Source organism: Martes martes (assembly GCF_963455335.1).
Source record: "Martes martes genome assembly, chromosome: 15".
Taxonomy (NCBI): domain Eukaryota; kingdom Metazoa; phylum Chordata; class Mammalia; order Carnivora; family Mustelidae; genus Martes; species Martes martes.
This window is the reverse complement of record NC_137903.1, coordinates 25,390,336-25,508,083: the sequence shown is the minus strand read 5'-3', so window position 1 is coordinate 25,508,083 and position 117,748 is coordinate 25,390,336. Positions and strand designations below refer to the sequence as shown.

The window sequence follows — 117,748 nt, the reverse complement described above, 5'->3', positions numbered from 1 at the left end:
ACTGGTCCGAGCCTCCAGCTGCTCGCTCGGCAGCCTGGGCAGCAACGGGGCTGCATCGTTCAGAGGCTCGATCAAAGCATCGTTTGCCACACGTTTACGCCACAAAGGTATTAGCAACGCTTGCATCCCTTCATAATCGGTCAGCTGAAGGTCAGGCACATAGACACATGTACTCTGTCTGCAGGTAAGAAACCATAGCCCAGAGCTGAGCCAGTTGTGCTGTTTGAACCTGAGAGCAGGCGCCTGGCCTTTGGCCCCAGCCATGGCCAGCCTTTGCAGCCCAGAAGCCCCAGGGGCAGCTCCCTCATGCTGAAAGGGGACAGGGTGAATCACGGGGGGCCAGGAGTGAGCTTAGGGCCCCCCTCCTCTGGCTTTCCTCTACATCTGGGCAGTCCTGCACCCAAGCCCAGCCTCCCTCCCGGGAACATCAGGGAAGTGTGCCATAAACTGAATCAAAGGACCAGCCTTTCCCGAGCATGCTCTGGACCTAAGCAGAGTAGACAGTGTCTTGGGCACCCCCTCCACGTGACACCCCCACGCCAGTGAGCTCAGTGCACCGCAGGCCAGCTCGTTGGGTAAGGGGACTGTGTGCTGTCACGGTGCCCACCCCCTCGGCCGTGCAGGTGAGGACCGCAGAAGGCCTTCTGCCGCCCAGGGGTCTGGGGAAGAGATGATAGCTCAGCCTATCTGCTCTTCGTGTGTGTCGTGACCCGCTCTGCACCAGCTCCCTCCGTGTTGGAAGGCCGTGCGGGCAGCCACATGGAGAGGCACCGCCCAGCCCTCCGGGCAGGCAGGAGCCAACCTGAGCCTGGAGAAGCCGTCTCCCCTGAGCAGAGATGCTTAGAGAGGTGTGTGGAGGGCAGCCCTTCCAGGAAGAGATTGTCCATTTCCCGTGAGCCTGTGCCAGAGCCCAGCCCACTCAGCCGGAAAGCAGTATTGTCCTGCACACCCTGCCCACTGGGGCTCTCAAGCAACCGCCCAAAAACATACCAACCATGGGGCCAGGAGACAGTGACACCATCGGTGCTTCTGCCTGCCTGGCTGTAGGGGGTGGGGGGAGCCTCTTAGTGATCCCAGAAGCCCTGTTGCCTGTGCTGCGGTCCCACCTGCCTGTGCCAAGCCACCAGAGCTGTGGGCTCAGGAAACACCCTCGAACTTCTAGTCTGAGCCATAGTCACATGTGAGCCCTGCCCTCCCAGGGCTCACAGGCCTGGAGCTGAGACGCAGGACACAGTGGGCATTGGTTGGGGACACCTTGAGTTCTCAAGCCTCCAGTGGCTCCAGGCTCCAAGGGAGAAGCTCCAGCAAGAGCACATAGTCCACGAGGCTGAGGAAGATGGGGCAGTGGGGGATGGGTTGTCAGAGCCTGTGGGGTGGGGTCGAGGACCAGTCCTGCTTCCTGAGTCTCTTTGCTCTGCCCCTTGGGGCAAGTTGCTTGACCTGTCTCTATGTTGGTGCCTCCAGTTCCCCTGTGTCATCCCTCCTTTGAATACCTGTGCCCACGGAGGGACAGGAGCCCAGCTGAAGGAGCAGGAAGGCCAGTGACTAAGGGGTAGGGTACAGCACTGCAGGGCCAGGGACAGCTGCCTCCCACCGTGCCTGGCTTTTGTGAAGGGGACCCATCTTTCCTTATCTTAGTTTTGAGGAGAGAGTTGAGGCTCAGCTAAAGGGAAAAACCAGATCAGCTCTTTCCCTTGTCCATTGTCTTTGCCCTGGGGTGGGGGCATCTGGTCTACCCCTTCCTGGCAAGTCCCAAGGTCTGGAGGAGGGTCCACCTGTCCCAGAAGCAGCCAGTGCCAACACTGCACACCCTGGCTGGGAGTCTCTGCAACCTGGGCCAGATATGGCTTTCATGGCTTCCCCGGACACAGCCTGAGGAAAGGACTGCGGACATGTGTGGGTTTTCCCCCCGCCCACACCCAGCACCCGTGCATGGGCACACCCGCACAGCAGGGCAGCGCTTGCAGGGGGAACAGTACAGATTATGACATTGTCTTAGGGTGGGTTCACACCCTGGCCCACTTGAGAGGTTGGACCCCTCTTGAAGGATTCCTGCAGACAGAACCGAGAGAGTCTGATCCAAAGGAGAGGGAAGCTTCCCTGGGAGCAGCCGGGGCAGAGGATCTTTAAGGGTCCTGGGGCCTTTTGCAGGATCCAAGCCAAGCCAGAGAGTCCCAAACAGCCCGTGGGACAGAAGCAGCGGGGATTGAACACACTTTGCCTCAGTCTTAGCAAGGCTGCTTCACCAACACTGAGGAGGGGAGGCTCCCCCGGCTCTCAGGGGGAGGGCAGCCGGTTCCTTGGGTGCGGGCACAGGCGTGCTCCCCATTCGTGACACTTTGGTCAGCACTCCTGCAGCCCCTGCCAAACACACACACGTCTGCGAGGAAGAAATCACCCAGTGGATCTTGGCTGAGCTTCATGTGGTGGCTTAGAAGTAGCATGTAGGAGTTCCCTGATTGAAAAAAAAAAAAATTGGAGGAGACACATGAATGAAACAGAAAGCTTGAAATGCCAGGAGGAGACCGGGCTCTAGGCAGAACCCAGCTCCTGGCAGCCCATCCCCTAAACTAGGCAGGGGCCAGCCCATGGGAGGTCAAACCAACCTTGCTGCTCTCACCAGCCCTCCCCGCCCAAGCCCGGGCAGCGCCCTTCCTTCCCTCCCCTGTTGAGAACAGCCTTCCCGAGATAGGTTCAGAGAAGGATCAGAGGGACAGGACCACCACCCAGGGAAGCCACGAGTCTCCACAGAGCAGTGTCCCGTGCCACACCCCCAACCAGTGCACCTCCATCGACACAGTAGTATTAAACAGAAGTTCTCTGACGCTAAGGGTAGAAACGAGCTCAGTCCCAGAGCACGTCGCTTTGGAGAGCTTCAAACCACAGCATGTGGAGGAATCACAGAGCTGATCTCATGGACAGGACTTTTCGGATAGATGAGGACACTAAAATCCACAGAGGGGAAGGGACTGGCCTGAGGTCACTCGGCTGGCAAATCAGGGTGAGGGAGAGCCTGAACCCGGGCCTTCGGAGTCCTTGTCTAGGGTTCTCCACCTGCCTGCAGGTGCCTCCTTGGAAATAGAACTGTAACTTCACATTTGTCTGTACCTCATATCACTTCTCCCCATCCCCCGTATGCCTCCCAAAATGAAAGACACAAAGGATTTTTCTGAGACCGAGACCAGTCTGTCTGTGGCAGCCCGTGGGGAAGCCAGCCGCGCGGGGCAGACCCCGGCCCAGGAGAGTGACAAGCCGACTGGTGTCTGTCACTGTGAAGTCTGGACTGTACTCTGGAGTGGCGTCTCTTGTTCTGTGACACTTGGGGCCCCCAGCAGGCTACGTCCCTCGGGCCCTCAGCCGTGGGGTGCTGGAGGGGCGGCCGGGCCACAGAGGCTCTGCCACCCTGGGGTTCACCGGGCTGGAGTTCAGCACACAGAAAGAGTTCAGTGAAGCAATAAACACAAAAATCTGGGAGAAGAAATCCAGAATTTTGTGCCCTACTCTGTTTCTTTTTCAAAAACGATGCCGATCAGTTGACCCTGCCCCTGTTGTTTTTGGTTTTTTGGGGTTTTTTCCTGATCCTCCCAATTGGACATCCTCAGTCAGTGTTGTCCCTCTGCCCGGCTCCCAGCTCTTTGCCAACTTCACACTCCTCCTGGGCTGAGCATCAGTCGCCTGTGACGTGGTCGCCTTCTGTCCCGGCCCCACCCCCAGCCCACGCTGGCCCCAGAGGACCTCTCGCCCTGCCTCCCCCCTCCCCCGGCACCCGTTTCCCCCCAACACCGTGCCGCATTGTTCCTTCCAGGGGGGAGATTTTTTCCCTGACATCTCCATGCCCTCCCACACACCCACACACCTGCAGAGTGGTCTGATCTTTTTTCCATTGGTTAAAAATTTAACTCTCCATGGCAGACCTTGTTTTAACCCCTCTCACATCACGTTCTTTCCTCTTTGAGAGTTCTTTTGCATTAACCAACGTTGTCAGCGACAGATGCAAATCTGAGGGTGTCACGTGCGACCTTCAGCAGGGAAGGCTTCCGGGCCGCAGAGGACCATCTAATACGTGGACTTATAAACTGACTGCATGAGCAATGAACAGGCCAAATTATTCAGAATTCTTTTTTTTTTTTTTTGAATCACTGTAAAAAAAAAACTGATTTCTTTTGTATAGAGAACACTAAACGTATAATAAAAGTTGTTCAAAATGGACTCTGGCCAGGTGATTTGTTCATTTTCTTTAGTTCATGGAAAGGGGTACAAGGTTGTCGGGATCGACAACAGAGAGAATCAAGAAGGATTTCTCGGGGGCTCCAGACAGCCCACACTTCGAGGATTCTGCAAGACCAGCCCCGTTCTTGAAGTTGGTCTTATCCTGGGAGCCTCGCGGACACAATCTGTGTTTTGACCGTACAGCGGCGGACACGTGTGCAGCCACGGAGAAAGCCCAATTCAGCTGACCTGTACGTGTGCCTGTGCACCCTTGAGGACATGCCATGATGGGGATGCTGGGAGAAGGGGAGACGTGTGTGATGAAGCTCTGTGTCCTGCCCTCCCCCTTTGGCACCCCTGCCCTGAGGTGGGAGAATGCCAGCACAGTTAATATTGTTGAAGGAATGAATAATACAGCTTACAACAAACCCAGAATCTGTCTCAGTAGACTCAAAGGAATCTCAACCAACAAGCAAATAGGGGAGGGAAACAGGAAAGGGAATAGGAAATAGGAAATAGGAAAAGAGACAGAGAAGGCTGTGTCGGTGGAGGGGGACCGAGCACAGTTACGCCTCCTTTCTTGATTCTCCGGCCTGGAGTTGGGCTAATTCCCACTGAGGAGCGCCCCTTTGGCCGTCATCCCAGGCAGAATGAATGGCGAGGGACCGCCAGACGTTGTAACTCCCCGCCCTGTCCTCGGGCTGGTGTCGGGGCTAGACAGTGGGCAGGGCTGGGAGGCGGTTCCACTCGGGGAGAAACTGAACTGCTTTAGGCGGGAATGGGAAATAAGGGCAAGGGTTCCCCTGAAAATGCAGGCCCTGCTCTCCTGGGTCAGGGACTACCAGGTAACAATCCAACCCGCCTGTGTTTCCTCTCCCTTCAAAAGTCCTCAGAAAGGGGCGCCTGTGTGGCTCAGTGGGTTAAATCCTCTACCTTCGGCTCAGGTCATGATCCCAGGGTCCTGGAATCAAGCCCCGCATCGGGCTCTCTGCTCAGCAGGGAGCCTGCTTCCCCCTCTCTCTGCCTACTTGTGATCTCTCTCTCTGTCAAATAAATAAATAAAATCTTTAAAAAAAAAAAAAAAGTCCTCAGAAAAGAGCGGGACCTGAGGCCTTATTTCTGGGCGTGGCTCCTCCTGAATTTGGGGGCATCTCCTAGTCTCTACTACGTCTGAACCTCCCTATTCACTCCTTGGGATACATGAAAGATCTTTTTCTCATCACTCTCAAGTTCACAAGCTGCCTGTGAAGTCTGCCCTTCGTGTCCATGGGCACCACCCCACCAGCAGCCCAAGCCCTCATTCTGAATTGACAGTGTCCTTGCCTCTCCTGCCACCTACTCCCTCTTCAAAACTGTGGCTGGAAGGATCTTCTAACACACAAATGTGATCCTGTCCCTTCTCAAGACCTTCAAGTTCGCTATAGTACCTTCAGTCGGCTACAGTAGGATAAAATCTTAACCCCTTGGCTTGGCATGTTAGACCTTTTGTGATTCGACCCCTACTTCAGCAGCCTTGTTTTTCATTTCCCATACACCCTAAATTCTAGCCATTCCGATCTCTGTCTTGTACCCCCTGATGTGCAATGATTTCTCACGCTTCTTATCTTTGGCGATTCAGTTCCACTCAAAATACCTATTAATAACTACTCTGTGCTAATCAATGCTGTAAGGTAGCTAGCATAGAGTTCGCCCTCAGGAAGCTCAGAATGTCATGAGAAACAGGTAAGCAAAAGCAATGCTGGAGGGACACCTGCCTGGCTCAGTCTGTAGAGCCTACAAGTCTTAATCTCAGGGTCATGAGTTCGAGCCCCGTGTTGGGACCAGTTTACTTTTAAAAAAGAATCAATGTTATAGTACCCAGGACGAAGGGCTCAATAAATGTGGTTCAGCAAATGAATGAAGGCCCAAAGGTGGGTCTGCTTGGCACACCCTCCTCCTGCCCTTCCATACACCCCTTCTAGATAATTCGTAATCACTAGAGTTGATGTCCACAACCAGCCCCTGCAACACCTGATTCCAGGCTCTTTCCTCTCCCATTCCAAACCTCTCCAATCTCCTTTCTCCTTACAGATTATCTCTTCTGGCAGCAAGCAGTGGCCTGGTGCTGGGTCACAGAGGGCTGATGTTTAACAATCAGTTCAGGTGAAGTCTTCCTCACTACCTGACGTAGCCTGTGTGAGTACGTGTGTGTTCTGCGCACACACGCACGCACACACACACACACACGGCTGCACGGTCTGATTCGGATGTCCTCGCTCTGCCCCCAGAACAGCGATGTTTTTTTGTCTTTCCCAGAGAGTCCCCATCATGTATTGCCTATTTCTTTCACAAAATTGTGAACATCTTGAGTATGAGCAATTTTTGTCCCCTGTGGGTCCACAGCCCAGTGGCCCACACACAGCACCCACAAAATGAATGAAAACGAATGAACGGGTGAAATGGCATTCCTTTGATGTAGTGGCTGGATGAATTCAAGACTTCTGTGTCATCCTCTTTGATACTGACTATTTGGATATTGGACTTGGATGTGACTTTTGGGGGGCCATGGGCAGTCCGCTGGCCCACTTTTGGAGCAGGAACCCCCTCCCCCCACCCCACACACGCAAAGGGACAGAAATGGGAGAATGAAGCAAGCATCTTATTTAAAGAAAGCCAACCTCAATTCAACTGAGGCCAAACAAAGCGGCTGCCTCCCTTCGGGGCCCAAGGGATTCCCAGAATATGTGTCATCCCTCATCCCTGTCTCCAGAAGGCTGTGCCTCCCAGCCCATTAGAAATGCTAATCTCCAGCATGGGTTGGATTAACTGACCCAGTGGGAGGCGACAAGTCATCTTCCAATCTTCATTAAGAGTGAAGGCTCTACCCCATCTTGCCCAGCTGCCCCCAAAGGGATGGGATCTGGGAATTCATTATAGCCCCTTTCATCAAGGCAGCCACTACAGCTCAAAACCATATTAGGTGGCGGAAGGTAGGGGAGGGCCACTCTAGCCTCCCCTCCCCACTTAATGCATCAGAGCCCATTTGTTTGATGTCAGTTCCTGCTGGAGCGAGGACCAGGCAGCGGGCCTCAGAGCAATTTGGAGCCACAGCTGCGGCCCAACAGCCCGCTCCCAATCTACTCCCACCCCCACCCCCGCCCCTGAACTTGCTGCTGATTAGCCCCAGACCCCACTGCGGGGAAGCAGGGCTTTGTGTAGACAGGGGAACAAATGAAATTACTTGGTGAATATTTAACATCACAACTGCCCTCTAACAAGGCTGAATCCTATTCAGGGAAGGGTCTGGGACTGATGGCGTAGGGAGTATGCAGATAGGCCAAGGGACAGTCCTGCATTATTGGGGGGAGCTTTTGGAACCCCAGGGCAAAAGTGGGGGGTAGATGAGGAGCAGAGACAGGCAGCAGGAAGATTCTTACTTCTGTCAGTATGGTCCCTAGACCAGCAGCATCCCAGTGGACCGGGAACTTAGAGGGATGGACATTCTCGGTGATTCTGATGCAGGCTAATGTGTGAGGAGTGCTAGATGACAGGGACAGTGACAAGACCGGGTACTCTAGGATGCGTCCCCTCCCAGTGCCCCCACCCCGAAGTGTTGCTCATATCTACCCAATGGATGAATTTGCTTCACATGAGCGGATCTTTTAGAAAAATTAGCAAAGTTGGTGAATTCTACATCCAAATTAATGCAGGGCGAAGCAGAGACGGCAGGAGAATGTCGGCATCAGAACACGCCCCCCCAGGCATTAGCAGACATTGTGCAAGAGCCTTCGACGTTCACCGAGCGTGGGATTGGCTGGGGAACTGATCCATTTCCATCCATGTCAGAGGCACGAGGGCACCAGATGGTATTTGGGTCACAATACATTTAAATTAAGCGACTTCAGAGGAGAGCCACTAATGACGTTGACGCCCGCCGTCTGTGCGGGGAGAGCGATGGGCACTTTATGGAAATTCTCTCCTATAACCCCCACACCAGCCCCCTGAGGCAGGTTATGTCCCGCCACACAGGGAAGCTGGGCGGCTAAGGGCTGGATACTATCCCCACTGAAGTGACAAAGTCAGAGTCTGCTGCCAGGCCTGTGGGACTGGAATACCTCCCTGTGGGCCAGGACCGTGGGGTATGAACGGGCATCGCCGTGATGAATCAGGCCTGGCGCTCGGTGCCCCCGCTGGCATCGTGCCTGTGCAGCCCCTGCTGGCTCGTCTACGCGGCCGGCCGGGATTTACCCCTCACTGCTCTGTTGTGCTGGGGTGGGGGTGGAGGGACATGCAGGCTCCAGACCCTGGCCCCGGGGAGCCCAGGGGAGAGGGTCATGGGTGCCAGGCTGCTCAGGGTCCTGCAGTGAGGGACCGGGCAAGCTGCCAGCGCTCACCCGGCTTCAAGTCTGCCTTGGGTACCAGGAAAGGAACAGCCAGGACTCGGAAGATAAGGGAGGCACTGGCTGGGTGACTGACCTTCGCTTCTTCCTCAGTAGGACAGGGATTGTGACCGCAGGTTTCTCATACGTTGGTGTAAGCATGAAATCAGTTAAAATGTGGGAAGTTCTAAGAAGAGTGTCTGATGCATGGTAAATATTATATAATAATGCATTAAACGTACAGAAATGAATGAATCCCCTTAGGCTTTCCCCTTCTTCTGCATTCTGGAATGTTCTCCCTAACCTCTATTTCGTCCTTCAGAAGCCCTCCCCATCCTTCCAGGAAGGCTCACATCCCACCTTTCATGACCAGCCTAGCCCTCAGGCCTGTTTCTCTTCAAGGAGCTGCTCCTGACCTTCCCTCCCCCTGCCCCCCACCCCGCCCGCCAATCCTCACCCACCTTGACCTTCAGCATTGGTTCACTGTCACTGCAAGGACTTGTCTCTTCTGTGCCTGCCCAGTCTACAAACTCTGGAAGGCAGGACAAGTACTCAGGCCTGCTTGTCCCTCTGTGGCACCCCGCCCTGCCCCTCCCACGCAGGTGGGCCTCGCTTGTCTGCATTACTGTATTACTGCCCAGCCAGTGGGCAGTCTGTGCTGTATTGACAAGGGGGCACAGGGAGCGGGGGAGGGGGGGTTGTTGTGTGTCAGGCAGTATCTGTCTTCCTGAAAGCTCGTTTACCAGGTTCGGAGTGGCTGGATGTAAGGGCCCGTGATCGGTATTGAGAGCTAGAGGTTCATGCTACAGCCCCATTAATTAACTTTCCCAAAGTCCCCTAAGTGCTCTTGTCTCTCTTTAAAGCCTAGGAACCCACTCTGGCTTATCGGAAAGGACTGTCCATCTTCCACCTCCCTCCCTCCCGCTCCTTCTCGCTCCAGGCTGGTGGTTAAGACACAGCACCAACCTCTGCCCACCAGGCAGTCTGTGGGGCAGAAAAGGATGAGGCCGGCCATCCAGAAGGCCCAGGTTTGTCCTAAGAGAGAACGACGGGACTCTGCCAGCCTGCATAGCTCTGATCCCCGTGGGAGTGGGACAGGGAGGAAGTCACCTGGTGGGGAGGACCATTTCCCCCCCAGATTCCAGAGCCTAACTCCCAAGCTTAGGGTAGGAGAAAGCCCCTTTTCCAGGCCACACGGCTCCTTCCTTCTCAACACCAACCGCATTCCTCTCCAGGGACCGGGAGTTTGGCAGAGATCCTCATCCACACCATCCTATTGGAGGTCCAGAACGGCTAAAATCTGCCATCCTTCTCCACCCCCAGGCCCAGCAGCCACCTCCCTGAAAAACAAAGCACAAAACAGAAAGTCCTTCCTTCCAGCCACCTGGGCCTCCTTCCCACGGTTTCCACGGCACTGAGCCCTGGTACAACTGAGCTCGTCAAGGCTGCAGGCTCGCTGCCGGGGGGACAGAACACGCTCCGGAAGCCCCCGGGCAGGGGGACAGGGCCATAGGTTCAGTGGTCTGTCAGCAGGCTCCCCGGAGAAGGCCCAACCCCTCCTCAGTTATGAGCACCCGCCTCAGACCTGCAGACTGGCAGGTGTGAGCCCTGGTCCATCCCCCCATTCCATAGATCCCCCACATCAAATGCTAAATCCCAGACTGGCTCCCCACCCGGCCCCAGAGACCCAGCGAATGCACTAGCTAAGCTCCTTGGGGAGAGCAGGTGTCCTGTTCAGACTGTGGCCAGCCAGTGTCTGCGAGGGCTTCGAGTTTTCCCCAGGCGGGGAGGGGGACGAAACACACAAACCTACAAATACACTCATTCCAAAGCCAACAGAAATTGTCTGAGAGCTTCAGCCTCTGAAGCTGACTGAACCTGGCCCTCTAGCCTCCCCCACCCCAACACACCCCAACACAGACAGCTGGGAGCCCTGCTACTCTGGGAGAGTTGGGGGCCAGAAGAGCAATACGGTCATTCTGCAGAACCTCATCCTACCCAAAACTGAGGACTATGAACGTGCATGGTACCCAGACATAGGCAGGCCCTAGACCAGGGGGGAGCCTCTGCACCCCCTTTCCTCCCTGCCCCCAGCCCTGACATCCATTTCCGATCTCCCAACCCCCCTTCCTGTCAGGCACCCTCTTGTGGGTCCATCAGTGGCTTTTAACGGAGCCCCCCGCCCCCGCTTTCATCCTATTAGTGAGCTGGGAGTAATTACGACTTCATTAGCCAAATAGGTTCTTGGTTCAGAGATTCCCCCCACCCCCCAAAACAAAACACACACCCGCTTCCCTCCATCTGAGGTCTGTCCCCCGGGGCGCCAGCTAACAATGTAGCAGGCTCCGGGGAGACCAGCAAGGAAGGGGGAAGAAGCCAGGGATGGCTGGCCAATGGGGGAGGAGGCCCCCCACCTCTGCCGCCACGCATCTGTCGGTGGGCTACCCCCACCCCAGATCTTTGACAGGGAGAAGGATGGCCCTCCAGCAAATGAGGGGCGTGACCCTTTGCATCGGTCTGCTGTCCTTCGCCCTCCCGCCCCCCACTCGAACTTCCAGCTACTTCCCGGATGGACAGGCCAGGCTTTTCCTGTAGGGGGGCTCTCGGAACCAATTCCCAGGGGCCTGTAGAATGTCGCGAGACCCCAGCTTCCCTGCCCCCCGTCTCTCATCTAGCCTGCAGCTGCGGCAGATCCAGAAACGAGGAAGAAGACGAGTCTGCCAAGCAAGGACAAAGCTGCACCCAGGACCGGCTGCCTCGGGGGGAGCTCAGCCAGCCCCGGCCTCCGGACCACGCAGGCAGATCCCTGACACCCCGGAAAGATTCCACAGCTTCCCCGTCTCCAGTCTGGCTCCCCGTATCTCAGCCTTAGAAAGTGTTTTCTTTGGGTCTAAATCAGCTCCACCTTGCAATTAAAACCATCCCCGCTAGGGAAATGGCTTATTGTGCTTCTCTTTTACTGAGCTTTTAATAGCTTTTAGGAGCATGGAGTCCAAGCCTCCCGCCTCTCCTCCGCCCTACCTCAAAACTTCCTCAGTTACCTCGAGGCACACAGCGCTACTCCCTCAGCCTCCTGCCTCTCGGCGCGGGCCAGGAGGCATCCCAGCTAAGGCCACGCCAGCCCCGGCCACTCCCACTGCCCACCCTCCAGCCGGGAAGGCACAGGCTTCCTGCAGACCCTCAGACACATGCCTCTTTGTCCGTGCAGTTTCCGAGAGAGCCGGCTGCCGCTTCTGGGGGCTGCGCAGGTAACAGCTGGTGAATTCTCATTCCTGCTGAGGGCCTCTCTGCCTGGATCCTCAGCTGGCAAGATGCCATCTGCTGGGGCCGGACCTAGAGGCAGGAGGCTAGATGAAGTGACCTCCAGACAGCCCTGCCACTTACCCGACTCCAGGCTACGTGAGGCCTGGCCCTGGCCTTGGCTCTCACCTGACCCTGTCCTGCCCCCAGGCCCGACAGCTCTGCCTCTGCCCACCCTTTCCCAACCCCCAAGCAGCCCAGAGGCCAGGCAGGAGGACCCCTGCTCCCTGCCCTTCAAGCAAAGGGAGTCCCCAGAGGCCAGCCCAGCTGTACACACCGCGCCCCTGCTCGTGTTCCCTGAAAGCAACCCTCCTTTTGTTAATTCTGCAATTTCCCCAAGTGCCAGGAGCGTCTCATTTGACAGTCACCGCATCTGTTCCCGTCACTCTCCAGAAGGTCGGGTGGGAGCCATGCCAGCCCCTTCCCTGAGGCTCCCGACACCTCCCGCTGCTTCCATCAGCACGAGCGCCCTGCTCACCTGGTCCCCTGGGAACACCTCCAGGTCCCCTCTCTGTGTCCCCAGCCCCCGGCACTCCTCCTTGTGGCCTTGTCCGGCAGCCTCAATAACTATCTCCCCTTCCAGGACCACGCTCCCCTGTATAAGTAGAGGAGCACCTGTCCCGTGCCTCAGGGGACTTCAGGGAACGCTAGTCCTTCCTGTGAGGGCCCCAACAGGTGTAGGAACTTCAAGGGGCCACGGAAAGGGAAGTCCCCCGTTTGGTCCTTCTCATTGCCTCCCGCCCCAACACACACACGTGCCCCGTACACGCAGTCTTTGGGCCGCTCACTAGCAGAGCAGTGGATGTTCTGGCTGATTCCTCTGCCTAGAAGGCCTACCAGGAATCTGCCACGCCCGCGTCCCGAGCTTCCGCACGGAGATCCCCAACCTCGTTACCGCTGACTTCCGGGGCTGGGTGATGCCTAGGGGGAGAGGGCTGCCGTGTACATTACAGGATGTTCAGCGACATCCCTGACCTCCCCCCAGACGGTACGAGCACACATTCCTCCCCACACGCACCCTTCGGAACCAAAAATGTCCCAGACGCTGCCGGAGGTCCTCTGGTTGAGAGCCACCGAACTAAGGCAAGAAGGAAACCCGAAACCTGAGTGTCAGTGACTGACACCTCCGCCTGGCTCCTGGCAACCGGGGGACGATGGACGGCTTCGCTAGGGTTTGGCAAGCCTCTTCTGCAAAGGTCCAGGTAGTAAATATTTTCGGCTTTGGAAGCCACACGGCCTCTATTGCCACAGCGTGGCCCCCGGCAAAGGACGAAGGCGGCCGGACCATAAATGAGCAGGCAGGGCTGTGTGCCAATGCACCTTGATGATCGCTGACATTTGAATTTCATCTTACTTTCGTGTGTCACGGAATAGTCTTCTTTTTAGTTTTTCAACCATCTAAAGACGTCAGATGCATTCATTCTCAGCACACGCACTGTGCTCCTGACTTCAAGGATCTCAGAGGAATGGCCAAGGTTTCCGGCTGACCTGTCCCTACACAATGGACAAAGTCAGGCCCAGAGGCTGACACTGTGAATGGGGTCCTGGTCCTGCGAGGGGGTGGAGAGAGCCAGTGACCCCCAGTCCCTTGGTCCTAATAACTCCGGGGACCATTTTTTGGTGGGGTAGTCCCACTAAGCCCAGCAGGACTGACAACGTAATTTGCAGCACCTGACGCAAAATGAGAGTGCGAGGCTCTTCTTCAAAAGTTATTCATAATTCCGGGGCACCTGGGTGGCTCAGTCCTTAAGTGTCTGCCTTCGGCTCAGGTCATGATCCAAGAGTCCTGGGATCGAGCCCTGCGTCGGGCTCCCTGCTCAGTAGGAAGCCTGCTTCTCACTCTCCCACTCCCCCTGCTTGTGTTGCCTCTCTCGCTGTCTCTCTCTCTCTCTCTCTTTCTGTAAAATAAATAAATAAAATCTTTTAAAAAATTATTAATAATTCCAAGACGGCAGCAGAAGAGCATGAAATCGGCAGGGACATTCTGAGCACAGAGCCTGTGTGACCACACGGGCTGCACACCACCAAGCTGGCCCTGGACCTCAATCTCCTCCCGGGAAGGTCTGCACCCACCTTGCAGCCTCTGCCGGGTGGAGGACCAGCCCATCAGGCTGGTTCTCTGGCCCCGGGGGCAGCTTCTCCCACAGGCCCTCTGACTGGGCCAGCAAGTAGGGACTGTGCCCTGCATCTAGCTGAGGCGTTGACTGGGGGCTTCCCCCTAGCACACGCTCCCCTTGGACGCTGTGCGCCCCAGGGCAGTGCTGGATCCCTTCAAAGGAGCTTGCGTTAAATGAGCTGGTACTTGCCCTGCTTCCGGGACACCGGGGATTGGGGGAGGAGGGGTTAGCTGCACCCCGACATGGTCTCCACCACCCCCATCCTGAACTGAGAGGAATGGATGCCCCACTCGTCAGCTCATTTAGCAAGCATGTACTGCACAGTGGACGCTCTGCCGAGAGCACAAAGCCAGGGCATCCCGGGTGGAGACACCAATCCCGGACAGATTCCTGAGGGACATGCCCACAAAGGAACAGGCCTGCCCAGGGCCTAATCAAGAGTCAGTGACCACTGGGCCAATTTCTGAGAGCGAGCACAGAGGACTTAAGCAGGTGTACCCGAGGGAGGAAGATGACTGTTCCAAATCAGGAACAGTACAAAGAGGGTGAAATGAGAAAGTCGAGCCCCTTCCAGAAAGGGCAGGCAGGTCAACATGGCAGGAGAGAGCTGGGTGGGGCAAGGCAACAGGAAAGGGCAGAGCTAAAGATGGGGCAGATCTGATGATCTCCTGTGTCACAGGATGGAGCCTGGCACCAACCCAGAGGCAGGAGATGTTGAAGAATTTTTAGCAGGAGAGTGACAGGCTCTGATTTGCATTTAGGGAGCTCACTCTGACTGCAGTCTGAAGGGGGGATAGGAGGGACTGAGACCGGAGATGAAGGCTGGAGAGGACGAGATGGTCAGAATTCAGATGCAGCCCGTGAGGGTCAGAGCCAAGACCGTGGGACACGCACAGGCGAGGCCTCTGAGGGCTGAGTGGTTAGTAGGACACCAGGGGGCGGGGGGTGGAGGGGAGGATGTGAAGGTCTGGAGGGTGCCATTCATGGGGGCACGGAACCTAAGAGGGGCAGCAGGCGGTCAAGGGGAGGTGTATCAGTCAGGGTTCTCCTGAGAAACAGAATGGGTAGGACACGTGTGTGTGTGTGTGTGTGTGTGTGTGCGCGCCTGTACACATGTGTCCTATATATGTGTGCGTACACATAGACGCATAGATATGATTCATTTCAAGGAACTGACTTATCCAACTGTGGGGGCTGGTGCTCTCTTCCGTAGACGAGCAGAAAGGCTGGAAACCCAGGCAAGTGCTGAAGCTGCAGTTTGAGAGCAGAATTTCTTCTTCCTCAGGAAAACCTCAGTTGAGCTTTTAAGACCCTTCAACTGATTGGATGAGGCCCACCCACATTATGGGGGTAATCTATTTTTTCTTTTTAAAAAAAGATTTTATTTATTTATGTGAGAGAGAGCGAGTGTGCGCACAAGCGGGGGAAGGGGCAGAGGGAGAGGGAGAAGCAGACTTCCCGTTGAGCAGGGAGCCCGATGCAGGGCTCGATCCCAAGACCCTGAGATCATGACCTGAGGTGAAGGCAGACGCTTAACCAACTGAGCCACCCAGGCGCCCCAAGGATAATCTCTTTGAAGTCAACTGATTGTAGATGTTAACCACAGCTACCAAATCCCTTCATGGCCGTCCCTAGATCAGTATTTGATTAAATTACTATAGCCTAGCCAAGCTGACACATGAATCTGATGGTCAAGGGAATGGGGTAAGGGGTTGGGATGTGAGACACCCACAGGCGTTCAAGTGAAGACTTCTGGCCGTCCAGTGCAGGTTGAGGCCCCAAGGATCCTTCTAGGCCCTCGTCACCTATCCTCTTCCCATGCCTGACTCTGGCCTCCCTGCTCCCAGTCTGTGTCTGTTCTGTGCATTCAACCCTCCCTGCCACCCCAAAGTGGGCTTCCAAAGGACATGTCTCAGCCTGCCCCTTGCTTGCTCAGGCCCCTCCAGTAGCTGCCGATTGTCTTCGATGAAGCCCCCGCAGGGTTCATAAGGCTCTTCATGGACGGGACTGGCCGACCGCTCCAGCCTCCTTCCCTCTTTGAAACTTCAAGTGCAGACGTGTTGGCTCTCTCCCTCCCCAAGCTCTTCAGGCTCTGCTGCTGCCTTTGCACACGCTCTTAGAACTTCCTGGAGCCACAGCCGCCCTCCTTCCTCCCAGCCCGTGCCACCGCTACCTGGTGAGTTCAGACATTCCTTCAGGACTCAGGTGAAATATTTTCTCTGTTTCTGATCCGCACTAGGCCAAGGCAGGTGCCCCTCCATGATAGTTTGTGCAAACTTGGGTGACAGCTCTTACTATATTTTGATGATTTGTGCATATCATCCCACCATTATACCTCTCAAGAGGGTGTATCGTGTCTTATTGCCTTCAGTATCCCCAACATTTGGCATAATGCTTAGTGCAAAGATACTCAATATTTGTTTGTTAAGTGGGTGGATGATAGATGGAAAGACAGATGATGGATGGATGGGTGGATGGATGGGTGGATGGATGGATGGCTATAATTTTCTAACAATTTCTGGCTATCATGTGTGGAACACATCTTTCATTCCAGGCACCGTACTAGGAGTTTTAAGTTCTGAATCAATCCAGGTTCTTGGTTGCAGGCAGAGAATGCAGGCTTTGGCCATCATAAGCAAAAAGGAACTTCAGTTATCACATGGATCACAGAATCAATGGCTAAAGCAGACGACTCAGAAATGGGCAGAAACTGAGAGAGGCTAGCAACAGAGACTCACTGTGGTCACATCTCAGGAACGGCTTGATCAAGACAACATCTTTGGGATCGCCCACATTGGACACTGCCTGCGAGGGTGCTGGAACCTTCCACTGCCCCCTTTCCTGCTGCCCAACACATGTATATGTCACTTTCTCTGATCCGTACAACCCTTTAAGGCAGATGGTCTCGCCTCCATTTTACAGATGAGAAAACCGAGGCTTAGAGAAGCCTAAGGTCACACAACAAATCAGTAGAGTAGGTGAAACCGAAATCAATATTTGTCTGACTCCAAAGCCCGTTGGCTTCTGCTCTGCTGTGTGCTATCTCCTTCCAGGGGGCACAAGTCACTGGTCTTATGTAAATACAGCCCCCCTGGGTAGTGCACCAGGACACCGCAGCCTCAAAATTCTAATGTACCATCTTTTGCATAACTATAGATTTGGGTTACGTTTTTGGCCCTAACAAATTATGGTGGGAAACATAAAGATAGCAAAGTCAGCACAAGTAGGCTGAGCAATTAGAGAAAGCGTCAGTGCCCTGACATGGGTTGATTTAACCTGCTTCTAAGAAGTTAGGCATCAGATATCCAGGGATCCTGGAAAATACGGGTCTGGCCAGAGACTCTGGGAGGCCTGCAGAGCCTGGCCGAGGACCCCCTGTGTCCTCACCTGCCCCAGCTTTCATGTCCCATGGCTGCCCATTAGCCACCCTAGGCAGTCGTCGTAAACCAGTCAGCGGCCACTTCTCTGCAGCCCAGCCCATATCCAGAGTCACAGCTGCTCCCAACCAGAGACAGTTTGGCCTTGCCAGGACCAAAAGATGCCCCCACCAGGTATGTCCTTCTCAGACCCTGATGCCCCAGTGGAGTTGAGGGCAGAGCTCCAGCAGGGAGCCCAAGCACCCATTCCTAGTCCTGGTTCCACCTTCCCCCACTCTGTGACCTTGGCCCAACGATCTAACCTCTCTGTGCTTCACCCTCCCCATGACTCAGTCTCTCTCCACTGTCCCTGCCTCCCCCCACATTAGCCATATTGTTCCATTAAAAAAAAGAACTCAGGGTTCCTTGAGCTCTTTGGAGAGACCACATAAATGCAGGGCATTATTAGCATCATTACTATTAAATATTAATAAGGACATTAGCATTGTCTATTATAAGCCTGAAAAAGAAGCTCCAAGAGCCCTGGGTCGAAATGACTAGAAGAATAATTAGGCCCCTCCAGGCCACAGACCCCTTCTGGCCCTCAAGCAAAATTAGGAAGGCAAGTGTAAGCAGACTGGAGATTTCCCTTCCAGCTCCCCCTGCTCAGTTCTGCTGGGCTCCTGGCCCCACACAAATCATGTTCTTCCCGCTGCCAGGAATGCACTCCTCACGACTTCTGTCTACCCAGGCCTCATCCCAGAGCCACGCATGCCCTCCTTCCCGAGCCCTTCACCCCCTGGTGGGGGGCGCAAACGGAGACACGGAGACACGCAGGTGATAATCCCTACCATGAGATACCACACAATCAGGGAACAATGATTGGTATTTTGCATGGTGCTTGGTGACACAAAAAGCACTTTTAAAAGTCATTGTGTTTAGGGACACATGGGTGGCTCATTCTGTTAAGGGGCCAACTCCTGATTTCGGTCCAGGTCACCATCTCGGGGGTCCTGGGACTGAGCCCTGCATCAGGCTCCAAGCTCAGCTAGGAATAGGATTTCTCTGCCCCTCCTCATCCACCCCCAATAATAAATAAATAAATAAATAAATCTTTTTAAAGAAATCCTTGTGGGGCGTCTGTGTGGCTCAGTTGGTTAAGCATCTGCCTTCAGCTCTGGCCATGATCCCGGGGTCCTGGGATCGAGCTCCACATCAGGGTCCCTGCTCCGCAGGGTGTGTGTGTCTCCCTCTCTCTCTGCCCTTCCCTTCTGCTTGTGCTCTCTCTCTCTCTCAAAATAAATAACATATTTAAACATAAATAAATAAATGAATCACTGTGTTTAATCTGCACGTCTTCACAACCACCCTAGGTAGGGATAAGATTGTTCCCATTTTACTGATAAAGAAGTGGATTCTCAGAGCTGTCAGCATCCTTCAGTGATCTGCCCAAGGTCACCGGGCTAAGGGTGACCGCTAAGACAGAGCCCAGCCGTCATGAGCACAAACCCAGAGCCACCCCAACCACTGCAGTAGAGAAGGACTCAGCCTGCTCGGTGCACAGCCTGGTGACACAGAAGGGGAGGCTGAGGCCCTCAGAGGCCCACCGGGAAGCGCTGGCATTGTCTGAGCCTATGTGCTTGGTCCAATGCTAGATGCTTCCTGCATGATTCAATGCTCATGTCAACTCAGGAAGGTGTGAGCCTTGATCCCCATTTTCCAGGTGAGAAACCCGGGGCTCTGAGGTGGGAAGTGACTTGCCTGTGACCACACAGCTCGCACATCGCCAGATTGTCCATTAAGCCAGTCTGGTTGCAGAGCTTTGTCTGGACTGCCTGTTCCCCTCCCCCAAAGCATGGTATGGTCAAGTAAGCTACCACTATCTCACTGCTTCCTGGAAAGTTCCAGACCCATTGAGGACAGACCACAGCCTGTGGCTCTTCAACCCCCGACTCCTGTAGGCAGAGACGCTGCTCCATAAACACGTGATCTCCTGAGAGCTCAAGGAAAGGGTCTGAAGTCTGGAACCAGAGGGAAAGATTCCGGGGGCTGCTGAGGCCAAGCCAACCTAAGTGGGGTTTGGACCAATGAAGAAAGAGATCTGAGCACCATCAGAGCCCTGGGGCCCTGGCAGGGTCCCCACTCCCTCCCTGCTTGTCCCCTGGGGCTGGGCCCCCGAGCTCTGCCTTCCTTGACCATTTGAAGAAGCTGGACTCCACTATTGATATTCAGGAGGTCTAAAAGGAAAAAGCAGATGGTCTAGGAAGGGTTGGGTGGCCTTGAGATGCCTTCTGGGGGCACCCCCTCCAGGGGCCACCACATTTTCACAGGCAAATTAGTGACTCATTCAATGAGCCACCTGATTGTCCTTGGCTGGCCCTGCGTTGCCCCATCTGGGGGTCTGTGGGGACTCAACTTGGGGATACCGTGTCCCGCTCTGGGCTACACAGAGACATACTGATTAGCCACAGAGGGGAGATGTGACCCCCAAGTCAGCTGTAGTGAAGATTCTGGGATCTGGCCAATGCTAAAAAAGAGGAAATTGTCCTGTCCCCAACTCTGATAAGGGGAAGGGGAGGGGAGTCGCTGGTGGCTGGAGCACACGGTGTCGTGATGGGACCACGGATGCTGGAAGCGGACTGGCAGCCTCTGCTTCTTCATTTGTTCTGTTCACTTTGATCAATTCCTTAACCTCTCTGAGCATCATGTGCGAAATGAGAACAATGATAATAACACATACCCGTTGTGGGGGGTAGGTCAGATAAAGCACTCAGCACAGCCCCTGGCACATTGGAGACACCAGAATTATTGTTTGTAATGTATATAATAATTAGTAATAATGTTATGAAGTACTTTAGTTATTACCAGATTGAACCCACAGGCAAAATGCAGCCAGGACCCCCAAACTCTACCCCACTCTTTCCTCAGCAGCAGGAGCACCTTAGAAGCCGGCAGTGAGGAGCCCCAGGAGCCCCCCGAATCCATCAGTACCAGGTGCAGCTGATGAAACAGGCAAGAAGATGAAACTCTGGGAATTGTCTCCCCATGTTGGATCTCGGCTTAGTAAGTACTCTCGCTTGTAAGTACTTAGTAAGTGATCTCGCTGCGGCTGTCAGAGCCCGCCGGATGGCAGAGGAATCAGAGAACTGGACACCCAAGTCACCCAGGCTGATCTGATTGGGAGGGAACCATGTCCTTTCCAAGCACCCAGCCCCCACAGCAAGGACAGCAGCTGTCCTAAAATAGAGCCACAAAGACAGCTGTCTCCATCTAAAGCAATCCTTGCAAGCGTTTCCAGACCCTTGGTCCCTGAGTCAGCCCATGCCCTGGCCCATCTCCTGGTCCATCCCCTGGCCTGTCAGCCCCACGGCCACAGACGCACCATGTCCTCTCTTGACAGCCAGTTTCTGCCTGGAGAGAACTTGAAGCGCTCCCTTCGGAGCCCGAGTTGACCTGCATGTCATCAGAGGGCAAGGCTCCCTCAGACGCTCAGGGCTGACATACCAGCCCTAGGGAGACGGACAGACAGACAGCCAAGGACCATGCGGGCAGGGGCAGGAAAGGGAAGGACGTCCTGGAAGGGATGCCCAGCAGCTTCCCAAGTTCCCGGAGAAGCATCATCAGCACCATCAGATGTCTCTCCGTCAGGAACAAAGAAGACCCTGAGCTGGGAGAGCCCCTTGGAGTGGAGCAGACGGGCGGGAGGGGAGACCAGATGGGACCTGGGCAGGCATTCTGGCCTCGGAGTCCGGGCAGCAGAGCCTCCCCACCCTCCCCTGTTCTCTCCTTCTCCAGGACCTCTCATTCAGCACGGGTGTATCCCGAGGCCCGGCGTCCGTCCACTCCCTCCACCCCCCACTCTGGAAGACGCAGAGCTGCGCTCCAGGCTCGACAGGTCTGGCCATCGCAAACTCTGAGGCCGGCCTGGCACTGCCAGCTGTTTCAACATCTGGACCACTACCGAGTCTTGTCCATGTGAGCTGGACAGCAGGTGGAGCAGAGGGGGGAGCGAGACGACAGTGACAGCCTGACAGGGGTGACTGCTGCTGCTGCAGATGGCCGTCCCCCCACGTCCGGGGCCCAGCCATCCCGGGCACACACACACCCCCCAGGTGACAGGAACAGAGCAGACGAGGTGAGCGGAAGACTGGATGAGCACCAGCATCTCGGAGCTGGTGGGAAACTTGGCCGTCTTTAACCCCTTCACATTACCAGTGAGGCTCAGAGAGGGCAAGAGGCTTAGCCGAGCACACACAGCCAGTCAGTAGCAGAGCCCAGACTCTCCTTCGGACCTTCCGACCCTCAGTCTAGTGAGCTCTTCATGACCTCACACTGCTGGTTGATTAAAAATGGGCTTGGATCCATACGCACTGATGTGGAAAACTGTCCGAGATCTATTACACAGTTTAAAGATATTTTGCAAATCATGCTGGAGCGTGCAATCCCATTTTCATGAAATAGTAACCCACATAATTATATACAGGAAAATAATAAATCTGGGGCCACAAAAGTCAGGTTTGTTAAGGGACTTTGACTGTCTATTTTTAAATTTCCTCCAGTGTGTGGATATTTGGACAGAGCCCTGCTACTTTCCTAAGCTGGGGGGCAACAATAAAGATGAACGTGTGGGGCCGGCAAAGGAGCCCCCTTCCACCCCACTTGCCCCGCACAGCAAGCTGGAGATTTCAGATCTGGACGCCTCCCTGTAGTAAGGGGACGTCTGGGGCAGGCGAAGAGTTTGCCTCCGCGGGTGTCCAGGGTCTGAGGAGCGAGAGCCGCTTTCTTTGCCCTCCCTGCCGCACCCCTCTCGCTCTGGGCTGGGCGGCGATGGGGGGCTGGGGCGGGCAGGCCAGCCAGCGCCCCGCGGCCGAGCCGCCCATGCATTATGGAAGACGCGGGCGCCCCGGCTTGCTCCCTGGTCCTTAAATGACAGCAAATGAGGTAAAGCCAGAAGGGTGGGGACGGGAAGGGGGCGGGAGGGGGGCAGAAGGAAGCCATCTCCAGGGCCCCCGAGCGTCGGCTGAGGACCGGAGCCAGCCAGTGAGCGGAGCCTGGAAGAGGGAGGAGCACATCTTGATGCAGAGATGCTGCAGTGGCTCCGGGCGGGCGCGCACACACACAGGCGCCCTCGCCCGCCACCGCCGCCACCGCCGCACCGGGACCGCGGCGAGCGGCCGAGGCGAGCAGGGGTGGAGAGGAGGGCGGCCCCGGGGGCCGGCGGCCGGGCTGGCTCCGGCTCACCGCCTCGGGCAGCGTCCACCTGCCCCAGCCAACACCCTTCTTTCACCCCAGGTATGTGCCAACTGCTTTTGTCTCCTCCAGCCCCGGGGAGGGGGTGGGGGTTCCGGGCGCTGCTGTGGCCAGGCTCAGGGGCTCTGGCTCAGTTTCCTTGCAACTTGGGAGGGGGCAGGGGCAGAGCAGGAGCTCCCCGCAGGCTGCGGCCAGGCTGACTTCTCACCCAGCCCCTGGGGGGTGGGGGGTGGACCGGAGGTCCCCTCCACCCTGTCTATGTGGGTGGCATCCTGCAGGGGCCTGGCAGGCGGAGCCTGGCCAGGAGGCTGGACCCCAGTGGTGTCCAGGAATTCCAGCCGCCACCAGCACCTGCCCACAGAGAGGGCAGTGGCTCCGGGGCCTGCCTGGCGCCGGGGTCCAGGGCGAGACCGTCCATGAGACCAAGCCCCAGACTCTGGCTTGCCCACCCCCCCCCCCCCAGGAGTGCCTGGGTAGAATTGAACCTGACCATCCAGACTTGGGGTGGTCCTGAGTGTGCCTCTGCGGGGTGACCTCTTTGCGAAGTCTTGCTTCAGTTCGAGGGGGAGGCTGTGGAGGAGAGAGGGGGAGAGTGGAACTCAAGTTTAGGCAAAGGCCTGTCCAGGAGTGGGGACTGAGGGAGGAGAAACTGAGGCAAGTCACATCTCCAAGGGTGAGAAGCGGAGCCACCAGGGCTGAAATTCCTCCTCTTCCCTCCCCCCTCCCCAAACTTGTCTTCTCCCCACATCCCTCCCCTCCTCCTCACGGGTGGGAGGAAAGGATTGGCATTAAGTTTGGCTTTCCCTGGAGGAAAGGGGCCCAGGGAGAAAGGAGGAGGACTCAGTTTAGAGGGTCCAGAAAGAGGAAGAGAACCATGGGGCTTACATCACCGACCAGAGAGGTGGGGGAAGCAGCCTCAGCCGGTGGCCAGAGCTGAATCCTGTTGCCTTCTCCAGGAGTGATTCCCAGGGATGGGAAGCAAGAAAGAGGGGGTGAGATGACACAGTGCCTGTGGAAGGGGACAGTCCTGGTGCTACATGGGGACAAAGTTAGGACCCTTCAGCCACATAACACTGGGGGCTGAGCTTGTGCCCCTGGAGAAAAAGCTGTCAGTCAAGGTTGTCTGGAGGTTTGGGAATCCAGGCAGACCAGGAGGGGTGGCCTATGAGAAGGGCACGTTCTCTGGCCCCCAAAGTACCTGCCCTTAACGTTCCCCCTCTCCACAACCAGCCGGTGATCATCAGACCCTACTGCCCTTCCTTTCAGCCTGACTCCCCGAGACGCATGAGCCCCCTTCCCAGCCCTGGCAGCTTCCTTGGCCCTCTGTTCAGAGGGGGGTGGAGGAGGAGAGCCCGAATAACCCAGTCCCTCAGGGGGCTCCTAATCTCCTTCTGGGCCGAAGCCTGGGGCTCATCTCCCGACTCTCTGGACAGAGAGATGCTCTGTCCCGGTAGCTTCCCATTCACCCTCAGATGAGCCACTGGAGGTCAAACGGTGGGAAACCTGTGGGAGAGGCTGGTGGGACCCTGGCTCCTAGGGGTAGAGCAGGGAAATGGTGCCCTGACTCCTGGCCTTGGAAGGAAGGACTTCTGCCCCCAGGCAACATCGAAGCCCCTCCCCAGGGTGCCTCACCAGTTAACCCCTTTCTGGCCAGGCTGCAAAACTACTCAGGCAAGGCTTTTGCCACCTGGTCAAAGTTATTCCTAATTTCCTGTGGGATCTATCTGGAGTCCTCAGCCAGCAAGAGGGAGGCAGAAGACAGATGGGAAGGGGACATCAAAGTCCCATATGGTTCACCTGTTCTTCTGGTGCTCTCCAGTGGGAAGGGAAGCCGAGACACCCAGACGGACAGGTTCCTGGAGATGGTCCCCTGCTCCTTCTCTTACCGCCCTCCGCCACCACTCCCCACCTGGCCAAGCTCCTCCTTCATACTCCCTTCCCTGGCCGAGTGCACCCCTCCAGCCTCAGCCCTCAGCCTACCTCCCCACCACTGCCCCTGCCAGATTTCTCTCCTTATGCAACTCTCTTCCAGCACCTTCTCTGCCGGCAATTGTTCAAATAGAAAGACACATGTAGGCTGGGCCTCTCTTCCATGGGACGGTTGTGCAGATTGTCTCTGACTGACCGAATTCAGTCCTCAGGAGCGAGTACGCAGAAGGGGGTCTCCCCATGGCACCCTCTCTGACCCTGAGGCCATGAGGGAAGCAATACATTTGGGGTGCGTGGGAGGATGTGGGTCCCCCCCCCACAGCCCCCGCATGTCCTCAAGCCAAATGTTTGAGAAAGCACATCTCAGAGATGATCTCTAAACCTGAGCGTGGGTGGTATTTGTGATCTAGGGGAGGGTCCCAGGGCAGAACCAGGGGCCCGAGCAAGAGGTGGGCCATACACAGGGAAAGAAGGACCAGATCAAAGAAAAGGCCAGTGCAGCAGGAAGGCTTGAAGTCAGACTGCTAGAGACACCTCCTAGCCAGGAAGATGAGCCACGAGGGGGCGGGCAGTCCTCCCCAGGGACTATTTGGGGTCTGGTCCACAGCTGGACAGCCCTAACTGCAGGCAGAGGTGGGATGGACAGCCTTCTAAATTCCTTCCACCCTCAAGTTATGCTTTTTCAAAAGGTAACAGGGAGTGACTCATAAGAAGACAGACATCCTTCTCAGGCCCTCCCACAGGCCGGCCACCTCTCATTCTTCTGAACGCCCTAACCTAGACCAACCTCCCCCACTCACCTCACAGGGGGTTTTGGGAACCTGGAACATTCATGGGCATTTCCATGGGCTCTGTGCCCTGATGGTAAGCCCTTTCTTTGGTTTAATGAGCTCTCTTGGTATGAAGTGAGCCTATGTTTCTGTGCTTACCCGAAGATGATGCAGAGGTGTGACGCTCTCACCCCAAACTGAGCGCCCTCTGCCCCAGGACACGTGCAGGCCCAAGCGCACCCCAGCACCCATCTCATCTAACAAGCACCCCACTCTCAGCCCCACAAACATCCAGAAGAACCTGCTGGATCTCCTACAGCCCTAGCCCACATTCTCTCCATGTCTGCTGGCCTCCTAGACCAAAAGGCCCCCCATCCTGCGTTTGGCTGGAGGGCGGCCTTCCTGTAGCGCGGCCCTAAGAGACCCAGTTAATCTGGGCCCCAGAGCAGAAACTAATCACAGGGGAGGAGCTCTGGGAGGTCCAAACGCTCCCCCACCAGGCTTGGCTCTGAACCAGCCTGCAGGAAATTGTTCAGGAACTGAGGGGAGTCTCCCCTCTGCAGAGATCTGGGCACATAGGGAAATTGGTCCACTGATGTCTTCCTGATGTGGTTTTTTAGAATGGAGTTGAGACAATCATCCTTACTCCTGGCCTCTCAAACAGGGATGGTCCTTCCAAACCCTTGCTCAATCTGTCCCACTCCATATTGGCAGGTGAGCTGGGGACACCTTGCCCCTTATCCCGAGCTCCTCCCAGGAGGATGTGAGTCTCTCCCTTTTTCCACTCCGCACTCTGAGGGGTCTCTCCAGGGGAGAGGGCCAGACCACGAGAGTCACAGCTTTCAGGCTGCAGAGGAAGGGCCAGACTCCCCTGGTGCTGACAGCTCCGACAGATGTGTGAGCCTGGGTCACAGCTCTCCCAGAGGGGCTAGGGGCTCTGAACCAGCTGCTAGTACAAAGAAACTGTAGAGAAAACTGGGGGGGGGGGTGAGAAGGGAGGGAGCATATAGAAGAGGCTGGGGAGAGACTCAGCTGTACAGCTCCCCTGTCCCTACCCAGTCCCTATCCCCCACTGGGGACTGAGGAGGTCCCCATTCCCCCCCAAATCTGTCCTAAGGACCTCCTCCAGTTCAGGGCACCTTCCTTTCTCACCGAGACCTTCCAGCACTGCCCTCCTCCCCCAACGGCTCTGGCCCTGCCTGGCCTATGGCCCCACCAGGCCACTGCAGACTCCTGTCCTTCTAGGTAGGTATGGAGTGGTTCAGACCTTTCTGCAGGACCGTGACCCTATCCCAGGTGGTACTTCCCTCTCTAGGCAGAGTGCCCCCCCTCTTCCTGGATCTGCAGGTGGGAGTGGGGGTGGTCGAGGAGCAGGGCCTGCTGGGAGCGCCCATGTGCCTGTCCCCACCAGGTGCCCTCCCGAACACACGCCATCTGGGCGTGGTTCTCTGTGCTTGTGCCCTCGTCTCGAGTAGCCTGCTTGCTGCTACTTGCCTGGGCCTGCAGCACCTGTGGGGCAGAGGGGAGGAAGGCACCTGCCCAGGGAGACTGTGGTCACCTGTCTGTGTCCCACACATTTGTGAGTGCCACCCGAATGTCGTGACCATGTGGGAGTGAGTCTGACTCGGGGGGCGTCTGTCTGTGCCCCTCAGAGTGTTGGGGCCCATGCTGGAGGCCCCGTGAGGGTTCTCGGTGTAAGATCTGATCTTTTCTGAGCACTCACTATGGCCAGGCCAGCTGCTGACCTCCCCAGAGTCCCTTCTCATCCCCATTTTGCAGGTGGGAAACTGAGGCTTGGAGAGGGTAAGTAATGAATGTAAGAGCTAGGGTTATGCTGGTTAGTTGTGTAGTAGCATTACACTAGTTATTAAGGGCCAGGCCAGTTGGCATGAGAGCTCACCCTGCTGGCCACTGTGCTGAGGATGTGCTGAGGGTGGGCAGCTGAAGGGCCGAGCCCCTGAAGTACTTCCCGGCTTATAATAAGTTGCTTAGTCTCTGCCCTCAACCTAGCTCCAAACTGCCCCTTATCTGACCAGCACCATTTGAACGTCACCAAACCCCTCAATACTCAAATCTCCATTATCCAGGGGAAGGAGAGACAGAGTCAGGGCCAGGAGCTGGATGTCTAGCATCCAGGCAGAGTGTATCTATCATTTTCTAGTTAGTTCTGCACAGGGGTCCTCAGCCCAGAAAACTCCGTCCTGTGTTGGGAGTCTGGCTCACAGCTTTCCATCCCACAGCTGCCCCCCAGGCCCTTTGTTTCCCACACCCAGCAATTCAGCCCACTCCCCCTTGTGCCCCTGAACCCCCAAGCAGCCCATTCCCCCGTGTGCCGCCGCTGCAAAGAACCAGCCCCTGACGGTGCCAGCCTGTGCCTGCCTGTGCCAGCCTGCGCCAGCCTGCACCCCTGCACTGGGGCAGCTGGCCTGGGCCAGGCTTGGCTGGCTCCGGGCTCAGAGGGCCCGCTCTGGGCCTGGCATAGCTCCACTCCTGCCTTGCTCCCGACAAAAAGGCCTCCTCCCTCCTGGGCATTCGAGAATGTGTCATAGGGCAGGTGGCACGGGGAAATGACTGGGCCACACTTAGTGGGTCAGGAAGCTCTGCAAAGGCAGTGTTTTCATTACTCCCTCCCCAATGCTTAGCACTATGCCTGGCATCCGTAATAAACACTGGAAGGGAAAGGGATGTGGGGAAAACTTGATGCCAGTTGCCTCATCTTCAGGGAGGCAGTGAGCTCAGACCTTGACCCGGGCTCTGTGCATGTGTGTGTGCATGTGTGTGTGTGTGCACGCGCGCGCGTTTATTCACACAAGTCCTTGGCACACAGTGGAGGCAATGTATATCTGATTGGCCTGACTGGTCCCTAGTGCTCCCCAGAGACAACTCCCGCAGATCCTCAATCCCAGCCCCTCCCCAAGCCATGTCCCTTCTGAGGCAGGTCTTAGTCCCCAGAGTCTGCCCAGGGCGCATCCGCCCAAGGTGACTGATAAAAGTCCGCATTAAACTGAACTGTGAATGAACAGTGGGATTGTGGTACTCATGACGGACACCCATGGCAAGCACTAACAGGTAATTCTGACCGCCGTGGGTGAAAAGTGCTCCCGGGTGAGTGATCCTCCTGGTGGATCACAAAGAAACAAGGCAGGAACTGGGTCGTCACGCCCTGTGCCAGGTGGGGACACACACACGCGCACACACATACACATTCACACACACACACCAGACATACCCATGAACAGACACAGACGCATGCACACACAGAGACCAGCCCACACATATATAGGGGGACACAGAGACGCAGCACAGAGATGCAAATAAACATCACATACTTGCGTGTGCGCACACATGCACACACGCGCGCTCCCCACCACTGCTGGTGGGCAGCAGCAGACTCCTGCCCCCGGAGTCTCCAGCCCCAGCTCCCTCGGTCATCTGTCTCTGCTTTGCCCGGCACACTCAGGACGAGCGCCTGGAGCCCAGCTCCTTCCCAAGCATGCACCCCGCCCCCTCCCCAAGCTCCCAGGACTGGCAGGCAGACAAAGGGCAGGAAGCAAATGATGATGGAGCACCTTCTCCGTGCCAGACTCCAGGACGTGTCGCACCAGTGCCAAGAGGCGTTTTCAAACTTTTTGGAACCGTGGAACCCTTTGTTTAAAGGGAACTTCCAGTAGCTAAAGCAGATACAAGTAGACCTGCTTGGGCTGAAATGGGGAACGAATCTGGAGCCCCAACCTCTCTCCATTCCCCCATCCGAAACATGACCTCAAAGCAAGTCCAAACGGTCCCAGAATCCTCCAGGGCACTCCCTTACCTCATTTCCCATTCAGAACAGCTCTGGAGCGGAAGTGCTACAACGTCCACTTGGTAGGTGAGCAAAACCGAGCTTCCACCAGGAGGAATAAGATGGCCAGGCTCTCAAAGCTGTGAGGGCAGGAGGGCAGATCACTGACTCCCGTCTGTGGATTCCAAAGCCTTGGCTGGCTTGCAGTGCCCCAGGGGCTCCCTATCAGGAGGAGAGCGTCCAAGGCCATACTTCTAGATTCTTCCACGAGTAAACACCCTGCTGACCTTAGAGACCTGAGAGTATATGTGTGTGTGTGTGTGTGTGTGTGTGAGAGAGAGAGAGAGAGAGAGAGAGAGAGGGAGAGAGAGAAAGAGAGAGAGCGTGTGAGTGTAAAGGTGGGTGTGTGAGTGTGTATGTGAATGTGTGGGGAAGAGTGGGAGTAAGTGTGAAAGTGTGTAAAAGCGTCTGAGAGAGTATATGAGACGAAGAGGCAGAGAGTGCATGTGTACATACAAGAGTGTCCGAGAGAGAGTTTGAGTGCGTCATGAGTGTGTGAGTCTACGAGGAAGAGAGAGTGTGTGAGGGTGTGTGCCCTGGGGCGTTGGCCCTCGGGCAGGCCCTGGGGAGCACCGAAGCCCAGCACCCCCGAATCAGCTATGCAGAGAGTGGGAGTGTGTGACCGAGTGTGGCACTGGCTGCTGAAGGATCTGGCCACAGCTGCCCGCCATCAGTCAAAGGCGACCCACAGTCACACCCACTGTTCACGGGGCACTTTGCTAGGCACCGGCGGGACCAAGATGAAGGAGCTCCCAGGCTTGGAATGGAGGCACCTCCATGGGTGGGCACCAAGGGTCTAGTCACGAGCCCAGCTGAAGTCTAACTGTGTGCCTGTGTGGGTCTCTGAGGGGCTTCCTGGCAAGGGCAGAATTTCTGGGCTCAATTCTGGAACTGAAAGTGGCAAGAACAGAAAGGGGATGCCAGGTCTTGGAGAGACGGCACCTGGGCCCCTTCCTGACAAAGGGAAGTGGATATGAGGCTGGGGTTGGGGCAGAGGAGGGAGAGCCACATGTTTGAACATCGCTCCCCCGCCACCGACACCCCCACCAACACCCCTCCCCCCACTGACACCCAGCCCCCAGCCTCCCCGATGCCCCGGGGCCAGTTCTCCCCCTCCCTCCTCCAGCTTCTCGGGAGGCAGAGAAAGGTTGCCAGGGGCCAGATGTTGTGGTTTAAAGGGGTTTGGGAGCCCTTTCTTTCCGAAGGAATGGAGCATGACGTGAGGCTGGGAGATCCTGGGCTTGTGTTGGGTCTTCAGACCCCACGCTGACCCTGGGGGCAGACTATGGCATCATCTGCAGCCTCCCCTGCCCCCCTGCCGCCACCCCCCCCCCGCTCCCCAGCAATACCCCCCCACTCCCCCATCCAGGAGACAGCATCCCCAGTCCCTTAGCCACGCTACACTCTCTGGGGGCATCGCAGACTCAGAGCTGCAGGGGACCTTACAGCACCCGCTTTACAGAGGAAAAGACACTCAGACCCAGAGATGGTCTTGCCCCAGTCTCAGCGCCCTCCCCCTTTTCAGGCTTCTGGAAAGGCGCAGGGCAGAGAAGCAGAATCGGCATCTGGGTTATCTACTTTGCTCGGCGGCTCTGACAGGGAGTCCTGGGAGCCCAGGGACCCAGGCTCCCTCTAAAACTGAAACGCAGACCCCTGAGATGGCACACGCTACCCCCAGAACTCAGAACGTCAGCCTGGAGATGCGGAGTCCGAGGAAGGGCAGGCCCCTCGCGCCCCTCCCAGGATGAGGCCCCCTCTGGCCTCCGCATGGAGGGGAGCTCTGACTAGCTCTGGGTGCCCCCGTCCAGGGAACGGGTGTTCCAGAGCTCCAGGATTTAACCAAGTCTCCGTATAAGAGGAAGCCTCCTTTGGGAGCCACGTTAACTCTTGGATCCTAGAAGGCCTGCCGAGGCTCATCAGCCCTTGCAGCTGGGGGCACTGCTGGCGTGGCCAAGGCTAGGGACCTGGGGCCCGGGGGAGAGGGTGTGAATAAACCAGTGAAACTCCTCACTGCTAGAAAAATAAGGAAGACCCCAGAGACTTAATGCCACTCCCAGAGGGGCTTCTCACCGCCCCCAACCCAGGCAGCTGTAGGGGAGGGGCAGGGGAAATTGGGCCCCAAACACTGGAGGAGGGAGATGTTCCCCACACCCAGGCATGGACCTGTTCTCATCTGGACCCTGCATCAAGAGCTATTACCGCGAGGGGCAGGTGGGTTCTTGCCTCCCAATTAGCCACTGCTTTCACTTCCTGAGTAAACCCCCCGCTGGCTGTAGGGGAGGTGGGGGGGGGCAGGTACAGGGCAGAGCCAGACTCCCCTGGGGCCCCTAGGAGGCACTCAGCCGGGAAGAGCTCCCCCGGAACAGCCAAGCCCCTTCCCCTGGGGGGCCTGGGGCGGGTGAGTGCGGAGCAATTCCAGCAATAATTCCGGCCTCTCCCCAGGCTGGGGGGAAAGCTCTGCCCACTTACCAGGGAGTGAGGAGGGAGCCAGGAGGGGCGCTCCGAGGCTCAGAGTCCTCCCCATCCTCTGCCTCCCCAGGTCCTCCTCAGCCTCCAGCTGGACTCTCCCCGGGCTGGGCTGAGCCTCCTCTCCGCAGCTCCCGATCTCCGCCCAGAACGCCCACCATGGGGACACCCACCAGGATGTCCAGGAGGAAGTCACACCTGCTGCTGCTGGTCGCTGTGGCCCTCGTCTCCTCTCCAGGTAGGAGAGCTCCTCTGGGCTCCAAGGCCCAGCACGATGATTATACCGCTCTGTCATTGCTATTATTTTAGTGATGACTTCAGAAATCGTTGACTCTGCCTTTTTCCTTGCTAAAATTTTCCCATTTGCGGCTCTTCCCTTCCCTTCGAGGTGAGAAGGAACGTGTCTCCACCGTAATAGAGATGAAAGCAGCACGATCCACAGAGGGTGAGGCGTGCCTTGGGCCACACAGCAAGATTGTGGCGCTCTCAGACCTCCGTGATCTTGTCTTTGAGCTGAGCCCCCTAAGGAGCTGTGCTGTCCTGTAATAGGGTAGCCACAGCCACATGGAACTATTCAAACCGAGATGAAATTAAATTCTACAATTAGTCTTTCAGTTGTACAAGCCACGTTTCAAGGGCTAATAACCATGTTGGATAGCACAGATGACAGACATTTCCATTGCCACAGAAAGTTTTATTGGATCGTACCGCTCTAGCATCCTGTCACATGAGGAGACAGGGATCGATACCACAAAATGCTAGGAGGGCTCCCCAGGGCCCCGCTGCAGCCTGACGGACGGACTGAGGGCAGGACCCGAGAAGACATGAGACAAAGCGGGGGTGGCTGAGGCAGAAGGCCGGGGGTAGCCAAGCAAGAGTTCTCATGCCAGGGCTGCCGTGGGGTAGGAGGTAGGGAGAGCATGGGAGGGAGGCCGGCAGAGGAGGGCTGGCCGGCCCCTGGGGAGCACGTGGGGAAGGAGGTGCTGGAGACCCAGCCTTTCCGGGAAGCGGAGGGAGGTCCCCCACTGCTCGGAGGGGCCTATTGGGACCACCACTTGGCCTCTCTGTCCTGACCCCTGGCCCAGACCCATAGATGCTTTTTTTCTCTATAAAGATGTCCACGGGAGAAAGAGCCCTCATCCTCTTCCCTCCCTCTGCCCCCCCTACCCCGTTCCAGAGCACGTTTTAAGTTCTCTCTCCGTCTCACCCGGGGAGGATTCCACTGGCACAATTTCAGATGCTCTCATTACCTCCTAACTGCCTCCCAGGCCTGCACCCAGATCCCTGAGGCTGCAGGGAAACGGGGTTGACCCAGAGGCCCGATGGAGCCTCCCAGCACCCTCACCCCAGGGCAGGGACAGAGCAGCTGCTGGGCGGGGAACCAGCTGCACAGAGCAGGAGACAGCCACCCCCAAGACAGCAGAGGAGAGGCATGGGAGGGAGGTCGTCAGCACTGCCCCTTCCCACTGGGGACCGCTCAGGCTGGGGCCACAATACCTGAGGCCCGGGTGTGGGCAGCGGCTGGACTTTTAGACCTAGAGATGCAGGAAGGCCCAGGGAGATGGGGGGACCCCATCCCCGCATGGAACATCCATCACTGGCTCTCCCCCTCCCGGAAAGCTGTCTCCACTCACTACCTGCTCTGGAGAAGCGGCCGTGGGTTCCAGGTACCCAGGCCAGAAAAGGCGGCCAGGAGGCCCCTCCACGTTCTCGGTGCTCCTGCCCCTTCCTCCGGGCTTCCAGATGGCCATGTTTGGGGGTGCAGAGTTGCCAGGACAGGGAATCCGCATCAGATAGGATATGAAACACGGGCAGCAAGGGAGGGGGTGTGTGTGTGTGTGTGTGTGTGTGAGTGCATGAGTGCCGCCTCAGAGGAAGGTGTGGGATGAAGGAGAGTGTGTTTGTGGATGTTTAAGAGGGTGCCAATGCCAGCGAGTTGTTGCCTGGACCGGGTGCTGCATTTGGGGGGATGACGGATGCGTGTGGAAAGCCTTCCAGCAAGAGTGATGGCTCCCGGCCCCAGCTGCCCTCCAGAAGGAGCACCCACGCGGCACCTCCGGGTGAGGTGGGGGAGGACAGGGCCTCGGAAGGCTCTGATGGGAACCAGGGAAAGAATCACGGCCGCTGTGGCTGAGGACAAGGGCCACGGGTGCAGCTGGCCGGGCTCCGAATCCCCCCCCCCCCCGATCCGCTCCTCCTAGCTGTGCAATTTGGGGCAAGTTCCTGAACTTTCCTACATCTCAGTTTCCACCTGAGGGAAGTAAGGAAATGTCAGTGCCTGTCTCGTAAAGTGGTTAGGTGAGGAAATACAGAGCGTGGCATCCGATCCAGAGTAAGCACTCAGTAAAAATCCCCTGTTTTTACCAGTATGAATGTGTGTGTGTGTGTGTAAATAAGCACACGCAGACGTTTGTAGCTGGGCGTGCGTGGGCACAGATGTGTGCATGAATGTGTTTCTGACTACGGGAGTTGCTCAGAGAGGTGTGTGTGTGTGTGTGCGCGCGCGTGTGCGCGCGCAAGCGCACATGTGTGCATGTAAGGAAGTGTGTGTATGTAAGGAAGTGTGTGTGGGCGAGACATGTGGGTGGACACTGGGCCAAGGGTGCGTATGTGGCTGAGTGCAGAGGACAAAGCTTTTTCCGGAAGAAAGCCAGTCTCAAAGCCTCAGTGCACCCCAGGCCCCCTCACCACCCCCTGCCATCCCCAGAGTTACTGGAAGCGCTTATGACACGAGGTGGCTCCCAGCAGCCCGGCCGCCTCCGCCAGCCCTCCTTCCCTGCCCGTTGGGGCCGTCCCAGCTGGAGCAGGGGTCCCTACCCTCCACCACCATCATTAACTTGGGATTAAGCGGGGCTCTCCAACCGAGAGGATGCTGGCACCCCGGCTGCCGGCCTCTGAGGCCTGGGGCGGCGGGGAGGGCGATGGGGGATGCCATTTCAGGGAGCCCTGCCTCCTTCCTCATTCGGAGAGCTGCTTAACAGCTGCCCTCCTCCCCCAGGGTCCAGGGCTGGGCCTCAGCTGTGGCACGGGAGGGTGCTTCCCCCACCCCTGGAACAGGCCAGCAGCTGGATGCCCTGGGAGAGGAGGCACTAATTGGTTAGTGGGGATCCTCCCCACCCACCAAGGAGGGCCTGAAACCAGCTGCATTGAGGGGTAGGAGCCAATTAGGGGTGGCCTGGCTCCTGCCCGACACCACAGAGGCAAAGCATGACGGGCCCCACGAGTGAGCAAGCAGAGCCCCCGTGAGAAGGCAGGTGTGAAACACCGCCCTCTGTTCCTCCGTGTCCCCTGCCCTGCTGACATGGAACAATGGGGGCCGGAGAAAGAGGCATCCGCCCCAGCAGGGGGCCGGGCACGAAAACTCCAGTTGCACCAGCAACACCCACGTGCTCAACAAACTCCGGAGACCCGGGTCTATACCTGCGTGTGCCACAGACTTGCCTTGTGACCACAAGAGAGTCATGCTGTCTCCAGGGCCTCTCTTTCTTTAATTGTCATACCGGAACGGTATAAAAACGCCCCCCGAAGCTACCTGCATGCCCATCCCATAAACCTTTCCTTCTCCCCCTACCCTCCACCCTGCCCCATGCTTGGGTCCCGCAGATATTTCCAGAGCACACAGCCTGGGCCAGACTGAACCCTTTTCCAGACCCTGGGTGGTGAGTTCGTATTCTTTCCATTTCACAGGTAAAGCTGTTGAGGCTCAGAAGGGCTCTGTCACAGCCAGTAAGAGGCCAAGAGCCGGAGCATGTGCCATGGGCCCAGAAGGACCATCAGGCCCCAGGGACACACATCCTCTCCCCGTCTCTTGGGCCGATGACTTTCCAGCCTCTCATACCTACAGATCAGCTCCCTCTGCCCCGAGGGCCCCTGCCTCTAGCTGTCTTCTCAGCTCTCATCACCTTGTCCTATCCTCCTCTGTCTCCCTCCCTGGACTGCAGGCCCCTCAAGGAAGAGGGACTGTGTCTTATTCATTTTTGCAACATGGTCTGGTCTGGTGTTAGGCACACAGCAGGTGCTCAATACCTGAGTGTGGGAGGGGTGATTTACTCAACTAACTTGGCCAACGGGGGCCTGCCCGGCCTGCTGAAATTCAAGTTTCAATTAATTAAAATGAAAGAAAAATTAAAACTGGATTCCTCGGCTGCACTGGCCACATTTGGAGGGCCTGAAGGCTGGGGCTCGTGGCTACGATATTGGGCGGTGCAGAAAATGGCATCTTGCCATCCTCGCAGACCGTCCTGTGGGACAGCACTGCCCTACTGGGCCCTAGGCCCTGAGGCCTCTGGTGGTGTCCCCCATCTACAGCTCGGAGTTCAGCCCGGGGATCCCCGGCCACCTTTGGGCCAGTCTTCGAAGATCAACCCCTCGGCCTGCTATTCCCAGAGGAGTCCACGGAGGAGAAGGTGACGCTGGCGTGCCGTGCCCGGGCCAGCCCTCCAGCCACCTATAGGTGAGCCCCCCACCGCGGGCACTGGAGGCCCCTGGAGGCCATGCAGCACAGCCCTGCCCCCAGGCTGGGTGCGGCCAAGTGGGACTCAGGAGGGTCCCCATCTGCCCCCCGCTGCAGGTGGAAGATGAATGGTACAGAGATGAAGCTGGAGCCCGGCTCCCGCCACCAGCTGGTGGGGGGTAACCTGGTCATCATGAACCCCACCAAGGCCCAGGACGCCGGCGTCTACCAGTGCCTGGCCTCCAACCCAGTGGGCACCGTCGTCAGCAGGGAGGCTGTGCTCCGCTTCGGCTGTGAGACCCATGGAGGGCTGCACTTCGGGGGAGGGCCAGTGGGGGCTGGGAAGAGTGTCCAGAAAGGGCAGGGACTATGTCCCATGGAGGCCGGGCTGGGGAGAGGCCCCCAGTCTTGGTGGACGGCGCCCGAGTGCCCGGTCTTTACCTCCAGTTCTGCAGGAATTCTCCAAGGAGGAGCGAGACCCGGTGAAAACCCACGAAGGCTGGGGTGTGATGCTGCCCTGTAACCCGCCCGCCCACTACCCAGGTGAGCCGGGCCCCTGGCCCACGGTTAGACAGCAGGGACCTCCAGCCACTCAGGGGTGGAGTAAAAGATGGTGAGGGGCCCTTGGGAACACAGACCCCCTGGCTCCCCAGCCCAAAATGATTTTGTGTTTCCTTCACGGATCTGTCATTTTCTAGCTCTGGGCCCCCTCCCCTGCCTTCAGACTGGGAGCACCCCAAGAGCAGGAGCAAAGCCACATTTTTTTCCCTAGGGCTCCCCTCAGTCCCATCTTGGAGCCCAGAGCCCTGGGGTCTAGGTCTAGAGATCCCCACCTGCACGCCGAGGGTCCCCCCATGGCTGCCCCACCAGCCTAGCACCCCGTGGTTTCCTCAAACTCCCCATGTCCTCTATATAGGCCTGTCCTACCGCTGGCTCCTCAACGAGTTCCCCAACTTCATCCCGACGGACGGGCGTCACTTCGTGTCCCAGACCACGGGGAACCTGTACATTGCCCGGACCAACGCCTCAGACCTGGGCAACTACTCCTGTCTGGCCACCAGCCACATGGACTTCTCCACCAAGAGCGTCTTCAGCAAGTTCGCTCAGCTCAACCTGGCTGCGGAAGGTCAGGGTCGGGGGGGCATGGTGGGGAGCAGAGAGCTGGAACGGTCAACGGACATTGGGAAAAGAGGGTTCCCCTCAGAGGTTGGGAAGGGGGCTCACAGAGCCCAGGGTCTGGGGCCTGGACCCCTGGGTCCTCCTGCTGCAGGGCCCCAGACCCTTGCCCAGGCCCCCGGGGTCGGGGGGACAGGGGTCAAGAAGGAGTCTGCTCTGAGCCGTGCTGCAGTTCTAAGCCCACTAGCACCTGGCCCGCATCACTTGCATCTGGTCGGCAAACTCCCTCTCTCCCCAGATCCCAGGCTCTTCGCACCCAGCATCAAGGCCCGGTTCCCTGCAGAGACCTATGCGCTGGTGGGGCAGCAAGTCACCCTGGAGTGCTTCGCCTTTGGGAAGTGAGTGGTGGAGGAGGGAGGGGGCAGGCCAGGGCGCACCTTGTCAGAGCCCCTTGGGGGCCCGCAGGACCCCAGGGAGAGGGCAGGCAGGGTCTAGTAGAGAGGGGGCAGTGGGTAGGGACCACCCCTCACTGAGCACGGTCTCTCTGAGCGAAGCATCATGATGCCAGGGGCCTGACACACACTGGGCGCTCCCAGCAAGAGGGCACGGGCTCAGGGGACAGCCTGGGCAGCACTCCAGGCTGCAGGCAGGGAGCGCCATGCACGAACCCCAACCTGGCCTGCCTGGTTCAAGTCCCGGTTCCGTCCCTGGCTGGCTGTGAGGCTGTGGGTAAACTACTTAACCTCTCTGTGCTTCTGCGTCCTCATTTGTACATGGAAACCGTCATAAAAAGTACCTGCATCACAGGGTTGTTCCGAGGATTAAGTGGGTTAACACACGTGACATGTCTAGAACAGTGCCTGGCATTTAGTGAGCGTTCTATGCATGCTGACATTTCTCTCTCTCTCTCTCTCTTTTAAGATTTTATTTATTTATTTGACAGAGAGAGAGAGATCACAAGTAGGCAGAGAGGTAGGCGGAGAGAGAAGGGGAAGCAGGCTTCCTTCTGAGCAGAGAGCCTGATGCAGGGCTTGATCCCAGGACCCTGGGATCATGACCTGAGCTGAAGGCAGGGGCTTTAACCTGCTGAACCACCCAGGCACCCCTGACAGTTCTCTTTTTATAAAAATTGCAATAGAAATCCTGCTCTCCCAGAGAAAGGACTCCTGCAGCAGGGCTAAGCAAATAGCAGGTCCTCAACAAATGTTGGGAGAACAGTGTGATTTGCACACTGGTTCCGTTTCCTCATGTCTCCTGTGGATACCCAGGATGTCCCTGTTTTGTGAAAAGCTATTGGGCTTCCAGAAAATTCATATTTAAAGCATGTGGGGGCCACCTGGTTGGCTCAATCCGTTAGGTGTCTGACTCTTGATCTCAGCCCAGGTCTTGATCTCAGGGTCCTGGGTTTGAGCCCCATATTGGGCTCCACACTGGACATTGGGTGTGGAGCCTATAAAAAAAAAAGTACATGGAAGATTAATATATTTACCTTTTCAGACTCACTGATATCTTAGTCCGTTTTAGTACACAAGTTACTAATAAGTAGAGCCCTTTTGAAAAGTAAAGGCAAGGTCTGTTGGGGAGGGGGGAAAGGGGACCCATAGAGCCCCAGGTCACAGGCCACTGCTGAGGAAGGCCGTCCCAGAAGAGGCTCAGTGGCCAGTGCAGGGTGGGGGCAGGGAGGGCAAGCCAGCTTCAGGGTACAGACCACAAGGAAGGTTACTGGTGTCGCAATACTGCAGGGGAGAGGAGAGGAGAGGAACCCTACTTTCTGCTTCTCCCCTGCCTGAGCTCTGAGCCTACCTGGGAGAGGCCCCGCCCTCCCCCCTTGCCTCTCTCCCTCCGGCCTCCTCCCCATCCCCACCTGCCCAGGACCTCAGGAGGGCGGGAGAATCTGCAGGTATAAGGGAGTCTGCCTAGCGCAGCCCACCGGCTCTGGCTTTGTCTTCTCTGCCAGCCCCGTGCCCCAGATCAAGTGGCGCAAAGTGGACGGCTCCTTGTCCCCGCAGTGGGCCACCGCCGAGCCCACCCTGCAGATACCCAGCGTCAGCTTCGAGGACGAGGGCACCTATGAGTGTGAGGCGGAGAACTCCAAGGGCCGCGACACCGTCCAGGGCCGCATCATCGTGCAGGGTACACAGCGGGGACACCCCCTCCCCCTGCCTTCACTCTTGCCCCCTAGGAAGCAGATCCGAAAGTCAGGGAGGGGACCGGGTGGCCCCTGGCTTAAGCCTTCCCGCCCCAGGATTGCACTGGGTGTGGAAACAGAAGAAACACACGCTCAGAGCCTCACTCAGGGGTGCAGAGAGCACATGGAAGGCTTTGGAATGCTTTTAAGTTGCTCAAACAGCCCCGACACAGACGCCAAGGACCAACTTTCTTCAGGCTGCTTCTCCCGCGACCGTGTTGTGGAATGCCGAAGGCGCCCTCTGCTGTCTGTCACAGGAACTGTAGCCCTGAAATCCGGGTCCATCGTAAGCAGGAGGCTCCTCCCAGCTCATCCCAGGCCTTTCTCTCTCTCGCTGCCGCAGCTCAGCCCGAGTGGCTGAAGGTGATCTCAGACATGGAGGCTGACATCGGTTCCAACCTGCGTTGGGGCTGTGCGGCGGCTGGCAAGCCCCGGCCCACGGTGCGCTGGCTGCGGAACGGGGAGCCTCTGGCCTCCCAGGTAGGAGACTGGGGGCTTCCCACACATCAGCTGTGCTCAGCTCATCCGGTTCCCTCACCTTCCGGACTTTGCTCCCTGACTCTGCACCACCATGGGCAGTCTCTCTGGGACTATGAAGGCACCAGGGGCCGGATGGTTCTAGGTGCTTATTTCCACCCCAGATTCGTATGGCCACAGGCTGGTCACCTGGATAGAGTCCTGACTGAAGGGCCCAGAGACCTGGATCCAGGCACAACTGAGTCACAAAATCACTGTGTGGTCCTGAGTAGGTCACCATGTCCCTCTGGCTTCAGTGTGCTAATATCCAGGGGCCCAGGGGGGACCCGAGCCCTGGGATTCCGGGAGGTCCTGAGATGGGACTGCAGACAAATAAGTCCCCTCGACAGGGGAGGGGTGGGAGTGGCAGCCTAGTGTCTCTACTGCACCACCCCCTCACGCCCCGCCCCTGCTCTCTTTGGCACAGTCCCGTGTGGAGGTGCTGGCTGGGGACCTGCGCTTCTCCAAGCTGAGCCTGGAGGACTCCGGCATGTACCAGTGTGTGGCAGAGAATAAACACGGCACCATCTACGCCAGCGCCGAGCTGGCCGTGCAAGGTACGGGCCCAGGGAGGCAGGGGACGTCGGCAAGGACACGCAGACGGGGGCTTTAAGCCTTCTGAACGGAAGTGTTTCTAAACACACAAAGGCAAGGGGCAGCTTCCCTTCGTTTTCCAATGGCTCTGGAGCAGAACAGAGGGATCGAAGAAGGGAGATGAGACACTCAATTCCAAGCTTCCAGAAGACGGGTCTCTGGCTTGTACCATGTCTGGCACGATTACGGTTAAGTGTTGGTTGCCACAAAAACAAGGGGGCAAAAATCACTGGCAACCAACTCAGTTAGATTTGTGTTCAAACCAGCCCTGTCCACTGTGCGACCTTTGACAACTTAATCTCTTTGTGCCTCGGTTTCTTGATGTATAAAAGGTGTGCAATAAAAGTCCTACCCTTGTGTGGCTGTTTGGAAGAGGAAATGAGATAGAGGTAAAGCAGAGAGGACCCGGCCCTCACCGAACAAGTGTCCAGTGAATGTCAGCTGGTGCTAGTGTTCTTAGTTATATGATTTGAGCTCTTGGGGTCTTGGTTTTCTCATCTGTAAAATAGGTATAGTGATACCTACCTTGTCAAGTTGTAGTGAGCTTAACTAAGGCTCGTTTGTTTATTCGTTCCTTCAACCAATATTTATTTATTCAACACCTCTAAGGAGTGAACATGAAAGATAAGGTCTCTGCCTTCCAGTATCCTACAATCCAGTGGAGAGTGAGGGACAATCACAAAATCATGTAATTAAATAATTTTGGACAGCCGTAAGAAAATTACGGTATTAAGAAACCAGCAGAGAGGTAGGAGGATGGTGGGCCAGTTAGATAGGGTGGCTAGACCTCTCAGAGGAAGTCACATTTGGAGTGTGACCTGAGTGTTAACAAGCAGCCAGCCATGCAAAGATCTGAGGGATTTTTTTTTTTAAGATTTTATTTATTTATTTGACAGAGAGAGATCACAAGTAGGCAGAGAGGCAGGCAGAGAGAGAGGAGGAAGCAGGCTCCCTGCTCCCTGCTGAGCAGAGAGCCCAATGCGGGGCTCGATCCCAGAACACTGGGATCATAATCTGAGCCAAAGGCAGAGGCTTTAACCCACTGAGCCACCCAGGCGCCCCAATCTGAGGGATTTTTTAATCGAAATGTATGGCCAGTGCAAAGGCCCTGAAGCAGGAAAATCTTCGGTATCCTCAAAGGAGAGAAAATGGCCCAGATGATTGGAGCATAATAAATGAAGGAGAGAGGGGCACCTGGGTGGCTCAGTCGTTAAGCGTCTGTCTTTGGCTCAGGTCATGATCCCAGGGTGCTGGGATCAAGCCCTGCATTGGGCTCCCTGCTCGGTGGGAAGCCTGCTTCCCCCTCTCCCTCTACCTGCTACTCCGCCGGCTTGTGCTCCCTCTCTCTCTGTCAAATAAATAGATAAAAATTCTTTTAAAAATAAAATAAAGCAAATCAATGAAGGAGAGTGGCGTGAGAGGTGGGTGGAGAGGGGGGGTCGTGTCTGTGAGCCCTTGTGACGGGCTGGGACTTCCTCTTGAGTGTGTTCAAGTTTCTCCCAAGACATGCCAGCCCGCAGAGTGGAGGAGGAGATTGGAGAAAGAAAGTGCGAACACAGGAAGACGGACTAGGGGGTGTTCAGTAGTTCTGCAGGAGATTCGGTGGCTTGGCCCAGCATGGGGGTAGTTGGGGGGCGGTGACCAGCAGGGGCTTGACTCTGGGTGTATTTTGGCAGTGGTGCTGCCGCAAGTCACTCACGGATTGGCCTCAGCAGATACGTAGAGTGTGTAGCGTGGAGCCAGGGGACCTCTTCATCTAGGCAGTGTTAGGATTCCCTGGGTGACTGCAGGGCACTCCCCTCTCCTTCCAGCCCTGGCCCCTGACTTCAGGCTGAACCCCGTGAAGCGTCTGATCCCTGCGGCCCGCGGCGGAGAGATCGCTATCCCCTGTCAGCCCCGGGCGGCTCCGAAGGCCGTGGTGCTCTGGAGCAAAGGCACTGAGATTTTGGTCAACAGTAGCAGGTACAACCCCTCCTCCACCCGAACCAATCCCTGGTCCTCCTCACCCACTGTGCAGGCGAGTCCCCTTCCCGTGATGACGACAGTGTGACCCTAGGTTGGCCAGATCTGCTTTGTTCCTGCTGCAGAGTCACTGTAACTCCGGATGGCACCTTGATCATAAGAAACATCAGTCGGTCGGATGAAGGCAAATATACCTGCTTTGCTGAGAACTTCATGGGGAAAGCCAACAGCACGGGCATCCTCTCTGTGCGAGGTGAGGGGCAGACGGCAGGTGGCTCAGCTGCCACAGGGTGCCTGTCCCTCCTCGCCACCATGCTGTTGTGTTCCCACCTTCCTCCACGTTCGGTGTTGAGGCTATCCTGGGACTGGACTTCGTTTGGGACCACCCCCTTGCCACCATCCAGAATCTACTCCTGCCTCCCTCTCGCATACTCGTGAGGCTCCTGGGAGGTCAAGATCCTGCTGGCCATGCTGCCTCTTCTCTTCCTTGGGGCTTAGGGACCAAGGCTCTCACCCTGCCCTGCTGCCCCTGCCTGGGCCTCTTCCCTCTCCATCCACCCAGAGATGTTGTTTCTCTTGGCAGATGCAACCAAGATCACCCTAGCCCCCTCGAGTGCGGACATCAACTTGGGGGATAGCCTGACCCTGCAATGCCACGCCTCCCACGACCCCACCATGGACCTCACCTTCATCTGGACCCTGGATGACTTCCCCATCGACCTCGATAAGCCCGGGGGTCACTACCGGAGGGCCAGCACGGTAAGGCCTGAAGCCAGACAACACTTAGCTCCTCCCTCCTTCTGGACAGACAGGGGATTCAAGATGTCCTTAACCGTGACTACCCCAGAGCCTTTCCCCACTCCCTGAGGAACGCCATGCTGGCAAGCTATCCTAGGATTCAGAGGAACCTTCCTTAGATGGGCAGTTAGATGCCCTTCCTTAGATGGGCAGTTCCCTGGATCCCACCTGAAGATGACACATTTAGAAGAGGGTTAGGGACAAACCTGGAATGCCAGGCGCCCAGCAAGGCTCCCTCCCATCCTGACCCCAATGCAAATGACATCATCAGCTTGGACCATGGTTGACTGTCTCCATAACAAACTATTGTTCAGTCCTGTGGTACTAAGAGAGGAGAAGCGGATTCCTTCCACTGAACAATCCAAAACCCCGAGATGCTGATGGGTCCATGGACATGATGGAGCAGGAGACTCCGAGCCCCACCTCATGCCTCACTGCACTAGCCGAGGTCCCCTCCTCTGACCTGCCCCCCCCCACACTTTCTGTCCCCCATGTGCAGAAGGAGACAGTTGGGGATCTGACCATCCTGAACGCCCAGCTGCGTCACGGCGGGAAGTACACGTGCATGGCCCAAACGGTGGTGGACAGTGCGTCCAAGGAGGCCACAGTACTGGTCCGAGGTGATGGGGTTTCCCACCCCGCACCTGCCCCCCACTCCCTCAGAGGCCGGCTGGGCTCTTCTGACCTGCGCTCCCTAACTCCCCTCCTCTCCCAGAAAGATGTGGGGGAAGGGCTTCTGAGAGAGAAGGGCTTCTAAGTCCCCAGAGCCGGAGCCAAACTTATCCCACGGTTTTTTGAAGGTTCTAAATAGAATATTCCTTCTCCAAAGCTACAATTTTAAAAATCCCCTTCCTAAGACTGGAGAACTCAGCTGAGGCCAGCAGTTTTCAAAGCCTGGTGGTGGCAGGCTTTGAAATCTATACACATCTCTGCACGAAGGCCTCTGTGAGTCCCTCTAGCCTGGGACACATCGCTCCAACGTCCCAGACCCCATGTGCCACTCACTGCTGTCCCCATTCCTGGCCCTCACCCCCATGCGTGTTTAGTGCGCCCTCTGCTGCCCCCTTCTGGGTATTGCACCAGCCCCAGCTTGCCTGAAGGAAACTGGCTCAAATTTGGAACAACTGAGTTCTGACTCCCTGTGCTCTGACCCGCTGGTGCAGGTCCACCAGGTCCCCCAGGAGGTGTGGTGGTGAGGAACATTGGCGACACCACCGTCCAGCTCAGCTGGAGCCGAGGCTTCGACAACCACAGCCCCATTGCCAAGTACACCCTGCAAGCCCGCACTCCACCTGCTGGGAAGTGGAAGCAGGTTCGCACCAGTAAGTGTGAGGCTCCACCCAGGTCAGTGCTGATAAGGCCTGGCTGAGCCTGGAACTTCAGAAAGGGACAGGCTTAGGTCCTCTACCGGCAGGGAGTTCCCTGGCCTTTGGGGGAGGCAGTCCCATGGGCTGCAAGAGAGTGGGAAGAGGGCTGGAGAAGGCAGCGCTCAGTCTGTGTCCTTGGAACCACCATCTCTGGAGTTCCCACTGATGCACACAGCATCAACAAATGTCCTGGGGTAGGGAGGTCTACTAGTTTTCCCATCCTTTCTCAAAGAGGTGCTGAGCATTGAGTATGGTAGGCACCACCATGAGGGCCGGATACAAGGTGAGTCAGGCCTAGCCCCTGCCCTTTCCATATCGACTAACCAGTGCCAGCACACTGATTCTGGGTCCCTTACAGATCCCGCCAACATCGAGGGCAACGCTGAGACCGCCCAGGTGCTGGGCCTCACGCCCTGGATGGACTATGAGTTCCGGGTCTTAGCCAGCAACATCCTGGGCACTGGGGAGCCCAGTGGGCCCTCTAGCAAAATCCGGACCAAGGAAGCAGGTCAGAGTCCTGGGGGTCCCAAAGAGAAGTAATGTCAGGGCACAGCCCTCCTAGAAGGGAACCCCCGGGGAGGAGCAATAACGGAAGTTCCCACCCTGCTCACCAGGGTTCAGACTCTAACAGATGAGAAAGGGACACAGTCAGGGTAAGGCCCCTGCTCCGCGCGACGGACTCTGCCCTGGGCCACAGCCTGGGCCTGTGGGGGCTGGAAGAACCATCCAGTCCAAACTCCTCATTTTAAAAAAATGGGTCAACCTTACAACTGCATGTGAATCTACGATGATCTCAAAATAAAAGGTTTAAGTGAATTTTTTAATGGAAAAATCAAAGTCTGGAGAAGAGTCTGGACTTGAACTCAGGACCATGGCGGGGTAATGGGCAGATGTCCTTCCTGGTAGTGCATGAGCTGCTGAAATCAGTTAATGAGGAAGGTGTGTGTGTGTGTGTGTAGGGAAGCAGTGTCTCTAAATCCTTTAGAGCAGGCGGAATGTACAAGCTTCCCTGAAAGGCAGGTGGTGTCACATCTTGAGAGGGGAAGGAAGGAGAGAGAAGCCAGGAGGCGCACCTGCCCACCCAGATTTTCACAGCTGAAGGTCCAAAATGAGAGCCTTGGGGTCCTGCAACGGGCAACATGGAATCAGGACCCCGTCTCCCCTTCCCCACCCACCCAGGCTTCCCGCCTCCCATGTGTAGTAAGGGTCTGCCTTCTTACGTCCTTTAAACACGGCTTTCCATAAGCCCCAGGCTAATTCTCCAATCAGTCAACATTTTTAACTGGCACCTCTCCAGAGTAAAGAATTCCAGGAAAAGCCCTTTCTTTGGTTGAACTTCTTGGAGAGACAAATGAAGGGAGGGGAGTGATCTCCTTCATTCTGGTATCCCAGGTGTGGGTGAGCAAAAGACAACCAGGATGCAGAATTAAGACGATGGGCTTTGAAATCAGAAGAGTTGAGTTCAAATTTGAACTGTGCTATTTATTAGCTGTGTGACCTTAGGCAAGTCACTTAACTGCTCTGGGCCTTGGTTTTTCTACTTGACAAGGGTGATGAGAACGCCCAGCTCACAGGATCACATGGGCAGTGTGGTTAAGCACCCCTTGCACATTACAAGGCCCTAAGCTCCTGGCATCAGAACCAAGTGATAAGTTTCCCATTGCTGGATTCTCTGTAGAACTCTTTTGACGCCCAGCCAAGTTACCCCCTGCCAAGATTCCTGATCTAATTAAATAGAGTCTTGTTTTAATATCAGCTTTGTTGAATACTAGAGACAATTAGGAAATTAAATCTGCCATGGAGAAAAAAATCATAATAAAACCCCCTGCAACCCAAAAGAATTTTTTTTTCATTAACTGCAGTTCCAGATTATTTATTCCCCTCGTTTTAGAGCAAACTGGAGTAGGTTTCTGTTATTTAGTTTAAACGGACGGGAGAGAAGACGACAAAGATCATTTGTGGAGCAGCGACTATGACGGAGCAAGGACTGGTACACGAGCTGGGCACCGTCGTCCTTGATTTTATTCTTCTTAGAGCCCTTGGAGAGAAACATTATTATCCTTATCTTACTGAGAGGGGAATCAGGCTCAGAGAGGTTAAGTAACTTGCCCAGGGACACACAGCTAGTAAGTGGCAGAGGTGGGACCTGATGTCAGGTCTCCCTTGACTCCAGAGCCCACATCCAGAGGTCCTGTTGGAGGACAAAACTAGGGCCAGTGTGAAGGGGTGTCCCCATGCGTCTGCTGCACAGACACAGGCGCAAGGCTGCTGCCCCGTCACTACACATTCACCAGCCACATCTGTGTCCCTTGGCCCTGACAGCCCCCTCGGTAGCACCCTCGGGACTCAGCGGAGGGGGTGGAGCCCCTGGAGAGCTCATCGTCAACTGGACGGTAAGCTGCAGGGACAGAGGCAGAACTGTGCCTCCAGCTCTCTGGAGGGACAAATCCTGCCCAGCCACCCCCCCATCCCCACTCATCTCCAGATTGCGCCGCATGTAGAGAGGACCCAGACTGAGCCGCTGTGCAGCCCCGACCGGGGTGGATGGCACCCCCTTCCCTCCCCTCGCGTCCACTGCAGGAGAAGCCCCGAGCCCCGGGGCTGGCCCTCTTGGGCGAGGCTGGGGTGGGGGGCGCGGAGGCCGGGCAGGGAAACGCACGGCGGCCCCTCGCCCACGCCACGCTCTCGCCCCCCAGCCCATGTCGCGGGAGTACCAGAACGGAGACGGCTTCGGCTACCTGCTGTCCTTCCGCAGGCAGGGCGGCAGCGGCTGGCAGACCGCCCGCGTGCCCGGCGCCGACGCCCAGCACTTCGTCTACAGCAACGACAGCGTCCGGCCCTACACGCCCTTCGAGGTCAAGATCCGCAGCTACAACCGCCGCGGGGAGGGGCCCGAGAGCCTCACGGCACTGGTGTACTCGGCTGAGGAAGGTGGGCCACCTGTCCGTGGGGTGTGCGGGGGAGGACGCAGCCCACACCGCAGCGCAGTTCCACGTGGGGACGGGGCGGGGGCGACAAGAGGGCACCTGGCCTCATTCCCTGGCTACCCCGTCTCCTCGCAGGCCTGGGGGAAGGGGAGGGAGGCTCCATGGGAAGAGAAGTGGCCTGGGGGAGGCTGTGGGAACCCCCAGGTGACCTTCTCCAGGGCCCTGGGTTCTCAAAAATCCTAAGCAAGGGCAGGCCCCCGTTGGCAGCTTCTCTGTAGGACATGGGGAGGCCCTGGGGAATCAAAACCCCTTCTGTATCGGTCCCCAGAGCCCAGGGTGGCCCCTACCAAGGTCTGGGCCAAGGGGGTCTCCTCCTCAGAGATGAACGTGACCTGGGAACCTGTGCAGCAGGACACGAACGGCATCCTCCTGGGGTACGAGGTGAGCACTGCCCTGGGTCCTGGGACCGGAAGGGGGGCTGGGGGCACCTCACAGCTCGCTAGTCGCTCCTGCTGGGATTACTCATTCACTGAGGTGGGGAACTGCTGTCGTCGTGCAGCCCTGGGGAGGTAGCCTGAGCCAAGTCCCTCCCCAGGTCCAGAGCGAAAGACTGACCTGTGGATAGACTTCAAGTTCAGTGCTTGCCTAGAGCCAGCCCTGGAAGCTGGGGGAGCCCCACAGGTTCCGGAAGGGACATGGCCTGTCCCTTTCACACCAGAGCCCAGTTAGCTAGCATCGTCAGCCTGCGGAGGAGAGCACGGCCCCCTCCTCGTGCCCGTTGGTCGTCCTGCCCCTGGGAACGGTGGCCCCGGCAGTTTCCGGCCTGAGCTCCGAGCCCCCAGTGACTCCACGATGGGGCACTTTGTGGAGTGGACAGAGAGCAAGACGGAGCAGTAGGAAGGGCAAGAAGGGAAAGGAGGAAATGTCACCGCCTGGGGGGAAGGATCAGGCGAGCATACGGGCGAGGTTGGACGTTCCATTCCAGCAGCCTTAGCTCTGGGTCTGAGCACAGTGGGACAGGCAAGCCGCACTGAGGGGGTAACACCAAAGTGTCCTTAATGTGGACGAATATTTAACCGGTCCTGCTAATATGATGATGGTTTGCATCTTTACCGGGTAGCCGCCGTCATCAGCTCGCCGGTGGGGGTGGGGACTGCTTTGCAAGTACAGACGCTCGTTTCATATCCTTCAGCACAGCCCCCTAGGATCCCCGAGAGAACTCAGTGCGGTTGGGTTCCCGCAGCCCCTCATCCCCGGGTGGAGTCTGTGCCCAGCCCCGCGCGTCACCTGCCCCCTCCCCGCCTCATTCCACCCAAGTCTCCACGCTGCCCCTGGACCGGGCTCTCTGCTGGCCGCCAACAAGGCAGCAGCCCCCCTCCTCCATCCACCTTAGCTCACTTCCCTGGCACTTCTTCCTCCTCTCAAAGAAGAAGAGAGGCTGGGAGCCTTCTGAGTGGGTGAGTCCAGCGGTCAGATGATCCTTCTTACCCAAGGTCACCTCCTTGGTCCTCGGGTGCTCCGGCCTCCCGCCCAGTCTGCGGTAGTAACATCCCCTCACTGATCTTGCGGTTTGTCCAGAGGCTGCTGATAATAGTGGGAAGCACGTGTCCCTGCTGTCTTGGAGCACATGGCCCAGTGTCCGGGTTCTGAGACCCAAGACTGAGTCACGAGGACCAGAGGGAGCAGGAGAGGAACAGAATGTCGGTGGCCAGGGCCAGGGTCAGGGTCCCCCTGAGGTGGGGGCTTGGCTGCTGACCCTGGGGGTTCCCCTTGCCCCCTTCAGATCCGATACTGGAAGGCCGGGGACAAGGAAGCAGCCGCCGACCGAGTGAGGACGGCGGGGCTGGATACCAGTGCCCGAGTCACTGGCCTGCACCCCAACACCAAGTACCACGTGACCGTGCGGGCCTACAACCGGGCAGGCACTGGGCCCGCCAGCCCTTCTGCCAACGCCACCACCATGAAGCCCCGTGAGTCTCTCCCGAGGGTGGGAGCACCTCTAGGACCACCCACTCCCGGGCGATAAGACTAATGTTCTAGGCCACAAGCCCGGGCCTGGACAGAAACAAGGCAGCAAGACTAATGAAAATGGGGGGCACCTGTGTGGCTCCGTCGGCTAAGCGTCTGCCTTTGGCTCAGGTCATGATCCCAGGATCCTGGGATCAAGCCCCACATTGGGGTCCTTGCCTATCAGGGAGCCTGCTTTTCCTCTGCCCCTCCTCCCACTCAGGCTCCCGTTCTTTCTCTAAATAAATAAATCTTAAAAAAAAAAAAAAAAAAGACTAATGTAAATAGGGAGAACGCGTGGGATCTGAAGCATCTCTCTTCTCCAGCCTTCGGAGTTTCCTGAGGTTTGTTTCTTAGGCAGCTGTGATGGAATGTTCTGGGTGTAATGGCTGCGGGCAGACACAGAAAAAGACCGGCTAAGGCAAGGGGTTGGCTGGGGAGGAAACACTAGGAACACTTCTCAGTCTTCTCCCTCCTCCCGCAGCTCCACAGCGCCCTCCTGGCAACATCTCATGGACTTTCTCAAGCTCCAGTCTTAGCATCAAGTGGGATCCTGTGGTTCCTCTCCGAAATGAGTCTGCGGTCACGGGCTATAAGGTAAGGAAGGGCTCCAGCAGGCACCGAGTGGCCGGGCAGTGGGCCTCTGCGTTTCCAGCGGACACAGGGAGCTGCAGTGTGGAGCAAGTACGAGTCCGACGGAAGCAGAGTTCGGGATTGTTGGGGCCACAAGATACGGATAGCTTTTTTTTTTTTTTAAGATTTTATTTATTTATTTGACAGAGATCACAAGTAGGCAGAGAGGCAGGCAGAGAGAGAGAGGAGGAAGCAGGCTCCCCGCTGAACAGAGAGCCCGATGTGGGGCTCGACCCCAGGATCCTGGGATCATGACCTGAGCCGAAGGCAGAGGCTTTAACCCGCTGAGCCACCCAGGCGCCCCGATACGGATAGCTTGTAGCAGAGACAGAAGAAAGGGGCTGAAGGGAGGAGGGCGGGAAGGCAGGGCTCGAGGGGACTAGGTGAAGTCTGAGGGTCCTTCCAGCCGTAAGGAGTCTGCAAAGATGGCTCAGCTTCTTGCAAGCTATTCTCCCACCAATGAGGAGTTTAAGGGCCTGCTCCCGGTCAGCGGGCAATGGGAAGGGTGAGGACCAGCACCGAATGGGCACGTCCCGGTGCCCAGAGCTGGGGAAGAGAGAAGAACCAGCCGGTGTGAGCAAGCTCTACCTTGGCTGCCCTCCTCCCCACAGATGCTGTACCAGAACGACTTACACCCGACTCCCGCGCTCCACGTCACCAGCAGGAACTGGATAGACATTGCCGTTCCGGAAGACATCGGCCATGCCCTGGTGCAGATTCGGACCACAGGGCCTGGAGGGGACGGGATCCCAGCGGAAGTCCACATCGTGAGGAATGGAGGTGCTGTCTCTCCCCCACCCTATCCCCCAGGAGAATCAGGGTCCATGCAGATGCCTGATGAAGGAACCATTCCCACCCAAACCAACCCCAACTCAGCCAGACCCCCAGGGCACAGGGAAAGGTGGGCAGGAACCGACTGTAACTGAGTCCTAGCACTGTGCTCGCCGCCACCCCCTCCCACCCCACCCCCCCCCCATGTCCCTGAGGGCCAGGGAGGAGTGAGCTCCCTTCACCGGGTACAGGACCAGTCTTGAGACAGCAGAAGCAAAGGTCTTACAAAATGCCGTAGGAGTAGGGCTGGGAACACCTCCCAGCCCTGAAGCCACCTTCCCCGAGTCTCCTTAGCCAAGGTTTGGATCCTGTCCTGGGGGCGGGGCAGGGACAGGCTGGCCCCAAGCCCAGCGGACACAGCCCCACTTTTCCACCTGCTGGTTTCAGGCACAAGCATGATGGTGGAGAACTCTGCAATCAGCCCAACCCCGCATCCCGGCACCATCCTTTCCTCGTCGATGGCGATGCTGATCCTCGTAGGCTACCTGGAGCTCTGATCTTGGCACCCCTCCGTCTCCGCCACAGCCGGATCCCCGCCTCTGACAGACACAGCCAGCTGGCCCTGGCCCTTCCTGATGCCAAGGTGGCCCAACACTGTGCCTGAAAATGGCTGGCTTTCAGTACCTACTTTAAACAGTGCCCTTTTATGTAAGAGGTAGAATATTTCATATTCTGCCGCAGGATAGAACCCGTGCAAGGATTTTTTTTCTTTAAATCAAAAGACACCAGGCAGTAACTTCCATGATGATACTGAACCCTACGCCTGGGCCCTCTGGAGCGCCTGGACAGAAGGAACAGGCCCATGGGAAGAAGGGGGTTTGAAACCACGTATCGGCACATTGGGGAAGATGGTGCTCCTGTCCCGCAGATGGACTCCGCCGCCTGAGCAGAGTGCCTGGCCCAGTGGGAAGACACCAATGGGCCACAGTAGGATGAAACATAAACATGAATGTCCCTCAGTATAAGGATAGAGCCAGACCCAGGACCAAGAACTTCCCTACTTTCCCAAGGGGCTGCACAGCTGGACCCTGACATTGTCCTCCATGCCCCTAGGGGCCCCTGCCACATACCCAGGTGGCTGAAAACCAGTGCCCCAAAGTCCAAGGCCAGGAGCCTGAGACCCTGCAGCTCTGGGGAAGGGTCCTCCAGACTGCCGAGGGTGGGAGCTCAAAGGGGTTGAGAAGCTGGGACACCGGGTAGAAAGGGGCACCAGACTTGGCCTGAGGCACAGTCCCAAGGCAGGTGACGCTGCTGTCTTAGCCAACACTGCCAATCTGACCCTGTCACCCCCAGAGTGACAGAAGCCACCACTGGTGGCCGAGTGACTAAAGGGCTTATCTTGGGGAGGTCCCCCACTCCACCAAGACCCATCCTGCACGGCCCCTGCAGGGGGTGGGCAGGAGCCGGGAGACAGGGCTCACGCGCCCACCCTCTTCCTCCTGCTCGGCCTGCAGGCCCCGGGCCGCCACTCTCCAGCACCGACACTCGCAAGCCTGGGAGAGGAAGGTGGCATCTGTTCTGTGCGTTCTGCAGTCGGGAGTCTTCCCAGAAGGGCAAAGGATACCTGCAGCCCTGCCTGCTCCCAGGGATGCCCTGGGCCACCTGGCCAGACCTGACCCCCGGCTGCCTCCGACTGCTCTTTTGCATTTCCCCAGGAGAAAAAGGCATTAATAAATCACGCGCTCTGGGTCCATTCCCAATCACGGGACATCAGAGCTGGAGGGGGCTTTCAAGCTAGACCTGCCCCAGCCCCTCACTTTACATAGGAGGAAACGGAAGAGTGAGGGACCTCCCAAGGTCACACAGCCTGTCCTACCTTCCTATTCCGAGCTGTCTGTCCAGAGGAAGGGGGCAGCTCTGAATGGCTACGGCCTGGTTAAGAAGGTCTTCAGAAGGGCAGGGAACTATGAGGAGGTCCAGGTGGGTGATCGTAGGGTGACCGGCATGGCTGGGTCCTTCGCCAGGAGGCAATGGTCCTTCGCCTTCTAGGCCAAGCTTCTGCCAGGCCCTGGACATGCGGTGCTGGCTTGAAGCCTCCTGCTGCCTTTACCGTTGCTCCAAGTAAAGGGGCCAAAGCCAAGGACAGGGATTCCCCAAATCCAGGCAGCAGCGATGGCACAACCAGGAAACCTCCAAAGCCCACGCTCTAACAGGTGGCCCTTCACATCCGGGAGTAGCGGAACAGCATCTCATAAGGGACAGGCCCCTGGAGGACCCCAGAGCCTGGCTTCTGTAGTTTACAGTTAGAGCTCTATTTTGTTATGGGTTTTTAACTTTTAAGTCCTGCTCTATTTTCCTGGGCAGGTTTCTGTTGATGTTTACCCGCTACGATTTTTTAAAAATGTTAGCTCACACCCCTTCTCCGGGCTACCGCTGCACCCACCATTCCGCCCCTGGCCAGGGCCTGGAGCTCCTGAGCCACTGACCAAACCCTCCGCACCTGCTCCCGTCCTCCTGCCCCCTCCCCAGGCGAGGTCCTGGGGGCTCAGCTAAGTGACCACCCTCTGAACACAGAGACCCCTTCCTGGTCCCCAGTTCCATCAGAAAGGGGATGCTGAGGGTAAAGATCAGCCTTCCTCTGAGGCTTAGCTGAGTGTTCCCTCACTGCCTGGGGCTGTGGCAGGGAAAGCAGGAGGACGGGATGTGTAGATGTCGGGGCGGGAAGGCTGAGCCGGCACAGGGCCTCACCAGGGAGCGGGACGCTGACATTCCTGAGCTTGCTTGAGGCAAAAGACACTGGCAAGAAAGAACCTTCGTTCTAATGAGGCCCCTTGGCAAAGGAGAGGAGAGCAGACTGGAAAACTAGCAAGGGCTTTTAACTAGAAATCTCAGCCCAGAACTTGCCAGGGGTGTGCAGAGCTGCGCCGAAACTCATGCGCCTGCAGCCTCAGGCGTCAGGCGGGGGACGGATGCAGGTCCAGTGAGACAGAGGGTGACTGGAGGTCATGCAAGTGTATAAAACAGAACAGTCCTCGGCTGAGGTGGCTTTATACAGAAGAGCCCCTGCCTGCCCGGGGAGGGGGGCTCTGATTTCCACCTTCTCTGCTCGCTCGGGCTGAGTCTCGCGCCTGCTGTGGTCAGTACTTGATTCTGGATCTCTCCTCTTCCACTCACCAAGCCCGGGAGGAGGCGACAACAGGGAGAGCCACAGACAAGTACTGTCCTGCACAGCTTAGTGGCCAGTAAGTGCCTTGAGGACTAGGGACAGAGACAGCCTGCAGACAGCCTCAGGGCCGTGGGGGACAGTCTCTCCGTTCTGCATACGTTCGGGCTCAGCCTACAGGGCCCTCTGCCCCCTGGTCTTGGCTACTTGGTCCTCGTTGCTCTAACAGTCTCGATGTATCACCCTCTTCTGCTTGGGGCTTGGGGGCCAGCAAGGTCAGGTTATCCACTTCCATTCAGGCCGCCAAATGACAGAGATGGGCCAGGGAACAGAAAAGGCCACCAGGAGGGGCTCTTTTTGTTCTGATAGAAGTAACAGGAGACTCTGAGGTCAGACATCAGGAAGAGCGGCTGTAATGAGAGCCCAGGGTGAGGGATGGAGAGGCTGCTTCCTTTTCTAGGGAAACACTGGGGAATTCTGACAGCTGTTGATCTGGGGTCTGGACCCGCTGAAGTCTGGAGGGTGAGCGGATGCCCTTGAGCGTCCTTCCAGGACCACGATTCTGAGGTCAGCTCAGGAAGAGTCTTGGCGCTCGGTCCCGCTTCGGCCCCGTCCCGGGGGGTAATGACCCCAGTCACCGTCACGGAAGTGAGGAGGCTCACCTCGGGCATTCCTTCGTGGCAAACGTCGTTTCTCAGCAGCCCCAGGGGCCACGGAGGCTCCTCAAGGCAAAAATCCCAGCTGGCTAAGGATGTTTCACTCCCTTCATCTCCTCCCCACCTAGAGGACTCTCTTTTCTATTCCTGGCTCAGAATGTGACCGCCAACCGGAGGGGCGGGCTAGCACTGGCAGGCGAGCGTTAGCCTCAAACCTGGTTCCCGAGGCCCAGGTGTGGTGCCCTGTTTCCCCAGGTCAGACCTAAGCTGGGTGTTGTCGTGGGATGAACGAGGTTGCCGGAGAGGCTCCTGGAGGGGTGTGAGGGATTAGGTGGGCAATTGTAAGGGACTTCTAGAAGCTCCATGGAAAGAGGTGTCCGGTAGCTGTATATAGGGTCGTAGGCTTTGAGAAGGCAGGATAGTAAAGGGAAACTAGAGCAGGGAGGAAAAATAGGCCAGAGAACTGCCCCGAGCCCCAGGGAGCCTAGCGCCCTTCGATGGGGTACACCCTGGCTTGGCACCCAGACTCCAACTTACCCAACCCCATCCAGGGCCTGCAGAATTAGGCTCACGGCTGGGCGAGGGCTAGGGCTCCATCAGACCCCCCTGACCGGACCCCGTCTTTCTTAGACAGGAACCACTTCGGCCAGCCTGTTGTTTGCCTCTCTCGTACTTGTTGTGACGGTAGTTATTTATTGACTCTGGTAGCGGCAGTGCTTAAATAAAGGTGATTTCTCAGCGTGCTGGGGCGGCCGGCTCCTGCCGCGCGTGGGTCTTTATCGTCCGGCTAGAGCCCACGGCCCATCCTGTTCTCTAACCCAGGCTGTGGCCGATGCCCGCCCCCTTCACATGGTCAGCTCCAAGGAAGTCCCAGCCACGGTCCCCTGCTGCGTCGTGCCGGCCTGGGAGGGGGAAGCCCGAGGCCAAGGGAGTGTAAGGTGGGCCACGCAGGACGGAAGCAGGCGTTGCACCAGCCCACGCTGCCTTCACCCGCCACCGGGGCGTAAACGGTGCTCGTGGGACAGCACCTCTTCAGGTTTCCCTGGTTGTTAAGACATCTGACAGCCGTGACTCAATGGTACCAAAGGGAAGCCTTCCTCCCGCGGGCACACAATGACCCCCACCTAGCAAGAAGGTGCCTCTTGTCTCCGCTCTCAGCAGCCAGGATGGGAATTCCTACTCCCATTTGATAGCTGCAGTGTCCTCTCCTGCATTCAACAAACATTCATCGAGGACATTCGTGCACAGTGACACATGTGCACACAGCCCTGTGAGTGTTCGAGCTCTTTGGAGCAGAGCGGGCAGGGCTCCATGTCCGGGAGGACGGCAATGAAGGCGAGCAGAGCCCCTGCCCCTCGGTGCTCAGCAGCAGCTGCCCAGGCCCACGGGGAGCCCCCCAGGGTGGGGGCGGCTCGGGTAGCAGACAATAGGCTAATCCCTTCCCCCTTGGGAGCACTGGCCAGTCTAGAACCCAAATTTTACTCAGCATGTCCTCGACCCTCCCTCCAGAGGCAGACCCAGAATTCAATGAACTGAACGGAGTTCTTGTCTTTACTGACACATCGGACAGAGGGTTTGGTTTTTATTTTCCCCCTTTCCTGTTCAATCCCTTCACATTCTGAGAGTCAAAATTTACGAGCCCCCAGGACAGAGGGCTGTGAGCCCAGAGCTGCACAGTCTCCCGTCCCATGCGTCCCTGCCGGCTTGCACCAGATATCAGACCAGCTCCTTGGCTCCTCGTGGGTCGGGCTCTTCAGCTGGAAAATGAGGAACTGCCCCCTTCAGTCCTCCTCCCTCCCCAGCCACACTGCACTGAGTTCATTAGATCAAAGATACTGTTTTATCATCAAGACTAGTAAGCACTCTCCCGCGTGCTTGAGCAAAGCGCCCGGCGCTGCACTGAGGTCCTTGGTGACCTCTGCCCCCTCCTGTCTGGTCCCTCACAGCATGCAGCACCCTTCCAGGCACAGCACCGCTCCCATCGGACCCTCCCATTCACGGGGGCCAGTCTGCCTGCTCCGCTACGCGGTCAACAGCAGAACTGGGCCCAGAATCCGGGCCTGCTGAAACCCAACCCTTCTGAGCTGGAGAGAATGGGGGAAAGAATGTGTGGAAAATATAAGATCAGTCGTTAATTGTAAACTACGCATGGGCCGAGGCCAGTGGTCTTCCCTCTCCACTCTCTAGCAGAATTACCTCCAGAGCTTCTGAAACACAGAGATGCTTTGAGCGGATTTATGTGGATCTGGGACACTGAAAGGGCCTACAGTATGACTCCCCGGGGGGCAGTGAGCACACTCAGCACCCAGACCTCGCCTTCCGAACGCTACTCCCCACACTAAAAAGGGAACCAGAAGCCCTTGGAGAAACCACAGGTTTGGGTTTGGAGGACACAAAGTCCCGATGTGGATGTGAGATGTCTTGTTCTAGAAAGCAAGGACATGCTCCAGGTCAACCGGGGCCACAGTGGAAGGACAAGAAGAGCTAGCTTGAAGGGCTCCTACCGCCCAAACTGGAGACGATTTCAGCATCAAATGTAGGACAACAGGCATGGATTATACATGATTTGCTGAAAAAGATAATCCATGGAGATCACACAAATAAGGGAGGCTCTTTTACAGAAAAGACGCAGGCTAATGCCCAGAGCAGGGCACATTAGCGTCGCCATTCTACAGCCCCCCGCAGGCAATACACAAGATCATGAACAGATCCTAAGGCATTAGTGATTATTAGGAATATCACAAAGTACCCCCCCCCCAACAAATGACTAATTACAAGAGGAAAAAATATACACCTTTGGAGAGACCTGGCAGTCGGCACCTTAACCAAATCACCACTCTTATCAGGAGGGAGCCAGCCCGACACCGGGTGCCTGAGGCGATGCAGGGAGCACACACCATCTGTGGGGCGCTGTGGTCAAACTGTGGAGGATCTGTTCCTCAGGAACATAATCATGCGACAATGACGAACCTGGATGGTGGGTCGCTACCCAAGACAACCAGCTTGACTCTTCAATAAAATCAATGTCATGAACAACAAAATGCACGTGGTCTCTTGTAAAATAAGACTTAAGAGAAACCACCAAACGTGGTATGTGAAGCTTCCCTTGATCCTGGATCAACAATTAAAAGGCTCTAAGATTTCAGAAGCCAGGAAGATGAAGTATCAACCACACATAAGACTAGGGGACTGTTAATTTTCTCAGGTGGGATGGAGACACGGTAGTCCCATAGGAGAACGTCTTTGTTAGCAGACGCATATATGATTTCGGAGTAAAGGGTCACAAAGTCTGGGACTAACTCACAAGTGGTTCAGTAAAGTCAGCATCAGTAAAGTCAGATAAATGTAGAAAAACATTCACAATTGGTGAATTTAAGTAGAGAATCAATCTATGGGTTGACATCAAATTTTTCTTTCCACTTCTCTATGGGGTTGAAATTATTTTAACTTTTTTTTTTAAGATTTATTTATTTGACAGACAGAGATCACAAGTAGGCAGAGTGGCAGGCAGAGAGAGGGGGAAGCAGGCTCCCTGTTGAGCAGAGAGCCGGATGCAGGACTCCATCCCAGGACCCTGAGGTCATGACCTGAGCTGAAGGCAGAGGCTTTAACCCACTGAACCACCCAGGCGCCCCTATTTTAACTTTTTTTAAAATTAAGCTCTATGCCCAACATGGGGGACCGAACTCAGAATCCTGAGATGAAGAGTCGCAAACTCCGCTGACTGAGCCAGTCACGCACCCTTGAAATTATATTTAACAGTAGACCAACAGACAGCCATCAGTCTTAATTCAAAGTGATCCTATTAGCATCCTTGGAATTGGGGTTCAGGCATCTCATTCTTCAAAAGCTCACCCGGGGTGACTCAGACACACAGCTAGAGAAGACACTGCCACGTGTGCAGCCGGAGGAAAGTGAGGGGGAAGAAATGCTCCAATTCTCTCAGAATTAGCTCAGCTGGTGGCCAAAAGGCTTTGCCCCGACAACCCCACAAGCCGATTATCTCACACAGTCTGAATGGCCTCTGTGGGTCTTGGGATTGATTTCCTATGGAGGTAGGAAGGTCTTAGTCCTTCCTTTGGTGGCCTTGGTGGCTCTAAGAAACCAACACACTTGACTTCTCTAGGAACACACACTTGTGGGCACTGAGGAGTGGGGAGCAAGTTGAGGAACCGTCGGGGGAAAGCTACTGGACGGAGAATCCAGTGCTCCGCCAGGAATCAGCTTAACGCTGAACACAGACGGTTCGCCCAGGGAGTACAGAAGGGGCAACTTAAAAACATTCAGTGACCGTTAACATGCCCAGGTCAGATGCCTTGGCTCTGCCACACGAGGGCATATGTCCTTCCACAAAGCAATGTGGGCAATGTCTGTTCTGAGAAGTCGGAGGAAAAGGAAAGCTGGACTGATCAGGGGCCACGTAAACAGTTGGGAGAGATTTTTAACTAAAGAACAGAGAAGGTGAGGTCCGCATGCAGCTACTGTGAATGATTTTTATTGAAGAAGAGAAAAAGGTTTCCACTAGGAAAGCTATTAACGTGTCCTTCTACAAGATTATACTGCTCAGAAGGGACGGAGGTGGAGAGGCGTCAAGCTGTAAGAAGTAATGAATGCAAGCCTGGAAGCCAGAACTCTCCCCAGGAGCAGCGGCGGTGCCTAGGATTATGCTTCTTGGGGGCCTAGGGGCAGAAGATCAGGAAGAGATCCATCTGGAGTGTTGCCCAGCGCACTCCCATGACGTTGCCCCTCTCCAGGTGCCCCACTCTTTGGGCAGTGGAAGCCCTGCCTCCTAGCCAGGCCACAGTCAGACCGCCAGATACTCCTTGAAAAAGCTAGCCTGGCTTCCTAAACTGGTCCGGGTTCCTGGGCAGCCAGCCTTTCCAGAGGAAGGCTTTGAAGGCCTCGAGGCCGTCACTGCTATGCATCAGCCTCAGCCCTCTGCCCAGGGCAATGACCACCAACACGCCACCAACCACTCCACTGGCGATTCCTATTCCCAAGGCTATGGCCACCTTCTTTTCCCACGGTGGGTGCTGAGGCTTAGAACTGTTGTCCAGATTCATTTCCAGGCCCTGATCGACCAACTTCTGATTCTCGGTAAGGGACTGATGGAAATTCAGGTTCACCAAGTGAGAGGGAAGGACCCGCAGCCCGAAATAGAGCCTCTTGACAAATTTCAAGTTCTTTAACAGCTGCACATCGCACCGGTACGTCCCAGAGTCATACTCCTGAATAGACTCAAACTTCACCAAGTGCGAGCTGGCCCGGAAAGGTTTGAAGATTTCATCGTCAGTTGAGATGATGCCTCGAGCCAGCCTCCAGGTGAACCGGAAAGCCTCCTTCCCCACCTGCAGGATGTCTGAACTCAGGCAGCTCAGCTCGAACGCCTTCCCTCTGAGGACGGTGAAGTGGAGCATCCCACAGACCCAGTTCATCAGACACTCCAAGCGCTGGGACACACACTTCCTCCTCACGCCATCAGGGCCCACCTCGCAGACCGTCTCTTCCTTATAGCCAAGGCCACAGGTGACCGTGCAGGTCGTAGCATTGACAATAACCCTCCCCACGGCTTGCTGCAGTTTCTTTGGGATGGCCAGTGTTTTCGGTGAAGTCACCACCAAAGGCAGACCAAAGGCTAACACCAGGCTCCCAAGGAGGAAACCAGCGGCCGAGGTCCTCATGTCTCCCCACTGTCAGCCGGCACCCGAGCTGTTCCCGGCGAATCCTCTACATCATCACTGCATTCTTTTGACGCAGGATCTCCCTCAGTGTCAAAAGATGGGCTGCACCCGTGGTCAAGGACACCCTGCGACTCGATCGACACAGGTCCAATCCTTACGAACAGGCGAGGCCACAAGGCAGAGGAAAAAGTCACCACGTTGCTGCTTTACTAGCTCTTGCTCGCCGGTGACCACCTCTCCAGTCTTCATTCTGTCCACGCCCTTACCATGAACGTAAACCCACCCTCTTGGGAAGACAAAGACAAAGAGACTTCACTTCTGAAGTGAATGTCCAAGTTACTTCGAATGCATTGCGAAGCTACTCTTCCTCACCCACCCCTCCTCTCCGAACATGGGATCCAAATTAAAGAGCTTCGAAACCCCAGTTAAATCTGACCCAGAAATCAAATACCAGGTCTAAAAAAATAAATAAAAGAGGATTACCTTGCATTAAGTTATTATTGACTTTAAAGGCTCCTAAACCTTCTGTAAAAAAGGATTAAGAACTCTGGACTGGGAGGCAAGCAAGTGATTGATCCTTCCCGAATTTCTATCTTCTCCTTTGTAAATTAAGACCGCCTTGGCTACTTCATGGGGGTCACTTTGGGCAATAAATGATAAACTGTACATGAAAACACTTGGTAAAGTGTGAAACTCTGTTCATGGGTAAGGAATTTTAAATAGAAATGAAAATTCACGGAAACAAGGACCAAGATGCCCTTTTAGAATCCGAATGTTTATGGGCAAGAGGGACAATACCGAATACAGCCCCTCCCCCCATTCTAGACACTTCCTTCACAAGGGCGCTGAAGGTATTTTTGGGGGGAGGGGATACATAATCCTACCCACCTCTTGGCCTACTCCCTTACCTCCACAGAACACAGGAGCCCATCATTCACTTGGGTCAAGGTTGCTATGAAACAGCTATGACCTCAAAGACTATTCTTAGGCTCAGAGCAAACCAAATCAAAACTGAGTGGTAGACACTCAGATGTGACAATGATTAAAACCAAAGATTTAAATAGACTTTATGAGTTTGAAAGTAATTTAATCTAGGGGGAAAAAAGTCAAATACAGAAGAATTTAACAGTACTTACACTTTAAGGAAGGTCCTTGGAAGAGAGGAATGCCCTCGCATGCATTTCCCCCAGCTCCGTGGCCTCTACTGTGTACTTACACACACTAATGGAGTTAAGAATTTAGAGAGAGAACATTCCTAGATGATCTCTGTGATTTAACACCAACTCTTTGCTTGAATCATTTATTTATAATCTTGTCCAGAGGCAAAACTCTACACTCCCCAAGCACCCCCTACCCCTCCCGGGTCTGCATCTCTGCACAGAAAGATCTAACATCAGCACAGTAAACGGGATTTCCTGTCCTGCAACTCAAAGGGGCTACTGAGTTTCAGAAGCAGCGTCCACAAACCAACATCCACACCTGTTCTTTAATAAACATCCAATTTTATTTACAAAGCATTAAAGCTTCAGCAAGAAGTAACCCAAGGCTAAGTCTCCTCTTGTACAAAACTATGGAACATTAAAAAACGAAATGGCGGGGTGGGGGGTGGGGTAGGAGGGAAGGAATAACAAAAGAGAAGAGAATATGCACATATTGTACAGACTGAGAAAAATCAAACTAGACAGAAAGTTTCAGGAGCCGAAAAAAAATTCCAAAAGCATAAATAATTATTAGGAATTGCTGCCAGAGACCATCCGACAGGGCTGAAGCCCATTTTCTCAGTAGCCAGTTTAGGAGGCGGACGTAGTAGAAACCTCCCAGCGCACGCACAAGCAGAGGACACCAAGCTACCCTGCCCACGGAAGCTAGGCAGAGACCCTCTGTACCATAGAGCTTGTGCAAGCTGGAGCTCATGGTGCACAGACAGAGATGGAATGGAAACAATGTTTGCAAAACAAAAAACATGTCCAGTGAGCCACCTGCCAATCTCAACCACTGGTCTGCTGGGAAGTAAGAAATGAAATTCACAATAAGAGCATGGGAGGGAAAAAGCAGTGGCAGCTAAAAATACAGGCATTTTGAAACCGACTAGCAGGGAGCTCTGACTTCAACTACTGAATATTCTGGTTCTAAAACATGGAGCAGGAGGAAGAGGCTCTTCCTGATGTAAGTCTACTTTGATCGCTCTCCTAAAATCCAAAAAGTAATCACCTCGTGGGGCAGCCCACAGGGGCACTGGCTGCAGGAGGACTCACACAGAGCAGAGCACAGAAATGCTCCTCAGAGGATGCCGCGACCACAGCCACGACAATAGCCACAATGACCGCTGGGTCAGGCTCAGAGCTCTCTGCAGAGAACCCCCTGCACACCTGGGATCTGGGTTCTCCGAGAATTTCGGAGAACCTCATGTACTCGTCCATCCAATCTGCTACCTTGTATATAAAAAACAGCAAAAGCAAGAAGCAGAAAGTAAAAAAAAAAAAATTTTTAAAAGCTAAGCGACCTTTCACAGAAAGGAAGAGACTGAAAACATGTCATACAGAGAAGGAGTGGGGATACAAGGGGACATTGTCCCGACTGAAAGGAAGGGACAGAGATCCACACGCAATGATAAAAAACAATTTTTCCTTGATCTTTGATTTGAACTGTGTTGCTGCTGCTTTGATTCTGGATGGTTTGACTTCCGTCCTCATGGAGATTTCCCCCACCCCAATAAAAAAGCAGCTTGTGGAGACACACCTCAGGTTGTCTCCCTCTCTGGACGCCAGCACAGGTGAAGCAACATGAACTACTAATGATTCCTTGCTGCGGATGGACGAAACCAGCGCTCTTTGGAAACCATGATTACTGAGAATGAACTACTACCGGAGGAAAACATGCCGTGAAAGGAAAACAGAGAAAAACCTCGACCCTCTTACAGCCCAGCTTCTTGAGCAAACTGGGGTATGTTAAGAAGACGGGGTCTTTCTCATCTTTCTTCCCTTTCCGAAAACTTGAAAGCTTTCGAGCACTTTCCTTTCTGCCTAGCCTCCGTACACAGTAGGGAAATACAGGAGGGTATCTGGTGAGAGAGTTAAGTTCAAAAATGGAAGACAGAATATGCAACAGAAGTTTCTCTAGGATACCGGCAGCAAAACTTCAGATGAGAATTAGTCACTTGAGGACATGCACGGAGGACGGAAGGCAAATAGGATAGGAAATGTCAGGTCAAAATGATCCTGGGCACAATAGTTAGAGGAGCAAAACTGGTCTCTTTTCTCCAGCAACATAACTAAGCATTGAAGTTTGAATGAGTCCAAACTCCTGGTGACGTCTTCACAAATCCTCATTCCTGAGAGCCTATGTGGACTTATGCTTGAAGGGGAGGGCTGCGTACTCTTCTTCCATAATTCACTTCATTCAAATATACGATTCCCTCCTTGCACCTCCTGGGTTGGAGGCAGAGGCCTTTGTTTTAAATTAAAGTCAATCTCAAATGACTGACCAGAGTGTCCAGAGGCCACATGATGGCAAAGTGGGGAAGAACGAAGCACTTCAAGCGTCTTCATAACAGTTCTGAGATCGCTCCCCCTGCTAAAGAGAGGAGACACAAAAAGACGTCTTTTAGCATCAACTTGGACCAACAGCGGGCAAGAACAGAAACACTGACGGATGCTGGATGATGCCCAACAAGCACACGTGGGCTAAGAACGCCCCCTTTACGTTAAAACCAACTCAACTCTCATTTACTCTTTACTGAAGCAACAAATAATCCATATCCCAAACCCCCATCCTAGCACTTTCCTCAGGACTGCCCCAAGGGGTGGGGGGGAAGGCAAACTGTTCAGAATTCCACACGTTTTCTAAACTGCTAACCATTCTCCAACATGTCCATAAATGCTTTACAATCCAAGGAGTGCAACAAGGAGAGGAAAGAAAATTCTAAGGTGCTACGTCTCTTCATCTTTCCTATATTAGCTTAATCAGTCACTAAATAATAATGCGCAACAGGCCCTTTTCCAAGCACCCCTGTGCCTTCGCTGACATTCTCCTCACCTTAGAATCCCAATATGGTGAAATGTTAATGAAACCTACTGCCGGCATTTCTATGCGCCAACGTCTGATCAATAAATAAAATCCTCAATAGTAAAATCCAATGAACACTTCCCTGATTATTCCATAGAAGCTGTTCAACCTCTGAGAGGACATCCTTAAATGGGCTGCTGTGAAATATTAACTAGGAAGTGTAAGAAGAGAACAAGGTGAAGAAAATCCTCCCAGATGCCATCCGGAATTGGGGGTGGGGGTCGGGGGGGAATATGCCACTTGGTAGTTATAAAATGAGTAAAAAATAACTGTCCAAGTTATAAAAGAAAATCTTATAAACTTTGCTTTTAACCCGACTTTTAAGGTAAAAGTTCAAGCACAGATGAAAACTGGCAATAAAAATATATTCCCATTTGCCTGAGGATAGATGAGAAATTAGGAGATACAAATTCTTCTAGATGCTACGTTGTTAAAAATAAAATTTAAACTTTATACAGTTCAGTAAGAAAAAAAGTTTCTTCAGCACTTCTTTTTCAGATCTCTCAACATAAAACATAACAACTTCTTGATCTGATTATTTAAAAGAATCCTTGCGGCGGGGGCATCTACTGCGCAGGACGGGACACCGTGCCTTGACCGCATTAAGGCTAGTTTGACTGACTGTGCCCACAGGTACCCTGACCAATCTTCTTTTAGCCATTTAAAAATGAACACACCATTAACGTTTTAAGACTAAATCACAACAGGAAAAACTGGTCTGATCACAAATCAATAGTATTAATAATGAGCACTCAAGATGACTAATGAGGTACATTATACTGATTATCTGAGGTCAATTAATGTTTCTCTAACATCCTCATTCATGTGGACAGACCAAAAAAAAAAAAAAAAAAAGAGGCTTGTTGAGGAATCAGGCAACAAGCCAAAACCACAGCAAGCAATAATACTATGAATAGGTAAAATACAGCAACACAAAAGAAGAGCTCCGGGCTATTTAAAATTCTGCCCCAAGGATCCACAGTATCTTGCTGCAACATAAAGGAAATCTCCAGTTACATAAAGTTAAGAAAAACTGGGCTCATGATGAGCAGCTGTTACTGGTACCTCCCGACGGCAGCCAAAGCCAAGGTGGCCTAAGAAAATGCTGGATATGAACTCTCAAAAATTACCAAATATTTCCTTAGTCCACCAGTAAGATCACAAAGAATGAGAAATACCTATGAGCTGATTTTAGCGGTTCATAAATTAGTCTTTCAAAGACAGATTGTTTAAAAAAAAAAAAAAAAAGAGCAGGAAGAGGTGGGGAAAAACCCTCACTCCCTGCGCAGCGCTCGACATGATCGGACTGAGGACTGGGGTGGCGGCTGGCACCAGGAGGGAAGTGGCACGGCCACACGCACGGAAACCCACATGGTGTCCATGTGCCCCGAGACGCAGTGTCTCTGCTTGCTCTGGCCTTCGCCACCCCCAAAAGACGCAGGTAGACACCCGCCACTTCATGCCCACCTTTCCGAGAGGCCTTTAGACCATATATGTGATGGGACACAACTCTGTCACACTCGCTGCTGGTGACATTTACTGCCAAGAAGCCCCAGTTCTCGGGCAATGCTTGAGCCCTCACAGGACAAGCGCCCTGGCGGTTCTGCTCAATGTCAAGTTTCTGTTCTGAGGACTGTTTTCCAGAGAGAATCTAGTAAGGAAATTTAAGGGAATCACAGAGATGGCGCTGATGACGTTGGTCTGGCCTCTCCGAAGGGTCCCAAGCTCAGGGCTGCCCTCACTAGGCAAGCTTCGCTGAGGGGTCCTCATGCATCAGCCGTGTGTCTTCATGGATGCGGGTCCGCTGAAGGCAGCTAACACGGATGGGCTGTTTGACGGGGAAGAATTTTCTGTAGCCCAGGTTCCAGAAGGTCAGATTATCTCTGCAGAGGTCTGTGTCTCTCCCCGTCTTCCCACGTAAGCTCCTGCGGCACTGTGCGACAGACTGTGCCCGCTCTGCCAGGGCTCGGGGGGGCTTACCCCAGAGCTCCTTCCGTAACTGGTCAACTGCAGATTTTGACGAACCGCTGCCACTGATCTAGACTGACCAACAGCACAGCCCGTGCCTACAATCCCTTGCAAATGATTTAGCTCTAATGGGAAAGTAGGGCGCGGGGGCAGAGGCGAGATCCGCCGAGCCGTGAATGTGCAGACACAACCTTCAGACGGAATCGATTTTTGAAGATGCTTCGACCTCAGGCACCCTGGATCAAGTTTCGTGTCTTTCCCTCTCCTGGAAAACCTATAATGACCGCAGACTGCTTTTTATGGGAAATCTCTGAAGTGAATATAGAACTCAACCGCCAAAGAGGTTTTTTGTTTTTTTTTTAAAAAACTCAGTGGCCTTTGCAGGGAAGCGTGGCAGGAGAACCAAGTGAAAAACAAAAGCCTGGGCCAGCCAGCCTTTGCCTGCTCTGGACCCTCCAGGCCGACCACAGCACCGGGTGAGGTCCCACTTTTGCCCTGAGAATCCTACACAAAAGACAGGAGGTTGTCCCGAAACTCAGAGGTCTGACGGAGTTATGAGACACCCAGTGTCACCACATGGGACACGCAGCCTCCGCAAAGCTCCAGCCCACGCCGCAGCTGGTCCCTGACACTGGAGGCAGCCCTGCGGAGGGAAGAAACCATGATGCCCCCGATCTGAGGTTTTTAAAAAATCCTGCCTCTCAGCACTCTCTGGCTTAATCTGGCCACTGCAGTTCTGGAGATTTCCATTCAGGAAAAGGTCAAGGAACAGGGCCAGAAAAGCCAGGAGAAAAATGGGAGGAAGGAAGTGGTTTATGTGGGGAAGCGCGCCCCACACAGGGTCTTGAGAAGCTGGTGAGATGTCTGTGTCCTCTAGGCAGCTGTTCCGTGTGTGTGTGGGGGGGGGGGAGTCATAAGCGGGTAGCATCCCCCTGGCCTGGAACCTAGAAGTCTCCTCTAGTCACTTTAAAGGGTGAAGCAGTTGAAACAGCTGCCTCTCACTAAAGCTGGTCAACTCAAGCACCCGATAAAAATACTGCACAAAGTCAGAGTCTAGTTTACAGCACTCTGCTCTTCAAGATACAGCTTCTAGCCTTTACTGAGATCAGAACCTCATTTAACCTTGTCAGCAAAGTGAGCAGAAATACACTTCTAATGGGCCCTAGATCCTGGCATGCACTCTTGCTAGGAGGTCGAAACGCTGACTTCTAAGACTGACGTGTCTATTTTACATACAACACAAAATTTCATGGCGAACTATTCAGTATTAGGAGAATTTTTAGGAAATAAAGATGGCTGAGTAAACTTCCCCACATTTGATGCTGACTCTCATTTAGACATCTCTGAAGTACAGCTAGGAAACACCATTGTTCTTACACTCTGTGCTCTAAAATCTGACAGCGATTCATGGTAAACCCCTTGGGGAAGGCCAAAGATACTGACTGAATCAACTATAATTAAAAGTCACTGTACTAGAACACTGTATTAAAGGGAGGAAAATGTGAGTTTCCAAAAACTTTTAAATGGTTTATATGCCATACCCATACTATTAAAAAGCAAATGATTAATTACTCACAGGTTCTGAAGAAGCTAGGAGACTATGTCCTACAATATTTCAATTAATTCAGTACGTTTGGCCACATCTTATTTATTTATTGATCTTTAAGTGGGCCTCATGCCCAGCATGGAACCCAACGCGGGGCTTGAACTCACGACCCTGGATCAAGACCTGAGCTGAGATCAAGAGTCGGATGCTTAACTGACTGAGCCACCAGGCATCCCTCTGGCCACATTTTAAATCACCCTGAAGCACTTCAGCTCTCTTTAAGCCAGAGGAATCTATTTCAATTTAAACCACGTTTTTCTGTACTGGCATCTGCTTGTACAAAAAAAGAGGTTATAGAGGGATCTTCTTCTTTTTTTTACATTAATCAATTACTGACCTGCAATCTTTGTTGGCAATAGCCATGTTAACTCTTCCCAGCTATTTAAAAATATACGGACAGCCTTAAGTGGACTCAGTGTGGAGGTGCGGACCGGTTATCAGTGGAACATGGTAAATACTGCTGTTGAAACACGCTGGTGCTCTGTGCCATGTGTTGGCCGTGAACACCTGAAGTCTGCATCTAGCACATGTGAGGTAGAATTACTCAAAGTGAGTCACTGAGTCGGCTTAGATTCCCGACAGAAGGGAATTCATGTTCACACGATTAACTGATTGCGGGTGGACCTCAAACAAGGAACTGTCGCCCATTCTAGTCATGTGTCCCATCAGCACACGGGGGGGGGGGGGGTCACACCCTGAAGTTGAAAATTTTAAAGAAAGAGGAAAAAAACCTGAGTACAACCGCTGGTAGCTGCTCAGTCCTGTCCCTGAGTCTACTGAGCTAGCCATGGGAAACCAAGAGCACTGTTTTCACTAAAGCAGGGCTTGTACACAGAACAACATTTTCCAATCAGAAAAGAAATGGACTCCACTTGATTACTATTTTCCAAACAAGAGATCATGTAGCCTACATTCACAAGTATTTGACAGGAAATTAAAATTGTTCTCCGTCCCCCAATAAACCCTCTCAATCATATAAAAGTGACAGAACTCAGAAGGTTTCAAAGGCGCAGGTGTTAAGAAGCTACACGGATACTGTAAGTGCTTTTTGGTAATAATCTCCTATTTGGAAAAACATTTCACCTTCTTCCTTAACATGATGGTACTACTGACAAGTTTTTGTTACTGCTTCTAGACGATGGAGAAAGAGCCACCACCTCTGGGATTTGACCAGTTTAAAGAAAGACATAATGGGCATCTTCCCCACAAAAATATTCACACAGTATTCTGCGTGCAGTATCAGAGGAATACAGATTCCTGGACGCTTACTGATGGACCCAAGGTTAAGAGCCACTGAATTAAGCCAAATCTGTTTAGCCTGCCCTCGGTGTCAGCCTAACACTCTGTGAAAGTCCACCAGCGGGAAAAGGAGGGAAGGAAGGAGAGGATGCTGCAGCTAAACGGAGTCGGGGCTGTACAAAGCAAGGCCGCGAAGCAAGCCAGACAGCACTCCCAGTGTGTCCTTACCTGCCAACGGCTGGCTGAGCTCCGCCTGCACTTTACCCTTCGCTGATCCTTCCAGAGGTAAACCTCTGTCCCCTTTGTAGAGTTTCGGTTTAAATGGAGAATCTTTCTCTTTACCTTTTGATCCTTTAGGCCGGCCTGCTTGCTTCTTCTTGGATTTGCCATCCCCCTTCACACCCAGTAGTGGATGGACTTCTGTAAAAGGACAGAGAGGCACGGGAAGGGATCCACACGCCGCCCATCCCAGCACCCCACCAAGGCACAGGGCCGCACACCATGACTCCCTGGGAGCAAAGAATGGCACTCTCCTGTCCCAGACTCCTTGATACTCGGAGAGAAGTGCGCACTTACTAATCATAAAACTATGAAAGAGTGGCTGCTGAATGAGAAACGGTCGCTTGGCCAAAGGGCACACGTGGTCTCCACGGCCTGCCACAGCAGCTCTAACCAAAAAGGCAGCTGAGAGACACAGGGACAAGGGGTCACACTGAGCCAGACCAGGAACACGCGCGCTCACTGGCAGGCGAGAACCGAAAGGGAGGGGGGCCTTGGATCCAGGCCAACCAGGGCGACAATCCTGACTCTTCCACTTCCCGAGTCCTTGGGTAAGCCACCTGACCTCTCCAAGCCTAAATTTTCTCCTTTGTAAAGCAGAGACAATGAAACAGCCTGCGGAGTGGATGTAACACTCAGCAGTGACGCATACGCACAGCAGCGCCTGAAATCGGCAGGTGCGCCAGCAGCCATCAGGGAAACATGGAGCTGTGTAATGAACGGACCGCGGCCAGCGAAAAGAGAGGAGGATGATCAATGGCTGGCGTGCGCGTGCGCGCGCGCACACACACACACACACACACGCCCCAACCTGCCCCCAGAGGTGAGAATAAAAGCTTCTGGAGACAGAATGTAAAGGCAGGGAGGAAGAATGAAGAGATTATCCAGGTCTGACCAGTACTGTACCACCCAATAAAACCACTCTACAGGAAGACAAGATGGTGTAACGAAACAAACTCTGAGCCAGAGGTCAGAAGATGTCAGGTTGTCATTTAAGCAAGTACCAGAAGGCACAATGTCTCCATTTTAAAAGAGAAGTGAAAGCAGACGAAATCATTACAAAGTTGTAAGGAGTTATTTAAAAAAAAAAAAGACTCCAGGGAAATTTCCTTTGAGGTAAAAATCACTCCAATGAGAAATTACCAGACTGTGTTGGAAAGTAAGAAGTGATGTCTACCGGGGAAACAGGGAGAAGACGCAGCCCTTACCATCATTAGGTACTCCTTGAAGTTCTATATTGGTTGTTTTGGGTTTCTTCTTCGGTGGCTGGGACCCATCTGCTGAAGACTGCCTCTTCTTCTCTGAACTAGCCCCTTCATCCATCAGGGAGGTTTGGACCGCATCCGGTGGGGGGCCGTAAGGATTTTCTTCTGGATCTTCTACCTCAGGGGCAATGGGTAAATACAACAGAGCCTTTGAATCTTCCAGCTCTTCATCACTATTGGGAACAGGATCAGGCAAGGGATTGGAAAAAAGAGGAGACAGTTGCTTAAACCATGAACCCTTCCTCTAGGGCAGAATCACCTATATTAACCATAAGCAACAGGTATGGATCTAGAATTTTAAGAAAGCCAAGATGATTAAAAGAAAATCAGACAATATGAATAACAAAATCAGTAGCAAAAATAAATGGTATAAATGAATTATCTCAGTTCTTCAGATTTTCTTTCAGGGGAAAAGGGAAGGGATTTCTTGTACACCAAAGGAGTTCTCGCTTTGAACTAATGAACGGAGGACAAACGGGCAAGGCGAGCAGTACACCAGGGCCCGAGGGGGAGAAGGAGGAGCGCCCTGCGGCCTTGCCTGCAGAGGCGGCTCACCTGCTACAGAAGGCAGCAATCGGGTCCACACTGGTGACATCGACCTCCTCGTCCTCGGCAGCGTCAGCCCCTGCAGGAGAGAAACAGCACAGGTGTGAGAAGGAAAAAAACAGCTTCTTACTTGCAACTTAATGATTTCCGTAAACTAAAATTCAAGAGAAACAAAGGAGGAAAGCCAACAGTTGGTTTTCCTCCATCATTCAACAAGTGGGCGTCGAGCTGCCAACCTATGCTGGGCACTGGGGATACAGTGATGACCAAGAAAGCTGCACACAGTCCGTCAGTAGAACCTAACCACGGAGACAGATAAACAGATAATTTCAATTCAATACAGTAAGTGTGATGCGCTAGGGAGGTGAGAAGGAGAACAACTTATGTGAGTTTGGAAAGGCTTCACATGACATAATCCAGCAGCGTCAACACAATCCAGAACATGCCGCCTCCCTGGTGACCTTCCTAAAACGTGGCGGGGGTGGGGGGGAGATGCACATGTATTACACAAGTAAGGACCAGCACTTCCAAGCTGGAAGAACCAACCCCAATCCCAATTCCCCGATTCCTGGCACCATCAAGTGGTCCAGCAGGCAATGACCCGTGGCGTTAATTACTTGGTGAGTAATTAACTTACAACCAGGAATACTAAGCATTTGAACAGAAGAACCCCTATTAGATATAAAACCCTGTGTTAGACAACCATGGGGATTAAAAAGTCAAACCTCACCCAGGGGTGCCTGGGTGGCTCAGTGGGTTAAAGCCTCTGCCTTCGGCTCAGGACATGATCCCAGGGTCCTGGGATCGAGCCCAGCATCGGACTCTGCTCAGCAGGGAGCCTGCTTCCTCCTCTCTCTCTGCCTGCGTCTCTGCCTACTTGTGATCTCTGTCTGTCAAATAAATAAAAAGTCAAATCTCTACTCTAAAGGAGCTTCCTACCTAGTTCAGAAATTGAGATTAAAAATAATAATGAGGGACGCCTGGCTGGGTCAGTCGGTAGAGTGGGCGACTCCTGTTCTTGGGGTTGTGAGTTCAAGCCCTGCATTAGGCACAGAGTTTACTTAAAAAGCAAACAAACATTGATCACTATCAAAATCTTAATCAAATATAACATCTGAATGCTTACCTTGGCCTAGGCCCTACCCTGGTACCTTACACGAATTCTCTTACACCCCCCAACCCTAGAAGGCAGGTTCTATTATTACCACTATCTTACAGATGAGGAAACTCAGGTTTAGAGAGTAATAAGCAATTTTCCCCAGGCAGTCGAACTCCAGAACTCGTGCTATTTACCTTCATCTTCCTGCCATGAGGGTGACAGTAGCTAACACGGACTGAGCACCCCGCTCGTGCAGGTGATCATGTGATCAAGTGATCACGTGATCATCCGTAATTCACCAGGAAACACAGCAAAATGGCAAGAGAGCTGCTGAACCCCGGCAAAAAGGCTCACAGAAGCCCTCAGCTGATGCGATCCACATGGAGACTCTCAGAACACTGTCAAAACTGTGGAAGCATAAAGAAAGAGAGTGCAGTCGAGAAATATTACCTGTCTGCTCAGGCTCACTCTTATCTTCATCTTCAATATCAAACTCAGATTCCCTTTCCTCATATTCCACATTTTCATCCAACTCCTTGAAGTCTGGGGCAAAGGCACTCCAGTTTTCCTACGCCGCAAACAGAACACACTACTTAACCGTATGAGAACGCAGTGATCTGCAAGCTCGACATTACTGACAGGAACGAAAGATCGGACGGAGCACACGAGAGACTCAGAACTTGGGAGAACAAATCTGGCAGATAAGAAAAATGAGGTATCTATAGGTTTTACTGTCTCAAGGTATTTAGATCTTAAACTTTCCAAGTTCTTAAACTACAGTTCTTTCATGAGAACTGCCATCTTTAATCTTTTTAAGATGTAATTATCAGGTAAAAATGCTACATTTTCTTAGGAGTACAAGGATTACAAACATAATTAAAAGTTGTTCAAAATAAAACCAAGATATAAAACAGAAACTAACAAAGTTGAAAATAAGAAAAGCACAAGAAAACTCTCTCTAGGTAACAGAGAAATGTAACAGAAAGTATACCAGACTTTCTCCCTGAAGACAGAGGTAGTAAATCAGCTTTGGACCAAAACCTTCCTATCAAAATAAAGCAAAACTGAACTGATTTAATTAGGTTACAAGAATCACATGCAAAAGAAATTAAATAGGTCATTTTTAGCTTACAACCCATAAGGGTCTGTGATATAAAGAAAGGATATCTAGCTTCAAAGCAACTGAAGCAGAAAAAATACTTACTACTTGGTTTTGTGCCCAGATAGATACCACTCCACTTGAAATGGATGCTATGATGGGTCGAACAGGGTGCCACTAAATTTAAGGAAAGAAAGGATAATTGGCTCTAAGAACGGATCCGAGATTGTCTGTTACACATCAGTAACAAGAGCAAGTTCCTGTCCTACTCACAGCCACATCCAAGAGAAGCTCTCCTCTTGTCCCGTGGAGGATCTTCACCAGGTTGCCAATGCTTTTCTCCCAGATGTACAAGGCATGCTGCCGGGCTGAGCCAGCCACTATGTATTCCCCATCCCCAGAGAAACAACATTTCTTCCACGGGGTCCTGAAGGACAAAGAAAGCACCCAAGGAGAACCAGAAGCTGAGCTCAGGTCACGAACTGACCCATATTCTTCTAGGTGGCCATACACACCTATTTACCAAGTCCTGCAACTTCTGCATGGGCTCCGGCTCTCCGTCTCTTCCACAAGTTAAGATTTCTCTGCCATCATAAACTCGGATTATCCGATCTGCTGTGTTAATTAAAAAGCAACTAGAGAAAGGATAAAAACATCAACACAAGAGGTCAGAAATCGGTTTCTGTTAACGTTTTCTGTTCCTACCTGTTAGAACAGTACCATAGAAAAACCACTCCAGTGAGAGGAGACTCCGTGATAGGCCGGAACACTTATGTATTTACTTGCCACCTTCCAAAGCGAAAGAGAATTTGAAGTGAAGATATGTTGTATGCTTTCTGTGTATCCCTGAACCCTATGTGCACAAACTGATCTTCAGAATTTTTTTAAAAAATCTTGAGTATTTGATTAAAATCCAAGACCTCTAAACCGAAACCAGCTTGCTGGATTCCCAATGTTGTAGTTAGACATAGGATGAATGCTTCATTTCTCTGACCTACCTTATACATAGCACAATCTTCCTAATGAGCTGATAAACAATGTCATTTTAAAATGTTAACTTTTGAGGGGCCTGGATGGCTCAGTGGGTTAAAGCATCTGTCTTCGGCTTGGGTCGTGGTCCCGGGGTTCTGGGATCGAGCCCCGCATCGGGCTCTCTGCTCAGCGGGGAACCTGCTCCCCCCCACCACCTGCCTGTCTGCCTGTGATCTCTGTCTAATAAATACATAAAATCTTTTTTAAAAAACAAATAAAATGTTCAACTTTTTACTATAATGACATTGGAAATCTGTCTAAAAGGTAAATTATTTCACTACTTTCCTACCGACGTCACTAAGTTTTCCTGAATTCAAAAGAATTTTGAACATGAATGTCCAAAGTACAAAGGCTGCCCCTATACGAGACAGGACTGTCACTTCTCTTCCTGACACTGACAACCTAACTCTTCTCGTTTCTTTTGACGTATCTACTTCTAGCTGGGTAACCAAACTTACCAGAAAAACATCTGAAACTAAAAGGGTAAATAGTTTTACGTAAACAGAGTGTATGTTCAATTACTGTGAGAATTCTGCGACATCACTTCGGGTTATAACAACAGCTGATCTTTACCCAGATCGTACCATGTGGCAGGCATTATAGCTCTACGCATATACACCCAGATATCTTTCCTGCAAAGGGACGGCCTGCTCATCTCCAGAAAAAGAGGATGTGACTGCCAACTCAGTGCAATAAATTTTATGAACATAAAAAAACAGATACTGACAGTTTCTAGTTATTTTTAAAGTAAACTTTCTTAAAGATTTAGGTATCATATACACAAAAACTGTGAATCTCAATGTATTTTTGCATTCTACTCACTTTTAAAACTGTCCCTAAAAAGACAAGGTCTCACCTCCCCTTCCGGGCAAACTCTATGGACTTAATTGCTGTGGTATTGCTTGTTCCAGTTGTTACTCTGAAGGAAGCAACAAGATCCTGAGAATCTGTTTTTAGGACCAAAATCTAAAGTTCAAAGGAAAAAAAAAAAGTTAAGTATTCTGGTAACTTACAGTTATTAGATCTGGCTTCCGTTTCTAAGACTGGGTAAAAATATAAACATCTTGTGTATTCAACCTGATTAACTGATACTGCCTTTTAATTCTCCAAACCATGTCTTAGTATGTTCTTAAAATACAACGTTTAGTGTTAAAGACAAATACCGTATGAGTCCACTTACATAAGGTACCTAGGGGAGCCAAATTCATAGATCTACAAAGTAGAGTGATGGTTGTCAGGGGCTGGGGAGGGAACAAGGAATAGGAGGTTTCTGCTTAGTAAGTACAGGGTTTCAGTTTTATAAGATGAAAAAAATTTTTGGAGATACATGGTGGTGATGGGTACACAATAATGTGAATGTAGTTAATACCACTAAACTACACATTTAAGAGTGGTTAAGATGGTAAATTTTATGTTGTATTTTACGGTATGTGTATTTTACCACATTTCCAAAAACGGCCACTTTCTAAAGGCAGCCATGAAATTATACTAGCCTATATACCCCAATCACCAAAAACAAAAAACAACAAAACAAGTTGCCTATACAAACTCTAAGCTTAAAAGGGACCTTAAAGGGGCGCCTGCATGGCTCAGTCATCTGAGCATCAGATTCTTGGTTTCGGTTCAGTTTGGGTCTCAGGGTCAAGAGATCAGGTCCCACACTCAGCAGGGAATCTGCTTCTCTCCCTCCCAAACTCCCTCTGCCCCTCCCCTCCACTCATGCACATGGGTGTGCACCAAGCTCAAATCTTTAAAAACAAACAAACAAAAAACCAAAATAAAACAGGGACCTTAAAAGCCCAGCTAACTTCTTACTCCACAAAACTATAGGTTAAGCTGGCCTGAATTATACAATATATACAGAACTAGCTATTAAGACATTTTCATCAAATGTGTTCCATTTTATAATATGGCTTTTTAATTTTATAAACAAGTCACGGCCCTTCGTTATTAGCAAAAGGCCCTTCTACCCTTTCTAGCCCAAGAAGTCTCTGATCACTCTAAATCAACAGAACAGAAATTATCACGAAGGCGTGAGATAAAAGCAGGCCACAGTTGCCACAAGGAGAAGACACGCTTAGTCCAGGGATAAAAAACATTTCCAAGGAAGCAGAACAAGTCAACATGAAGTAAGCCAGTGCACAGGATGACTGACGCTTATTTCACGAGCTTCCAGGCTTACCTTGCCTTTTGCATTTCCCGTATAGATATATTCCCCTCGCCTATCAAAAGATGCAACCACGTTCAAATCGGAGTCATCGTCTACCGGCAGAACAACATGCTTGGAATCTGAAAGGGTCAACATGACAGGAGCAGATTTCATGGGACACACGAGAACCTTGTTCCTGTTTAAAAATATGAACAGTACATTGGCTGTTGCTTTGGTATCCGAAGGCTGATTCTCCTGCCCTCTTCCCTGAGCCCTGTCACTACCTCCATCAACTCTCCCAGCTCAAGCAAATTTAAAAGAGTGAAAAAGCCTGAAGTCTAAATGTCTAATAACAGGGAAATGACTGAACATAGTTGTTGGGATCCTAGTTTGACCAAATAAAATGCAGTCATTAAAAATAAATATGAAGCAGCAGCAAACTAGAAGAAATACGTATGCAATAAAAAGGCAAAATGCTAACAAAAACTGTGTAATATACATAATTTATGTACATCTCATCTGCTTTGTGAGCTATATACAGCACTAGATAACAAGCATTATACTTAGAGAGAAGTTGACTAATAGCGAACCAAGAGAAATGAAGACAGTTACGTCTGGGTAATGGAATGGTGGGTAACTCTTTTTCTTAAATGTAGTTTTAAACGTAGCTTCATTTTTTGTTTAAAGTAGTTTTAACATTCAAACTATTTCCCTCTAAAGAAATTCAAATAACCAGGGGACGATGGAGGATAAGGGGCTGGGGTGTGTGTGTGTGTGTGTGTGTGGAAAGCTCCAGGTCAAGGACCAGTTAATTATTCTTCCTACCTCTGCCCACTTCCAAAGCCTGAACACTGCCTGGTTTTTAATTATATGGATACAGTAACAGTCTCCTTAAAAACTATGCAGTGGAGCCAACCTAGACAGAAACATCGTTTTATGCAGACGATTTGAAGAGATGTGTGCTCTTGCCTCCTACAGCCCCCCACTGCAACTGTCATGATCCCGGAGCTAGTCCACAGAGAATGAGACCCTCCCCGGGAGGAGCAGCGCAGATGAAACATACTGATCTCGCGGATGGTACTGGACTTTCAGGATGGGTGAGGGGAACCGAAACCTCTGGTCGCAGTCGCCAGAAAGAACGTCCCACTGCGACACTATGTTGTCCGTGGAAGCGCTCACGAGCTTATGGCCGTCTCGACTCCAGCTAGGAGAAAAAGGGGTAGTTTAGCACATATTGTAAGTTCAAGTACACTGTACCAACTCTTAAGGATAAAAATGCATGAGTCACATCCTGCCCTAGCTGCAGGAACCAACAATAATTCTTTCTTTTTATATTTACTCAAATCCACAAACTTTCCCAACGAAACAATGAATAATGTCTTCATGACATTTTTGTATGGAGTAACAAATGCTCCTAACAGTTCAAGACAACAGTAACAAGTGGCTCCAGGAAATAAAAGACTCAAATGTTTAAGAGTCTACAGTCCGCTCGCCCTTAAATGTTGAGGTAACAAGTATTTCGGGGGTCGGGGGTGAGGGAGCACCTAAGCTTTCTGAGGCTGTCCCAGAAACAGCACCACCACAGCGTACACAAAACAACAGAAGTAAGTATCCGTTATTTAAAATAACTAAGAAAGGATTTAATTCCTCCTGCTAAGTATAGCTAAACACCCTGAACATTACACATAAAACAAACACAAAAAGACTGGGGGCGCCTGGGTGGCTCAGTCGGTTAAGAGTCTGCCTTCAGCTCAGGTCATGATCTCAGTTCAGGGTCCTGGGATCGAGCTCCACGTCGGACTCCACGTCGGACTCCCCGCTCAGCCAGGAACCTACTTCTCCCTCTCCCGCTGCTCCTGCTTATACTCTTTCAATCTCTCTCAAATAAACAAAATCTTTATTTAAAAAAAAAAAAGACTCTGAAGGGCAGAGGAAAGACTGATTGGCTAGAGACTATAGGATATGAGGAATGACACATTAGAAAGTTCCTTGGACTCTCTCTCCGCCTGCCTCTCTGCCCTCTCTGCCTACTTGTGATCTCTCTCTCTCTCTGTCAAATAAATAAAATCTTAAAAAAAAAGAAAAAAGGAAATTTCCTTGGATTTTCTTTTTTGCCTTATATATATCCCAGACTGAATGATGGAAAAACCAACAGCCCAACAATACCAATAGGCTCACACAAATAAGGCCTCAAAAAGAGCCTGCTTCCACTAGCCAAAGGACCAGCAAAGGACGGCACAGAGAGACAGAAAACTTTAGGCAATAATGACTCTACTCTAGCAACCACCGTGGAAAAAACTGCAGCCCCACCTCCATCCCAGTCAACAGAATCTAAACAGAATCTCGACCTCCACTCTTTCCTAGTCATAGCAAGGCACCCTTCTCCACTAACTGCACTGGTCCCAGAGAAACCTCAGCGGGCAGCCAGATTTCCATACCCACCAGCCTGGAACGAGGGCTCCCACAGCAGTGGAGGCCACTGGAGAACAGGAAGAAGGTACTCCTATCCCTCCCAGCCAGCATGGTTCAGACCAGGAGGCCAGTGGGGAACCTCCACTTCTATCCCCACCTAGCATAGTGAAGCCAAGAAGCTTGGACATCTAACCCACCTGGCAATTAACAAGACGTCGCCCTTTCTTCTCTGCTGGTACAGTGTCAAAGGAGGCCAGTTAAAACACAAGATTTAAATACGACCTACAGTCTTACAACACAATACCCCAAACGCCCAAGTTTCAATTGAAAATGACTATCAATCTAAGAACAACAACAACAAAAATCTCAACCTGAATGAGATAAGACAATCAACAGATATTAACAGTGACATAATACAGATGTTAGAATTATCTGACAAGGATTTTAATGCAGTCATCATAAATATGTTTCAGTAAGTAATTACGAACATGCTTGAAATAAATGAAAACAACAAAAGTATCAGCAAAGAAATAAAAGATGCAGGGAAGACCTGAATTTTAGAAATGAAACACAAACTGAAATAAGAAATCCTATAGATGGGTACAGGAGCCAATGGAGGAGGAAAGAATCAGTGAACTGGAAAACAGTAATAATTACCCAATCTGAGTAAGAGAAAAAACAGACCAAAAAAAATGAACAGAACCTCAGGGACTTGTGGGACTGTAATAAAAGATCTACGATCCACGTCACCAGAGTCCTAGAAGAGAAGAAAGAATGCAGCTTTAAGGTACTGAAGGAATAATGGCTGAAATTTCCCCAAATCTGGCAAAAGATAGAAAACCTACAGATTCAAGAAGCTGAGCAAATGTCCAACAGGGTGAGTCCAAGATACAGAGACAAACCTCTGAAGCCTGAAGACAAAGCAAGAGAGGAAGGACATATTACCTATGGAAGCAAGTCACGTGCAGATTTCTCACCAGAAAGCATGGAAGGAAGTGGCGCACTCTTCACGTGCTGAGAGAAAAAGAGCTGCCAACCCAAATTCTATTGTCAGCAAAAATATCCTTCAGGAGCTAAAAGGTAAATCAAGACCTTTGGCCAGATCCACCCTAAAAGGATGATTCAAAGAAGTTTTCTAAATGGAAAGGAAATGATAAAAGAAGGAATCTTAGAACATGAGGGAAAAAGAACTATGAAAAAAATAAAAATAAAGGTAAATAAGGTCAATTTTTTTCGCTCTAGTTTTGACATATGAACCAAAAATTGTAACACTGTCTTACGTGGGTCTCAATGTATACAGAGGAAATATTTAAGACAATTATATACAAAGGAGGGTAAATGGAAATTTTACCATTTCTACACTTCACCTGAACTGGTAGAATGTCAACACCAGGAGGCTATAGTAAGTTAGGTGTACACAATGTAGTATCTAGTAATCACTGAAAAGTTACACCAGCACCCTCAAAAATATTATACAGTTCCCTCTTATTCATGGGGGATACTAAGACCCCCCCAATGGACACCTGAAGCCACCAATAGTAACAAACGCCATGTAGACTGTGTTTTCGGGTACATAACATACCTATGAGAAAGTTTCATTTATAAGTTTGGCACAATAAGACAATCAAAGTTGTCTATGGTCTCTCTCCCTCACATTCTCTTCCTGTGCGCACTCCTGTGATGGTGTGAGATGATGGAGCGCCCATGTGAGGACATGAAGCACAGGGAACGACATGGGCACCGTGATGCAGCCTTAGGCCACTACTGCCCTTCTGACATGTCAGAATCATCGGCTGCCTAACTGTGGCTGATCACAGGTAACTGAAACCATGAAAAGGGAAACCACAGATAAGGGGGACTGCTGCAGATAAAGTGGAATTCTAAAAAATGTTCAAGAAACCCAAAGGAAGGCAGGGGGAAAAGTGAAAAACAGAATGGACAAAAATAAATAAATTTTTATAAAAATGAAAAAGAAAAAGAAACATAAGGGACAGAGAAACCCAAAACCAGTATTTACCCCAATTTTACAATGAAGAGGAGTTGTGGCCGAGGAACTCGGCTGGCAGTGTATCTCTGTGGTTAAGGACGCAGGCTCAAGAGTTAGGCTTATGCTGAAGCCTGGACATTCCCACCTTGTAGCTGTGTGATCCTGGGCAAGTTATAGCCCGTTCTGAGCTTTCATTTCCTCGCCTATAATACGGGAGCAATAATATTACCTACCCAGCAGAAGACTGTTGACAGAATTAAGATCAGTATATATAAAACTTCTATCCCAATACCTGACACATAATGACGGCTCAAAAAACATTAACAATTATTTGTATGAGAGACAAGATGAATGTTTGCCCAGACTTGGGATTCAGGGGCCAGAGAAAGGCAGGGGTAAAATAAGGAAGTGAATACAAAGGGATCAAGTTCAAGTCTGCATACCAAAGGACTCTGGTGCCTCTCTTCCACCAGCTCTAGAACACCTGCAGTCATGCTTAACCCTCAGAAAGGCAAATAGAAAGAAGATCCTTCTAGAGAATGAGAACCTAAAAAAAAAAAAGAGGCTTGAAGATTGCCCCCCCCCTTTTTTAAAGAGTATTTATTTGTCAGAGAGAGAGAGAGAGAAAGAGAGAGGACTCAAGCGAGCGCACGCACAAGCAGGGGGATAGGCAGGCAGAGGAAGCAGACTCCCTGCTGAGCTGGAAGCTGGACCTGGGACTTGATCCCAGGACCCTGGGATCATGACCTGAGCCAAAGGCAGACGTTTAACAGACTGAGCCACCCAGGTGTCCCTGAAGACGCCCTTCTGTTAAGATTCACAACAAAAAAGCCAGTGACCCACCCCATTTCAGTGAATGATAGGAGGGTAAGACAGTGGGCTAAAACTTGCAGGCAGTGTAACAGGATGTCCATGGATAATTTCTGAAATCAACAAATCAAGAAAAAGTAACATATACACGTTATCTAGAAATATGAAGATAAATACCAGAAAAAAACAGACAAAAAAATGAACGCACGCAGGGAACCAGACCATACTGGGAGTGAGGAGAAAAAGGGACAGCTTTCCTTGCTGTTCCTGTAAGCCCTACAGTGCAATCGGACCACAGAATAGAACGTTAGCTATCATTCCATTTTTTTAAAGATTTTATTTATTTAGGGGCGCCTGGGTGGCTCAGTCATTAAGCGTCTGCCTTCGGCTCAAGTTGCAATGCTGGGATCCTGGGATTGAGCCCCATATTGGGCTCCCTGCTCATCAGGAAGCCTGCTTCTCCCTCTCCCACTCCCCCTGCTTGTGTTCCCTCTCTGCTCTCTCTGTCATAAATAAATTCCTTAAAAAAAAAAAAATTTGAGAACAAGGAAGAAAGTGAGAGAGAGAGAGAGAGAACATGAGCAAGGGGGAGGGGCATAGGGAGAGTTAGGAGAGGGAGATGCAGACTTCCCGCCAAACGGGGAGCCCAATGTGGGGCTCCATCCCAGGGTACTGGGACTGTGACCCGAGCCGAAGGCAGACGCCCAGCCAACTTAGCCACCCAGGCCCCCCATTTTTTCTTTAAATCCTTTTGTACTATAATACCCTTTTCTCTTTTTCCCACAGTAAGCTTGTATTTCTGTTAAAATAGGAAGGACTCTAATTTTGAAAATGAAATTATAAACAAGTGAAAACTAAGAGGGGCTCTCCCACTGAAAAACACAATAATAATACAGCCAACAATTCCAAACTCCATAAGCAGGCACAAAATTAGAAGCCTGGGGAAAAACACAAACACAAAACCCAGAAACTAGGAGTATGGAGTAAAATGGCATTCAAGGTTCATGAATCACAGCACTTACCGTCTCGTAGGAAAGATACTCATAGGACAAGTATTTGTAGTAAAATAATAGGAGACACACAGCCATGATCTCAAACTTAAACCATTTCCCCCTAAGTTCTACATTAGTATCTTCATCCAAGCCAGAAGTCTGAGGATCATCCTAACTTTGGCACTTTGCTCAGACTCCTCATCTGACTACGACCAAGACTCTTACTTCTGTCCTCTCCTCTATCAGTACCACTTAGTCCCAGTCATGGGGCTGCTGAGCTCATCATCTCTAGCATCTCTGTACTTCCCATATCTTCCTTCTCTGTCTCCTTCAATCTCTTTAACACATGCTGTCCTAGAGATTTTTTTCTTAAATAAAAAGCTCATCATACCACTTTCTTTCCTAGTTACCTACAAGATGAAGTTCAAATTCATACTATGTACACAGCATCGTCCATGAGGATCTCAGCTTACTGGCTCTTGCCCTATCATATCTCCCACGCCACAATCCAGCTATCTTGAACTACCTGCAGTTCCCCATTTCTCATGCTTGTTTGAAGCTGATGTACCTTTGCCTGGGTAGCGTCCTTTGCTTGGAATACAAATGGCGAACACCTATAACTTACAAGTTTGAAGTTAGGTATTATCTTGCCTAGGAAGCCTTTCCTGACCACTGTTCTCCTCCAGGACATGGATTATCTCCTCCTCTGCACCTTCGCCTCCACTGAACCCCAAACACATTTCTTGCACGGGAACCATAAAGCTTCAGGATCTGTACCTGTTGCATAATTCATGCTCAGTGTTGTTGAATGAATGAATATGTAAGTGAAAAAGTTTATGCACAAAGACATTTACTAAAAACATGTAGCAGAGAAACTAGCAAAAAACTGTTAATAAATTATAATTTATCCATGAGAAGATATATAGCTGTAAACAAAAGTTTATAGAGGCTATGAAAGTAGGAAACTGTCCGGTGTTACCGAGGAAAAATAGCAAAATATAAAACAGAACATAGCACAATTATAAATCCTGCTCTTTAAAAGCCTTATGTAAAAACAGACTAAAATCTTTATGGCAGTAATTACTTGGGTGGTGGGACTATAGGAGATACTAGTACTTCTTTTCGCTTTGCTATATTTTTCATAATGTTCTAAATGATAATATATTATTTTATAATAAAAATAAATGCATTATTTTAACAGGTGGGAGTGGCTAATACTCTCATTTTGCATATTACAGACAAGTTTTGGCCAAAGCTAGTTCATTAGCAGCCAATCCTAGACTGGGATTCAGGCCTCCTCCCAATCCAGTGCTTTACAATATAGCTGCCATTTCCATTTGCACAAAAGGAAATAGGTTACAGCTTCATAAATCTAGATCTGATTGTGGGGCGCCTGGGTGGCTCAGTTGGTTGGACATCTTACCTTTTTTTTTTTTTAAGATTTTATTTATTTGGGAGAGAGACAGAGAGAGCATGAGAAGGGAGAAGGTCAGAGGGAGAAGCAGACTCCCCGTGGAGCTGGGAGCCTCATGTGGAACTCGATCCCGGAATTCCGGGATCATGACCTGAGCCGAAGGCAGTCACTTAACCAACTGAGCCACCCAGGCGCCCGACATCTTACTTTTGATTTCAGCTCAGGTCCTGATCTCGAGGTCGTGAGACTGAGCCCCACATGGGACTCCTGTTCAGTGTGGAGCCTGCTTGTCCTTCTCCCTCCCCCTCTGCTCTACCCCCAGCTTACTTGCACACACTTGCTCACTCCCTAAAAAAAATAATAAAATCTTAAAAAAAAAATTTAGATCTGATAAGATGATTTTTTTGGCCCAAGCTCATTTAAAAGAAGAGCTGCCCTAAAACAAAACTTTCCAAAGCAAACACAGTAGTCACAGAGAATAAGAAAGAGATCAATGGGAATTTATATTACACTAGAGTTTAGCTCAATCTATTTGATAGAAACTCTTAACTATGATTCAGTGAAGGAACAGACATGCCTGTGAGCACTAAGACTGCTGGAATTCAAGAACTTGGACAACGCTGAAGCAGATGACTTCCATGCCTCCCTCCTAATCAAGATTGCCCATTCTAAATGAAAGGTCAATATCACAAATGCTACTACAGCTGCAATCTGTAAGTATCTCATTTCAGCACTAAAATATTCTCAGACAGAACCCGACGCAGACCCACTACACTCAATGTCTCCCCGACAAAGGTGCTCCAAGGACGGCATTTTTTCAAGGTCTACAGATGCTATGAGAAATTGTACTACTAATGACTGAACACTTAAAACTCTAAGTTTTAAAATATCTAGTACAATGACATTGACAATTTCACAGTCACCATTCATCCCCCTAATTCAACTCATATTCAACATATTAATGTTAAAATTCCTTACCATAAAGAACAAACGGGATGGATGTGTGCACTAATTATTTTAGCAATGCCTCTTGTCAAGAAATCCCAGATGACGATTCGGCCATCGTTACAGCCAACTGCAAGCAGCGTGCCCCACCTGTTAAAGGTGCAAGTCAGGGCCATGCTGATACAATCCAAGGTTCCATCAGCTTCCTAAAAATTAAAACGAATACAAGAATATAGGCAATGCCATCCAGGTACCCAAATTATTTCTTAACGACTCTCTAACACCTATATGACAGCTCTCTTTAAATTATGACGCATGCCAAAAGAAACTCTATGTGTGTTCTTGTACCTATTAAACTAGCCAAAACAAGGAAGTAAGTGATAAACAGATGTGATAAATTCCATTCATTACCAGTATGACTTGGAACCCACTGTGCAGGAAAATTAGGCAAAATATAACAAGATTCACTGAAAAGAGTCATCCTACTGACCAATAATCAGTTCTTGGGATTTAGTCCAAGTAAAACAGTTTAAAACAAAACCCCTAGAACAACCTGTATGTGCAATATTAGGAAAGTCAAATACATTATTTTGTATTCGTAACAAGCCATTTAAAATAACCATAATGACTACACTGAAACACATTTCAAGTATTACAAAATATTCTTACATAAAAGTAAAGGAGAACATACATATTACTACTATGCAAAAACACTTATTGAAACTAGAAAAGCACGAAGGAAAAAAACCCTACATACAGGTGATAGTACTGATTGTGAAAAATCCTTCAAAGTATTGTTTTGAATTTACTGGGAAATGAACTGTGTAAAATTAAAACATTATGGTGAGATTTCCCACCAATATTGCCTATATATTTCCTCTATTCTCAAAATTAAACATTGAGTTCCTTATTATAGCAAAAGAGTATCATCATACTTAAAGCTTCTACTGTCAAAGAAAAATGGGGAGGAGGATCAAATAACATTTTCCACTCAAACACAAAAGACAGCAAGTTATCATACTCCTAAATTCACAGTAACATTATACTCTTAAAAAAAAAAAAAAAAAGACTATACTCTTACCTCTGGATAATTCTGCCCAAAGGACTCTGCAACAAAGCAAAGAAAGAGTTCATGGAGCATTTGCAACATAGCAGGAATCCTCCAGCTCACAAATGGTGGTCACAATGGTTTGTAAAGTGTGGATGGGAACTGCCTCTGGCTCAGGGACTCCAGGGGGGGTCACACCTATTTTCATTATCATACCAAGATGGCATCTGCCTCTTTACTCTCCTGTGTCCCACTCCTGAGGCCACAGCACCAGTGACATAACAGAGTGCATGCAAAAGTAGATGCAAGAATTCTACCAACCTCTACTTAGGCAAGCAGTAAGGGCAACTTGCAACTGTAAAGCAATGCTCTTCTCACTAATTTTGTTTTAGAAAAGTTATTTTTCATAAAAATGTTATTTATGTAAACAGGTAATGGGGTTATGTTGGTTATTTTGAATTACAAACTTTTAAGTATCTAATCTGTTAAACTATCTCAAGTCGGATGAACTCTCTAGAACCTTCATTAACAGCAGCCAACCAGCAGTGGCCATTTACCTTCCTAACAATGACATTTACATTGTCACATAATCTGGTAGTTGATTAAAGATGCAATTCTCTACTCTCTATATTAATTTCTTAAGCAAACGACATTTGGCAGCTAACACCCCTCGCATGTTTTTCCTGTCTGAAATGCAGTGTTCACACAAGTCACAAACATCTCGAGCTGCAGATGACAGGCAGGATGATACCGCCTGCTTCTCCGAAGTGTCCGGGTCAGCATGTACTTTTAACATTACCTAAGTATTTTATTACAGTGGTTTTTAAACTATACTGAGAACTACAGATCCATGAAAGTTGTTTCACACATAAGGCACCCAAATCAGATTTCACCTAAAAAAAGTCGTCTACTCCTTAAAAAAAGTCTGAAACCCAGTTTTATTAGACTGTCCTTTATAAAAATGTAATTAAAAATGAAAGAGCTGGAGCTCCTGGCTGGCTCAGTCGAAGAGCATGCAACTCCTGATCTTGGGATCATGGGTTTGAGCCCCAGGTTGGATTGTAGGGATTACTTAAACCAAAACCAAACCAAACCACAACAAAACAAAAACGGAGGAGGAAGAGATGAGGGGGAGGAGGGGAAGGAAGAGGAATAGGAAGAGGAAAGAAAAGTAAAACTACAGTAAGAACATGAAAACCAATTAAAAAAAAAAAAAAAAACAGCCCTACAATAAAGAACACTAGAAGGTGGAACTAAATGCAAATGTCCCCAAAAGGTAATTATCTTGATGTATTTAATGTGAACCAGATTTAAGGTGGCTGACTGCATTCACTTACGAAAGAATGAACTGAAATGCTGAAACCAGTAGAGAGGTGTTTTTTTTAAGAGATTTTATTTATTCATTTCAGAAGGAGAGAGCGTGCAAGTTTGGGGTGGCGGGAAGGGCAGAGAGAAGCAGGCCCCCAACCAAGCAGGGAGTCCCAGGTTCACGACCAGGGCAGAAGACAGATGCCCAACTGACTAAGCCACCCAGGCGCCCAGATCGAAAGGTTTTTGAAAGAAATTTTCTGAAGTTACTGAAGTAAGGCATGCAATACAGAAATGTGTAATCAACAAATGATTGTTTCCTCCCTGCAACGCACTCACCAAGGTAAAAGCTTCCATATAATTTCCATATGCTTATATAAGCAAATCTAGAAGCATATATTTGTATGAGCATTCATGTTTATAGTTGTGTTTTTTAAGTAAAACATTACATCTATAATGTGACTTGTTTCCTTAGCAATTTAGCTTATAAATCTTTCCAAATCAGTAAGACAGATCTATACATTCACATGGTTGAGGAAAAAACAAACAAACAAAAAGCATTTATCCAAAAATTAAAAACAAAACAAACAACAAACCACAACCTGAAAATACAAAGTACTGGGGAAGAAGCAGAGTACGACTGGCTGTGTTGCGATAAGGGAAAGCCACACAGAAGATTCTGAGTGAGTCCAGGATCCAGGGACCATTTTAATGTACGATCACCTCTCAACACAGACTACCCCTTGTATATCTAGTTTATGTTTCTAGGGTAGGCTTTTATTTTTTTGCGGATCATCCTAGTTAACAGAACTACAATAAGGTGTTTAAGGAGCACAAAGAAAAAGGGACACGTGAGAAAGACCAGGTTCATCTGGGGCGGTTCTGTTGGAGGACCAGAGCAAGACTGCGGTCAAGCAGGACTACAGGAACGCTAAGGCCCTTTTCTCAGAGAATGCTCAAGGTCGTCTTTATACTCTCCATCTTGCCACCATCTACCATTTTATGGGACAATTAGATTTCTTAGGTTTTAAATCCATACTGGGGGAAAAAAGATGCCCAAAGACGTGGCTGCCGAGGAGAAATAAAACCCTTGCCAGAGATTTGACTTCATAATATACTTGATACAAAAAACATGAGTGGCTTCTATAGCAAAACACGCATATCCAAAACTGATTACAGAAGAAAAATCCTTGACTGGATCAATGAGTAAAAAACACAATGAAAGGCTGTTAAAGACACACCACTGAAAGGGAGGAGGGGGGAGGGGAGCAGACCCATAAGGATTTTGTGAGCAGTTTCTCCTAGCCTCAAGCAGTAGAAAATTACTATATTATTCAAGCTATTCTGAGCAGAAAAAAAATACTAGTTTTTTTTTTTAATAAAGCCAACATAACTGACACCAAACCCTCAGAGACAATACAAAAAAGAAAAAACAAGAATTTTCTCAACACAAATGGGACACAATATTTCACCTCCACACTAGCAGACTTGCAAAGTAACCTCTAACAGTATATACAATTATAACCAAATTCGAACCACAAAGCTTCTGGAGAGTTTGCTATTGGACCATGTAAGAAGACATTGCAACAGAGCAGGAGAAACAAGGATGAAGGTCAAGGGCACTCCTAACAGTCACGGCAAGATGCACTCTAATGTACATCCTGAATCAAGAATGTTTACACAACAGCCACACGATCCTATCTGTAGATACTGAAAACACATTTGCTAAAACTCCATAATCACTTCTAATAAAAGGAATAGAGAACTACAATAAATGATAAAATCTACCAAAAACACAATTATCATTCCAAAAGGTGAAATATTAAAACCATTTCAATTAATATCAGCAACTAGGAAGGGATATATCATTAATAGTTAATACCATATAAGAAAGGAAATAACTGGTTTAATCATTGAATATAAGGAGATAAAACTATTTCTCTTTTGTTGTCACTGAATACCACGAAAACACAAGAGACTCTAATAAGAAAACTATTTAAATTAATAAGAAAATAGGGAAGGGGCTTTTGGCTGGCTCAGTCAGAAGAGTGAGCAACCCCTGGTCTCAGGGTCATGAGTTCCACCCCCAAGTTGGGTGCAGAGTTTACTTAAAAATAAACAAACTTGGGGCGCCTGGGTGGCTCAGTGGGTTAAAGCCTCTGCCTTCGGCTCAGGTCATGATCCCAGCGTCCTGGGATCGAGCCCCGCATCGGGCTCTCTGCTCAGCAGGGAGCCTGCTTCCTCCCTTCTCTCTCTGCCTGCCTCTCTGCCTACTTGTGATTTCTGTCTGTCAAATAAATAAATAAAATCTTTAAAAAAAAAAAAAACAAGAAAATAGGGTAAGGTGGCCTACTACAAGAAAAATATTCAAACATTAATAGATTTTCTTTACATTAGCAATTAGTATCCAAAAATGGAAATACAAGGAAAAATTCCACTCATGATGGCTACAAACATATAAAATATTTAAGGAACAGGTCATAAGGTAATAAGGAAGACACAAGACATGTACGAAGAAAACTATAAAATCTTAAGTAAGGCCATAAAACCTAAATAAATGAAAAGACAATCTACATGTTGGGATGGGAAAACTTAACGGCTTTCCCTAAAAATTAATAAATGTTACATAATTCCAGATGGAATAAAGACAAATGTGAAAAAAAAATTCTAAATGTACTGTAAGGTTGCTAATATATGATAAAGGTGGCATTTCAATTTAGTGGAGGATTTATTTAACATATAGGGAATGACAAGGGTCCATATGGAAGAAGGAAAAAGTAATTCCTCTCATATTACGTATCAATTCCAGGTAAATTAATGTTTTTTTTTTAAAGGTTTGTTTTTTTTTTTTAAAGATTTATTTATTTATTTATTTGTCAGAGAGAGAGAGAGAGAGAGGAGCGAGAGTGAGCACAAGCAGACAGAGTGGCAGGCAGAGGGAGAAGCAGGCTCCCTGCCGAGCAAGGAGCCCGATGTGGGACTCGATCCCAGGACGCTGGGATCATGACCTGAGCCGAAGGCAGCTGCTTAACCAACTGAGCCACCCAGGCGTCCCTAAATTAATGTTTTTAAAGAACAAGAATCTTAGAAGAAAATCTAGGAGACTACATGTATTATCTAGGGTAGGGAAGACCTTAACCAAGTGAGGAACACCAAAAGAAAAGAGAAACAGGTTTGATTAAATAAAAATTTAACATTTTGCATGGCAAAGTTCCCATAAACAATCAAGATTTAGAAACAAACTTTAGGGGGACCTGGGTGGCTCAGTGGGTTAAGCCTCTGCCTTCGGCTCAGGTCATGATCTCAGGGTCCTGGGATGGAGCCCCACATCGGGCTCTCTGCACAGCGGGGAGCCTGCTTCCTCCTCTCTCTCTCTCTGCCTGCCTCTCTGTCTACATGTGATCTCTGTCTGTCAAAAATAAATAAACTCTTTAAAAAAAAAAAAAAGAAACAAACTTTCAAGGCAGATGACTGATAGGAGTTGATACCTGTATTACAAAGCAACTTTATACATCAGTAAGAAAAAACAACCCAAAAGACAAAAAGAACATAAATAAAAATGAGATGCCACTTTCATCCATCAAACAGGTAAATTTAGGGGCACCTGGGTGGCTCAGTCAGTTAAGCATCTCCCTTGGGCTCAGGTCATGATCCCAGGGACCTGGGACTGAGCCCCACATCAGGGTCCCTGCTCAGCAGAGGGTCTGCTTCTCCCTTTCTCTCTCCCTCTGCCTCTCCCCCTGCTTGCACTCATGCTCTCTCTCTCAAATAAATAAATACAATCTTAAAAAACAAACAACAACAACAACAAAAACAGGAAAATTTAGCGAGAGAACACGTGGGGGTGGAGGAGAGGGCACAGGGACATTTTTACACATCACCTGTAAAAAATGGGAATTACTACAGCCTTCTGAAAAACGGATCTGAGAGCACCCATTAAAAGCAAAACATAGGGGTGCCTGGGTGGCTCAGTCGTTGAGCGTTTGGCTTCATTCAGCTCAGGTCATGATCCCAGGGTCCTGGGATTGAGCCCCACATCAGGCCCCCTGCTTGGCTGGAAGCCTGCTTTTCCCTCTCCCACTCCCCCTGCTTCTGTTCCTTCTCTCGCTGTGTCTCTGTCAAACAAATAAAAGCTTAAAAAAAAAAAAAAAAGTAGACCATATAGAGTCCTTACCTCAGCGATCCTACAACTGGAAATCTAATCTCCATAGATGTAAACACAACAGTGGGACAGAAGTACGAATATTTCAAGTATTGTTCTTGGTGGCCAAAAAACAAACAAAACCTACCCAAACTGGAAACAAGGTAAATGTCCATTAATAGTGGAACAGATGAATAAATTACATTGTATTCTAATACAAAAGTACTAATAAATTATGCTAATTCTCTTAGAGAAATTTGCATTGGTGTTACTAAGTAGGAAAAAAGGCAAACACAAAGTGTGTATTATATAATTTCATTTTTTATTATCATGTGTGTGCACCCATGCACTCACACATATATATAAGCACAGAGAAAAATATGGAAGGAAATACATGGGATTATCAACAAAAAGGAGGCGGCAAGGGAAAAAAAAGATCACTTTTTTTCAAAACACATGGGAATTTTACTGTTGAAATTATACATCGTGTTGTATCTACATGAATGCGTTAAATCCATCAGATCTAGCATTTCCCGAGGGGTACGAACAGTATCCTACAGTGTTAACTGAAGAAGGCAAGTTTCAAATAATGTGCATAAAAAGGTTCTATTTCTGTAAAAAAGTGAAAACAAAGCCCAAATAAATTTGTTTAAATGTTTGTGCGAGCAAGGATTAAGCTATAGAACAAGAAACTCTAGAAAGTTACCATTTGGGGAAGGGGAGAAAGACAGTTTTTCTGTATGCGTGTTTGAACTATTTCCACTGCTGTGATAAACACGTGCTGTATTTGTTCATTTGAAAAGCAGGAGATTAAAGAACCACAATGCGCCTTCCAGACTTACACTCACACTGGCTCTTCACTTCTCTGAAGTGCTCAAACCTGCACTTACCATTAGCAGCTACCGCTTACCGAATGCTTACGTGTCCAACTCTGCACTAAGGTCTTTTATATATTCCCTTTCAGTCCTCTCAATTCGTGATTAAGTGACCACTGCTGGCACCCGCTACACCTCAAGACCTGACCTTTACTGCCCACCTGCTTGTACTCACCAACCCTCGTCCCACATTTTTGCTCAAGCTCTTCCTTCCCATTCATCTCTTCACTCGGGCAAATGGAAACTGAAACCCTCACATGACAGGGTCCAGACCACTTTGAGCATAACCCTTGCCTGGCGCCTATGCAGCCGGACTGTGGAGTGACCTCCAACTACCTTTACCTCATTAGAATACTAAATCTCCGCCCAAGGAGGAGCACAGGCCTCATTTCCATAACAATGTCTGTACAACAGGTTTCCTTAAGGGAGCACAGGTGGCCTTATGCTCACCTCTACACGCAAGGACAAGGCTTCCCAACTAAATATTCATCCAAAAACCCTAAGTAGAAGGAACCCATTCACGCTTGCTCAGAGAATAAATGGTTTTGGAAGTTATTCCCCATGATCTCCTTATTTGCTTCAAATAAAGTTTACTTTGAGCACCAGCTCCACGTGGTGCATTTGTAACTCACCAAGGAGCGAACTCTGTTGGTTCAGTGACACTATTACATTCCATTTCACAGTTAAATCACTTCCCAAATGCACCCAGTTAAAACCTGGAACAACCGGAACCTGACCCAGAAACCACACTCTTAACTGTAACTACACGGAACAGCCTCTAGAATCTTGCCTGAATTTGACCTTGAGGTTATTAATCTCTCATCTATAAAACACAACACGATCCCCCTTTTTCAAAGTCAAAATGTGCCCATCTGCTTTCCTTCTGTACATCTTCCCTTCTCTCCCCACATCTCAAAGATCACCACCAATTACTCCCTCACGGCCCCGGAATTTAACCAAGAGAAGTGAGCTCAGTGGCCTACCGAAAATTCTACCTACTGAGGATTTTTCTTAGCAACAACCAGTGTTCACTTTATTTGTTCCCAAAAAACCATCCCTTTCCCCAGAGAAGACAAAAGAAAAATTGGAAGTTAAGCTTCCCGCCTCCCTTTGCCAATAAAGCCCACAGGAAGCACATGAAAGTTCTCTGCTGAGTGCTGAATGAATAACTGTGGTATTACACCATCCAGCCCAACCAAGCGGGAAACTTTTTTAGTCTTCACTCTCCACATAGTGTCCCAAAGCCTTCCCAGTCGCCTCACTTTTACAGTCGTGGCCTTCCACCACATTCGTCTTCCTGCCACTGTTCTTCAAAGCCTGTGCCCCCCTCAGACCTTCCCTTCGGCTAAGTGCCCTTGTTTTGCAGCCGCCTTTTCGGAATCTGAGTTTACAATGCTTCCGGCCCAGCCACACCAGCTCCCTCAGGGCCCTCCTCCTTTCCGTCCTGTGAAGATCCTTTCTCCAAACTGCCCTTCAGCTTTCCAGCCCCTTCCAGCCTTCTCCCTCTAGGTCTCCTGACATGGACTACGCTCTGTTCTCCACACTGCTGAACACCCACCTCCTTAAAGACCTGATTATCACCAGCTCTAAAGCTGCACGGACCTCTTCTCCCAATGGCCCTATTATTTTCGATTCCAACCCATTCCCCTCTGCTGTAATGGTTAGGAGCAGAGTAGCAATTTCCATTCTGTTTCCTCAATCTAACAAGCGAGGACACAGGCAAGGGCATCCTTCCAGAGAAATGCAATTTGCAGGTATCTAGATAACCAATCCCACCCGGCCCTCATCTGATCCCTTCCCCAACGTAATTGCTATGTGTCCTTGACTCCAGCCTGCCCTCCCTCACAGAGCTGCCACAGCCAACTTTCCAAGACCCGAATCTCACCTGTCACTTAGCTGCTTAAAATCTTCTTCACCCAACAATATACTGAATTCTAAGTATAATTTTAAAAAGTGATTTCATTCGGGCCCCTGCCAGTGTTATCCTCTCCATGTGAGGCTAACTTCCCATCAGCACCTAGCATAGAAACTCACATAACCCACCCTAAGCACCAGCTGTAGATCACTGACCATTTCTTGAACATACCATATGCAGACATGCCTCAGAACATCTGTCCCAACTACTCCCTGCACTGCTAATCACCTTCTCTAACTTGTCCCTCCGGAAAAACCCTTCTCTATCTGCACTCTCTGGGTTAAATGGACACTTCCTCTATAAAACCATCCCCAAACTCTACCGCCAACCTCTACACTGCAGAATTAATTGCTTTCAGCTGAACTCCCATAATGCATTCACTTATTACAGTTCCGTATTAGACACAATTATTTATGTTTCACTCCTCCTAGTTCTACATATTTATTCAGGACAAAGGCTGTATCTTATTTTGAGGTCTTTCAAACAGTAGGACCCACCCCACCATAAGTGGATAAATCAATTTTGTGAGCCCCAACAAGTTTTTTAATAGATTCGAACAGAAGACATCAGAGGACACTGAGCATAACAGGAATTAAGTATAATTTTGAGAAACTTAGTTATATATATATTTGTATATATGATGGGTTGTGATAGAAAATAGATTTCCTGGGCACCTTGGGTGGCTCAATTGTTTGAGCATCTGACTCTTGATTTCAGCTCAGGTCACATCTCAGGATTGTGTCATCGTGCCCCTGCATCGGGCTCAGCACTGGGCATGAAGCCTGCTTAAGATTCTCTCTCTCTCTATCTGTCCCCACTCCCTTCTTCCTCTCTCAAAAAAAAAAAAAAAAAAAAAAAAAGAAAAGAGTTTTCTTCCTGTGAGTTGTAGTAAAAAGAGTTTTGAAAAACTCTTACGTAACTTTCTATCTCCAGTGCATATAGTCAGATACCCAGCAAGGGCTCAGAAGTGACTACAGAAGTAAAATCACTATCTTGAGTGTTACATTAACAGCACGTTATCATTCCTTTCCTTTATCTGGACAGATATTCTTTCCCACGCATGCTCCCACAATCACAATCACTTCTGTTCCTTGTGCTTTTTATCTCCAACTTTCTCCTTTAAAACTCAGTAATTTCCAGGAGCGTCTGGGTGGCTCAATGGGTTAAAGCCTCTGCCTTCGGCTCGGGTCATGATCCTGGGGTACTGGGATCAAGCCCCGCATCGGGCTCTCTGCTCAGCGGGGAGCCTGCTTCCTCCTCTCTCTCTGCCTGCCTCTCTGCCTACTTCTGATCTGTCTGTCAAATAAATAAATGAAATCTTTTTAAAAATCCTTTAAAAAAAAAAACAACTCAGTAATTTCCATAGAAATGTAGATTTCCAGACCCAGATTTCTTTTAAATTGTCTAGCCTTCTTGGGGTGCCTGGGTGGCTCAGTCAATTAAGCGTCCCAACTCTTTCAGTTCAGGTCAGAATTGCAGGATGGAGGGATCAAGCTCGACATCACGCTCCACACTAGGCGTGGAGTCAGTCTGCTTGTCCCTCTCCCTGTGCTCCTGCGCCCAATATGCATGCATGCACATACTTGCGTGCACTCTCTAATAAATAAAATCTTTAAATATAAATAAACTGTCTAACCTTCCAATGCTAAATATTCCTAAATTTCACCCTCACGAATCTTCTGTATCATTCAAGGAAAATCTTTCCCATGACCATTTCTTTCATGTACTAGCCTATCTATCACTTTTCCTCCATCCTGAAGTTTTTAAAAATAAGGGTCGACCTCTGACCTCCACTCCATCTCCCACGCCTTCCAAAAATGACTGTACTCTGGCTTCCACTCAAGTTGCTGATGGGTGCCGAGTGCCTAAGGACTACACAGAGCAGCCCTTTCCCAGCTTTCAGCAGCAACTGCTCTACAAGTGGCTTCTGAGAGCACGAGAATGTGGATCCACCTCCACGTGGATAAATATAGGGAAGCACCCCAAAATCTGCCTAGCTCATAATAAGTACTATATAATTCCTAATTTATTATCACTTATTTGTCCTCTTAACCCCAAAATATAGGTAACTGTCCAAGATTCTGCCCTCAGCAGTTTTCTCTTTCTGCCCCTCCCACCTTTTCCCCTGGTCCTGTCATCCACTCACAAAGTTTCTTCAACAACCCACCTGCAGGAGAAGTACACATCTCTCTCATAAATCTAAACCTGCCTCCTGAACCCCAGATCCACACTCAACATGCCAATGCCGTCTTTCCCCAATGTCCTTAAATGTTCATCAGTAACACTATCACTGGCTCCCACGATTTTCAGTCCACAGTTCCTCACCACCGATGCCACTAACACACGCAATCAATTCTCAAATTCTGTCAACTCTACCTCCTCAGGGTCTCTTTGTTCCATTTCCTAGCTCAGACCTTCTTGATCACTCATTTACTCTAGCCCTCCAAACTGGTTTCACACCATCCAAGACTCAACAACATGTTGCTGTCAGAGAAATCTTAATAATAAATAAATAAATAAATAATCAATCATAGCTCTGATCAAGTTACCTACCAGGTCAAAAACTTTCAATGGATCTGCCCTACTTTTCTTAAAAAGTACAGACTTTTCAGCTGGGCATTTAAGAGCCTCCACAGAACACAGCATCTGTTGGCCCTCCTTTTATTCACAGTACCCACAACCAGGCCAAGCAGGAACATTCTTTAGGTGTTCTCTCACCTATGTCTTGGCTCAAACATTCCTAATAAGCATTTCTCCTTGTACCTCCATGCTTCAGTCTGCCACTATTTCACCAGTCTTAAATGTCTACTCAAAAGTCCAACTCCTCCACAGAATTTTTGTTCCTGGATGCCCTTCTTCCCGGCCTCGAAGACATGCACTCTCTCTCCTAAATGTTCTTAGCACCTGGTAATGACCCTTAAAGGCCTATGTTCTGCAATATATTATGGCTATTTGGAAAATCACCTTAAGCTCCTTAAAGGTAAGGACCATTTCTTTAAAATCTTTGTAGCCCTTTTAACATTCAGTGCAACTTCTGAGTTCTGATTTTTTTTTTTTAAAGATTTATTTTATTTATTTGACAGAGAGAGATCACAAGTAAGCAGAGAGGCAGGCAAAGAGAGAGAGGGAGGGAAGCAGGCTTCCCGCTGAGCAGAGAGCCCGATATGGGACTCGATCCCAGGACCCTGAGATCATGACCCGAGCTGAAGGCAGTGGCTTAACCCACTGAGCCACCCAGGCGCCCCGAGTTCTGATTTTTTTTAAAGAAACTTAACTTTATATCAAGTCTTTTAGGAAATCTGGAAAACCTCAGACACCCCTAGACTATCATGCTAAAGACCTAATGAAAACCTAGAAGAAAAGACCTAAGTTTTTAACAACTTGGGTAAGGGATAGGGAGGAAATGACTCAGAGAGCGTGACAAAAAGCAACTGCTTCTGTAGCTCTGTGTTGTGCACACCGTCCCTGTTACTTGAGGAGCTTAAACAGAAAGTCAAGATAATGATTCCAGGACCAACTATGCCATTTACTCACTTGATGCCTTCCAATCACTACCCACTAAGACTTTTTTCATCTGTCCAATGAGGGACTAGAAGATTTCCAAATCCCCCTCCTTAGGCATCCCACACGTCTCCAAAACAATCTAACTTTTCCAGGCACCCAAACCCCTGACAAGTCTTCCAAGCTTCATCTCAAGCCTCACATCCTCACACTCCTTCTTCTCCAAAAACTCTGGTCCTGCCTGCTCCGGGCTACTTCAGCACCTTTGATCCTTGTACTCAAATCGAAGTCACAAGCTGTCTGTGCCTACCACTCCAGCACTCATCTGAAAGTAGCCTCGGGAAAGGCAATGCATTCTGCTTAAGCCGAAGCTGGGCTTCCTCCTCCCGCTGCTGCTCCGTAACAGGAGCGCCCAATGATCCACAGCAGAACTATGTCCCTAAGGTTGCAGCCCGCGTCCCTCCCGCCCAGGTTCCCACCTTTCCAGGACCAAAGGGTTTTCTAAGACGCAACCATAGCCCTCCTCACCCAGCAACTCGAGGTTCATCCCTGAGGACTCCGGCCGCCTGGTCTCAGCTCCAGGAACGACGCCTTTCCCCCCCGCCCGTTTCCGAGACCTGCGTGTAAGTGGGGGGCGCCGCAAATAGCTTAGCGCAAGCTCGGGAGACTTTCTGGCTTAGAAGCCCCCGCGGCTTCCGCTTTCTTCCCCCGCCTTCCTTGTTCGTTTCAAGTGGGCTGTCCATATAAATGCCTCACCAAAAAGAAGAACAAACTCTCTCGGAATCACTTGAGAACGCTCTTGACTAAGGGACAAAAATGTTATTGTAAATTAGTACTTTAAAAAGTGCGAGTACTTGAGGCCGTTTTCTGCCGAATCATATAAGTGAGCTACAAATTTCAGGCATATAGTTAGACTACTAGTCCTTGCGGTGTTGTGTGTTCAGCGGCCATGTCTCCGCCGGCTGCTTCCGATGCCGCAAGAAAGGTTCCGGGCAAAGTCCGAGGGACGTAAGAGAGCGGGAAGGGTCGGCCGCCGTGCTCGGGTGTGGAGCATGGCTCTTAGTCCCCAAGGCGCGTACTCATCAGTACGTATGTTCAGACTCCTGGAAATTACTTCCTATTTGAAAGGCTCTGCCTTTGGTCCCACGGAAATGTACGATAGTATTTGTTAGGCCTCCATCCAAGGCTTTACAGCGTACCCAGCCCTGAGCAGGACGCCGAACACGGAGTGGAGGGAGAGGCGGGCTGAGTTCCCCGGAGCTTCCCTGTGGAAGGAAAGGAACGGCGTAGGCTTTCCCGAAAAACAAGACTGGAGCTAGATGCCCCCCGCCCCGGGTGTAGATTTAATGCCCCTAATCCCAGCTCCACCGGTCGCTGACCCCGCCCCTGGGGCCGTGTTTTCCCCTCCGGGCCTCAGTGTTCTTGTAGGTAAAAATGAGCGCGGTCCGGAGCGTCCCTGCAGGGTTATTGGGAAGGTTAGATGAGCTCCCAGATCAGAAGCGCTTAGGACAGCAGGCGCCCCGTAGAATGTTAGCTACTCTAATCGACGAATCACTTTACCCAGAATTATTTCATCCTGAGGCCCTTCAGGTAGGTATCAGCCCCGTTGGACCAAATTCAGTAACTGAGGCTCAGATGACGGGAGGCGGTTCGCATCTCCGAAACGTGGCGAGAACGACATCCAAAATACTGTAGTACCAACAGCGGCAAATACGAGTGCTTCTCTGCACGCCCTTGTCATCATTCGTGATCACCGGTTCTCTCGAACTCTGCCAGCCGGATAGCTGGGGAAATGTCACTGTTACATTTATTTCGGGATGAGCCTGAGCAACTTTTCACATGTATGCATGTGTGTTTTTCTCCTCTGCGACGTGGCCTGCTCATGAACTTTGCCTGTTGTTCGGATGCAGTATCTGTCTTGTAGGATATTTAAGCGAGGAATAATGTGATCCGAGGGATGTTTAAGAAGGAAAACAAGGACGGTGTGAAGTAGGATTGGTTTACGGAGTAGAAAGCAGGTAGATCACTGCAGTAATCCTGTGGAGAGCTGAGGAAGACCTGACCCAAGGCGAGGACAGAGGGAAAGAGGAAGGCAGTGTTTAAGAGAGGGGTAGGAGACAGAACTGATAGAATGGGAAAGATCTCTTGTATATGGAAAGCAAGAACATCAGGAGACTGGCTCAACTGGCTCAACTTCTGTATTTCTAGTTTGATGCAGGGACTCCGTTTGACAGGACAGAGAATGCAGGAAAAGGAACAGCTTTGGCAAGGTTGATGGAGAACCCAGACTGGGACGTGTAAGTTTTGTTTTGTTTTGTTTTGTTTCCTTTTTTTAAGAGGTGTGCTGCTTTTTTTTTTTTTTTAAAGATTTTATTTATTTATTTGAGAGAGAGAGAATGCACACAGAGGGGAGGAGCAGAAGGAGAGGGAGAAGTGGGCTCTCCCCTGAGCAGGGAGCACAATGCGGGGCTCCATCCCAGGACCCTGAGATCATGACTTGAGCCAAAGGCAGAGGCTTAACTGACTGAGCCATCCAGTTGCCCCATGGGACATGTTAGGTTTAAAGAGCCTTTGAGAAATTCAAGTGACCATCCTGACTTGGTGTTCAAAGAAGAGGTTTAGGGGTGCCTGGGTGGCTCAGTGGGTTAAAGCCTTTGCCTTGGGCTCGGGTCATGGTCCTGGGGTCCTGGGATCGAGCCCCATGTCGGGCTCTGTGCGAAGCGGGGAGCCTGCTTCCCTTCCTCTCTCTCTGCCTACTTGTACCTCTGTCTGTCAAATAAATAAATAAAATCTTAAAAAAAAAAAGGTTTAGGCTAAAGATGAACTATACTTCATCAATTCTAATATGCACATGCCCCCACATTTAAAAATCTCTTCTATTTAATTACCTAATAATTATTTAGCAGTGGGCTTTTTCCTTTCTTAGTGCTACATAAGATAGTGTGTTTTATAAGTTATGGTATCTCTGATTTGATGAAAAGCAGTATAATTAGTGGGCTCTGCTTTACAGGTGTTAGTTGGAGCTTATTAATACTGCCAACCACAAAGGAAGGTACCCCAGTTTGTGTGTTGAAGGGGAGAAAAGGAAATTTAACATTCTTCCTTCTTGGCCTGAAGCAACTTGTCACTATCATTCAGACTCTATATGAGAAAAACTTACTTCTTGGCTAGGTTGAAATTCCATCTCATTAAAGACTTTTACAGATCTCCCTAAATTAAGCCAGCTGGTACTTACCTCTCCTCCAGGTAAAAATCGAGAATTCTCTAAGTGGAATGCCTCCCAAGTCAGCCAGAATACACTCTGGCAGCTGATTCATATCACAGGGAATATGGTAAGGGCCAGGAGATTTTTGTCACATTTCAAGGATTTAAGCCAGTGGTTCTCAACCGTAGCTGCACATTGCAATATCTGGGGCACCGCAGAATAATACAGGTCCCTGAGTCCCACACCCAGAGATTCTGCATTAATTGTAGAATCTACCTAGACCATTCCTAGGCATTGATACATTTAAAAGATTCTTAGTGCTTCTCATGTTCAGACAAGGTTGAGAACCATTTCTATTACAAGAGTGGGGGTGCCACCAAATCATCAGGGAGTGAAGACTTTCTGAGAAAATGTACTCATGTACTTATGACCGCCATCTGTGCTTACTGTCAGAGATTACAGACTTGAAAGGCCGTTAGAGCTAAAAAAAAAAAAAAAGCTTGAAAGAGATAGTAACATAGAGCTCTCAGTTCTGGCAAGAGGGATTGGAAGGAAAGAAATAGTTATATGTATCTATGATATTCACTTGAAGATACACTCTACACTTTTGTGGGAAAAGGCACAAGCGTAAGGTTGTTCATTGCAGTATTATTGGTAATTGCAATATTTTGGAAACAATCTGTTTGTACATTTATGGTACAACACACAATGGCATACTCAGCAGCTGTTAAAAAAAATGAGGAAGATCTCTGTGAATTTGATATAAAGTGGTTGCCAAGACATCTCTAAGTGAAAAATGCAAAGCACAAATGCAGCCCTAAGTGAGAAGGGAATATAAGAAAATATGCTGCCTTTGTCCATGTGTGCAAAAGAAACACAGTATAGGAAAGATAAAGCAGAAACTAAGGACACTGGTTTCCTGTAAGGGATAGGTGGGAAAAAGATGGAAAAGAGGAGTAAATGAGAAGGGGGTAGCAGGAGTGAGGAGGTAGTGACACTCAGAGTATATATTTGTGTAGCTCTGACTCTTAGAATGCTAGTATTTCCCATATGCCCAGGATAAGTAAATAACTAAAACCAACTGGGATGTGGAGAGAGCCCAAATGGAATAAAAAATATTAAAAAATGAACCTACTGTAAGTCAAAAACATAGTTACACTAAAAAGGATAGGAAAAACTAAAATGAGCCCTTGGTTGGATCCACAAGCCTAGAGACCAAACAACAACAACAACAACAACCCTGCAGAAAACAGCTCCACTGAGAAGTACAAAATTGAATGGGCAGAAGTTTGAAGAGAAGCAGAATTTGCATAGTCTCAATATCTCCTGCAAGAGATCTATTAACTACAAAGGGAAAGGTAGTCGTTTTCCAGTGTGAAATCTAGCAGAAGCCACCTGATCCCTTGATCTGGTGATAAAGGTCAACATCACCAGGAACAAGACAAAGCAAAATCATGAACCTGATACAGTGCGTTGAGGACACAATGTTATCCATCATATTCAGTCTAATCATGAGAAAACGTCAGACAAACTCAAATTGTGGGACATTTGACAAAATAACTGATCACTACTCTTCAAAAAAGTCAAAGTCATGAAAGACAAAGTCAAAGGTGCTTTTACAGACTGCATGAGACTTAGGAGAAATAACTATGCTGTGAGGGTCTGGTTAGGAGCCTAGAACAGGAAAAAGACATGAGCAAAAAAGCTGGTAAATTCAAGAAAGGTCTTTAATTAGTACTGTACCAATGTTAATCTTTTGGGTTCTGACAATTGCACTATAGTTATATAAGATGTTAACATTAGGGGAAGATGCAGGAGAGACATATGAAAACTCTCAAGGCTATATTTGTGACTTTTCTGTAAGTCTAAAATAATTCAAGGTAAAAAGGTGGGTTCTTTTTTTATTTTTTTGGTAAGAATGTTTTTTAGAAAAGGACATTAACTCCTTCATCATCTACTCTTATTGAAGATGACTGACCCAAGTCAAATGCACACTTTGTACAGCCTTCGAGATCATTGCCTCATAATAGAAAGGAAGAGACAGAAGACTTAAAAACCCAACTTAGTCACACTCAAGCAATTGCACATAAAGTTACTGGATCTGAGGAGGAGATAAAGAAGTCGGGATGGGGGGGGTGTGGAAAACATAACACTCACTCTAAGTTATGAACTCCAAAAACAAGAATCTCTGGTTCCAAGTTTTGATATATGGGGTCTAGAAATTCATGTGGAGGCTCTTCCTCCAGGTCTAGAGCAAGGAGTAGCCTCTTGGCACGAGACCCGTGCAGTCATCCAACGCCCTACACTTAGAAGGGGCCCACCCTTGGTTTAATGTTCTGCTGTTGCAATCTTGAAATCCTTCACAATCTTTGAACAAGGGACCTTTGTGTTTTCATTTTGCACAGGGCCCCACAAATTTAAGTAGCTAGTTCAATCTGCCTCCACTTGTCAACCATAATTAGCAGAAAGAGAAGCCTCATTCACATGGTACACCCTGTCCCCCCAGGCCACAGTTGATTACTCTGTGGCTAAGCCCCTGACCCAAGCTGAACCCAATTAGATTCCTTCCCAAGAATTTGGAATGTGGACTAAGAGGCCCCCATAGTCTGGCACATCTATTGAAGAGAACAGATAATGAATGAGAGACCACTGATGTCCAACAGATGGAAACCATGGTAGTTGGCTTCAGATTGAAAAATAAAGCAGAGATTCAGAAGCAAATCAAACATAATACTTTCTGCATCAAATTTGTTACCAAGGACATACCACATTAACAATTTCTCATTCAGTTAAATATCCTTGGACCTTTAGAAAAGGTCCTTTTAGAAAAGATAAGCTTTTTAGAAAAAGCTTTTAGAAAAGATAAGCTTTTTTGCTTGTGCTATTCCAAAACATGATCTGTTGATTACAAAAGTCCTAACTCATTCCACTCCCCAACAAGGCAGAATGCTCAAACCCCATTTCCGTTGGGAGGGAATAGGGAAGGGAGTATCATTTCAAACTGAAAAGATTGACAAAACCATTTCTTTTTTTTTTTCTTAAGATTTTATTTATTCATTTGACAGACAGAGATCACAAGTAGGCAGAGAGGCAGGCAGAGAGAGGGAAAGCAGGCTCCCGCCAAGCAGAGAGCCCGATGCAGGGCTCGATCCCAGGACCCTGGGATCATGACCTGAGCCAAAGGCAGAGGCTTAATCCACTGAGCCACCCAGGCGCCCCGATGAAACCATTTCTAAAATCAAAACAACCATTCAAAATTCTTTAAATAAAACCCGCAGTTGCTCCTTGTCAAAAACAAAGGAAAACATTGCATAAAGGAAAAAACAACAAAAAGATATTATATAAAGACAACATATTGGTTTCTTCTCAATTCTCTGGATCTCCCATCCAATGTAATCATTTCAATTGTCTTTATTGGGTTGGATGCTACTATTTCAAGCCCTTTAAAAAAACATTGACTAAAATCCCTGATGTGGTTTTCAGTGTAGTTTTTCCCCCGTTTACCTATTTTTCCTTCTATACCTCCTATTTTTACCTTTTTCCTTTGATTTATTTATTTGTTTATTTATTTATTTGCTAGAGAGAGAGAGACATCAAGAGAGGGAACACAAGCAAGGGGAGAGGCAGAGGGAGAAGGAGGCTTCCTGCTGAGCAGGGAGCCCGACACGGGGCTCGATCCCAGGACCGCGAGATCATGACCTGAGCCAAAGGCAGATGCTTAACAACTGAGCCACCCAGGTACCTCCCCTTTTTACTTTTTTGAAAGATTTTATTTATTTATTTATTTTAGAGAGAGAGGGAGCATGAGTGGGGTGGGGGGTGGGGGGCAGAAGGAGAGGGAGAATCCTAAGCAGACTGCCCACTGAGTGCAGAGCCCCAATCCAGAGCTTGATACAGGGCTTGATCTCACAACACTGAGAGATCTTGATCAGAGCCGAAATCAAAAGATGCTTAACCGACTGAACCACCCGGGCACCCCTTACCTTTTTTCTATTTTAAAGAAAACTTACATAACTTGTTATACAAGCCAGACTGCAAGCTCTGGGCACTTCAAGGAAAGAGAACTGTTCTGTTTTGCAATAAAAATGTACAGAGGGAAAGAAGAGTTTAGTCCCCAATGTCTCCCACCCTCAGCGATCTATAAACAGAATCTGGATTCCTCCTCATCCCAGGCCAGAATCCAAATACTGAGGGTGTTCATCTGCTAGGGAGTGTGGAGACTTCTGACGTAGTGCTCCGAGAGCCTGGGAGGTTCTCTTGCAGAGGCTTATTCATCCCGAGAACCTCAAAAGGGTTCACGTCCAGAATATAGAAAGAAATACAGGCGCGTGTGGGTGGCTCAGTCAGTTACGTGTTCGGCTCTTAATTCTGGCTCAGGTCATGATCTCAGGGTCTTGAGATTGGTCTATATAATTTTCTTAGTATCTTTATCAGGTTTTGCTATTGATACCGCATGAGCATCATAAAATGAGTTGAAAAGTTACCAATTCTTTTTTTATTCTTTAAAGAAAATAGGTTTTCTTTAAAGATTTTATTTATTTATTTGAGAGAGAGAGCATGAGAGGGGGGAGGGTCAGAGGGAGAAGCAGACTCCCTGCTGAGCTGGGAATCCGATTCGGGACTCAGTCCTGGGACTCCAGGATCATGACCTGAGCTGAAAGCAGCTGCCTAACCAACTGAGCCACCCAGGTGCCCTTAAATAGTTTTTTTTTTAAGTCAAAAGTGAATGTCTTTATTTTTTTTTTTAATACACTTTATTTTTCAGAGCAGTTTTAGGCTGACGGCAATATTGAGCAGAAGATACAGGATTTCATTACCTACGCCACCTGCCCCCACACATGCATGAACTCCCCATTATCAACATCCCCCACGAGTGGTACTCTTGTTACCTTTGATGAACATACAAAAAAATGACCCATCAGTATCAGCCAAAGTCCTTCATTTACATTAGGGTTCACTCTTGCTATTGTATGTCCTATGGGTTTTGAAAATATATGATATGTATCCACCATTATAGTGTCATACAGTGTAATTTTACTGCCCTAAAAATCCTTCCAGGCTCTGCCAACTTATGCTTCCCCACATGCAGCCCCTGGCATCCAGTGAACCTTTCATGATCTCCATAGTTTTTTTTGCCTTCTCAAAAACATCGTATAGTTGAACTCATACAATACGTAGCCTCTTTGGACTGGTTTCTTTTCCTTAGCAATATGCATTTAAGTCTCCTCGATGTCTTTCCATGGCTCAGCAGCTCATTTCTCTTTAGCATCAACGAATATTCCATTGTCTGAATGTACCAGACAATGTTTATTTATCCATTCATCTACTGAAGGATAACTTGGTTGCTTCTAAGTTTGGCAATTAGGAATAAATCTGCCAAAAACATCCGTGTGCAGGTTTTTGTGTGGACACATCTTTACTGCCTTTGGATAAATACCAAGAAGTATGATCACTGGTTTGTGTGCTAAGAATATGTTCAGTTTTCTAAGAAACCACCCAACTCTCTGCCAAAGTGACCATACCAGTTTGGTTTCCCAGCAACAACGAAAAGTTCCTGTTGCCACATCCTCATCAACGTAAAGTGTTATTGGTTTTCTGGATTTTGGTCATTCCAATAAGGGTGTAGTGGTATCTCTTGTTTTAATTTGCATTTTGCTGGTGACACGCGACATGGGGCATCTTTTCATATGCTTATTTGCCATCCATCTTCTTTGGTGAGGTGTCTGTTTAGATCTTTTGCGCATTTTTCAACCAGGTCGTTTTCTATTCATTGAGCGTTAAGAGTTCTTTGTATATTTTGGATAACTGTCCTTTACCAGTTCTGTCTTTTGCAAACATTTCCTCCCAGTCTGTAATTTGTGTTTTCATTCTCTTAACGGTGTCTTTCACAGAACATTCTGACTTTGATGAAGTGCAGTTTATCAGTTCTTCCTTTCATAGTGTTGTATCGAAAAGTTACTTCCCTGTGCAAGGTCATCTGCATTTTTCCTATATTCACTTCTAGAAACTTTGTAGTTTTGCATTTTACATTTACTTTATTTATTTATTTATCTGAGAGAGAGAGAGAGAGTGGGGGAAGGGGGAGGGAGAGGGACAGGCAGACTCTGCACTGAGCCTGACGTGGGGCTCGATCCCGCCACTCTGAGATCTTGACCTGAGCCAAAATCAAGAGTCAGCTGCTTAACTGATTGAGCCACCCAGGCGCCCCATATTTAGTTTGGGGATCCATGTTAGGTTAACTTTTGTGAAAGGTATAAGATGTATGTCTAGATTAATTTTCATTTAAGTAAGTTCTATGACCAACATAGGGCTTGAACTCACAACCCTGAGATCAAGAGTTGCATGCTCTACTGACTGAGCCATCCAGGTGCCCCTAGATTGTTTTGTTTTGTAAAGATTTTTATTTATTTATTTATTTTAGACAGAGAAACAGCGAGAGAGGGAACACAAGCAGGGGGAGTGGGAGAGGGAGAAGCAGGCTTCCCGCTGAGCAGAGAGCCCAATGTGGGGCTCGATCCCAGGACCCTGGGATCATGACCTGAGCCGAAGGCAGATGCTTAACGACTGAGCCAGCCAGGCACCCCAGATGCAGTTTTTTTACAAGCTGATGTCTGGTTACTGTAATACCATTTGTTGAAAAGATAATCTTTTCCCACTGTATTGCCTGTGCTCCTTTGTCAAAGATCAGTTGACTGTGTTTATGTGGGTCTAGTTACTCTTTCATTGATACCATACTACCTTGATTAGTGTAGCTTTGTAATAAGTCACATAGTGTCAATCCTCTGACTTTGTTCTTTTCCTTCAGTATTGTGTTGGCTATTCTGGATCCTCTGCCTCTCCATATAAACATTAGAATCAATTTGTTGCTATCCACAAAATAATTTACTGGGATTTTGATTGGGATTGCGTTGAACTGTAAGTCAAATTGAGAAGAACTGATCATGACAATACTGAGTCTTCTGATCCATCGGTATGGAATATCTCTCCATTTACTTAGTTCTCCCTTTATTTCTTTCATCGGAGTTTTGTTGTGTTCTTTACATAGATCTTATACATATTTTGTTAGATTGATACCAAAGTATTTCATTTGGGGGGTGCTAATGTAAATTGTGTTGTGTTTTTTTAAATTTCAAATTCTACTTTTTCTTGCTAGTGTATAGGAAAGCAATTGATTTTTTTAAACTTTTTTTTTAAATTATTTTTATTAACATATAATGTATTATTTGCCCCAGGGGTACAGATCTGTGAAAGCGATTGACTTTTGATAGTCACCTTGCTTCCTGCAACCTTGCTATAATCCCTCATCAGGTCCAGGCAGCTTTGGGCAATTCTTTCAGATTCTGTATGTAGACAGGTCATCTGCAAACAAAGATAGCTTTGTTTCTTCCTTCCCAGTAAAAATGCTTTTTATTTCCTATTCTTCCCTTTCTGCATCAGTTAGGACTTCTAGTACAATGTTGAAAAGGAGTGGTGATAGAAGACATCCTTGCCTTGTTCCTGATCTTAATAGAAAAGCTTCTAGTTGCTCATTATTAAGAACAATACTAGGAGTGCCTGGGTAGCGTAGTCAGTTGAGTTTCTGCCTTTGGCTAAGGTCATGATCCCAGGGTCTGGGACTGGAACTACGAACTGCCTGCTCGGTGGGGAGCCTGCTTCTCCCCCTGCCTCTGTCCCTTCTCTCTTCTTAGTTAGCTTAGCTGAAGGCTTATCAACTTTAGTGATCTTTTCAAAGAACCAGCTTTGGGTTTTGTTGATTTCCTGTTTTCAATGTAATTGCCTTGTGATGTAATATGAATTTTTATTATTTCTTTTCTTCTGCTTACTTTGGATTTGATCTTGTGGAGTTAATCTTAGAAACTACATTATAAACCCTAAGGGGTGATTGTGGAAGCAGCTTAAATGTCAGCAGCATTCCTGTTCTCGGGCTGTTGAACGCAATGGTCCGGTAGGAGCAGGATCCCACGATCCGCAGGGGCAGGGAGTAAGTTAGGAGCTATAAAAGAATGTAACCCTCAGTCTCTCCTTTCTTCACCTGGCAATTGCCAGCCCAAACATCCCATTCCTCCCTTATCCCATGACTGACTCCCTGCGTGCCTATGTAGGGGAAAATGCAAGCCTGCTTCAAGATGTTTGCCATCCCTTTGTACTCCGTTCCCACGCTTGGAGGCATCGCCCTTGCTTTTCTGGTAAGAAATAAGACCAAAGCTATGTGCAGGACTCAGCTGCCGCTGCTCTTCTTTGCAGAGGCGGCCTGCACAGCTGCTCAGATTGGTGTCTGAGAACTTTATTTCAGGGCGCGATGACAGATCTACTCTTCCTTTTCTAGTTTGTTTGTTTGTTTGTTTGTTTGTTTAAGGTGGAAGCTTAGATGATTGGTTTTAGAGCCTTTTCTTTTCTAATATATGCACTCAGGGGTGTCTGGGAGGCATCTGACTCTTGACTTTGGCTGAGGTCATGATCTCTGGGTCGTGGGATCAAGCCCCACATCAGGGTCTGCACTGGGCTTAGAGTCTGCTTAAGATTCTCTCTCTCCCTTCTTTCCTTTCCTCCCTTTCTCCCTCTCTCTCAATAAATAAATAAAAATAATATATGCATTCAATGCTATGAATTTTCCTCGAAGTACTGTTATATTAGTCAGGGTCCTCCAGAGAAATGGGGTGTGTGTGTGTATGTGTAATATATACGAGAGATTTATTCTAGTAATTGGATCACATGATTATAAAGGCCAAGAAGTCCCATGATATGCCTTCTGCAAGCTGGAGAACCAGGAAAACTGATGCTGCAATTCAGTCTGAGTCCAAAGGCCTGGAACCAGGTGGGACTCATAGTGTAAGTCCTGGTCCGAAGCTAAAGGTCTGAGAACCAGGAGTTCCAATTCCAAGGGCAGGTGAAATGGATGTCCCAGGCCAAACTGAGAAAGTGAATTCGTCCTTCCTCTGCCCTCAGTGGATTAGATGATACTCACCCACACTGGGGAGGGCTGTTTGGTTCACTCAGTTCGCCAATTCAAATGCTAATCTATTCCAGAAACACCAGTCTCAAGAGCTCAGTGGTGGGCCACCTGGGTGGCTCAGTTGGTTAAGCATCTGCCTTTGGCTCAGGTCATGATCCCAGGGTCCTGGGATCGAGTCCTGCATCAGGCTCTCTGCTCAGTGGGGAGCCTGCTTCTCCCTCTGCCTGCCACTCTCCTTGCTTGTGCTTGCTCTCTCTCTGTCAGAAAAATTTAAAAAATCTTTAAGTTTTCCACCTCCTTGGGCCAGGCCTTACGTTCTAAAATTTAATCTCTTACCTCCTCCAGCTCAACAGACCCACCAAAGACAAGTGGGAAACTTCCCAAGCTACCCAGAGCCCTCATTCTCTGCTCTGAGTGATGCTGCTATGGTGGCTCTTTGGGATCCAGCCTGTGGGGCTGTCCAGCCAGAGGTCCTCCTCCTCTGGGCCTGGGGATGGAGAAGTTACCCCTCCCCAGCTGGTGACCTCCACCACTTGTAACCCTCGGGCTGCCTCTCTGCTCACCTGCCTTGGCCTTTGTCCCTCCCTGTGGTTTCTGCTTCAGCAAGCCCTCCTTCCTATAGCTTCCTAAGCTGTTCTCATGTCTCAGGGCCACAGACTCCTCTTGAGTGCCTGAAATGGGATGGGGAGGCCATACATGAGATACCAGACCCCATGGCTGCAAGAGAGATGAAGAACCCCATTGGCCAGCCTGCTCTTCAACTCAGAGGGCCAGTGGGAGCTATAATTAAGAAAGGAAAACCAGCCTGGGGATCAGGAGACATGGGTGTTACTGTGGTCCTGCCCGCCAGCTAGCTAGCTGTGTGACATCCCTTGTGCTCAGGGTCTCGTGTCCTCTGCTGTAAAAGAGGAGCCTAAATGGGATGCTTTTTTTTTTTTTTTTGAAGATTTATTTATTTATTGGAGACAGAGTGCAAGCGAGTGGGGGACGGAGCAGAAGGAGAGAATCTTTCAAGCCGACTGCATGCTGAGCAGAGCCTGATGTGGGGCCGCTCCCACAATCCACGAGATCACAACCGGAGCCGAAACCAAGAGCTGGATGCATAACTGACCCAGCCACCCAGATGCCCCTAACTGGGATGCTTTAAGCGGTCTTCCCAAGTCCACCTCTGTCTCTGAAAGCCTGCTGATCGGCTGCCCAGGGATCCCATGTCTCAGCAGAGAAAACATAACAGTCGGGATACTTACGGCAGCTTCTCATTCTACCTTACTAGGCCTTCACGAGGCCAGATGATGAAGTGCGTCCGCAGCTGGTGAGGGCGCTAGAAGCCGGATGGGGAGAAGGTGTAAGTCTGGGGCCAAAGAATGCAGGCTCCAAGATCCCCCTCTGCTTCCAGCCCTGGGGCCAAAGACAAAGGCTGTGCCCTCTCTCAACAAAACAAGCCAAGACCTTGGATTTCCTCTCTGCAACCTGGAGCTGGACAGGTGTAAATTGTGGCCTTCAGGTCTCCACGGGAGAATGCTTGGCTGCTTCCTGTGCTCGTCATTTGCTGCTGGGCTCCCCCTGCTTCCTTCACTTCTCCCAGCTGCTGAGCCAAAGAGGCCGGGAGGGCACCCTGCTGCTACTTGTGCAGGTGCCTCTGTCTGGGAGTCTGTGTCTCGGGAGTCTGAGCCCTGGGAGTGTGACACATGGCCTGCAGGCTCCCTCACCCCCGGGCCCCTGCCAGTCTTTCCGGTCTGCCTTGGCTCCAGTGCTGCCTGGCCCACCACCCTTTGGCCTCACCAAACTCTCTGCTCCCCAAACACCAGGTGCCCTCTTGAGCTCTGGGCGACTCCGCGCATGATGTTGCCACGTAATTTGTTCAACACACATTCATCCTGCTACGGTGTCAGCTGCAGGGAAGGGAGGGCATACTGGAAATGGGGAACCGAGGGACATTGAGGGAAGGGACTGTCGAAACCATGGAAGCAGGGTGAGGGAGAACCAGCAGAGCAGCTAGGACTCCCAGCGCTGGGACACCGTGGGGCCCGATGGCTAAAGGCAGGGGCGGTGCGCCGGAGGGGTGTGTGGCGGGGCTCTTGATCTTGATCTTGATCTTGTGAGTTCAAGCCCCGTGCTGGGGCTAGAGATTCCTTAAAAAAAGAAAAAATAAAATCTTAAAAAAAAAAAACCCTGCAGTTGCAGGAGAGCCATGAGACAGGAGCTATGATCTTCAAGGGGAAGACGGCCACTGCTGAAGGGGAGCTAGAATGAAAACTGCCCAGCTTTTCTCCTGCCACCCTCCACACTCCCGTGAGTGCAGCAGAACTTCACTAGAAGTGTAGAGCAAAAGGTGGGGTCCACAGAGGCCGGGGAGCTGAGCGGAGAGGGGAAAGGGGGTGTGGAGGGGCCAAGAGAGCACTACGGGTGGGCCGGGCTGTGTGCCAGACACCAGGCAAAACAGAAGAGCATTTGTGGTCCTGCCATTTCCAGTCTCAATAGAGGGCCCTGGGCTCGCATCGATGAATCATAAAAAAGTAATGAATATACTCATTCCTTTCAGGAACAGTTTATAAAACACTTATAAAAAAATTAACCACAAGTGAGCCCACAGAGCAAGTTCCAACAAATTTTTAAAAACTGTCATCCTACAGACCACGTTCTCTGCCCACAATGTTGTTTATAAATCATTAACAAAAACACAAAAAAACTCTTCCTCGCACTTGGAAATTTAGAAACATACCCACGTAAAACTCAGAGCAGAGAAGAAATAGTAACAGCAAATAGAAAACACTGAAACCGAACCATAACAAACATGTTTCAGAGTAAAACTCACGGGATGCCACAACAGTTATAATTCAAGGGAATTCAACTGAAATGTCAGTGTTTGTGTGAGGAAGGAAGAAAGTTGAAAATTCATGACCAAAGCATCCAGCTTAAGAAGATGGGACGGGGCGCCTAGGTGGCTCAGTTGGTTAAGTGTCTGCCTTCAGCTCAGGGCATGGTCCCGGGGTCCTGGGATCGAGTCCCTCTTCGTCATGGGGCTCCCCACTCAGCAGGGAATCTGCTTCTGCCACTCCCTCTGCTTGTGTTTTCTCTCTCAAATAAATAAAAATTTAAAACTTAAAAAAGATGGGGGAAAACAGTGGACTATGTACTCACCCTTAAAGGGAGAACCAAGATGATAAATAAAACGAGAAGGCATTAGTGGGCTGGGAAACAGAGGTGCAGTGAGAGAAACAAGCCAACCGAAAGTTGCTTCTCTGAGAAAGAGGTCACATCGAAGTCCATTCACACATTAGAATAATCTCTCTCACGGTGAGAACAAACTGCCAACCAGTTAGTGACAGCCAGTCAGCTGGGATAAAAGTCAGACAGCATGAGCGAAGAGAAAAAAGTTATAGAAGACGAAATACAGGTAACACCATTTTTAAAAAGATTTAATCTTTTAAAAAGATTATTTGAGAGAGATCATGAATGGGGCAGGGTGGGGAGGGACTGAGGCAGAGGAAGAAGCAGGCTCCCCATTGAGCAAGGAGCCCAATGCAGGACTCGATCCCAGAACCCCGGGATCTTGAACTGAGCCGAAGGTAGACCCTTAACCGACTGAGCCACCCAGGTGCCCCAGTAATGCCATTTTCAGGCTCAAGAACGAGCAAACCCAAATTATATATTGCTTAAAACACATGTATATTTGGAAAAGCTTTTTGTTTTTTGAGCAAGAGAATGACAAGCACAGCGGTCACCTTGAGGCAGGAGAGAGACCCAGGGCATCTGGAAAAGAGCACACAGGGGCTTCAACACTGTGGTAATGTTCTGATCCACAGGTTCTTAGGGAAGTTTACATGGTTTTAAAATTATCACGGTTCATAGTTTGCAAGGATGTTATGCATATATTTTTAGCAGGCATTAAATAGAAATTAATAGTTTTTAGAAATTGTAAGCAAATCCTGCTCAGTAAGAGGTCTCAGATTGACCATTGCTTCTGCACGTTCCCAGCTTGGAACCTGGGGCAGCTTTCCTTAATCTCAGAGCCTGTGGTTTCGCACTGAGCCCGGAGTTGACTCATCTTTCTACCTTTTCAACTCCTGGATTCTGTGCACAGAAAGGCTGGTGTTTAGCCTATTCTTAGATGCTTGAACATCTTTAGGTTTGATCTCCTGGGGACCCCTGCTGAGACAACAAGGAAGGCAGAAGAAAGGAAAGAGAAGCCAAGGGGGTCTTCTCTTTAATGTCCTTCCCAGAGCCCCAGCCGTGACCCCTCCATGCTCAGACTTCAATCCGTACATCTATTTTCACCACTTTGCCTCCCAGGAGAGCCAGAAGGGAGGGGACATATGCTGAGCAGTCCAAAAGGTGAACTATAGGGGATGTATGTCATCCGAGGCTGTCCTGAACGTAGGTCCCTTTTCTAAAGGTTCTTCGATTACCTTTCAGGAATGACATGTCCTCCACTGAATGCAGTTTTGATGGGCAGACGGATCTGGAAGCCTGCCTCCCACTGTGGAATGTGGAGGGGACAGAGCCTTCCAGCTGCAAGCCGATACAGCTGTGACGTGGGCCTGGGACCTGTGCTGGGTCAAGTGAGAAAATTCCCCCTCACTGTCGCCTCATGAGGGAGTGAAGGTGGCTCTTCACAGCCACAGTGAAGCCCTTGGCAGCCGCCTGCGGCTCTACTGTGGCTCCTACCCACTGAGTCTGTGGGCCCATAAGAGCTTTCCAGTACCTGTTTCCTTTCTCTTGAATTAGCCATTCCATTCATTTTCTTAAATTGAAAGAAAAATAGATGTTCACAGCAGATGAACAAAAGAATAACAGAAAGGCAATACACTGAAGCTGGAGTTCTCTCCCCAGGAAATCTACTGTTACCAGTTTGCGGTGTCTCCTTACAAACCTCTTTCTAGCCATATACACAGAAAGAGACAGACTAGATTTCTAGAGAATTTGGGGTGATGGGAAATGGAAGGGATATATTACCCCAAAAAGGGATCATAGGAAATATATTCTTTTTTTTAATTTTTTATTTTTTTTATAAACATATAATGTATTTTTAGCCCCAGGGGTACAGGTCTGTGAATTGCCAGGTTTACACACTTCACAGCACTCACCATAGCACATGAAATATATTCTTCTATAAAGTATTCCTTTATTCTGTGACCTAGTATAAACATCCATGTCAATACACAGAGAGCTGTGTCCTTTCTTTTAATGGCTGCGTAGTATTCCACTGGGTGAGCACAGTTTAATCCTCATCTGTTGCCAGACGTGAACATTGCCTCCAACTTTCTAGCATTACAAATAATGATGCAGTAAATATCCTTGTACTTACATAATTTTGCATACCTGTGAAAATATTCCTGTAGGTAAGGACTGCATGGAAATCATTTCCAGATCAAAGGATATATGCATTTAAAATTTTTGTAATAGGTGCCACCAAATTGCCCTTCTGCAGCTACAGCCACTTCCTCAGTGATGCGGGGAAGTGCTCCTCCCCCACAGTAATGAATAGTTTAATATTTTTTAGTAATTTGAGAGATGGAAATATCTGTTTCTCATATGCACTTCCCTATTGATAAAGGTGCACATCTTTTTCAAAAACGAATCAGCCAATTTGCTTTTCGATTTTCTCCTTGTTGCTTGATTTCTTCAGGAATTAGAAGTATGAACATTTTATCAGTCATATATTGCAATTATTCCCTCCAAATAAGTGGTTTGTCTTAACTCTTGGTTTTGGTGTCTTTGGCTGCCTATACATTCTTTCTAATTTCTTCTTTTTTAAGATTTATTTATTTTAGAGAGGGAGAGCAGAGGGAGGGGCAGAGGCAGAGGCAGAGGCAGAGAAAGTCTTACGCAGAGCACAGAGCCCAGCACGGGGGCTCAATCTCACAACCCTGAGATCATGACCCGAGCTGAAACCAAGAGTCAGACACTCAACCGACTGCGCCACCCAGGCGCCCCCACATTCTTTGTAATTTCTCTTAAGTTTTGTCTTTATGGCTTTTGGGTTCCTGACCACACAAGAAAGTTCTCCCTGTCCCCAAACGATCCATGAACATACTGACTTGCATTTTCCTGCAGAGGCAGCCTGGTGTAACAGTTCGCTGCGGCAGCAGAAATCCTGGAGCTGCCCTTCTTAGGTTCAGAGCCCAGCTCTGGCTTTATCAGTTGCATGACCCCGGTTGTCTCCCTCTGCCTTAGTGTCCTCATCCCTAACATGGGGTTGTGGTGGTGGCGATTAAGTGAGTTAAGATATGTAAAGCATTTAGAATGCTGCCTGGCATATTGAAAAACTCCTTCCTTTAGAGTTTTGTTTTGTTTTGTTTTTTTACATTTAGATCTTCCCCTTTCCTTTTGCATGATCTTTTCCTCAGGTGGGTAGCCATTTTTATAAAATCATGTTTTTCTCTACTTGAAATGCTACCATTAGAATGGACTGAGGAGCAGGCCGTCCGAGGAGGGCCCTACGAAGCTCAACCAGCGCGCAGCCCCCCACAATAGCTGCCCCTGAAAGGAGGCTACTTGGTGAGTACTGTGGGGCCTCCTCAGGATCCTGCTAAAGGCAGACGTTTTGAAGTTGAATTTAGTAATGTTCAGACTCTTGGTGGCCTCTCCCCTCTGAGCCCCACCCAAACACAGGCCCGGGAAGGCCACCCCGGTTACCCTGAGCAATTGCCTGCTGGGGGAGGTGTTCGTGGGGAAGCATGCCCAGGCTGAAAAGGTGTTGCCACCATCTGTGTTCTCCAAAGTCATCCCCGTAAGAGAGGAAGTGAAGCGAACTGTCCCGCTGAACTTTACATGAGGAGAACAGAGAGAAAGTGCATCTCAGATGGGATGCATTTAGGTATGAAGGGTAGCTGGAGCCGGTGGAAAGTTTCTCCCTGGGACAGAGGCTTATCTGCATGAAACGTCCATCTATGGTGGACGGGCGGGCTGGGAACCACTCGGGTTCCACTGCAGCTTCCCCCTGTACCAGACTCTGGCACAAACACACCAGCGGTCTGAAGTGTGCTGCCCCCTTCTGGCCGGACGGGCGCTTGCAGTCAGAGCAAGCAAGGGTAGCAAATAGTGAGGCCGCCCCAGGAGCAGGATCCGGGAACCCCAAACAAATCCTGGTAACCGCAGGATCCGGTAACCGCACACAGTCTGCGGCGGAGCTCTGTGAGCTGCCTGCTGACCTTCCACGGAGACAAGGAGCGACGGGTAGTGGCCCTTTCCTGCAAGGGGCCGATGCTGGCACCCACCAGGCAAGGCCGAGCAGGTGCATCTGAGCAGCAGATGAGCCCAGACAGAAAATGCAGCTGGGCCAGTATACAGATTCCATCCCCAGATTCTCTCTGCGACACAGGGGGTAGCCCGGCTCGGCTCATGCAGGAACTCCCAGTACTGCAAGTCCCTGCTGAAGACAAGCTGGAGAACAGGGTGGGAATCCCAGAAACGGCTCTCAAAAAGACACGCTATCACCCTACTGCCCCCCTCCCATCCTCCCAC

The 117,748-nt window shown here is 50.4% G+C and overlaps 3 protein-coding genes and 1 long non-coding RNA gene across 5 annotated transcripts; 2 read left to right on the top strand and 2 right to left on the bottom strand.

Annotated features, from left to right (window-relative positions):
• Positions 1-22,424: 22,424 nt before the first annotated feature.
• On the top strand, positions 22,425-52,695 carry CNTN2 (contactin 2; the record flags this gene model as incomplete). The annotated part of the gene is given in 23 exon segments (XM_080825196.1): positions 22,425-22,632; positions 31,670-31,834; positions 35,905-36,049; positions 36,167-36,342; positions 36,497-36,592; positions 36,966-37,175; positions 37,464-37,563; positions 39,123-39,298; positions 39,697-39,833; positions 40,297-40,426; positions 42,275-42,502; positions 42,505-42,678; positions 43,009-43,184; positions 43,723-43,843; positions 44,387-44,545; positions 44,949-45,098; positions 46,913-46,983; positions 47,287-47,521; positions 47,846-47,958; positions 49,301-49,487; positions 50,009-50,121; positions 50,769-50,937; positions 51,376-52,695. Coding segments are annotated over 23 exon segments (3,549 nt in total). The 3' UTR covers positions 51,486-52,695.
• A 6,884-nt stretch (positions 52,696-59,579) lies between these two features.
• TMEM81 (transmembrane protein 81) lies at positions 59,580-60,428 on the bottom strand (the record flags this gene model as incomplete). Its single annotated transcript, XM_080824475.1, has 1 exon — positions 59,580-60,428. The coding sequence occupies one exon, from the start codon at positions 60,426-60,428 to the stop codon at positions 59,580-59,582; it is 849 nt and encodes a 282-aa protein (XP_080680601.1).
• A 1,487-nt stretch (positions 60,429-61,915) lies between these two features.
• On the bottom strand, positions 61,916-98,819 carry RBBP5 (RB binding protein 5, histone lysine methyltransferase complex subunit). Of its 2 annotated transcripts, none has more exons than XM_080824182.1 (14): positions 98,652-98,819; positions 86,417-86,442; positions 85,369-85,541; positions 77,839-77,979; positions 76,809-76,971; positions 75,483-75,592; positions 74,110-74,229; positions 73,868-74,021; positions 73,700-73,771; positions 72,946-73,063; positions 71,406-71,475; positions 70,794-71,023; positions 69,535-69,726; positions 61,916-64,001 (listed from the first exon to the last, which is right to left on the bottom strand). In XM_080824182.1, the coding sequence occupies exons 1-14, from the start codon at positions 98,668-98,670 to the stop codon at positions 63,973-63,975; spliced, it is 1,617 nt and encodes a 538-aa protein (XP_080680308.1). In that variant the 5' UTR covers positions 98,671-98,819; the 3' UTR covers positions 61,916-63,972. The 2 variants fall into 2 exon arrangements, with proteins under 2 accessions (XP_080680308.1, XP_080680309.1); XM_080824183.1 differs by having other exon boundaries at positions 61,917-64,001; positions 69,649-69,726; positions 98,652-98,810.
• A 274-nt stretch (positions 98,820-99,093) lies between these two features.
• Positions 99,094-112,468, top strand: LOC308356361. The gene is made up of 4 exons (XR_013968073.1): positions 99,094-99,713; positions 100,332-100,420; positions 104,909-105,066; positions 111,228-112,468. It is a non-coding gene; the product is annotated as an uncharacterized lncRNA (long non-coding RNA).
• Positions 112,469-117,748: the final 5,280 nt, after the last annotated feature.

What these genes read in the sequence shown, in the direction of transcription:
- RBBP5 (XM_080824182.1), bottom strand. An exon ending in TTGGGCAGAATTATCCAGAG is followed by an intron (nt 85,542 to 86,416) that starts GTAAGAGTATAG and finishes TTTAATTTTTAG; the next exon opens with GAAGCTGATGGAACCTTGGA. An exon ending in CAGTACCATCCGCGAGATCA is followed by an intron (nt 76,972 to 77,838) that starts GTATGTTTCATC and finishes ATTTTTAAACAG; the next exon opens with GAACAAGGTTCTCGTGTGTC.